The sequence below is a fragment of the Centrocercus urophasianus genome, unplaced genomic scaffold (assembly GCF_019232065.1).
Source record: "Centrocercus urophasianus isolate 14NV4802_14NV808 unplaced genomic scaffold, USGS_Curo_1.0 seq_1, whole genome shotgun sequence".
In the NCBI taxonomy this organism is placed as follows: domain Eukaryota; kingdom Metazoa; phylum Chordata; class Aves; order Galliformes; family Phasianidae; genus Centrocercus; species Centrocercus urophasianus.
In genome coordinates, this window is record NW_024884141.1 from 1,535,062 (window position 1) to 1,676,240 (window position 141,179).

The 141,179-nt window shown below is 46.0% G+C and overlaps 5 protein-coding genes and 1 long non-coding RNA gene across 13 annotated transcripts in view; 3 read left to right on the forward strand and 3 right to left on the reverse strand.

Moving 5' to 3' along the window:
• Positions 1-15,643: 15,643 nt before the first annotated feature.
• Positions 15,644-18,937, reverse strand: LOC122155790. The gene is made up of 2 exons (XR_006167314.1): positions 16,666-18,937; positions 15,644-16,436 (listed from the first exon to the last, which is right to left on the reverse strand). It is a non-coding gene; the product is annotated as an uncharacterized LOC122155790 (long non-coding RNA).
• Positions 18,938-20,439: 1,502 nt separating this feature from the next.
• On the forward strand, positions 20,440-67,508 carry RAB30 (RAB30, member RAS oncogene family). Of its 5 annotated transcripts, none has more exons than XR_006167398.1 (6): positions 20,440-20,538; positions 51,125-51,225; positions 52,733-52,816; positions 56,138-56,321; positions 59,038-63,718; positions 66,975-67,508. XR_006167398.1 is itself a non-coding variant. In XM_042810617.1 (5 exons), the coding sequence occupies exons 2-5, from the start codon at positions 51,133-51,135 to the stop codon at positions 59,286-59,288; spliced, it is 612 nt and encodes a 203-aa protein (XP_042666551.1). In that variant the 5' UTR covers positions 20,440-20,538; positions 51,125-51,132; the 3' UTR covers positions 59,289-64,973. The 5 variants fall into 5 exon arrangements, 1 of the variants encoding a protein (XP_042666551.1); XR_006167414.1 differs by having other exon boundaries at positions 59,038-63,138; XR_006167390.1 differs by lacking the exon at positions 66,975-67,508 and having other exon boundaries at positions 59,038-63,138; positions 63,635-64,973.
• A 1,478-nt stretch (positions 67,509-68,986) lies between these two features.
• DDIAS (DNA damage induced apoptosis suppressor) lies at positions 68,987-77,528 on the reverse strand. Of its 2 annotated transcripts, XM_042810493.1 has the most exons (6): positions 77,425-77,528; positions 76,678-76,806; positions 75,176-75,337; positions 73,832-73,949; positions 71,595-71,996; positions 68,987-71,504 (listed from the first exon to the last, which is right to left on the reverse strand). In XM_042810493.1, exons 2-6 carry the CDS (start codon positions 76,788-76,790, stop codon positions 69,456-69,458), a joined length of 2,844 nt encoding a protein of 947 aa, XP_042666427.1. In that variant the 5' UTR covers positions 76,791-76,806; positions 77,425-77,528; the 3' UTR covers positions 68,987-69,455. The 2 variants fall into 2 exon arrangements, with proteins under 2 accessions (XP_042666427.1, XP_042666346.1); XM_042810412.1 differs by having other exon boundaries at positions 68,987-71,996.
• A 474-nt stretch (positions 77,529-78,002) lies between these two features.
• LOC122155352 (prolylcarboxypeptidase) lies at positions 78,003-105,933 on the forward strand. 2 transcript variants are annotated; one of them, XM_042809208.1, is made up of 9 exons: positions 78,003-78,165; positions 93,900-94,040; positions 95,304-95,405; positions 96,840-97,021; positions 97,774-97,931; positions 98,675-98,847; positions 99,158-99,322; positions 99,779-99,966; positions 103,499-105,933. In XM_042809208.1, exons 1-9 carry the CDS (start codon positions 78,028-78,030, stop codon positions 103,701-103,703), a joined length of 1,452 nt encoding a protein of 483 aa, XP_042665142.1. In that variant the 5' UTR covers positions 78,003-78,027; the 3' UTR covers positions 103,704-105,933. The 2 variants fall into 2 exon arrangements, with proteins under 2 accessions (XP_042665142.1, XP_042665216.1); XM_042809282.1 differs by lacking the exon at positions 78,003-78,165 and adding an exon at positions 88,245-88,303.
• A 17,301-nt stretch (positions 105,934-123,234) lies between these two features.
• Positions 123,235-124,176, forward strand: FAM181B (family with sequence similarity 181 member B). Its single transcript, XM_042808903.1, has one exon. The coding sequence runs from the start codon at positions 123,235-123,237 to the stop codon at positions 124,174-124,176; it is 942 nt and encodes a 313-aa protein (XP_042664837.1).
• A 2,419-nt stretch (positions 124,177-126,595) lies between these two features.
• Positions 126,596-141,179, reverse strand: part of ME3 (malic enzyme 3) — a 119,971-nt gene continuing 105,387 nt past the window's right edge. Inside the window, exons 8-15 of one of the 2 annotated variants that reach the window (XM_042809908.1) lie at positions 138,334-138,431; positions 137,552-137,665; positions 136,880-136,985; positions 136,212-136,354; positions 135,148-135,321; positions 134,423-134,521; positions 133,495-133,662; positions 126,596-126,622 (exon numbers count right to left, since the gene is read on the reverse strand). In XM_042809908.1, the coding sequence (XP_042665842.1) occupies positions 133,501-133,662; positions 134,423-134,521; positions 135,148-135,321; positions 136,212-136,354; positions 136,880-136,985; positions 137,552-137,665; positions 138,334-138,431 (896 nt within the window). In that variant the 3' untranslated portion in view covers positions 126,596-126,622; positions 133,495-133,500. Of the gene's footprint in view, positions 126,623-133,390; positions 133,663-134,422; positions 134,522-135,147; positions 135,322-136,211; positions 136,355-136,879; positions 136,986-137,551; positions 137,666-138,333; positions 138,432-141,179 lie in introns of those variants that run through there. The other variant, XM_042809823.1, reaches the window with a different exon arrangement.

A 141,179-nucleotide genomic window follows, 5' to 3' on the forward strand; every position in this document is an offset into this window, starting at 1 on the left:
TCCCTCCAACCAAACATCAACAGCATGTGGATCCTCCTCGGGGCAGAGACCTGTTCCAGCCACTGGGATCAGTGCAGATGCCATTTCTGACAGCAAAAGCGGTGGCAAGGTACAAGTGATGATGGATGGGTGTTGCGATCCATTTATTTTTCAGATCTTTTTGGAAGAAAAAAACAGCTGCCTCACCAGCTCCTCCTCATCCTGTATTTGTGCCACTGATGGCTCATGCCTGACTGTTAGCCTGCCATAGAAAGAGAAGTGACTGCAGTGATGAATACATGGTGGGTGCTACTCCTTTCCTTTTAATCTCTCAGATGCTCGCAAACAACTTTTTATCTGCTCCAGACTGGAGGAACTGAAGATGACTGCTCATTAACTTGTTACTTCCAGAAGCCCAATCCATCAAACCCTGCTCTTCACATGGCATGAAAGCTGCTTGCCTTGCGTAAACCCGCTAGAAAAGCTGGAGGTAGTTTACATAACACATCTGCAGCCTGCACAAGCGCTGTTCTCCATGAAGCCCTACTGAATTGCCTATCTTTAATGCTTTTTTCCCTCTCTGAGTGTCTTCTTACTCAAACAAGGATTTAAATTGCTTTGAGAAGATCTTTTTTTTCTGATAAATTTATGCTGCTGACGTCTTTGTATCGCACTACAGAAATATATATATATATATATATACATATAGGAATTGTAACCACAGAATCACATAATTGCAGAGGTTGGAAGGGATCTCAAGAGGTCATCGAGTCCAACCCCCCTGCTAAAGCATTTATATATACATATATAGTGTGTATGTTATTTTCCTAGCAAAGTTTAAGATTCTCTTTAACAGAAGAACACTGCCTATCAGAAAATGCACTGTTTCTCTCTGAGATGCAGAGTAGTTTTCCCTGAAGTCAGCAGATCAGATGGGTGGTGTTCGTTCCTTCTGGCTCTTTGGTTGGATTAGAAGGAACCTCTGTGAAGTTAATTTGATGTTGTTCCTCGGGGTATTTTTCTGGGAAAAAAACATTGTGATTCTTGGCTAAAAATCTCTTCTAGTCTGTTTACATACCGTCAAGTGTTGGTATTGAGGGACCTGCTCACACTATTGCTTTTGATTCTGAAAAATTGCTGTGGGGGCATGGAATTGTAGAATGACAGAACAAGGGTTGTATGGAAGGGTCGTCTGGGGGTCATCTATTCCAACCCCCTTCAATCATTTAGGTTGGAGAAGATCTAAAAAATCACCCAGTCCAACCATCAGCCTCAGCGGCTGCGTCCTTTCACTGCTCTGTGTCCCTTAGTGTCTCTTAAACGACTCCAGGGATGGGACTCACCACTGCTCTGGGCAGCCTGTTCTGATGACTGACCACCCTCTCTATGAAGAAATTCTTCCTGATATCCAACCCGAACCTCCACTCTGCAACTTCAGATCCCTCCTGAAGAAGCCCATCTCCCCTAATCCCAGCCTGGACAGGCCTCTTGTGTAAATGAATATTAGAAAAGAATAAAGTAATGACCCACAGTGGGCCAGGCTCTGAGGTCACTTACAGCCAAGTAGCCGTATAATGTAAAATGCATGGAGAAAAGGCAGCAGATCCAGCACAGTGTCTCTTGTGGTCTCAAATAGGCTCTTCCCTTATTCTTCAAACAGGATTTTCCTGTTGCTGTGTGGGGGCTGGAAGGTTTAACTACAGTCTGACTCTTCCTGCTGCTGTGACTGTAATTGGCTCCCAAGAATCTTCGTGGATACTGAGTAAGGAGGCATTACCTGCTGGGCGGAATAGCCTTCCTAGGGACAGCTTTTGTCATCACAAAACAGATAAGGAAGCGATCCTTCCCCTCCAACCCTTTACATTAAAGAATATTTTTTGACTTAAGCCTATTTTGTATCTCATAAGAAGATTAAAAGAATTAAAGAACCAAGCAACCTGTTTAGTCCATTTAATATTAAACATATGGTACATGGCTTCATCTTTTGCGGGGCCAGAGTAAGCTGAAGGACATCATTACACACCTTTTGTGCTGCTCTTGGCTTCCAAGCCGTGCTTCATCCATCTTCACAAGATCTCACTGACAATGCTGTTCTTCAAGAGCATCACAGAAGTCCTGGGCTGATTCCCAAGAGCTTTAACCATCCACCTGACTGAGTTTCTAACAGGAAAAAAACTCCAACAGCAGTTTTCCTACAGAAGGAAAGGAGCACCCAGCTGCCTAATATCCCCGTCTATTCGCAGCGCTGATCTTGTCCAAAAAAGAAAATGCTTCCAGTAAATGCTATTCAACTTGTTAATCAAAAACAACCCGTAAAGCATTAAGGTGAACTCTTTGCACTGGGAGCATCGGGCAGGCGGGGGTTTGCTATGAGGATCGCTACCTGGAGGCGTGCCAAGGGAGGCAGTGCTTTGGGCGGGCTCCTTGTGCTCAGCCCCTGCCTTGGGCAGGGCTTACAGTGCCTGTGAGTACGGCACAGCGTTACACACGAATGGACGGGGTGAAAGGCGCGTTTTGTCATTAACAGCTTCAGTGCTGTGAAAGGAGCCTGAAACTATGCTGGTACTGAAACGTGCCCTGGGTATTCCATGTATGTGTGAACGTGCTGACCAGCTGCTGGAGTGCAGCGGGACTCAGCAGTAAGCAGGGACATCAGTGGGTTGCTCCAATAAAATGTATCCAGATAGAAAATGGATCACTGGCACCTGGTTTTTCTTCTTCTTTTCTTTTCAGCAGAAATTCTTGCTTCCTCTTTTTGCCCTTTTTTTCCTTCACGCTGCTTCTGCATTAGGAATAAGGAAGCACACACATAACTGCTTTTTCTGCCCATGCTATGCATAACGCTGCAAAACTTACACAGTGACACATGAATAGGGGCAGCAAATACGCTTTGGACAGGCTTTACACATATTAAATAGGGCCCATGCTGCAAAATTTGCAAAACCACGAGTGTTTAAAGGGGAAAAATCCACCTGGTTAACGTAGCTCAGTGCAGCTTGGCTACAGTGGGGTGCTTCACGAGTCTTTCTCTGCCTTGCCCTCATATCACTCTTCACCTATGTACTCAGCTTGTGTAAATAGGAATGATCATGATTGCACCTTGATGTTTCCAGGCCAAAGTTTACCAATGAATTTACGTTTAAATCGCTATGTTTTGCAACCCAGTCTTGCTTTATAAATGGGCAAATGAACACACTAAGCACTGGGCAGCAGAACATCATTTTCAACTTTTAACTAAGGAATTCACATTATAATATTGCATGACAGCTACAGGAAGGCAAATTCATTTTGGAGGTAATAAACATATAATGATATTAGCAGCATGGCAGAGTCAGCAGATCTCAAAGCACAAAACACTTAACTCCAGAAAGCAGATTTTTACTAGAGCATGCAAGTATTTTTAAGCAGAGAATGCTTTTATTTAAGCAGAACATTAAGTTTATAAACGAATCTTCCAAGGAACGTGAAAGATAATAATGAACAGAAATAGATACAGAAAATGAACAGACAGGAACAGAACCTCTGCAGGCTGGGAAGGTAGGCTAAGTGGTGGTGGCTGTTTTGCCCTGCAGAAGCTGGCTATTGCTCTACATAATTGCCTGCTTGGTCTTGCTTCAAACACGGGTGCTCATTATGGGCAAATGTATTTGGCAATTGTTTATCTTGCATTGATTAATGGAGGTGAATAAAGGTGTGCCAGCACGCCCAAAGGCATGTACTTATAACTGATAAACAGCTCCATTCCCAGCAGGGTCAGATGGAAACTCTCCTGGTCCTTGATTCTGGGGATGCTGCAGTCTATGTGCTCACTCTGGAGGCGTACAGAGGAGGCTCAGGATTTCACTCCAGAGCTGCTGCATACTGAGCCCATGACCCGGGTTTCAAAGGGACGAATTGAAACAGATCTCATGTCCTGGGTATGGACTGCATCCAGAGGGAGAGTGTGCATATGTAAACCTCCCAGAGAGCATAGGTTGCCTAATTTACATTTAATTTCACCAAGGTGTTTAAAAAACAAAGCAATGAGCTGTATTTTATATTATTTTATTGGCAATTTTAGTTAAGTCAACAAATTAAGAGGAAATTAGCCCGTTCCCAAGTTAATGCAGCAGATAACCGTATTACAATATCAATTTTTTTTCTAACCTTATCTTAGAATTTAATGAAGGTCTGGTTTTCTTTTAACCAGGAGAACCCAGCACCTGCTTAGCTAATTGTTTATTGACGTGGTTAACATGTCACTGGGCATTGGTGGCTGTTGGATATTAAGTGTGCAGTTTGGTCTCAGGCCAATTCAGTGATGCACGCAGACAATAGCTGCACCTTCAGCTCAGTTCCAGGTGGCCATACAGAGCCTGAGCCACAGCTCTGAATCTCGCTGTTACACCATGGCAGCAGTTTGATGTGGTGCTCTGGGAGTGCTTGATGCAGTAACAAAAGGTCTTTTCAGACATTTAATATGGAGATGATGGCTGAATCATCTCCAGCAGCAGTTTGCATACAGTGGGTGGTGAAGCAAAGGAACAGGTTGCCCAAGGAGGCTGTGGATGCCCCATCCCTGGAGGCATTCAAGGCCAGGCTGGATGTGGCTCTGGGCAGCCTGGGCTGGTGGTTGGCGACCTGCACATAGCAGGGGGTTGGAACTGGATGAGCATTGTGGTCCTTTTCAAATCAGGCATTCTGTGATTCTACAATTTATGATTTCACTACAAGAAACGGCGTTCAGCCTTTAGCAGCTATAAGAAGCAGGGCTTGCCCTCCTCATCTCTGGCTGTGGCTTGGTGACACAATATGTGTGACATTGGGTCCCTGCTACCAGAGCAGATAATGCACACAAACTCCTCTCTGTCTGTCTTGTTCTCCTGCACCTGCTGCTGTGCCCGTCCCAGCACTCTTCTTTTTCCAGGAAACTCATAAAATGATTTGGGAATGCTGAGCCCAACTTCCATTGTGTTCTTCGATGGCACTCATTATCAGATACATTTCAAAACTCAATATGGATACCTTAGAAATCACTAAATTGTGGCCCCATCATTACTATTTGTTTGTAAAGGGCCTTGAAAGACACCAAAAAAAAAGAAATGAATTTTGCTAATATTTGCCACTTAACTTTATATAGATGTCTGCAATTGTCCTCATTTCAGGGCCACTGTGCAAAGCAGGTTAAGCAAAATCTGATGAACCATCTAGTTCATGAAATACATACGCCCATTTTCATACATGAAGACTCCTGTTCACCTGTGCACTGCCACACGTAGCGTGCGAGGGTTCTGCCTTCCAGATGAGACTGCAAATGCAAGGCCACCATTAGCATCCATTTGGGTTCATAAAAATAATTAATATTCAGTACAGTATTTCCTCACAACCATTCTTTTCTTGTCGAGTCTTCTCAACCTAGCCATCAGCTTTTTAAAAGTCCTTAAGGTTTTCCTCTTTGTGAGGGGCTGTTCTGGCTCAGGAAGACGTGGGCTAGAGTACCTCTCCTATAAAGAAAGGCTGAGGGAGCTGAGCTCATTCAGCTTGGAGAAGAGAAGGCTCCAGGGAGATTTCCTTGTGGCCCTCCAGTACTTAAAGGGAGCCAATAAGCAGGAGTGAAATCAACTTTTTTGCATGGGTAGATAGAGACAGGACAAGGGGGATGGTTTTAAACTGAAAGAGGAGAGATGTAGACTGGATGCTGTGGAAATATTTTACTGAGAAGGCAGTGCTCCTGGCACTGCTGCCCAGAGAACTGTGGGTGCCCCATCTCTGGAGGTGCTCCAGGCCAGGTTGGATGAGCTCTGGGCAGCCCAGTGTGGTGGTGGCAACCAGCCCGTGGCAGGGATTGAAACTGGATGACCTTTGGTGTCCCTTCCAACCCAGATCATTTTGTGAGTCTAAGACACTTCTGTGATTCATTTTGGTTGGGGCATTTCAGGGACAAGTGAGAAGAGGAAGATGACAGCATGACAGCTTGCCCTCCAGCTTCACTGCAGCTTTCAGTCAGATCTTGGATTCCTGGGTACTTGGTTCAACTAAATTTCTGAGAGATACAAGTGCTCTGCATGCTGCTTAGCACCTCCACAGCTCTAAAATTGATCTCTGTGTGTTAAAAAAATGGCACTTTTTATATACACTTGGGTTTTGCATTGCTGATTTATCTTAGAAGACAGACGTGTCTATCCAAAGCCACCCGTGGCCAGTCAGAGAAGGGTAATGAGTGGTATTTTTGTCTGCTATTGTACCAGTGCATACTTCCTTCCTTCATCTTAGTCTGCAGCATGTGTTGATTCAGTAGAAACCCAAACCCTGTAATAACTACAAAGACTTTAATCATTGCAGTCCCAGCTGGTTGTAGTGCTTGTTTTAGTTCAGCTGAACAAGAGTTTAAATAGCTTGCGAATAGATGTTTTCACTATAGTAAGTTCTCTTCCCCTTGGCTTCTCACAAGATGAAACATCATCATAGCACTGCCGCGAGGCAGAGATGAGACATCTGCAGGAAAAGCAAAGCTTGTTTTGCAGAAAAAACCTGGCTTTTTGAAGCAGAAGTAGCCCCTCCTCTGAGCATGCATTCTCTTCAGACATGTCACTATTTCCATATTGCTAACGTCCATCCCATCCATCCCTTCCTTGCTGATTTTGGCAGAAGTCACATCTGAATCAACTAAGTGGCAACAAATTCCTGCTCTGAGGAAACAAGGTCCCCTGGGAAAACTGAGTGCTGCCATTGAAATGTTCCACAAGAAAAAGCATCCTGTCGCATTTGTATTTATCTTGCCAAAGATTCTGAAAGATTTTGCCTTGACAAGAAATGGGAGCAACCATCATGCTTTACTTTAACCTGCGCTATCTTTTGTAGACAAGGAATACAATTCCCAACTGTGCAGTTGTCAGGAAAGGATTTGCGATCTGTTTCCATACATCTCCTCTGTTTCATTCTTTAGAGGGTCAGATTGAGGAACAGATGGTTGGACTGGTTGGTAGGCCTCCTTCAACCTTGGTGATTCTCTGATTCTATTCTGTGGCATTCTAGAGTGATACAAAAAGATTCCAAAAGCAGAGAAATATAGCACAGCTTCCAGCTGAAGCTACAACTTCGTAGGCACCTGGGCGCTCTGCACTGTGGGCAGAGAACTGGATGTTTCGGCATGCAACACAAAGCGATCTCTTTATTGGGTGAGAAACCGCTTCAAGTCGATACGAGAAGTGGGAAGCTGCCCGTTTTTCCATGTTGGAAAAAGTGGGAACAGGAGAGGTTACTGCCACGACACGCTTAAGGCACAGAGTTAGGACATACAAACATATCACTGTAAGTCCTACAAAACCAGGAGAGTTTGTGTATGGAATGAAATCAGTCTTGATAACTACAGATCTGCAGTGCAGTTCTAGGACGTGCTTTCTTTACAGTTTGGCTGTATTTAACAGTGCAACAAGCACTGTAATCACGATGAGACTGGAGCCTGACCTTCCCACACCTCATCTATCCATCTATGAGGGTTGGCCATGGTATGGAAAACAAAAGCAAACCAAAGCTTGCCTTCTCTGTGGAAAAGATAAAGGCTAGAACACTGATATAATTTAATCTTGCTTTAGGGAATCAAAAACTTGAGCTCACAGTGAATGCAAGCATTCTTTCCCCAAATTAAGAACTAGACACAATTTGATATTTTTTTTTTATTATTTTTTTTTTTGTAATTTTTTTTTTTTAGCATTCTATTGTAATTTCAATCAACAGTGATGGAATTCAAATCTTTTCCCCAGGAAGGCACACCAATTCATCCAGAAGTGATGTGCTCAAGTAAAGTCTCCTCTCCGCCGCTATCAACCCAAAGTTTACAATGTGGCAGATGAGAAAGGCTGTTCAGGGAAGGCTAAAGGTTTAGCGATGAGTCAGTGTTTCACTGCATCACTGCAAACAGGAAGAGGCTATTTTATAAATAATGGGTCATTTTCATAACCTGAAAGCCCACATGTACACCAACAGGTCCTTGCAGCAAAGAATCACACATCAAGTTTTCCATATCATTAACGTCTGAGTTCAGGCAATGGGGACACTTAAAACCCTGCAGGTAGCCCTGCACAGCCCTGTGTAGACTGGAAAGCGTGCTGGAAGAGCCACAGCATATACTGATCCCATGAATAGGTCCCTGTCTGCAATAATCTCATTTCTAATGACTCTGTTCCTTGGATCCTTTCAATAATTCCCATGGCATTTTTCTGCCTTCAAATAAATCAACCACCCTTCTTGCACTTTGGACACAGTGTTGGAGCTGGTTCAAAAGGCTTCAGCCCTGCAGAAGGCAAGGACACAGACCTTGTCTTTGTGTTTGCTGCTACCTGTGTTTTGTGGAATGGAGAGCCAAAAATAATCTGCAGTTCAAAGCCATTGTGGAAGATGCCTTGGAAATCCTCAGTCTTGTGCTGGAGTTGATCTCTGCTCTGTTTCCGCAAACTGATAAGGGTGTTACTTACTGTAGCAGATACCGTGGCCTCATCTGTGCTGTACATCTGGAACCGTTCAAAATGAAGACTGCTGGTCTTCATTTTTGTTTTTGTTTGGCACTTATTGCACTTTAGACAGGTACTCAGTTTTGAAAATACAGCTTCTGAACTGACATCACGGATAGAAGCTTCTGTTCAAATCTTTTTTCCTATATAAAAAGCATTACAGTAGGAGAGTCCCCAGTAGAGCATCCAATAGAGAATATGAAACACTCCGTATTTCTATATTTACATGATAAAGCTTCCATCATCACTTACTATTGCTGCTCATTAGGTACTTGCTAACAGTTCTCCAGTCAACAACAGCCTGAACTTCTAACACCTGTGCAATTGCCCCCATGTGGAATTCTACTGATTTTACAAAAGCTAATGACTATCTGCTAATTATATAAGTAACTGTTGTGGTTTATGCCATCAGCTGTGATATCTGATCCCATAAAAGATGATACACTCCTACAGACCTTCAGAGATGAGGCAGGCATTACCCAATGTTAGTAACAACAGCCAGCAGACATGCTGGGTGAGGCTTACTTACAGATACATGCGTAGGTATCTGTGAGCTGTCCTAACTTCTGCTCCCTATGTAGTCAGCTGAGAGGAACAGACATCTCAAGGGAGAAATTAGTTTCCCTGTAACACAGCATGAGAATGGAGCCCACTTGGCATTCTAGTTCTCACATAATTAACTGCCTAGTTGTTAACTGTCAGAAATAGGGCGATTCTACATGAGAATAATTATGCATGCACAAATAACACTTGGGATCAGGCTTTGGCTAGCCTGTGTTCTACAAACGTAGATTCTCAAATCAGGCTAAGAGGTGCTGGGATGTCCACAGTCCTCTTTGCAGGCTGCAAGTAAAGCCATGGACTGGGCATGTGTTACATGTCTCAAGTCTGGTGATACCCCACTAATTCCATGCACAAATCCAACAGCAGTGTCTTAGTTTCAATCCCTAATCAATGCTAGAGTGCTGCCAATTTATTCCATTATTTCTTTCATGCATTTTGGTCCTGAACAGAAGCAGCAACTGGAGCAGCCTCTCTCACGTCAAAGCAAGCAGAGACCCACACATCTGACACACATTTTGCAGCACTGTGCAGTACCTGCATACACTGAAGGTCACACCTGAGCAGTGGGACCTTGGAAAGGGCTGAGCTCCTCTCCCTGCCTGTTAGCATGATGGGTGCTGCAGTTCTGCAGCTGGGGGCCATGCTGCTGCCTCCCATTGCAGCCACAGCCAGACATTGCTGGCACTGCCAGTGCTACACGTACAGACATCCCCACAAGGGTCTGTGATGGGGGAGAAGATGAGCAGGATTTTTGACTGCTGACATGATCTGTGTTCTCTTTGCAGCTCTGTAAGGAAAACAGATGGACCAGCAAACCAACCCTGCCTGAATACCAACTATGAGAATGCATGCATTCATTTTATTTAAAATGTGAATCTAACGGTCCTGTCTTGAAAATCTGAGCTATTCTTATTATTGTTACTCTGTTCTAAAGCATTAACAAAACTGCTCTGTGTCTTGGACTTAGGAATGCAAATATTTTTTTCTGTGATGCCACAAATTAGGTATAAAAATGAGTATCCCAGTAGTCACAAGCTATTCCAAGAAGCTTCAAAAAGTTACGTTTTATCTACAGATGCTTTCCAAGGTAAGTTTTAATAAAATGGCATTGGTAGCAACCTGCATCTGAGTGCATTAAAATACAGAAATACTGTAGTAAAGAACTGAAATGTTTGAATCTCCTCTTTAAAAAATGTTATTAAATAGGTTTCCAAGGGATAATGTTGTTAAGAACACTGTAAAGAAGGGCTGCGTTGGCTGCAAAGTCTTTGCACTACTGCACATCAGTGGTGATTGCTTTGTTTTCAGCAACACTTGCGTTGTGCCTTCACTTGATACCTTCAGCAGGGCACTTCTGTCTGTGAGGTACGTAAGGCACATGACCACAGAGGTTCGCTATTCAACCCCGGGTGTCATCAGCTTAGGAGCTGGAAGGAGCTACTTAGAGAAGCCATCCAGCACAAAGCGTGGTCCTGAGGCATAAGTGATTGAACCCCTGAGGGTACCACTGCAGGACCCAGGTCCTCTGAAGCTTGAGCTCAACAACTTTCGTGCCTTATGGCCCAATTTCAACAATAGGTAAGTGAAGAAACGGAAAGAAGGGAAGAAAAAAGAGACTTTTTTTTACCAAGGTCTGTTGTAACAAAACAAAGGGAAATGGTTTCAAGCTTGAAGAGGGAAGTTTTAGGTTAGATAAAAGGAAAAAGTCTTCTACAGTGAGGGTGGTGACACACTGGAACAGGCTGCCTTGTGATGTGGTTGATGCTCTGTCCCTGGAGACTTTCAAGGCGAGGCTGGATCAGGCCCTGGGCAACCTGATGGAGCTGTGGTGTCCCTGTTCATTGCAGGGGAGTTAGACTAGATGGCCTTTCAAGGTCCCTTCCAACTGTAAGGATTAGATGATTCCATATGAATATTTGAGTAACTGCATGAATACATGCAGCTGTAACATAAAGCATGAAACAAATCCCTAAGAAATGTCACTTACTGGCCTTTCCATAAAAATGACTGGATGAAACGGAAGGCTTTTCTACAGGTTTTTAACTGAAATACCAACTAAAAAGTAAGAAAGGGTCGAACTTTTTTCCCCTCACCACCTCTCTGAAGAACCACTTGAAAAAGAGTAGTGCCACATTTGTGTTGCAAGCTCAGAGCCTTCCTACCTGGCAAAAGATTTCAAAACCCTAATGCAAGATTTCCAGGTTAGGGCTGAGGAAAAACATTTGATCACAGCACATCCAACCGTCCTTTTCTTTGCTAGGATGATGAGATGCAACAGCTGGAGGAGTGCAGCCAGCAGTGTGACCAGCTCCAAATGGCCACACAGATATGGAATTGTGTGAGGGCTCTCATGCACAGAGTGAATACTGACTGTGAAGTGCTGTGTACAGCCAACAGGGAGCTCCTACAGAAAAGAACAGAGACAACTGGAGTGTTATCTAGAATGAAATAGTGGCAACTCCGAAAGCCCTTCATGAGTAGTGGATGTGAGCAAAGGAACACTTTGTATTTACTACCATAACCACTGCCTGTCTGCTGAGGAACAAGTTCCAGGTTCCAGGCAGCCCTGGGCAGTCCCACTGTGCCCCACAATGGTAGCACTGCCTGGAGGATGTGCATTTAAACAACTACCTGAGCACTGAGAAGATTCAGCCGCATGGTGGCTTTGAGAGGAATAAGGCTGGCAAATTGCACCTAAGAGGCAGAACTACCCACTCCAGAGTGTATGCCTGAGTGTTACAGGAAGGCAAACATATTCGAAGCCAAGGATCTTGGCTGTTCTGACTTGTGCCTAAATTTACCTTCAGATAATGAAGAACTGTAGTGGGAGGTTGGGATATTTGACATACCATCAAACTCACATAAATGCGGCAGCAACCACTCAGAATGAAGGGCAGCATCATCATCCATTCTGGAGATCTGCAAAGCTGAGGTGCTGACAGCAACTTGTGAGAGCCCCAACACGTACCTGCTCCTGTCTCCAAGCATGTCACGTGCCTTGGTTCTCCTGACAAGGTTAATCCACAGCCAAAGAACCTTCTCAGGGTTGAGAGTCGGACGGGATTAAAAACTTTCAACAAAGCAGAAACATTCACACAAACTCTATTGTCTAGGACACCTCTGAGCTTTCTCAACAGGGAACTGCCACTCCATTCCAGGGTTCTGTCAGCAACACAACACACTCCTCTATTTTTCCTTGACTCTCTTGGCTTATTGATTTATATAAAGTGAAAAACTGTGTCAATAGAGGCAATATATTATAAATACATGTAGTGGGTAGGATTAGGCCAGTGGTCACCCACTATCCAGGATTTGAGAGGAGCTTTTAGCTGGCAGAGATCTGCAGGAGGCTTAATGGACTTCACTGGGACGAGCTCATTAACAACACACAGTCCTACATCCCAGGTGAGACGCAGCACCCACCTGGCTGTGCAGCGCCCTCCTGCCAATTCACACCAGGACCGCATCTGCCTCTGATTTTTCCAGAAAGCTTAGCAACAGCAATAATCCCTCTGGGGATTATTTCAGCAGAAAGGGCTACAATGAAAGCAAAGGCTCACAGAGGACATGATTCACTACTGCCAGAGTGGAGACAGTAGAGCACATCTGCATGGTAAGGAATTCCACTGTGTACTCTTATCAAGGAGCACTGCAAAAGCACTGACATGGAAAACACCTATCCTATCTCTGAAATGGCTGAGTAGCTAATTCTCTCTGTGCAAATCTACCTTGCCATTAAATACAAAGGGTGTATTTGGCTAGGTGTGCAGGAGTAACATGTAAATCCTTAACTGTAAGAAATTGCATCATACGATAAATGCGTACCCTCTGTAACAGTTAAACTGTTGGAATCCTGTTCCACATCTTATTCTAGCTCTCTCATCATTTGCTTGACTACACCTAGCATCACCAATGCTGTTCACAGACTTCGTGGTTCCTCAAACCTGCTCAGAAGGCAGCACACAGCAGAACACTCAGCAGTCATGTATCAGAGACCTAAAGAAGAAAAAACACCATTAACCACCACATAAGGGACGTGCTGCTGCTCCTTCCCTACAAACCAAACCCCATCTTCAGGTGCATGATTTAATGAGACGAAGGCTGCAGCAACCCAAGGACCGACTTTTGCTGTGTGCCCCATCACCAGCTTTTACTGCCTTGTTGCAAATGCTCTCAACCACCTCACTGACCCACTCCAGGTTTTTAGAGAAGTCACACAAACTTCTTATGTTTCCAACTTTGGCTAAAGAAAAGCAGGCACAGGGCTGGACATTAACAGCCTGCTAATCACCCTGCTGCTGCAGACAGGCACAGGAGAGCAAAGGGCAAAAGATAACACGGAGCTCCTTAAACGAGCCGTGCCATCCAGTCCGTGTAACACAGCTCCAGTCTTGGAATTCAAAACCTGTGGAATGCGTGCCCCCAAAGGCTCTGATAGATGAATTCAGAACCAGGGAATGAGACGGCAGCTCTGTTTTCAGAGAGATAATATAGTCAATCTCAAACATCTATGCTAGTTTTGAGATCTCTCTCCTATACTGAAACACACCAGAGCTGCTAAGATGTGATTACCCCTTTCACTTGAGCGCCCCAGGGCTCGTGTATGCAAGAGCAAGGTTCAGAACAGATCTGGGTTGTGCAACACAGCAGGTAAAGCGACTGACCCCAGCCTTTCTTTTTTGTAGTTTCTGCATGAGCAGATCACGCTGTTGTTCCATGAAATAGTGCAACTAAGGGCTGTATGAGTAGGCAGTGAATTCACAGTAGGAAGCAGACTGGGTAAGCCTGACCTATGTGGACTGAAGCCAGACACAAATGACAGTGCTTACTAGCATTCCACTAAGTTACATCCTTAGGATGGTGTATGTAAATAACTTGACAGAATAGAGCAAGCAAAACCACAGGAATGGAGGCTTGGCCAGCAGCTTGAGCTACTTACCGTCATTGTGTTTTCCAGGAAAAGGCATTTACAGAGAAATGGCAAAACCAAAAACAAAATAGTTGGCCTTGTGATGAGGTGGGAAAAGAGCCAACGAATGACAAAATACTGAAATAATTTGGGAAAATCCAACAGGGAGCTGTTGGAATGGGTCCAGAGGAGAGCCACAAAAATGATCAGATGGCTGGAGCACCTCCCCTACAAAGACAGGCTAAGGGAGCTGGGCTTGTTCAGCCTGGAGAAAAGAAGGCTGCAGGGTGACCTCATGGCAGCTTTTCAGTACCTAAAAGGAGCCTACAGACAGGAGTGGAGTCAACTCTTTGAAAGGGTTGATAACTGCAGGACAAGGGGAAATGGTTTGAAGTTGAGGGAAGGAAGATTTAAGTTGGATGTCAGGGAGAAGTTCTTTACAGAGAGAGAGGTCAGGTGCTGGAACAGCTGCACAGAGAGGTTGTGGATGCCCCATCCCTGGAGGTGTTCAAGGCCAGGTTGGATGGGGCCCTGGGCAGCCCAGTCTAGTACTAAATGTGGAGGTTGGTGGCCCTGCATACAGCATGGGGGTTCACTGCTTGACCCTTGAGGTCCCCTCCAACCTGGGCCATTCCATGATTCTGATACAAAGCTCCCATCAAAGGCAGGAGCAGCAAACTCAGGGGATTCCAGCACAGAAGCCGCTACCAAGTGACACTTCCTGGCAGCCGGGTGCTTCTTCACATTGCACTGTTACTCACCCAAAAGGAAATGCCTTGTGTGTGTTAATGAACGCTCTGACAGCATTGCTGTTAATGTGCTCACACTGCAAACATCTGGATTTTCAGATGAATGGCACCAAAATCAATGTGTAACTTCGTGCCACTGCATCTGAATAGCCAGAGAAAGCGAGCACACTGTGACACACAGTCAGGGCCTCCAGCGTTAGCAGTTTCCTTGCAGGACATCCTTACAGCAATGCACAATTTGACACAAATTCCAGCTGTCTTACCTCTGTTATACATCCACTTTCTCCACAAACCACACAAGGGACAAAGAACAGCACTGGAAGTTTGCTGTACCCGAAGGGTCACACTGCCTTAACCATACCTTTCAGTTCCCTTTTCTACAAAGTTATTGTCAGTGAGCTCTGGATTTCAGAAGTTTGTGGACCATGAAGGAAAGAACCACTACTTATCTCCCTTACCCCTTGTTGTTTTACAAGCATGGGAACTGCCACCATGCTTAAGGATGTGTCAGCTCATGGACTGTTTGTTTGGCACAGGCACACAGATGGGCTCCCCAGTGAGATGCAGTACAAACCCAGGTTTAGAGCTTCTCCCCAGATCTACTGGCAATAGTGGGGCCTGCAGCCAGCAAACCTCAAAACCCAACTTGCTTTGTACAACACACAGCCCTTTGTGCAGCGCATACCAGCTACAGCTACACCAGTGCATCCCAAGTGTTAACTTGCTCTACCCAGAAGCGCTGAGGTTCCTGCTGGGTACGCAAAAGCTGGGACACAGCCAACCACAGGGCTTCCATCCAGGCCTGGACCCCAGCCAGGTGTGCTGAGGCAGATCTTCAGTGCAGTGCTCCAGTCCCCATAGCCCTGCAGGAGCTGGGTGGGCCAAACAATACTGTTACTTTTTAAATAACAAAACATGGTCTCGTTTGACCAAGACTGAAGTGGTGTGAGTAGTTCTGGACTGCGTGGCTCTATTTATGGTCTCAAAAGAACTATTCCTATTCAGGTGAGCAGCAGACACTCATCCATTCCCTCTTCTCAGGAAGTTTCTGCCACTGCTACTTGGGAAAGTGAGTTTCCCCACAGCTGCAATCCTCCTGGACTCAGACAGTCTGCACTTTTGCCAAGGCCCATCACTGTGTCCTGATTATCAAGTATGAAGCTCAGTACCATCATCCCCCCGTCCAGCGTCAAAAATAGAAGTAACATCCTGTTTCACCATTGCCAATGAGTCCTCACTTAAATTCATGGAAGTTCCAAGAGAACCTGAGGTTTCCCCTCTATTAAAACTGGTTCCTGTGAGGCCACAACTTGCAGTAGCCTGTGCACCTCCCACCCCATGTTGTGTAACTGCTACTGAACTTCAGAACATGTTCACAACACTTGAAGAGGCTCCTCCTGTGCTGAAAAACAGAATATAGAAAAGTTATTACAGGAATCCCGAGATCTTTTAAAAATTTAACAATTGCCGCCCCCCCGTTTCGTTTACAACACTGAGATACACAACTCTTCCATTCTCACACCACACAGAGGTACTTACCTACACCCAGCTGAATCCATGCCCTTACCTTGAAGCTGTTATTACTCCACAAAGCATTTCTGTAGATCATCACAGAAGGAAACCATCACAGCAGCTTCTCCAATATCAGAGCACTCATTTCAATGCCTCTTTACCTGCTTTCTTCACAGACCCCACAGGCAGCAGAGCCCCAGTGACTCTACAGCTCTCCCCCTTCATCCAAAGGGACTGCAGACGACAAAGAAAGGATTTTAAAACTTATTTATGTGCCAGGAGAAACAAAAATTGTGTCACTTCTACAAGTCATTATGAAAACCCTCCCACCCAGCTGACTTGGGTGCTGGCAATTACACAGGGTCAACGATTACAACAGAGAGAAGGCCAACATCTTAACAGTTCTCCAAGCTCTGCTGATATTGATGGTGACTCCACAAAAACAAAACACCTTAAAACTTACCCAGGAATGTTTTCACACTCCATCTCATACACGCACACGTTCCTCATGTGGATTGCAGGCACGTTTCCACTACGTCATCCAGTGAGGTCGAATTTACAACGAAATCTTTCAGGTTTTAATTAGGAGCAAGAATTTACCACGATGAAAGCAAAGAAAGCATACAAACACGCACTAATTGCTTCTTTGCAGAAAGCCAACACACGTTCCTACTCCTCCTTGTTCTCTGCACCATCTTCCATGACTTCCAGCTGCTTCTCCTCACTCTCAGGGCACAGTGGTTGCTTACCGGAGCGCACTCAGACCAAATTCATTTTTGCAAAAAGGAAAACTCGCTGTTTCTGCAGCGTAGGATGCTGGTACAGCAAAGCACAGACAAATATGACAGCTTAGCAGGCTCAGGACCATACAAGCACTTGAAGCAGCTTCCATAAAATGCATTAAACCAGAGTATACCCATGTATTTAGAATACAGCAGAGGCAGGCCTTCAGTTCTTTAGTCACTTTGTGTTTTTTCACATGGAAAACTGAGACAGTGCTTATTTCTGCAGTATGGCTATAAGGTTCCTGTAGATCTTGCAATTAAGACCTGCTGGGTCAGAAGGTAAGTGGCTGTAAGCATTTCCAGATGAACAGTGTAAAAAGATTACCAACATTTGAGATAATACAGGTTTTAAAATTCCAAGTTCTAAGCTGTAAAATCTAGCCTGACAAATACTGGGTACCCCAAACTCATGAGAATGAACTGCACAACACAGGAAACTATGTGTCAGGCACATCAAGCCTTCCTTTCATGACCTTTTCACATCGATTTTCTCCTCACTGAGACATCAGCAGCATCTACATTGTCGGATAAACACAGTAAAACAGCAAAGTAATTTCATCCGTAGAACAGGATCCTTGTCTCCTACCCTGAGCAGCAGTGTGGAAACAAGGTGGGTGAAGGAAGAGTAGGAAACACCGCAGGTGGTATCAGTGATACTTAGCACATAAAAGCAAAGTATGTAGTTACTGTGTCAGCAAATTTACCCTGGACAATTTCATACCACGTTTTCTGCCATTTGTAGAAAAGACTCACACACCCTATCACACTACTTACCATCATTACTTGGTATCAGCTGCACAAACATAAGCATAAGCTTAGCCTTAAAGTTTAAGGACAGCAACTGTTCCGACACATAATACTGTGTTTTTTTTCCCCTTCAACAAAACTAAAAGCATCCACATAGAGAAAATAAAAACAACAAAGAGAGTAATGCTTTTAATTCAGAATTCCTCAGATGTGTAAAACTAAACTGGAAATTATAGCAGCAGAAAAGCTTTATATTCCTCTCTTCTGTGACGAATGCAGCAAAAATGGCTAAGGGGGATGGGCAGAAGCTACATGAGGTGTACGTACTTTTCTAAGATGCCTGACCTTTTGTGGGAAGATGGAGAAGGCAAAAAGCTGGCTCAGATCCTTTGACAAGAGGGATGTGGACTTAAAGGGACAGAAGAACAGCAAGTACTGCTACAATACCAACAAATATTTCAAGATACCAAGGTTCAGGCTTTATGAATTACTTATCTCCTGATAGTCCCTCACCATCTGATAGCGCCGTGGGGAGGACAGACCACCACGCCTGTGCAGTTACTGCAAAGCGTTGTTCTGAGAAATTCACTGCACTTACCTCCAGGAGGAGCCAAAATACTTTAGAAAAGAAAAACCTGTAAATTCTTTTTCCAGACCTACACCACTATCGGGCTTTGGCCCATACTTTCAGAAACCCTTTGAAACTCTCCAACTCCTCTAAGTGAAGTACCTTCTTCAAGGAATAAAACATTTTATTTTACAGGAATCAGCTGTAATGAAAAACAAAGTTATTTAACACACCATACAACACACTGTGCTTCCTCCCACTTTGGAGTAAGGGTTATTTCAGCAATAACCACTCTTTAGGGAAAGGAAACAGAAATTCACCTCCCCTTGGACAAATGGATCATCCCGCCCATTCTGTGATACAGAGCACCACACAGGCAGCAGCGATGCTCAGTGCACAGAACTCTACACACCATTTCCTCAAAGCAGCAGCCAGGAAGAAGGCGTGAAGCTGAGACTGCACACAGAGTGGGAGTGCTGATAAAGATTAGCCGATGTGACGGAGCATGCACTGCTTAGAAGGCAGAGAAACAAGTAGCTCAGCTAACTCCAGACTGGCTCAGAGAAGACTGAAGAAAAGAAGGCTGCGGGTGATCTCATGGCAGCTTTTCAGTACCTAAAGGGAGCCTACAAACAGGAGGGGAATCAGCTCTTTGAAAGAGTTGATAACTGCAGGACAAGGGGAAATGGTTTGAAGTTGAAGGAGGGAAGATTTAGATTGGACTTCAGGGGGAAGTTCTTTACAGAGAGAGAGGTGAGGTGCTGGAACAGCTGCCCAGAGAGGTTGTGGATGCCCCATCCCTGGAGGTGTTCAAGGCCAGGCTGGATGGGGCCCTGGGCAGCCTGGTCTAGCATTAAATGTGGAGGTTGTGGCCCTGCATGTGGCGGCGGGGTGGAGCTTGACGATCCTTGAGATCCCTTCCAACCTGGACATTTTGTGATTCTATGAGAGAAACGAACCCCACAGAATGCCTTGGGTTGGAATGGACCCCAAGGATCATCAAGTTCCAACCCCACAGCCACAGGCAGGGCCACCACCCGTCACATTAGTACTAGACCAGGCTGCCCAGGGCCCCATCCAACCTGTCCTTGAGGATTATCCCACCTTACCCTTTCTCCATGCATGGATCTATAGATCCGTTTGGAACACAGCGCGCCGAGCAGCGAGCAAAGCTCGTCCTGCTGGCCGCAGATCACCCTCAGCAGCCGCGCACCCCCAGCTGCACGCACGGCCCAGCGGCCCCTGCGGGCCCAGCACCCGCCGCTCTCTGCGGGCTCTCCCGCTTCCGCGCCGCCTCAGTCCCGCAAACAGCACGCACGAAGGGCGGACAGCTCGGCGCCGCGCTCCCAGGCGCCGTCCCCAGCAGCCTCCCCTCCCGCCTCAGCGCGGTCCCGGCTCGCACCACCTCACACGGCCGCGCACCCACCTCAGCGGGCGTCGCTCCCGCCTCGGGACCCGCTAACCGTTAGCCGAAACGGCGCCCTGCCCCTCCGCTTCCAGCCCTCCGCGCCATCTCGGAACGGCCGCCCAGCTCCCCCTTTCCCGACATCTCGCAGCCGCTCCTCCTGCGCTAAAAGCGATCCCGCGCCACCAATATGGCGCCCGCCGCTCTCTCCCCCTCCTCCTTTTGGTCTCAACCTGGAGGCTGCGCGGCGCGGGGGCCGCTGGGATGCCGAGTGCTTGCGCACCTTCGCTCCCTACGGCATCCAGGCGCAAAAAAACTACAATTCCCAGAATCCCTTTCTCCAACCAATGGGAACGCGGCGCCTCTTCCACTCGCCCCGCCCCCGCGGGCGAGAGGGTGATGTCATCGCCCGTTCATTGTGCTCGCGCGGTGCCGCCTCTCGCTGCCGCTGCCAGCGCCGGGCACGGCGGGGGGGCGCGGGGCTGCGCTGTGTTGCGCTGCGCTCCCGCTCCGCGCCCTGCGCCCTGCGCCGTCTGGGGCTGCCCCAGTGCGGTACCGGCACGCCACGCCCCCGCCCCCCCCCTTCTATCCCGAGGTTTCCTCGCGCCGAACGCATCCCGGGAGCGGCAGGCAGCCGCACGCCGGGGTTCAGCGCCCTGCTGGGGGTGAACGGGGCTGCCCTGTGTCCGGCCCCGGGGGTGGGGGGCGGCAGCGCGGAGGGGGCTGCCCGGCGCCAACCCCCGGGGGGGTGGACGCAGCCGTCCGGCCCCGCTGTGCTCGGCTCCCGCCTCGTTTTACGGCCGTGGAGAGGGAGGAAAAATCCCAAACCAGGTGAGTGCTGCGCTCTTCTTCTTAAAAAGAAAAAATACAGAATGTGAGGGAATTCGAGGCGGTTTTTCGTTTGGGGTTGAATTGTCCCCCCTCCTTCCTCCTCTTCAATGCGTTTGTCCGCACGGTGCATTGCCCAACGCGGGGAAGCGCTGCCGAGCGGGTTTGGGGAAAGAAGGAAAAAAATCCAGACTGAAGGGGAAAAGCCAAACTGAAGGCAGAAATCCAAATTTAGGGGAGTGAAGCCAAATTTGGGGAAAAAAAAAAAAAAAAAAAAGAGAGAGAAAAAACAGAACAACAAATGTCAAATAATTCGGCTACGGAGCGCTGCGCGTCCCGGGGAGCGGCGGGGCGGGGATGGGGACCGAGCAGCGCCCCGCGTGTCCCGCATCGCACCGGCGGCCAGTACCGCTATGTTGTCATGTTTTACCGCTATGTTGTCATGTTTTACCGCTATGTTGTCATGTTTTACCGCTGTGTTATGTCATGTATTACCGTTATGTCATGTATTACCGCTGTGTTATGTCATGCATTACCGTTATGTGACTGCTTGCTCCCATTGCCCCTCCTTTCGTGCTGCACTGAGATTGGGCTGGAAAAGAAACAAACAAAAGGACCGACCTCGCAAAAAGTCACATAAGGGGGGTGTTTGTTTATTGATTTATTTTTTCTTCTCTATTTTTTTTTTAGGATGTTCTTAAGGTTTTTCCTTATATTTATTTTATTTTATTTTTTTATGAGGCTTTGGGATCAGTGGTGCATGGTCCCGCAGGGTCCCCCCCCACTCTGAGCCCTTTGCAGGAGGTTGGGGTCCAATCCTGGCTGTGTGCAGTGATTTCAGGTTCCTTATTCCAACTTCCATGCTGTCGGACACAGCCTTTTCCCTGTTGACAAACACGAGCAGGGCAGCTATTTTAAACTTCTCAACAACTTTGTGCTCTGGCAGAGCTCCATTCTGCTCCATCCTCCTTGCTCCTTGCGAGATTTTCTCTTGTGCATTGCTATGTCGGTGCAAGATGCAAAGAAACTTCCCCAGCATGGCACACCATGGGCTTTTCCCCTTTCCAGCCCTGCTGCTGCAGCATGGCAGGGTCCTCTTCTTCCTTCCTTCCTTCCTCTGCAGTACAAACTCCGAGGAGATGAACAGCTACATATGGAGGAGTCGCCTTTGTTGTGTCATTTTTTTTTTTTTTTTTAAACCATATTTATTTCCTGGAATGCTGTTTTCCTCTTTATTTTGGTAGGGAGGGAACTGGGAACCTAAAGCAGGGTTTCCCTTCCTGCCCGTAAAGAAGTCTTACAGCAGTGATTTCATTAGGTGGGAAGGATGGCACTGGGAATGAAGTGATCACTTGAGAGCCCAATATCCTGGGAACTGCTCTGGGAAATGGTGATATGGGACTTGCAGGAAGGAGCACAAGTCCATGGGTTTGTGGTTTAAAAGTAATGCCACTTCTGTGATGATGCTGATATTGGATGCTGCTGTCATCTTTATTTGCACTTCTATATTTATGTAGATGTGTTGGGATCGATGCTTTGTTATTATTGATTTGTGTGCTGGCATCCAAGCTACTCAAGACATAATTGAAGCAGAATTTAAACTGAGATGGGGAGATTTAGGTTAGATATTAGGAGGAAGCTCTTCACACAGAAGGTGGTGACACACTGGAACAGGCTGCCCAAGGAGGCTGTGGATGCCCCATCCCCGGAGGCATCCAAGGCCAGGCTGGATGTGGCTCTGGGCAGCCTGGTCTGGTGGTTGGTGACCCTGCACATAGCAGGGGGTTGGAACTGGATGAGCATTGTGGTCCTTTTCAACCCAGGGCATTCTGTCATTCTGTGATAAGTAATGCAGAAATCTACACTGTAAGATGAAATTTTGCTTTGCGGCAGCAGACACAGAAATGGACCAAAAGCTGCAAATCGCTCAGAAGCTCAATGACTGCGGGGCAAACACAAAGCTGGGCTGAGGATTTCCTTCTTTTTGAGTAATCGGAGTCAAATGGTTTCAAACTGAAAGAAGGGAAGTTTAGATTGGATATAAGGAAAAAAGTTTTTTACAGTAAGGGTGATGAAGCATTGGCACAGATTGCCCAGAGAGGTGGTGGATATCCCAACCCTGGAAACACTCAGGGTCAGGCTGGAGGGAGCTCTCAGCCCCTGATCGAGCTGTAGGTGTCCCTGTTCATTGCAGGGCAGTCGGACTCAATGGCCTTTAAAGGTCCCTTCAACTCAAATAATTCTATGGATTTCCTATCCAGGAATTGAGTTCTGGGGAGGAAATGAGTTTCTGGAGGAGGAAGTGATGGAGAAGGGCTCTGTGCCAGAGGCTGAGCTTCACCACTGGGCATGGGCAGGGCAGGTGAGGGTTGTGGAGCTTTCCTCTGTTATGCTCCCCTTCTCCCCAGCCCCACAAAATGTAGAATCAAAGAATTGTAGAGGTTGGAAGGGACCTCTGGAGATCATTTGGTCCAAACAAGAAATCGTAACAGCTGGGGATTGAATAAATTCGCTAATTCTTAAAATATTTATTTCTTTTTTGTTCTAGAGCAGGACCAACAGTATGAGCACAAGCCTCAGCAAGGACTCAGCAAGGACTGAGAAATGTGGCAGAAGCTAATTCCTGCAATTTGCCATCAGCTCCCAGGCAATAGGACAGCTAAAGATTCATGGCAGTAGTGTGACCAGCATGGCAGGAGCGTGTGGGGAGGGCATACCCAGCAATGCTGAGGCTGTTGAAATCAAGAGGCTTGCATGAATACTTGCAGAGCTTGAGAATGGGGGGTTCAGTAGACAATAAAATCACAAGGTGGATTTCCAGTGCTAAAACCATCCGTGTGTGTAGAGGTTTGGGCAGAGATGTGTTCTGCAGCCCAAGCTGGGCTGGTGCTGAGTGTTACATGACCTAGGGCAGTGTTTTGATTCACTCTTCAGCTCCTGTGATTTCATTTTGAAGCAAGTCACTTAGCTTCCTTCCCTCCCATCGATTCTGTCAGTAGCTGACTAACTCCTCATTTTGTTTTTAATGGCTCTCTTTCAGTGTGAAACAACTGTTCTGTCATGTTTGTCATGTGGTCCTGATGGCTTGTGGTCATGAATTTATATGGAGAGAGTTGGGTCAAATATTTCTCGGGGTCTAATATGTTGAATTAATTAGGGCAGAACAGGACTTGAACATGTCCCTTGTCAGTACTTAAACAGAATCTGCACCACCTGAAAATATGTCACTGTTACAGTAGTTTTATAACTAATCTGTGCTACTAAGCATTGGCTCTGAATGTAGGACAAAGGCAAGGTATTAGTGAGATTTGTGTTGTGGTGTTATTTGATTTCACCTTATGTAGATAAAAATGATTAGAAGGCTTGTTGCGTTGGGCTCTGGAGGGATATTGAGGCTGCAAACAGCTTGAGAGCTAATTGCTGTTTGTCACCTGACCTGGAGTCACCGCTCTTCCACTTCTCTCTGTGCACAGAGGTGTGCTCTTCCCCAATGTACTTCAGGCAAAATTTAAGCCACCTCTTTCAACTAACCTAGCTATGACTTTCCTGGGATAACTAGGGAGCACTTTTACAAACAGAGGAAGAAAACTTTTAGTAAGATTTCACACTCCTTAGGGTATGTAGGGTGTCACTAAAATGTGCTCATGTCCTATTCGAGATCAGAGGATATCCTGTTTATTTTCTTTTCCTTTTTTTTTTTTTTTTTTAAGGTGCTACTGAAGTAAGTGTTAACTGTAGCATTTAAGTATCTCAATAGTGTCTTCTTTTAGATTTTGAGATCAGGAAGGACAGAAAAGTTGTCTTGGCATTAAAAGCAGATGAGCTTGCATGTGGCTTCAACTCTTTGGAAGGGCTTAGATAACAGCAGGACCAGGGGAAATGGTTTGAAGTTGAAAGAGGGAAGATTTAGGTTGGATATCATGAGGAAGTTCTTTACTGTGAGAGTGTTGGAACAGGCTGCCCAAAGATGTGGATGCCCCGTCCCTGGAGGTGTTCAAGGCCGGGTTGGATGGGGCTCTGGGCAGCCTGGTCTAGTATTGAATGTGGAGGTTGGTGGCCCTGCGTATGGCAGGGGGGTTTGGTGCTTCACGATCCTTGAAGACCCTTCCAACCCAACCCATTCTATGTTTCTATGAAAAGGCTGTATCCTGCAGAATGAGTTTAAATTAGGAAATAAAAGGATGTTACAGGTGCCAAAGTGTGCAGAAGTCAGATGATGCCTGGGTGACCTGGTCCTGCTGCTGGATGCAGGAAGGAAACATGATGCAGGGTCCCAACAGTTCAACCCATGTCTACACTGGGCTGCTCCTCATCTGCCAAGAAGTCACAGGGAACTAAATTGTGCTGTTTGATTGTGTGTGCATCAATAGGGAAGGGGCTGCTAAAGATGTTGGACTAAAAGAATGATGTGTCTGATGTGGAAGTCATGTTCTGCCCTGTGCTGGGTGAATCTGAGGGCACAGGGACTTGTCAAGCCCTCTGGTCTTTCTAGCAGTCACAGAATCATAGAATGGCCTGGGTTGAAAAGGACCACAGCAATCATCCAGTTCCAATCCCCTGCTGTGTGCAGGGTCACCAGCCACCAGACCAGGCTGCCCAGAGCCACATCCAGCCTGGCCTTGAATGCCTCCAGGGATGGGGCATCCACAGCCTCCTTGGGCAACCTGTTCCAGTGTGTCACCACCCTCTGTGAGAAAAACTTCCTCCTAATATCTAACCTAAACCTTCCCTGTCTCAGTTTAAAACCATTCCCCCCTTGTCCTATTGCTATCCACCCTCATAAACAGTCATTCCCACTCCTGGTAGGAATGGTTTTACACTCCCTTCAAGTATTGGAAGGCCGCAATGAGGTCTCCCCAGAGCCTTCTCTTTTCCAAGCTCAAGCAGCCCAGTTCCCTCAACCTTTCCTGATAGAAGAGGTGCTCCAGCCCTGTGTTCATCTCAGTGCCCTCCTCTAGACCCACTCCAAGAGCTCCACGTCCTTCCTGTACTGGGGGCCCCAGCCCTGGACGCAGTGCTGCAGATGGGGCCTCACAAGAGCCGAACAGAGGGGCACAATCACCTTCCTGTCCCTGCTGGCCACCCCTTTTTTAATGCAGCCCAGAACACAGCTGGCCTTCTGGGCTGCAAACACACTCTGCTGGCTCGTGTCCAGCTTCTTGTCCACCAGGACCCCCAAGTCCTTCTCTGCAGGGCAGCCCTGAAGGGGTTCTTTGCTCAGTCTGTATGGCTGGCATTGCCCCAGCCCAAGTGCAGCACCTTACCCTTCTGCTCCAAACACCCATTCATCCGTAGGTACTGAAGTGATGAGAAATGTGGGAAAAGCTAAGATCCATGTTCAGGACTTTGATCAGTGCCTTCATTTTGGAGGTGAGTGTCAATGTGCAGATTTCCAGGTGATCAAATACCAAGTGAAAGGGATTGCTGGGCTTGGAGAAGTCATGTTTCCTGCTGCCCAGATTTTGGTTTTGCTGTATGGCGAAGCATGCTTTCAGTAATAAAAAGCTGACTTGAAAAATACTCATTAGCACTTCTCTGTGATTTAAATTTCATTGCCTGAGCTCAGAGTAATGGAAAATAGATCAGTCAAAGCTTTTTATCTAACAAGTTTCTAAAGGCAGCCAGCTTCATTTCTAATTAGTGAGAGGTTCTCTGTAGGACCATCTTCTGTGCTTCCAGGGCCTGATACATGGTTTGTTCTTGACTGTTGTGAGTGCAGCACTGGCAATATTTATTTCAAATAACTGATTTTCTTAAAAAACACACTAAGGCAAACTTATACAACTTCTTTCTTGGACAGCCTGACTTGCTTTCAACGACCTCAGAAAATCCAGTAAGAGGTCTGTGTGCTGCGAACAGAGCTCTTTGCTGCCTTATTTTCCTAACACTGGAGGTTTGGGATATATTATAATGTGTCTGAACCTGATCAACAGTGAGGAAGAGCCTCTGAAAGTAGTCCTGTTTGGTTCATGCTCTCTACTTATTAATTAAAATATCTGGAAAGTAAAAATATCTGCAGTCAGAAAAGCTTTCACAATTTATTTGGTATTCCCATGAGGTCTTCTAGAGAAATGGGATTACTCCATTCTGAGATGAATAAAATGTTTGGATGTGAGACTCTGGAAGCCACTCTGTGTTATTCTGAAGTTGCCATGAGAATATTGGTTCGTTTTTGAGAAAGAGGTGAAGAGAAATAACAGCCTTTTCATTCTGTCATCTCCCCTGCAGTCTATGGTGTGTCACGTCCTCTGGGGAAAAGGTATTCACTCTGATAAACCTACAGTAACGAATTCAGTTAAAACCCCAATAAAGATGGAGGTGATATGTAGCTCTCACAGGGCACAGGGGTGGGCTCTGGGCTCCTGAGGACCCTGGGGAACTCTGCTTGGATTCATGGACTGGGTAGCCTATGATAAAGATGGGTGGCTGCAGGTTCATAGGCTGGAAGTTCAACCTGTGTGGTAAAGGCTTTGAGCTCTGCACCTCCTCTCTGTAATCCCTCTGGTTCTGTGGCAGAAAAGGGATTCCACTACAGGGGGCAATTTTAATACTTAGCAGCAAATTCTATACTCTCTAACCAAAACCTGCTCTGGTGAAGTCAGTATCCATACCATTCCCAGCTCCTGCAGGCGGTACCTGCCTTCAGAGTCTCCCCGTTCTGTAGCCAGTGGAGTTCTGCATTGCCCTCTAACTTCTTACATGTGCATCTGATAATACAGACATCCAGCTGTAAATGTTTACTCTAGGGACCATTATGTGGTTATGGGGCAGTTCTCAAACAGTGCTGGGTAGGAAAAAAGTCCTGCGGAGGTTCTAGCTGAGTTGCCTATACCAGAAGCCTGAAACGTCAGAAGTGAAGTTGGTGCCTGATTTCTCTATTGCATTTGTCCTTGTTCAGAACAATTTGTTCCTTCTAAAAAAGGGAACCGTGCCCATTTTCTTCCAGCCAGCAGTATTCACATTTCAAAAATACGGTAGTAGCATTTTGCTCAAATAGATGGATCTGTGTGTGCGTGCACATCAAAAACCCTCCATATAATGTCAGGTTTCTGTTAACTCTCTGGTCTCAGCAGCCACATAGGAGCTGCAGACTATGAGCTTTTCAGGCTAGTGAGCTTGTGATTGACTTATAAATAAGGGAGAAGCACGAGTGTGTGTGGTTTGGTTGGAAGCTGCTTTGTAGTGTCTGTAGGAAGGAGGTTTCTTCTTGTGCTCTTGAGTGCTGCCAAGTGCTGACCATCTCCCCTATGAATATGGTGTATATTTGGTGCAGGATCCAACCTCATCTACCCCCCAGCAAAACTGGAAAGCTAAGTTAGTTATGTCCCGACTGTGATCCTTAGGTAATTCTCAATATTCCCTTTGTGCTTGCAGATCTTGGAAGCTAATTTTGTGAATTAGAGTTTTCTTAATTAGGAAATCTTTATTTCTATTGTTTATATATGTATTTATATTATTGTATATTATGTGTATATTGTGGTATTTAAGTATATTATTTATGCATGTGTCAGGTGTATTTTAAGCAGTTCTGCTGTCTCAGTCCCCTAGAAAAGCCATCACACACAGAATCACACAGAATCACCCGGGTTGGAAGGGACCTCAAGGATCATGTAGTTCCAACCCCCCTGCCTAGCAGGGCCACCAAACACACACATTCAGATCAGGTTGCCCAGGACCCTGTCCAACCTGGCCTTAAACACATCCAAGGACGGGGCATCCACAACCTCCCTGGGCAGCCCGTTCCAGGGCCTAACCACTCTCCTTGTATAGAACTTCCCCCTAACATCCAACCTAAATCTTCCCTCCTTCAACTTCGATCCATTTCCCCTAGTCCTGCTGTTGTCAGCCCTTTTGAAGAGTTTACTCCCCTCGTGGGTGTAGGTTCCCTTCAGGTATTGATAGGCTGCAATGAGGTCACCCCGCAGCCTTCTCTTCTCCAGGCTGAACAAGCCCAACTCCCTCAGCCTGTCCTCATAGGGGAGGTGCTCCAGCCCCCTGATCATCTTAGTCGCCCTCCTCTGGACCCTTTCCAAAATCTCAATGTCTTTCTTGTACTGAGGGCTCCACACCTGGACACAGTACTCCAGATGGGGCCTCACAAGAGCCGAGTAGAGAGGGACGATCACCTCCCTGTCCCTGCTGACCACCCCTCTCCTGATGGAGCCCAGGATCCCATTTGCCTTTCGAGCTGCCAGAGCGCACTGCTGGCTCATGTTCAGTCTCTCGTCCATCAGGACCCCCAGGTCCTTCTCTGCCGAGCTGCTCTCAAGGACCACTCCTCCCAGCCTGTACGGGTGCCTGGGGTTCTTCCGGCCCAAATGCAAAACCTTGCACTTTGCCGTGTTGAACCTCAGTAGGTTCACCCGAGCCCAGCCCTCCAGCCTGTCGAGGTCCCTCTGAATGGCATCCCTTCCTTCCACCGTATCAACCGCACCACTCAGCTTGGTGTCGTCAGCAAACTTGCTGAGGGTGCACTCAATTCCCTCATCGATGTCATTAATAAAGATGTTAAAGAGCACCGGTCCCAAGACAGACCCTTGGGGGACACCACTTGTTACCGGCCTCCACCTGGACATAGAGCCATTGACCACCACCCTCTGTCTGCGGCCTTTCAACCAGTTTCTTACCCATCGGGTCGTCCACCCATCAAATCCACTTCCCTCCAATTTGGAGATGAGGATGTGGTGGGGGACCATGTCAAAGGCCTTGCTCAGGTCCAGGTAAATGACATCAGTCGCCTTCCCTTCGTCCACCAATGCCGTCACTCCATCATAGAAGGCCACAAGATTAGTTAGGCATGACCTTCCTTTGGTGAAGCCGTGCTGGCTGTCTCGGATCACATGCTCATTCTTTATGTGATCGAGCATGTTGTCCAGGAGGATCCGTTCCATGATCTTCCCAGGCACGGAGGTGAGACTCACCGGCCTGTAGTTCCCAGCCATCTTGCATTGCATTTGCTCTTGCCTGTGCCAGCAGTCAGTCCTGTGGTGGAGACCAACCCTGCCTTGTCCGTATGGGGAATTCTTAAAGCTCCTCATGGAGTTGCTGCACTGCTGTGCTTCCACCACCTGTAACTTGGTCTTAAACGCCATAAGTCTGTTGTCAGTGGCCGTCCCATTTATATCAGTGTTATGTCTAACCTGTTGTGCAGCTGGATTAGGAAACTACTTGTTTAAAGACAATCTTTTTTTTGTCTTTCTCCTATTTTTTGGATATTTTTGCTAAGTTAGCTTTCTTGCGACAGCGCCTCCAAACCAATTCACTTTGCAGCCATGCAGGTGCTTACCTGGTATTTAATTTTAAAAAGTCTCTTCTATAGAGAAATTCACAGAACCATAGGATATCCCAAATTGGAGGGGACCCACAAGGATCTCCAAGCCTCTCGTCCCCCAGTCTGTGCTTACAGCCAGGGCTGTTGCATCCCAGGTGCAGCACCCAGCACTCGCTCTTGTTAAAGTGAAGAAATTCAGAATAAATTGAGCGTTGATGTGCACAACTGAATAACCAAGGAATGCATTCACTGCGGGCTGGGGCTAATCGAGTTCGAGTAAAGGAGGCTGATTGTGAAATAAATATTAAATAAAGTGTCTCATTAAATTGTGCCGTTTTACTAAAGCTGTCGCCGCAGGGAGGAAAAACCTGGCGTGAATTAATGTTTGTTTGCTTCAGCTGTCAGTCAGCACGGCAGTGAGCTTGCTGCATCAGTCTGCAGAAGGGCCATTAGTACCCAGGACATCCCGCTTCAATGTCAAACTCCTTGCTGCAAAGTGTGTGGAACTGCATGAAAAGAGATTTCCATTGCCTTAGCGCATCTTTCACAGTGCTCCTAATTTTGCTTGGTGACATCAGTTCTTGGAGATGCTGGAATACTGTAAAAATACCTGCTGTTCAGTGTTGGGTGGTGCATAGTAAATGCATTTACTTATGTCTGTATCTGATAGTTGGAGGATTGCTCCTGAACCAACAGGTGTGACTCAAGGCCATTCCCTTTCATCCTATCAGTGTTACCTGGCAGGAGAGCCGACCCCCTCCTCACTGTAATCCTCTTTCGTGGCACCGTAGAGTGCAACAAGGTTTCCCTGAGCCTCCTTTTCTCCAGACCTAACAATGCCATATCTTTGGGATAAGACTTTTTTCTGTCACTCCCTACTCTGCACTGTCAGAATCTGAAATAGCTGCAGCTTGTTGGTGCTATGGCAGTAAAAGGAAGCAGTGCTATACCTGTGTGTGGGGGTAATCATAGAATCATAGAATGCCTGGGTTGAAAAGGACCACAGTGCTCATCCAGTTCCAACCCCCTGCTATGTGCAAGATCACCAGCCACCAGACCAGGCTGCCCAGAGCCACATCCAGCCTGGCCTTGAATGCCTCCAGGGAGGGGGCATCCACAGCCTCCTTGGGCAACCTGTTCCAGTGCGTCACCACCCTCTGTGTGAGAAACTTCCTCCAAAATGAAATTAGTGATCTATAGAATGAATCTTTAGTTTCACTGCAAAGTGGTCTGTGTATAATTTGCAGTTTTCTCTGCGAGAGCTTTGCAGGCAAAACAATTGAGCTCTGCATCTAACTGCTTCATGATTAAAGGCAAGGCACTCCCAAACTTTCAGTCTCCTGGTTGCCCATATCTGCAAGATAGAGATAACCTCAGAGGGTTGCCTTGAATATTCATCAGTGATTTGTTGTATGCTGCTGATGAAAAGTGTTATGGGCAATGTTAACGAAGCTTATAGCTCAGCCTCTGCTTCACATTGATCAATACTTAGGGCATCTTCAGTCTCCACACAGAGCACTAGCAAATTCTGAACTGGGCTTAGTCTGTAGATGACAATAATAACTCCTGTTTATGCAGGGCTTTTCCTTTGGAAGAACTCCAAAGAATTTTATGAACTGTCATGCGAGCTCTTGGTGCTGCATGATGGGTTTTGTAATGCGTTTGGCAGCAGTGTGTGAGAGGAGAGGGAGAGAGAAATGATGGTGTGTGTGGTGAGGACAGTGCAGGTAGGTGAGTAAGGAGTCAAGCTATCACTGCCAGAGCTGTGGCTTGGCTTTGAGGTGATCTGGGATTCCTAGAGCTCGTGTGGCTGTCATGCAAAATGCAACATACTTCTTGCAGTCCCATTGCACTGTGGTGTGGGTTCAATCCCAGTGAAGCAGAAAGAGCACTGTTTGCTCTCAGGGGTTTCCTTCCTGCAGAGCATGTGCACTTCTGAAGATCGTCGTTCCAAAACTGTGGTACAAAATTGTGATGTCAGTGATTTCTCAGCCTGAGTGACAACACGTCTCTTGTCCTCTGACAGAGGCAGAGGGCACAGTCACTTGGAGTTTGCTCCGCACATTCAAAATTGCTGAAAGTACAGCCCAGAGAATTTACACTCCAACCGAAATCCCATTAACTCTAAATCCTCTTTGGTAGCATAAGTCACTTTGCAAAGATGTTGCCTGAGGATTCATTATGTTCGATTGGGTTTGTTCTCTGAATGATGGAGCGTTGTCTTCTCTGAATCACGGACACCTAGATTGGGTTCTCTGAAGTTGAATGTTGTAGGTCCCAAACGCTGTCACCGGAGAGAGATGGTACTTTCAGAAGTGCTCTGAGATGCTTATCTCATTCACGTATTAACTAGGGAATCTGGATCTTTTGTGAGACATTTTAGTCAGCTCTTCAAAGGTAGTTAAGAAGAAACACTGCCACTGGAGGTGCAATGTAATCTGCCAGAGCAGAATCGCATGCTACTGCTTTTAAAGCCTTGATACAAGGTTCAAGCTATCAAATGGAAAATGATTTTATTAAATGGGAAATGGTTTTAAGTTGGAGGAGGGAAGGTTTATGTTGGATAGTGGGGAAGTTCTTTACTATGAGAGTGGTGAGGTGCTGGAACAGCTGCACAGAGAGGTTGTGGGTGCCCCATCCATCCCTAGAGGTGTTCAAGGCCAGGTTGGATGGGGCCCTGGGCAGCCTGGTCTGGTATTAAATGTGGAGGTTGGTGGCCCTGCATGTGGCAGGGAGGCTGGAGATTCATGATCCTTGAGGTCCCTTCCAACTTGGGCCATTCCATGGTTCTGTGAAATCATTTACTAATGAGAAGTTCATCAGCTTTTGTACATCCCATGTGAGAACACATTTCAGAGAGGTTTTGAGCACTTGGCCAAATGCTGAAGCTTCAAGAGCTCAGAATTACTAAAAACCAACCTAGAGAGGATCGGAAAGTGGGTAACATAAATTAGTACCTACACCTGGAAGCTATGACACAGGGAAAAAATGTGTTGCTGCTGTGTGTGCTTTTGTTGGACAGCAATGAATGTCCAAAGCAACCAGGCAGCTGCAGCTAAACAGGAATGGCAGGAGCCTGTCCACCTTCACTACAGTGCAGCCACTAATTTGGCCTCATTTTTGCTTGCCTGTTGATTGCAAGACTTGCAGAAATCAGATTCTTCTTGTAATTTTTGCTGAAACAGTTTTCCTTTGGAACATTCCAGCACCTGTTTACATGATTGCAAAAGACTGCTTTCCATTTCAAAATAGAAATAAGATGTACATAACATTTCAAGGAAGGAGAGCTTGTTCAGTTCAGATTCTTGATGGCAGTGTTCAGCCAACGCTTACATGGTGTGGAGGACTGCTTGCATTGTACCATCTTCAGGCTTGGTCCGGGCAAACCAGTATTTCTGTTTGGAGCACCATCATCCCGTGGCTAATGGAGACATCGTTAGTCGATAAAGCACAGTTTGAGACTTGGCTTCCTGCCTGTGCCTCCCAGTTATATATGCATACAGTGAATTTTACAATAAAAACAAAACACCAAGAATAATTATAGCCTGCTGAGTGATTTTATAGTTGGGGTATAATGTGTTGCTGGGACTCTTAAAGCCTCTGAGTCATGGATTCTGGTCTTTCTAGGTGCTTATAACTCTCTGTGTTCTATATTTTGCTAAACCCCACCCCTCATTAAATATATGCATTGATGACAATCAGTGGCTGCATTCATGTTTAGTCTAATACATTTTTCAACTGCAGGATCTCATTCACCTGTATTGTTGTAATTGATCGCCCCAAGAAGTGCTCTGGTAATTAGAGGCGACGCTGGTTTGCAAGCATTACTGTGACACCTATAACCACCCTATCTCGTTTTGATGCTTTCATTGCTTATGCTTATGACTTTGTGTCATCTCAAGTAAGACCCGCTGTTTGTGTGCAAAATGAAGGAGGAGTGTGAACTTTTCATTTGCATGTTAATGGAGCTTTGTCTGGGAAGGTATGAAGGGGATTCAAGCAGTGCTGTGCAGAAGAAGATAACACGTCCAGTATGCAATTAATTAACTTTGATGGCTTGTACTTCTGGCATTGCTAATGGCAATAGCATTGCTAAAGGCCTTTTTCTTCTGGTATTTCATGTGGACCAAGCCAAGTGATATGATTTAGGGAGAGAATTATTATGGAATATGCCTTCCTGTAAGCAGCATCCATCTCCTTCTAGGAAGGAAGAGCTTGTAATTTGTACATCCTCTTGAAAGTGAGGATGTATTAATTGGGCCTTAATATGTGATGTGACACATAGGAACACAATGGAAAATATTGTACTCTGAAACTAGCTGAATTTCTCATGTGTAAGACATGCATGTTACTGGGAATTTGGGTTATTCTCAGTAAATGTACTGAAGTGCTGATGTACCGTTGTATTGTGAAGTTGGTTTGGCTTTGAGGGCTTTGTCTAAGGCATTTTATCCTCAAATGTCTGGTTTCAGAAAGGAGCATCTATTATTTGATTCTAACCCTGAAATGGTTCCCAGTGCAGCATGCCTCAGAGTGTGACTGGGGTCATTTGTCCTCCTTCAAAGGACGAGCTCATATAGTGGCTGTTTTGACCATAGCTGGAAGTGTCACAGCACTCCTTGTCATTTTCCTGCTTTTGTGTGGGAAGAACTCCCTCTGCCCTGTCACAAAAATCCCTGTAAATATAAAAAATGCATCTTACATCATTTGTTCACATCCCTCATAACTCCCTACGTGGCTGACGTTGCCGAGGAATTTGATGGTGAATTTAAATTATGTGGCTCAGCATCTCAGCCTGCTGGAGCAGAGGAGGTTCTGGGTCCTTTGTGCATCAGACCCAGAGCAGAATAAATGACATGAGAATAGTGACCTGACATTTCCACCTAGGAATAACAGGCCTCAAGAAGGGAGCCTTGCTGCTTTAAATATGGGGTGGTTCTCTAGGCAGGACTTGTGTGCCTTACACCCTGTGTTTCATCACTGCTTGCTGAGGAACTGCAAACACAAAACAGCTTCCACTGGGCAAAGCTCAATGTTTTCTGGTGGGTGATAACAGGTCATGGCCACAAATTCAGAGAATGAGCTCATTTTGAACAACAGTCAGAGATGAGTTGGAGGGAGGACAGCTTGTTGCAGGGGTCTGCCCATGCACATCCACTTGTGTACTGGGGATAGCGCTGGGATTTATGTACTCAGGGCTGTGAAATGAATGTGAAAAGTAATAATAAGGGAACCAGTGGGAGGGAGAGCAAAGGGAAGCCCTGAAGTTGCAAATGTTTATCATTCAACGATGTTGTTGTTGAATGGATGCCAGTGAATGAGACCTGTGAATGCTAGAGAAGGTCAGTCACAGTAACTGAGGTGTCCAGAGGTGCTGAATGGGATCAATCCCTTATTTATTAATTTCTTTATTTTAAAAGAATTCCCTGATGTACTTGGCATGGAAGAGCTCTCTTGCCAACAGAGCTTAAGCCAACCTGAGCTGCAAAGCTGCCAGGTGGTGAGCCCTTGAATGGAGAGGGTAGAACAGCCCTGTGGAGCAGTTGGAGCTGAGAGCTTTAAGAAGAGGTGGATATTGACCATTTTAAGCTGGAAAAGTTGTAGAGAGGTACGGTCAGCTTTTGGAGCTTCAGAGCTGCTTTAGCTATCCAGAAGTCTAACGTGTGTAGCAGTAGAAGTACTGAGTGGCATCGTTTAGTGAGCATGGTACTGATGGGTTGATGGTTGGAGTAGACGACCTTAGTGGTCTTTTCCAACCTTAATGAGCCCATGGTAAGTGGTATCTTTTTTATCTACTGCTTGCAGAAAATTACATTAGGACTGAAGGGCTTTCCAGTGGTGTCCAGGGAAGGGAATGGCAAATGTCTGACCTTGGGCAAATAACTTCATCTGTTACTTTTCCCATCTTGCCCATGTGTACTGAGAGCTCTGAGGTAGGAAATAAAGCTCACAAAGAGATTTTTTGTAGTAGAGAGGATGGTGAGGCCATCAGCCTGGCTTGGATTACTGAGTGTTATCACCATATAGATTGGAAGTTACTCTTAATGATGAAGAAAGGGGAAAAGCATACGCAGTGTTTGTGCACAACCTGTTTGTTCTGTCAGATCTGAAGGATGTACCTGTGGGCACACAGGTGGGATGGAAATGTACACTCCTTGCAAAAATTAAATGCTGAGTGAAGCTTTTGGTTTGGACTTGATGAGCCTTAAAGGTCCCTTCCAACTTGCGATATTCTGAGTTGTAATTTGGCTCTTTTAGAGGGTTCTTCCAACATAATAGCAGTAACACCAGTATATTCTTCTAAGGCAGAACTCCTTTTTATGATGTTGGGGTCTGTATGGCCTTCTGTAGAGGCTGGTGTGAATGAGGCTTGCATTGTGCATTCTGTGATACAGCCCAGCAGCAAGCACTGAAAGCACGGACAGCCTGAGGAGTGGGACAGGCAGTGAGGCCACACTGTAATAGCTGTAACACTGCTCTTGTTTTCTTAAATAGCCATGCTGGCATTCACGTTACTTTGATGTTTTTGACTCGCTGGTTGTTGTAAAAACATGATGAATGAATAATTTAACCTCAGTGCTGTGTTATAATGTTGAGTTTGGCTTCCTGCATGCTCATCACAGTGAAGATGTAGATCTATCCTAAGGGTGATGGGGATGATGTTTGTAACCATGCTTGAGCTCTGCTTTGCTGACTTTGGGCAAACCCAAGGTGACATAGACCTGCTCCAGAGAGCAGGCAGCGTCTGCACTGACTTCTCAAGAAATGCACCAACAAACCGTGCTTTGTGTGACCTTCATCATCTGCAACTTCAGCAAGTGTACCCGGGAAGCCTCCCTCAGCGCTAACCCAGTTTGGTGGAGGGAGAAGAGAGGCTGTAGGTTGCCAAGAGAAGAAACTTGGAGCGATTTCAGTGAGCTCCCAGGGCTGCCGGCTTCTGCCCTGCGCTGTGCCTGGGGCCACTGCGGAGCAGCAGCAACCAATGCAGCAGATTAGTGAGCACGCAGTGAGATCTTGGATTTCTTTGCTGGAAATGAAGTTCTTCACTCCAAAGGCTACAAAAAGCCTTTTGTTTTACTCTTTCTGATGTGGAGCACTTGTTTTTCCTTAAGCCAACTTATGTTTCTCTGCCAAAATGGTGCTTAAACCTGTCTCCTTGTTTTGCACCACAAATGGGATACTTGATGCTTAATGCCTGAATTTTCATGATTGCTTGGGGTTGCTTTGTGCTTTTGACAGCAAACCAAAAGCCTGTTGGTGAGTTAAAAGCATTTTATGACTGATGCATGGCTCACCTGTAGGTGACTCTTGTTATGGTTGGCACCAAGATTTGCACTCCAAACCTTTGTGCTCAGTTTTGGGAATTCAGATTCCCAAATACGAGGTACAGTTTTACAAAAATACACATCTGCTTTGTAATTTTAGCAATGGTGCATTTTCTGACTTTCCACGGAGGTGACCCAAAGGCTCTTGCTTTTGTCCCTGCAGATGTATGATGTGTGGATCAAGGCTCAGGACGGCTTTTGCCAACTCATCCTTGCCACTGTCCCTTCCTGGCTGCGTTTCTCCTGCCCTGGTTTTGCTGTCCCAGACTCATGGTGCTCCAGCAGCCTCCGCAGGGCATCGTTATCATAGAGTCCTAGAATCATTAAGGTTGGAAAAGACCACTAAGATCATCTAGTCCAGCCGTTGACCCATCCCCACTGTGCCCACTAAGCACGTCGCTCAGTGCCACGTCTCCAGGGTCGGTGACTCCACCACTCCCTGGGCAGCCTGTGCCAATGCATTTTTGCTCTTTATGAGAAATTTTTCCAAATATCCAATCTGAACTTCCCTTGGAACAACTTAAGTCCTAGGTCCACCAAATGCTTCCACACTTCTGATTTTTTTTTTGTATTTTCTATATAAAAAATAGTCAAAATTGCCTTATAGTTTCTTTCTTCCACTTTTTTCTTTTTTTTCTTTTAAGCCTAGATTTTACAGCTAAAACATTTATTTTCCCCATAATCTGTAACAATTCCAGGTATTTCCAGCTAAGCAAATACCACAGTCCACATGAACCCAATTTTGCAAGCTTTTGTTACTGTTTGCTTTTGCTTTTTTCATGCACGTATCCAGTTCTTCAAGCTGGCTAAATTTCAGTTGTTCCATTACATGACTATTCCAGGAACACTGGGGTGCTTTAGCTGAAAGGGAGCAGCAGTGTATGGTAGTGATGAAGGTGCCAGTCTTGAAAATAGTGGGTGTTTGGGCTCATCCCTTGGAGGAAAGCTGGATGTAAAAGCAAAGGAATTTAGAAAGGTGGATTTTGCTTGCTGACACTCAGTTGGCTCACTGCAGTGCAGTGTGGAAGTCTTTGCAAACTGTCTGAAAAGTTGGAAAAAAGAACAAATAGTGACTCTAAATCTGTTTTCAAACTTCAGTCTTAAAGTGATGTTTCTGCAGAAGTCCCTTACACAGAGCTTTGCTCAGTGGTCTCCTTGTGAAGCGCTGCGAGGGAAAACTGTTTTACTAAATGAGAATGCCTTATGTTCAGTTTTGAGTTACAATTGTTGTTATTGGGTAATCTGCTCGTCTGTTAAAGAACAAATGGTGTCAGTCCAAATAATTTGATATCAAGTTAGGGAACGGCGAGGAAAGAACAAATGGGAGATGTTACATACCCACACAGAGGCACAAGCACAGTCTGTTCATCTCATGCCATTTCCTCTGACAAGCTGTATCCTAAAGAAAAATGTCAAAGTCTTTATGCGTTTAAGAAGCTGATAATGCAGGGTTTTTGTAACCAAAACACACTTTTCTTTCAGCAGTGTGTGTGTCAAGATCTGGAGCCTTGGATGTAACTAACTGGCAGTGGCCTCAGGGCAAAGTCTCTCAGCCAGGATGAATGACATTTGCTCTGCCCTGTCTTTAAGGAAGAAAAAATTGCCTGGTGCCCCTTCCAGTGCAGCAACTCTCAGAGAATTCTTCTTGCTTGCAATCACAGAACCATTAAGGCTGGAAAGAGCACTGAGATCATGCAGTCCAACCGTCAGCCCATCCCCACCATGCCCACTGACCCTGCCCCTTAGTGCCACGTCTCCACATCTCTTTAACACCTCCAGGGACAATGACTCCACCACCTTCCTGGGCAGCCTGTGCCAATGCCTCACCACTCATTCTGAGAAGGCCCCTGCTTTCTTCCTCACCATCACTCCCAGCACCCACCTACTCATGGAGTAATTCAGAAATTCTCTGGACTCTAAAAAGCCGGAGGACAGCAGTCATCTCAGAGCAAGGATGCTGCAGTACTCCAGGGGTACCCTGCTCTGAGAGTCCTCTGTTCTCTGTGCTTTTGGCTTATTTTCTGGGCAGAGGAGCCAAGCCTCCTGTTGTGGGTTGTGGCTGGAATTCCAACAGCTCTGGCAACCTCAGTGCGGTGGGTCATGGTTAATGTATGAAGATTTTGTGTTGCAATTCCATGTTTCTAAGATGAAAAGTTGTGAAAATCCCATCGTGGCTGCACACCTCCTTTTGGTGTGTACTGAGTTGCTGCCCTATGAGCACAGCTTGTCCCTGCAGAGGAGGAAGATGAGGAATCTCCTGTCCCATATACAAAAGATAAAGGATCCAATCTAGTTATACAGGGCTAGGTTGGATGGGGCCCTGGACAACCTGATGCAGTGCCTGATTTAGAGTTTGGCAACTCTGCCTGTGGCAGAGGGTTGGAACTGGATGGTCTCTGAAGTCTCTTCCAATTCAACCCAATCTGTGATTCTATGATACCAGTTGTCTTTGTCATACCCTGTTGCCTCTAGCTGATTTGCACCCCTCACAGCAGAGCTTTGAGGTGATGCCCACTGATGCTATCACTTCGCTCACCTGTGGCTCTTGCATATGCAGTGACTTTGAGTGTGACACTGCAGTTCTGTACCCAGTCCCTTTTTGGGGAGCTTGTGTTTTTGTGTTTTCATTAAGCTGCTTTCCAGTGAGCCACATGTGCATTGTGCAACTTCTCAAGTCCCAGCAGATGGGGGTGGGAAATGTGGCAGGAAGGAGCCTGGCCCATGGAGGAGCATCACTTCCAGCAGCTTACAGCAAACATGATCTCTAAGAGTCCTGCTGTTCCTCCCAGACAAAGGGCTGGAGCAGAGTGCAGAGGAAGGCTTACAGGAGGGGAAGGGCTGCAAATAAAACAGGTAGAAGAAGCCGTGGTGGTGAAAGGGGTGATGGAGAGCAGCAGCAGGAAGGAGCCAGCTCTTGGGGTCCTGCTGCTGAAGTTCAGCCAAAGGAGCACCGACCTCAGAAATTCTGCTCTGATAAGATGTACGCATTGCTGGCAGTGCAGGGTTTGCTGAGTGCATGGGTTCATGAGCAGTTAGTAGGAAAACATTCCCTTCTAGCCATGAAAAAAAGGCATTTTTGTTGTTTCCTTTCCTACAAAACACATAAGTCAGAGAGTTGGGGATTTTCTTTGCCATGACAACCAATGGAACTGCAGAGCTATGTGATTTCTTTATCCTTCCTATGATTAATTTTTTTTCTTAAAGCCACGTTGCTGACTGAGTTGGGAAACATCAGGTGGTATTTGTTTTTCTCATGTAGATTAGGCAGCAATTTATTGCGTGTTTGCTTGGAAGCCAGAGGAAGCTGGGGATATTGATACTGCCATGACTCATAGAATTATAGAATGTCCCAAGCTGGAAAGGCACCCATAAGGATCATTGTGTGCCAGCATTTATCCTCTTTCAAAAATTGCTATCTTCTGCTCAGGAATTTCCCCAGGGTGCCAAGTAGAGACTAAACATCAAAAAAACCCAGCAACACAGCGCACTAAAAACATCCCCTGGGGCTGCTCTGTTGCTAAGGAATAGAGATAAATGGTCACACACACAGAGCTGATGTGCCACCCAGCATCTCTGTGGCTGTGGCAGTGTGTTGGTGTGAGCTCTGTCACTGGGCACTTCCCAGGCTGCTGTGGAGGGCTGCCTGCCATTTGCTGTAAGTGCAGAAAGAAATGATTTTTCTGCTTCCTGACATCAGCCCCACGGAGGTCAAAACTTCAGTGGGTTGCTGCCAGGAGATCAGGATCAGGAAAGGGTGATTTCTAACGTGTGATAGAAATAAACCATTGAGCAAAGGGAATGCATGTGCTGTGCTTTGGAAGATTATGGGCTCTGTCATAGGGCTGTCACATGCTGACAGCATCCAGAGGGTGAGTATTAGTGCTGCAGAAGCTGCAGTTGTGCCACCTTGTTCTCTGCAAATGCAAAACTCTATCAGCAGATCTCTGCAATAATTTATTACCTGGGTGGCTGGAGACAGGGAGAAGCTGAGCAAGGAAGCAGAGGTGAGCAGAGGTGAAGATGTGATCTATCAGACTGTTGTGACGGGTGCTGTACTTCTAAGGGTGCACACGAGAAGCTTGGCGCTGTGGGCTTCTGCCTGCTTTTCTCCTCAAGGCACCACTTGCTGCTCCAGCTCTAAATAATAAATCTGAGGATCCTTCCTCTGGAATGCTGCCCCTTGGGAATGGTGCCGGTGCTGGGGATGTTATTCAGACAGCGTACCCAAAAGCTGTTTGAATAATGTCTTTGCAGAGGTGGGAGATCTGAAGCAGAAAGCTTACACCAAGAGCTGGTGTTTTGTCACTTCTGAGGATTTGTTTTGGTGTCAGTTTTAACCCATGCAGACTCTTGAATTGCAGCCAGCCACCATGGATGGATAACTGTGCTTTAGCAGTGGGTTTGGATATGTGAAAAGTACTGTCACCATCTGAAAGTCTAAGTGGAACTGAGAGCTGGCCACATGTTTGCTAAGATTTGGCCAGAGAATGGATATAAAATCATCATCTGGGCTGGAAAAGACTTTCAAGATTATCAAGTCCATTCCTTATGTCTTGAAGAGATTTATGGCATTCCCATAGAAACCTTGTTTGGGAGCCATCATTCTGAGAAATGGCCATTATGGAGATATTAGTGATGATGAAAATACTTTTCTATGGAAATGAGATTCTGGGAGGTGCACGCATGGCCAGCAACTGCAGGGTTGGAATGGTTTTGTAGCATCACTCCTGTTTTATTTCCTCATTTCAGCCATGAGCTGCTCCTCTGAAAACAAAACCACTCTATTTCTGCAGGTAAAATTGGAGCATTGCACCAAAACCTGAAACGATGAATAGACACAGTAATTCGTAACCATTGCTTTGGTTGAGCTTTGGAATGGGCTGCAGTCCCAACACTGGTGGTATTTAAGAGACATGTGGATGGGGCCTAAGGGGTTGGTTTAGTGGTGGGACTTGGTAAGTCAGGTTGGTGTTTGCACCTGGTGATCCTAAAGGTCTTCTCCTGCCTTCAGGAGCTGCTGCCTGTCCTTTGTCCCCAGGCTCCCACTGCCATTTGGGGCCATGAAGTCGCCTGCAGCCAAGCTGAGTCAAACCTCATTCTGCTCTCCCATCCGCACACTCCTTCCCATCTGGATTGGGTCTCAGCTGGCAGAGCTTGGGAATAGCTGCCTTCCCTCAGAGGCAGCGGGGCTTAGATTGGCTTAAACCAGTCATGAAGCTACGCCCAGCTCTGTTTTTTTCCCCTTTCTTCCCCCTTCTGAACAACTTGTTTTCATGAAACATCTGCTGCTCTGGCAGATTCTTGTGGTTAGAAATATTCTGGAGGCTTTCTTTGCAGAAGTGCAGCTGCCTGTGTATTCCTTATCAGCTCAGCTGAAGGTTTCCTGTCAAATGAGAGCATTTTTGAGGAGAAAATGCTTGTGCTGGCAGCGTGGTTTTGTTACAAAGCAGAGGTTTATGTGTGCAAGAACATATGCGATTCTACAGGTAAAATATGCTTCCTGGGTGGAAATGTCTGAGGGTTATGAATTGCTTCTGGGAACTGATGCTATTGCATTGTCTCTGCCATCTTAACGGGGGTCTGGAACCCTTCCATTCATCTACCACGAGCCCAAATTTCTGCTTTTGTTACCAAAGCTTTTTAGTGATGCCACATCTTGCCTTCAGAGTGCTGCTGAATTGTTGTTTCATCTCCTTGATAGAGGTTGGTGGAGCTCATCCTCCACAAAGATCAAGGTCCTGTTGTCACCCTGAAGTGAACATCCATGTGCCAGATAGCCATCAGCCTGCTCCTCAACATGGGGGATCGTGACAGCTGGGAGAGGTTGCCCAAGGACTGGCAATTAAAAAAAATAATCATGCTACAGTCTCTACCACAAACAAAACCCAGTGATACACAGCAATAAGATATGTCATGGTCTTTAAAACTCAAAAAAGTTTTCTTGGACGTGCTTTTGTAACCCAAACTATCTAGTGCCACAGAATCATAGGAATTGGAAGGGACCTCTGGAGATCGTAGAGGCCAACCCCTGCTGAAAGCAGGTCCCCTACAGCAGGTTGAGCAGGAAAGCATCGTATTTCACAGTACAGTTGTGGCACTCGTGTCATTGGTTAACGATAAACACGCCGCTTTTGCGTGTGTAACCTCATTTCAGTCATGATGTTCTGGTAAATATCCAAAGCTTTCCTTACGATAGCTTTTCTCTTATCAAAAATACTGGTGTCAAACAGTCTAATCCAGCACATGTTTTATCAGAGCTGTCACCCAGTGCCAAGATATATCCACAAATGACTGTGACACCATTCAAACCCATGCCAACCCCACGAATGAATGCACCTGGGGATGTTCTTTGCATACCCACAGACCTTTCTTCTGCATCAAATTGGAATCATTCCTCCTTTGGCATTAGCACACCACAGACTGTTTCCCGTGGGAGCTGCACATGTGGGAGCTGCACATGTGGGGTACCATAGCTGCTGTTGCTGCTTCTCCCTTTGCTTCACCTGTGGTGGAGTCGCAGCTGCCCAAAATGCAGCTCTCTAAAGGACAGCTTTGTTCCCTGCTGCAGAAAGCTGAACACACAGAGCTTTCCTGGCTTTTCCATGCAAAGCACAATCCAGTGAATTCTTGGCTGTGGTTCTTTCTTTTTTTCTTTTTTTTTTTTTTTTCTTTTTTTTTCTGCATTTGGGAAAAGGCTGCTGTTTTTGAGTGGATAAAACAGCATTTTTGGCTGGATTTTTGGCAGTGCAATTTTTCCACTTTGGAAGTCAGCCTGTCTGCTTTGCTGGCTGATGCTTTAACCTCTTCCATGCAAAAATGCGTTGTGGTGCAGTTTGCAACTTGGTCTTTGGAGTGACTGATTTGCATATCAGCATTTTTTTCAGTCCTAAAGAATTTTTTTTTTCTTAATTTAATTTTTCAAGTGGTATGTGTGTGATTTTTCCTAAGTAATGCATAAATTACATTAGTTCATAGAGTCATAAAATCACAGAATGCCCTGGGTTGAAAAGGACCACAGTGCTCATCCAATTCCAGCCCCCTGCTAGGTGTAAGGTTGCCAACCACCAGACCAGGCTGCCCAGAGCCACAGCCAGCCTGGCCTTGAATGCCTCCAGGGATGGGGCATCTACAACCTGGAGCATCATCACTGATTAACAGCTTGGTCCTCAATTATATTTGATGGAAAATAACTTATTTGTGTGTGGGATCTTGCATTTCTGTGGCCATTCCCAGTGCCAAAGGGCGTTAAAAGTGCTTCCAAGTGAAGGTGATAGAAAAAAATTAAATGAGAAATTAACTTTCCAGAAGAAGAGAAATTTAAGTGGGGAATCTGGACCACAGGAAAGTTTTGTCTGATCTCTCCTGAAGACCCTTTGGTGAAACTGAGGCCCTCAGTGATGTGTCTAACCCAAACACTGCCCATCCTTCAACGATTGAACAGAAATTGCTTAGTGAGGTATGTTAATCCTGCTTTTGATGCTGGTGCCAGCAAAGCACCCCAGAAGATGTTAAGGCATGAGAGGGATGAGCAGGGCATCTGAGACAGCCAGCATGGCTTCACCAAGGGCATATTGTGCCTGACCAATCTGGTGGCCTTCTACGATTGAGTGATGGCATTGGTGGACGGAGGGAACTGATGTCATCTACCTGGACTTCTGCAAGGCCTTGCGATGATGGGCACCACATCCTTGTCTCCAAATTGGAGAGAGATGGATTTGAAGGGTGGACTGTTCAGTGGATAAGGACTTGTTTGGATGGTTGTTGTCAATGCCAGAGGGTTGTTATCAATGGCTCTATGTCCAAGTGGAGGCCAGGGATGAATGGTGGTCCCCACCACTCCATATTGAAATCTGGTGCTCCATGGGTCCATATTGGGTCTAATACTCTTAAACATTTTTATTAGTGACATAGGTGCTGGGATTGAATGCTCCCAGAAGTTTGCTGATGATGCCTAGGTGAGCAGTGCAGTTGATATAACAGAAGGAAGGGATGCCATCTGCAGGGACCTCCATAGGCTTGAGAAATGGACTCGTGAACCTAGTGAGGTTCAGCAAGGCCAAGTAGAAGGTGTTGTGCTTGGGTCAGGGCAATCTCAAATAGAAGGCACTGCGCTGGGTGTCATCTACACAAAGACTTTTTTGTCGTTACAGAACAACAAGAGTGCATGAAAATCCAAAAATTGCTCCTAAATGTGAGACTTGCAACCTACAGCATTAAGAGGAAAGGGCGGATGGAGAGGGCAGTCTACAGTTTGCTGTCTGTGGAAGTGGGTAAAGCTGGTATCTGCCTGTAGGCTGTGCCAAAGCTGGGCCTTCTGGTATTGCGAGCGTAGGCATCACCTCTGAGCATCTTGCTTTCCTAAGCAACTGCCCAGTGAAGCAGAGCTCCTGCTCCAGGCTCTTCTATGAAATTATATTGGTACTGGATTTACCTGGTCAGGCACGAGTCACTGGTAGGGGTGTTACATAGACTTCTTGAGGCCAAAGAATGTGTGACCTAATTGAAATAGCTTGGTGAGCTGCAAGTTTTCCCTCATGGCAGTAGAGGAAAGGGGGAGAGCTGTGTGCTCTGTGCAGTCACTGATGCAAAACCCCTCAGCTTTAGCATTTTTATTAATTACAGAAATATCTCTGTAAGAGTTTGTACCTGCCACTTATTTCACTTGGTTTCTATAAGAAGAAATACCCTGAGCAAAGGCATGAGGAACAGAAATCTCTCCAAATAAAAATCTTGGGTAGGGTTGAGGTTTTCACAATACACTACTTTTTCCAGTTGGAAACCTTTTATGCAGTGCTGGTGGGGCTGCAGTGTGCAGGGCAGCCCTGCACATCGCTGTGATGTGTGTGGCAGCTTAAATGCCTCCTGGAGCATCAGATGGACTTATAGAGTCCGAATTTGTCAATGGTGGCAAGTACACGGCAAGCCTAACATGCCTTGGATGCTGGATGTAGTAGCTAACTTGTGCATGGAGTACATACACCTGTGTTTTGACTGGGAGATCACCAGGCTATATAATTTCTGCACTCTGAACCGTCTCCCTGCACATGAGAGACTAATCTTTTTGAAGAGTCCACCTAAATGAGTGTGTGGATCCCACCTGGAAGTGGCTTTGCTGCCACCAGCGCAGAGCAGGGCTGTGACACAGCTAATCTCAGCTTTAATGGGAATGAAATCTCTCTTAATACTTTCTGTTTGGATAGAAAGAAAGTTCAGCCTTGTGGAGAGAGGGAGCAAGGAAGGTGGGCAAGGGCGCAGGAGGAGATTCAGGCTTCTGCTTCTTGGAGGGACGTGAGCCGGGCTCGTCCTTGGCAGGCACAGGAACCTGCTTGAGCTGGCAGGTGCTCTGGAAATGGAAATATTTTATCCTGCCTTATGTAATGCAGCAGCATGTCCAGAGATGAGTCCCCTGCAATTTTCTGGCCCGCAAGGGATAATTTTCTGCTTGAAATCTTGGCCTTAGCTGTGAATTTCCTTGCTCGTGTGGAGCGTGTGTTCCATGTGATTTCTGTATACATAATAGCTGCTGCTTGAACTTCAGTAATTTAGGTAAATTTGTTTATGGCTGTCGGATGAGTAAGAGCAGAAAATCTTTGTTCTTTGAGTTGTATAAATACATGCAAATACACCCTGCCCTACTGGGTAGCTATAGCAGAGGAAGGGGCTGCAGATCCTCCTCTGCATCTAACTGAAATAGGTAGTAAATGCATACTGTGGGGTTGAAGAGTAGATAGGACTGGAATTCATATTATTGGGGTTCCTGGCTTCCTTTGGTGCCTCAGTTTCAGTTTTTATTCATAAACGTGGAGAAGCCTCTGCAGTGTGGATTGGGCTGGCTGCAGATAGTCATGAATGACCACGCATGGCACTAAGCCTGCTCTGATTCAGGGCCAGTGGTCTCTGACCGTGGCTGGTAAGCAGAACTTGCCCATGAAGCCTTCTGATCCCTCCTGAGGCTGCGGGAATTGATAATCCACCAGTGGTGAGCATGATGGGCTCAAAAGCCTCTGCAACTCAGGAGGGACCGAGATACTGCAGGAATGTAGAAACAAGAAGATTATTTCTGTTTTGTTCTTCTAAAACAAAGGCGTTGAAGCTCTTATGTCTTTTAGACAGAAGAGATTTTTTACTTTGGATGAGGGTTGCTCATGTTCTCTGAGGACGCATTATCTGGTGATCTGGTGTGCAGAGGTTGGCACACGCTAAGGTCAGCTGAGTTAGTCTTGTTCCTTTGAAGTCTTACGCTTCTCATGGGCCAAAACAACTCGGGCAAAACCATCACCGTAGAGTCTGCCCTTGTCAGGCTTAGAAATGAAGAGTTATCCTCAAGCAAAGGAGTCAAGTGAAAAGCACCAGATGTTTCATCATCTAAAAACCTTATTCATACTTGCGTGTTTTGGGCAGGGACTACAAAGACTTGCTAGCGTATAAGGTAGCGAGGGACATGCAGGCTAGAAGTTGCCTCCATGTGAAGGAGAAACCAATCACTTCAAAGCCACTAATACCTTCCGGATGGTTTTTGCCACTTATTTGATACTCAGAGAGATTAAGCTTGGCATGGTCTGAAGTTGTGCCAGGGGAGATTCAGGTTGGATGTTAGGAAAAAATTCTTCTCTGAAAGAGCGGTGAGATGCTGGAATGGGCTGCCCAGAGGGGTGCTGGAATCACCGTCTCTGGAGGTGATCAGTGAATGTTCAGATGTTGCAAGGGACGTGGTTTAGTGGGGAAATATTGGTGATAGGTGGATTGTTGGACTGGATGACCTTGGGGGTCTTTTCCAGCCTCTGTGATTCTATGTTCAAAGCCGGTCAGAGATGGGGAGCAGCCCTCTGTGCCCATCCAAGGTAATGAGTGAAAAATTGATGATTAGTTCAGATGGTAAAGAGGGCAGTGATGAACGCTGTGGAGTAAATGGAAGAGAGTCAGGAAAAATAATAGATGAACAAAGCAAATTCAGGGAGAGGGCATCACACTGAGGAATAATCTAAAATGTGTGCAAACAGTATTCCCTAAAGCGTGTATTTGCTGCAGAGAGACTCCTTGCCTTATGAACAGAAGCAGATAGGAGTGTATCTCCTCCATCAGCTTTGCAGTTTCACACTTAGAGGCAGTGAAAAGCCCATGGCAGGGTAAAGCAGAGGGCCAGGTCCTGCTGACATGATTACAGAAAGGTTTCTGTAACTGTGACCCTGGGTGAAGGGTAAGGACTATTGGATCACACTGGTTCTCCCTGCGTGAGGTAGGCAGCCCACAGCTTCTACATGTCCTCTTCTTGGCTGTTGAGGTTGGATATCATGAAAAGTTCATTCTCAGCGTGGTGAGGCACTGGCACAGGCTGCTCAGTGAGGTGCTGGAGTCTCTGTGCCCAGAGGTTTTCAAGAAGAAGGTAGATGTGGCACTGAGGGATATGATGTGTGAGCTGTGGTGCCACTGCAGGGCCACCTCTGCTGGTGATCACCCAACCCAAACACTTGCACCCCCCTGTAACAGTGTGCCAGCCTTGAGCTCTCCTCCTGCCTCATGCCACAGCAGGGCATGTCTCTGGCTCGGTTTGTAACCACAGTGGTGGTCTGAAGAGATGCACTGGGTGAGGAAGGCTGGTTGAGGTGTGGGTGAACACGCCACCCCTGCTCTTCAGCTGCAGTCCCAGTGCCCTGAAGTACAACAGTGGTACAAGGCTTAGCCCTGTGCCTGCAGAAAAGAACAACAACAACAAAATAGGGGAAAAAAGAAAGAAAAAGAATTCTATGCTTTAAAAAACAAAAACAGAAAAAAGGTAATGTGCGATGTATTGCCAAGAGTGGAGAGAGGGCAGAGGTTGAGGCACACCTTCCTTGGGGACAGGGAGCGACTGAGTCAGCAGGAAAGGTCACTCGGCCCAAAGGCTCTGGTTGCAAAGAAGGGGATTTCGTAAGGGAAACTGCTGCAGTGTTTTCATGTTCAGTGCTGACAGCGTGATAGCTCAGTGTGTGCACGTAGGAGCAGCAGTTCTTGTAGATGGGGGGCATAGGGCAGCGATGGTCAACCCCAACTGCCCTCTGAATTTCTTATTTGTCCTTTGCTTTCTTTCTTACCCCCCCAGTTCTCCGATGTCCACTGCTCCCTCTTTAGTTCTGGCATTTAATCTCTTTGTCACACTGTTTGTTGTAAGTCCCTGGCTTCTCTTCCAGCTCCAGTTCAGGGGTCATTATCACATATGATTAGTCTTGGAGCCTAACGAAGGGGATCAGACGTAACTCGAGGGTATGTCTGAGCCACTTAGACTTTCTGAGCTCAAAGATCTGCAGAGGAAGTTTATTTTTAAGGTTCCTGAGAAGATAAATTTGAATGTTGGGTTGTTTGGGGTACAAGTAATATAAATGAAATTGCTCCAGGGTAGCAATGCCCTCTGGGATTTGAAGAATCCCAGGGATAATTATCCAGTGCTGAGTAAGTCTCAGTAGTCTTGAAATAGCTTTTAGTAGATGATCACATTTTTCTTTGTGCTGGCTGGTCTGAAAGCTGGGAGCCATACATTAGCATTTAGCCTTGATTATAAGAGGAGCATCAACACATTCTTAACACTGCATTACCCAGGGAAAGCCATGCATGGAAGCACGAAACTCTTATGTGAGATAACAGCCCCAGGAAACAAACAAGCACATTTGGAAGCCTGCTTTCTGAGGTCCCACGGCTGGGTGTTGGAGCAAGGTGAGGTCCGAGCATCCTCAGGGCTGCTCCAGCTGTGTGCCTGCACTCCAGCGCAGTGGTGACGTGGCTGTGCAGTGACTCAGCTGCCCCTCCTGACTGTCAGCCGGCGTGATGCAGATCATTAGTCACTAATTGGTGTGGATAGCCTTTTTTTAGGCTCCTGAAGAAGCCAAGGGTCTCATTAACCACGTGCAGATGAATTGGTCTCTCACCTTGCCAGCCTTTGGGTCCATCAGGTGATACACAGAGGGCTGTTTTGCCGTGCTGTGTCAGGCTGACTCAACCTTGTAAGCCATATGGGGCTTGACAGAGGACAACAATTCTCTAATACTACTTTTTTTTTCTTCTCACCACCCTCCATCCCCTGTGCTTCTCATCTTTGGTTCCATCTCCACATCCATAACCTCTGTGTACCAGTAGGTTGGGTACCACGCTCAGATACTCAGATACCCAACTGACAGCTGTGGATCTGTCTCCTTACCAAAGTCTTCTATGCCATTATTGCTGAGGAAGGGGGTTAGCAGTCTTGAAGACAGGTTTTTGCCACCATCTGCAATACCTGCATTTTCTTGAAAACCCTCTTTTCTGGCTGTGGCACCAGCAGCACCCTTGGGTGAACTGGAGAGGGGCTGTGGGTCTGGCATCGCTTGCTTGGCTGCAGCAAGCTCTACATCTGTGCTTGGTCCTTTCCATACTCTAAGCAACCAAAGGAAGCCCTGTAGATCTTCCCCATGTAGGCAGCCCCACACTTGTCCTGTGGCATTGCCAAAATGCTAGTGTGAGCATCCTGGCAAGGTGTTGCACAGGGATTCTTGTGGGCGTGCTATGTTCCCCTTCACCTCTTCTACCTTCTCTTCCCATTTGACATTTATGCCAAGCTATTCTCACAAAGTTTTGCTTTGGCTTTATTTTTATCCAATTTCCCAGTGCCCCCCCCCCATCCCAGCTCCACGTGCCCTAGGCTGAAGGCAGCTCTGATGACTCACAGGATGGCAGGAAAGCCAGAAGCAGGCTGAAGCCATGCAGTTGGTGACGTTGCTGGAGCTGTGTGGACTCTGCCTATGCGGTGCCACCACCATAGGACAGGCTTGTGTCCCTTATCTGAGGAGTCTGGAGAGACCATGTGCTGGGAAGACCTTTGTTGTGATAGTTGGAGGAATAAAGTCCAGGGGGAAAGGAGGAGCATTTCCCTGGCGGGAAGGAGTCAAAACTCAGAGCTGTCCCGCAGCAGAGCTGCACAGCCAATGTGAGGACACCACTTCAGCCACTGCTTTGCTTCACGCTTCTCACTCTCCCTCTCTTGCAGCTGCGTAAATGAGTATGGAAGATTATGATTTCCTCTTCAAAATTGTTTTAATTGGCAACGCCGGTGTGGGGAAGACCTGCTTGGTGCGACGCTTCACCCAGGTAAGGTTGGGCACCTGTTGGGTGGGAGAGTGGATGTCCCCACCAGCACTGCATCTCCATGGGGGGGAGTTTGTTGTCCGTGCTCGTGGCCTGGTGTAACCCATAGCGAGGTACCAGCACGAGCACTGCATCAGTACTTGGTGCTATATGTGGTCCTGCTGGGGCTCTAGCTGTAAGGACCTTCTGGTGCTCTCTCTATGGACTTTCTCATTCTCATCCCTCTAGGGTAGGCCAAGCTGCTGCTGCACAGAACTGTCCCTAGAATTGTTCATCAGTAGGAGATTAATTAATTTGGTTCCTGGGCTATGAGCCCAAGGTCTTCTGTTAACATCAAATCCCCTTTAGGGGTTACACCTGAAGAGTTAATGGGGACACTGAATGAATTGAAGCAGTGTGAAAAGGTGCTGGCAGCAAAATGAGACCTTGTGGCAAAAATCTGTGCTCCCTGTATTTGTGGCTTTACACATAGCAGCTCTCAAAGACCTTTTAGTAACAGTGGAGGCTGGTGAGACAATATCTGCCTGGTTGCTGACAGTGAGTCAAATGCAAGGCTTTCAGAACTGCCTTTGCTTTTTTTGTGATGGAATAGCAAGAAAGGAACCAGGCATCTGTAATTTGGGCTCAGAGTTTGCATGATGTGCTATAAAATGCAAGTAATGTTTGCTTTTTTAAAAATTTTTTTTAAAACTAATAATGTTAAGCATGCTCTCTGATTGCCTGTACTAGCTGATGGCAGCGAAGCTGCTCAGATCAGAAGGGTTAACTGCAAAATCTGCTGCTGCTATTCCTTGCACCTTGGCAGTGTTGCTGCTGCTGTAGGGGATGGCTGTGCCCCAAAACCAACACAGCTTTGCAGGCTGGGACACCAGAAATCAAAAAGCTCTGCTAAGTTCTGTTTGGTTGGCTGTACTCCTCCCTTCTGGAAGCTGAACTTCCAGCTGCAGGCTGTGCTCTGGGAGCAGCATCCAGCTGCTCGGGAGCTGCTGAGGGTGCCCTGGGCACTTCTCTTCAGGTTCCCATTTCTTTCAAGGCAATGAAAAATTGGATCAGAGAGCCCTTCCCTTGCTTCTGTGCATTCAGAAGAGGCAGAAGGTATTTTCTCCTCTCCTTTTCCCTTTGTGTGTTATAGAGCAATAGAATACCCCAAGTTGAAAGGGGCCCACAAGGGACTGCAACTCCTGGCTTGACACAGGACCACCCAAAATTCAAAGCTGGGGAAATGTCACTTTTTGTTTAACTTCCCATAAGAGGTGGCAGTAAATTGTGTGGCTTCATCCAGTGGGTGGAGTGGGGATGGGTCAGCATGCAGAGTTCTCCAGACCTAGTCCCCACTACCTGGAGCAGCAGAGAAAGCAGTCACACCTTTCAGTGCAGCTCCTTCAAGGGTGTTCTGTGTAAATGATAGAAATGAGTGTCTGGGGAGCCGGGCAAGGGAGAAGCAGGGATGGGGACACCCAGAGGGAGTCTTGCCTTGCTGCAGAACTTGTTAACAAAACTTTTCTTTCAGGGGCTTTTCCCACCAGGCCAAGGAGCCACGATTGGGGTTGACTTTATGATTAAAACTGTGGAGATAAATGGTGAAAAAGTAAAGGTAGGAACATGATGGTTTTCATTATAAACTCATATGGTGGCACGATAGTTTGGCTTTCTTGCTTCAGCCCTCCTGCTGGATCTTAACAGCGGATCTCAGGATCTTAACAGTGAACCTGCTGTAAGGAAGAACATGGAAAGGGGAGATCTTGCAAAGCTTGTCTCCCACTTTGTTGAGTTACAGACCTAAGAGGAGTGATGAGATCGCAGTACTGGTGCTTTGCTCAACAGGTTGAAGTGAGCTTTTTTACTCTCCAAAGTGGGGTGTTTGCAACCAAATCATCACCTTGTCCTCTGCTACCTTCAGAAACTAGCCAGGGTATCATTTGGCAAGGAGATGGGTGAAAACACACTGGGGTCCAAGCTAATTCTTTACTGGGAGCTGTGGTTCAGTTCCAATACCCAACGATGCTGACTGGTGCTTCTTAAGTCATATGAGATTTCACCAGAGCTATTGTGGTGTTCAAGACCTGTGAAAAGAGTATGAAACTCCTGTGTCACAGAATCACAGAATCACAAGGTGGCCGGAGTCCCTGAGCTGCTCCTGGAATTATTTTTCCTGTGTTAAATACCTGTCCATGAGTATTGAGCTGAAGAACACAATTTTTTTTCCCTTGCTGCCTTCAGCTTATCTAATGGTGAGCGCGTGGGAGAGTGGCAGCAGTGTGACAGTGGCTGGATGTGAGATCGAGACCTATCTTTAGGCTTGTGGGAGTGGTGGGATGGAAACAGTGCACTTAGGCAAATTTTCAGTCCTGCAAATTTTTCCACCTGTGTTTTAGTGCAGAGTTTTGGTGTTTGTTGTTTTTTTTTTAAGTAGAAAGTCATGGAAGTGGAAGTCAGTTTTAAAGGCACTTTGCTGCTTGAGTAGCTGTACAGACTTATGGCAAGTGATGGTCCTTGACCAAGAGACCTTCCAGCCTGAGCAGGTGGAGGATATCATCTAGTCCAACCCCTGCTTAAGCAGGCTCTCTAGAGTCGGTTGCAAGAAATGAAATTGAGTTCATTTGTACCTTACCTACCTGCCATAATCCAGCTGTCTTGAGACCCTCCTGGTCAATGGAGGAAGAAAGGCAGTTTTGGAGGAAGGCTTTCCCATCTGCTGCAGGCAGTTCCCTTCCTAGTTGCCTCTCTGCTGCCATCTGTGTGTCCTGCCGGTGCAGATGGAGCCCCAGCAGCTTTGCTTCTGTCTGAGGTCCAGGTTTTGAATGACTGAAGTTAGTGGAAGTCACCAACGTTGAGTCTTGCCGAAAGGCAGAAGGATTCCTGTTTGCCTCTTGCATTAGTGCAGGCAGGGAGGTGAACTTGTAGATGAGGTTTTCTGAGTAAGCAGTGCTAGTAAGAATCAACATATAATGAGTGAGAAAAGCAGGGATGACTCACAGCATGGAGTGGAAAAAGTGACACCTCAGTGCAGTGAGGCACTTCTGTGAGCTCATAGAGCTGTGCCCAAGCCATGAGTGCCTCTGTGCCAGGCAGCGTCTCCTGCAAAGCCACTGAGATCCACAGCCATGCACCAAGAAGGTTTTCAGACTTACGAATAAATTTCTTGGAAAAATACTCTTTAGCTTTTAAAATTACATTGTAAAGTCAGTGGAGAGGGACTTGCTAGCTTGAGTCATATGCAGGACATTTCATGTGGAAGGCTGCTAAGGGTCGCTGGTAGATACCCCAGGACAACACTCAGTTTAGGGATTTTTCATCTATCTGATCATTTCTGACAGAACTAAATACACGTGCAGCGTGTGCTCTGAGGGGCTACACGGCTGTGATAGTAATTGCAGTGCCAGTCATCAATAAACATCCTCACCACTACAAACACAAGGCTCTGCTGCATGCACCTGTGATCCTACACACTTCCCCATGTGCAGAAGGCTCAATGTACATGGAAAATGCTGGGGCAGAGGGAAGCATCAGCTGCCTCTCAGGAGATGAACATCCAGGTAACTTCTGCAGGTGGAGTCAGCCCTGGCCAACAACAAACCATCTGCCACTTTTGATTTCCAGTCTTACCTTAAAGCAGTGTGGTCAAGCCTTTATCTGCTCACAGACATTCACAATGAGTGCAAAGCATTTATCTACTAAGTGTAACCACTAGGCCAATCTGTAGGTATTTTTTCTGGGAATTAACTGGACAAGAACTGCAACAAAGTTGTCAGTACTTCTTCCATCTGTGGAATTAGGAGGCTGGTTTGTTTTGAAGGGAACTCGTTGGCTATGCCTAGAGATTAAGCACAAGGCTGCCAGGAGCTGCAAGCCAGCAACAAATTCCTTTCTCTGCAAAAATGTACTTTTTCAAAATCATACCCCACATCTGAAAGCTGCTAATGAGGGCTCTTGTTTCAAGCTAATGTATTTGTGATGAGTAACTGACATAGTTTGACTTTGGAACTGGGCTAGAATAAGGCTTCTTCTGTTGTGGGCTGCTGAATATGTGGAAAAAATCTCAACTACTTTTAACTTTTTCTTCCCAAACTACACAGGGTTCTGTCTGGAAATCAGCCTTCCGCATATTTAATTCCGAAGAGGGGTGCTTAAAAAGTAGAAACTGAAGCAGAGCAATGTGCTTTTATGCAGATATATGTTCATTTTGAATGCTTATCTTTGCTGCCTTTTTGAAAAGTTGTGGTTTTGGTGACAAACCAAAAGCTGTCAGAGGGTCAAGTTATGAAAATGGTCCAAGTTCGATTCATACAGGGAAATGAATGTTGTTTTTCAGGGCCTGGAGGGCTTGCCAAGCAGCGGTTCAACTCATGACCTCTGAGCTGTAGTGAGGGATCACACTGATCACGATGGGAAGGGAGACAGCCAGCAATGGGGTGGGACCTCTGAAGGAAATGTGTTGGATTCCCTAGATGAGCCTGCAAATCCGAGCTGGTGGTTTCCACCCTCCAGTACATCATCTCGGGTTAAATCACTGACTCTCAAAGCTCGAGGAGAGGCTTTCCTGTGTCTGTTGGGACAGACCCTGCTGGGGGTCGGACCGCAGAGCAGGAGGAGACTTTCTGCCCGCATCGCATAGGCCAGCAGCTCTGTCCCCATGAAAGCCCTGTGAGCGCTGTGGGGGGAGTCAGCAGCAATACCAGCTGACTTTGTGCCTTGCATTTCAATCTGCAAAGGCAGAAATGGAAACAAAAAAAAAGGGCTGGGGGATGGGAAGCCAAAGGGGAGAAGAGCAAAGCACTTTCTCAGCAGTGGCTGTACCCTGAAGGCGTTTAGGTCAAAACAGCACTGCTAACAAAAAAAAAAAAACAAAAAACCGCAACCAAAAAGCATCTTTAAATGATGTTTTTTTCTCCTCTCCTTCTCGTTGTGCCAAAAGCTGCAGATCTGGGACACGGCAGGACAAGAGCGGTTCCGCTCCATAACACAGAGCTACTACCGCAGCGCCAACGCCTTGATACTCACCTACGACATCACCTGCGAGGAGTCCTTCCGCTGCCTGCCTGAGTGGCTGCGCGAGATCGAGCAGTACGCCAGCAACAAGGTCATCACTGTGCTAGTGGGTGAGTGGCCTGAAGGGGGGCGAGCTGCCGCCTGGGGTGCTTGGTGACAAACAAGTGGCGTCTGCTTGATGCTTGAAGCGATGCGGCAGGTCTTGCTGCCCTGCAGAGCTGTGGGTTTGTTTGGGTCATTCCTCCTGCAGATGACCCCAAGGTGCTGATGGAGTTGTTCAGGACTCTACAGCTGTTTGCCAAAGCATAGAATCGTTAAGGTTGGAAAAGACCTCTAAGATCGTCTAGTTCAGCTGTCAAGCCATCCCCACCATGCCCACTAACCATGTCCCCCAGTGCCACATCTCCATGGCTCTTGAACAACTCTAGATGTCTCAGCCAGCTCCCTGGGCAGCCTGTGCCAATGAGTTATCACTTTCTGAGAAGAAACTTTTCCTAATGTCCTATCAGAACTTCCCCTGGGGCAACTTAAGGCCATTCCTTCTTGTCCTGTCATTGTTACTGGGACAAGAGGCCAACTGCTACCTTGTCACAGCCTCCTTTCAGGTCTCCCCTGAGCCTCCTCTTCTCCAAACTGAACAGTCTCAGTTCCCTCAGCCACTCCCAGTAAGATTTGTGCTCCAGATCCTTCACCATCTTTGTTGCCCTTCTCTGGATGTCCTGTCTCAAGCCTAATGCTACTTCATGCAGAGGTGGATAATTCCCATGGATTGGTCCCATAAAGCACTGAAGCATTGGTTGTGTAGCTCTGCAGAGCTAAGAATGGGAAATTATCCCTTGCGGCTCCCAGGCCAGATCCCTCTGTGTAATTGAGGATCTGCTCAAGCTGGGGATGTGTGCAGGCTGATACTCCCCACAGCTGTGGACAGCAGAGTCTTGGCTCAAATGTGGAAACTAGCTCAGGATGCAATAGCAATCTTAGCATTCATGGATGAAGCAGAGATGAAAAAGTGGGTATTTTTGCGTGGATTTTAGGGAACCTAAAAATAAATACTGAATGTCATGTTAATCTATAGCAGCTTCAGCTCAAGCTGAAACAGACCTCAGGCCATCTGTCTGCTACAAGCAAGGTGAAGGGTTACCCATGCTTCTCCATGCTCTGCTTTTATATACCTGATAGTCCAGGACTTGACTTTTAAAGGCCCAAGAATATATACAGAGAAATGGAAACGTAACCTGGGTAAAGCCAGAAAGTTTCATACTGCAATGCCATTATTTCTTTAGTTGTTTGCTGCTTACAAGAAAAATCTAGAGCATTATAAAATATGTTCAATATGTCTTTAAAGGTCTTTTGAATTTTACATGCCCTGATAGTATTGCAAGTGAGCCTTGGGATTTAAGGAGCTTCCATGCAAGAAACTCATTACACTATATAAGAAGAGTATGGCTCATGTACAAATGGAACAGAAATAATTAATGACTAGCAAATGTATGCATTAATTTTTAGGGAACATTAAGTTAATTATCTGTATCTGCTGTATGAAATATAAATGATGAGTGCCATAGCACCCACTTTGAAGATGGTAACACCCATTAACTGCTTTGAGTGATAATTTGTTTAGAACTGGTAACTTCAGTGTATAGAGTGGGTCCAAGACTTCTTTGGTCAGAAAAGAAGAGGGGTGTTAGATGGAAGGAGAGCAATGGGAGGTGGCTCGCCAGTGGAAGTGCAGCCTTGTCCATGGGTTCTCACACCAGCTCCAGGACAAGGCTGGGAGAAGTTTCCTCCTGAACCTGCGGAATAACTGGACACGGCTCTCCACTATCCTGTGTTTCGTTATCTTCCTCATAAGATTAATTTATGGCCCAAGGATTGTGTTTGAAGTGAAGTGGTCAGTAACAAGCTATAATCATATCAGATCTTTGTTGGAGATGTTAATCAATCCCTTGATAAAATGAGCTCTAGAGGAAGGGGCTGGTTCCTTGCCCTGCCTTGCTCCGGGAGCCCCTCAAGCCCATCCATGTTCCAAGCCAGACTGCTCACAGGTATATTTAATTAAAGTAGGAGAGCACTTTCTGCACCAGACTCCCTTAAAGCTTGTAATGACATGAGGAATATCACACTTACTGTCTCACATGCTGTAATTGACAGTTTAAGTGCTCCTCAGAGCCAGAACAGGGGAATTTTCAGTAGATATTAAAACGGAAGTCCTTTAATGTCAGTTGATAGCAGCAAACAAATGCACTGGTGCTAAATTAAAGCTGACTGACTTGGATGTTCACAGAGCATGTTCCATTAGGTGAGCTGATATTGAATGAACCCAGACCCTGAGTTGGGGAACCAATTATTTGAAAGGGAGAGCACTGAGTTTCACATCAAAAGCACTGTCCATGCATATGGAATTATTGAATTGTTTGAGTTGGAAGGGGCCCTTAGAGGTCCATCTAGTCCAACTGGCCTGCAATGAGCAGGGACACCACAGCTCCATCAGTGCTCAGAGCCCCATCCAGCCTGACCTTGAGTGCCTCCTCAGATGGGGCATCCACCACCTCTCAGGGTAACCTGTGCCGGTGCCTCACCACTCTTATTGTAAAAACTTTTTTCTTATATCCAGTATAAATCTCCCCTCTTTAGGTTTGAAACCATTTCCCCTTCTCCTGTCACAACAGACGCTGCTACAGAGCCTGTCCCATTCTTTCTTACAGACCCCTGTTAGATACCAAAAGGAAATAGGTACAGTACCAAACTTTTCCTTACCCCAAACTTTTGTTTATTTTGTTTTGAAAGTCAAATTAATTTCCTCTCTACAATCTTTCACCAATGCAGGTAATAAGATTGATTTAGCTGATAAGAGGGAAGTCTCCCAGCAGAGAGCAGCGGAATTCTCCGAGGCACAGGACATGTACTATCTGGAAACCTCAGCAAAAGAATCGGATAATGTGGAAAAACTCTTCCTGGACTTAGCCTGCCGGCTGATCAGAGAGGCACGGCAGAACACCCTGGTGAACAATGTCTCATCCCCCTTACCAGGAGAGGGGAAAAGCATCAGCTATTTGACTTGCTGTAATTTTAATTGAAGAGCTGGCATGCGATTCCCCATCCGCCGTGGACCTGAAGATTTTTCGCTAGGATTTGTCTCCTCAGAGGGAATTCTGCCTTGACCCATCTGACTTCCTCGCAGTCAGGTCGCAGACCTAGAAGCATGGCAGGCTGACAGCTCCAGCTGCATGGCAACGTAGCAGAATATAACGTGGTTCACATTTAATTTTTCTTGCAGTCTGTGGAGTGGGTTAGGAGAAAGGAGAGTTGCACAAGAGCTTCATGTGATGCAGAAAATGAGCTATTGCGTTTCCTTCTGGGGGAGATTAGAGCAACCTCTCTTGGGGAAGATTTGGAAGAGGTCAAAATCTCTTACAGAACAATGTGTTTGTTCCTTTTTAAAAGAAGAGAAAAACCAACAATGAGCACTGACCCAGGACTACGCTGGCAATCATCCGGGCTGCCAGCGGAGTGAATTCTTGGGATGTGTATATAGCGTCTTTGTGGAGGAAGGTGTTTGAAATAGTGATATGTCTCTCATCTACACGCACTTTCATGAACATGGAATAATTGAAAAAAAAAAGTTATGTATCTCAACATTTCCAAACAGCAGTTTGAGAAGGCATGGATACAGCTCAGTTGCTCCCTTTGGTGCTAGCAGTTCAGCAAATATTCCATAGACCAAATGTAGTTTTACTACATTGCTGTCCTCTGAATGTGTAACCTAGACTGATTAAGAAAAGAACACTAATAAGCACTGTTCATTAAAATCTCATTACCTCTTTTTCTAGGCCTGAACATAGCAAGAAACATCTGTGCTTCTTTGATACCCACTGCAGGATGAAAAGACTTCCTGGAAGTATAATAAACACGTAACTAAGAAAATGTCCCTCCTCTAATTAGTAATGTCCAAAAGTGAAAAATGCCTTGGGAGATGTTTCTGGTGGAGCAGAAGAAGGGCACCACACATGACCAAAATGTTTTGTGTGTGCTGATTGTGCAGAAGGGTTCAAAGAGAGCACAGTTCAAGTGGCAGCCTGCAATATGTCTGCATTAAAAATAAAGCTTGTAGATAAAGTTCCTGCTGGAAAGGCAGGCGTACAGTTTTTGTAGAGATTTTCTTTTTTTTTAAGTGCTAAATGGAAATAGCAGCAGGTTACATGTGGCATCGTCCTGTGTCTGACCCATCTGGCGACCACATGATGGAACTGTTCTCTGAGAAGCTCTGGAAGGCATCTTCTTGACCTCTCTGCTAGCGTAGCTTCCACATGCAGGGCTGTAGAGTTGTTTAATTTACTTGATGTTTAGTGCTCTTAATTTCAGACTCCAGCGTATGTGTAACTATTTAGGCAGTTTCTATCTGCAAAGCCCCTGAGTGGAAGCATTATGGAATCTGTATTACACCTCGAGTGCCATATGCGAATGATGCAAATTTACACACTGACTTTAGAGCAAAATTGGAATATAATGAATGTGCACGTGGAAGATGATTTTTAGAACTTCGAGTTCAGTTTAGCTGATCCAGGTATATCTCTCTGGACAATTACATGGCTGTGACATGCTGTAATTTAAAGTTAATCACTTTAATCTCATTTGGCATTTACTGAAGGCTATAACAGAGCTTTTGTATTGACGTAAAAGCTGCCAGTAAGTTTCTCTTAAAAATAATAATAATAAAAAAAGAGAAGTAGCATTTTAAAATGCTTTTTTCACATTTTCCCGAAAGGATTTCTTTGGGTTGTATCATGGTGTGCCTTTGATCAGTAATGGTGATATATGTATTTGAGAGAGAGGGGATAGTTGTATATGGCCATTTAAAATATTTTCTTGCTAATTTTACGTCACTTTCTTCTTTTGTGATTAGTGCTAAAGATGAAGAAGTAGAAATTGTGGTACAAACTTGCTTGTTATTGAGGTAAGACTTTGCAAAGTGCTGCTGCAGTCATTAGATGTTGGGGAAATATGACCGATGCGCTGGCCTGCACCGGTCCTTTTGGTCTCTGCTCATGATGTCCTCCAGAGGATTTAGAAAGTTGTGGGACTTCATGGCTGCTGCTCTTCTGAGTTGTGTGGTACAGCTTACAAGAGCATTGTCTTTCTTGAGCGTTCCCCAGCTTGCCAAACACAGCCTGATTTGAGCTTGTTCAGACCACCCAACACAAACAGCTGCTTCTGTTTATAGCAAGACCCAGGGTATTACAGGTAAGGTAACACTCGAGTTAAAAATCAATATTACATTTAATTTCTAAAAGCTTTTACTCCCCAGATGTTGGGCTTGATAGCATATAATTGAGAAGAAGGGCAGGGCTCTTTGGTCAAGTGAATTGAGGAGGAAGGATGCTACCCACTGAAATACTGGTGGGTTCCTCAGCCTGGCTCCCAAAACCGTCAATGCTGGGCAGGTAAATCTTGTTGAATATCAGTATCAGTGCATTTTCAAATGTTCCTTGCATCATTCTGGAAGTTGTACTTTAACACATCATCATGACTGAATGAATCACATAGCAGAAGCTGCTAACGTTATTTTCTTGAGAATTCTCTTGGAGGTTTCCAGAAGGCAGAGTCTCTTTTCCAGTCTTTTCCTAACTTGTAGGTGGCTATTTTGGAGGCTAGCTACCTAACTCCAAGCATTGGTTCTTATTGCTAGCAAATCTTTGTGCAAGACCTCCGGCTCCAGACAGCAGTGTGCTCTTGCAGAGATGTGTAGAGCTGTGGTCGGGCCAGTGTTGCGTCTGACTTCTCCAGGGACAAATCTGAAGTGATTCCTTTCAAAGTTAATTCTGTCTAGACTGTTAAGAAATTGAAAGGAAGCAAGGGTGGTATGTTTGATTTTACAAGGCAATAAGCCAAAGCTGTAGCTTGAAACATGTTTCTTTTTTCTGCAGTTAACAAACACAGTACCGGTTCAAGAGGCGATGTTTTATTGCCGCAGCATCTCTGCAGCAGTAATTTTTCTCTACCTTCTAATATCCCTCTGGGACATAAAACCCATCTTTCCACCTAGCACTGAGGACTTATCTTCAAATCTGGTCCTCCGCTGAAGGCTCTGCAATCAGAAGAGGAGCTTTTTCAACTGCTAGTAACAACATATATTGTAGCAGATTGATGAGAGAGTGGAAAAATTAAAGGAGATCTAAGAATACAAATCCCAGTTGTCTGACAATCATCTCTCCGACTCTGACCAGCACCTAGCTGGATGACTGGGCTTTGGAGAGAGCTGACAGTGAAAGCTTTGTGATGCTCCTGGTTTGAGTGCCCAAAACCCAGAATTGATGTGATGGGCCAAATTTGACTGGAAATGTTCTCCACTGTCATGAGAGCATGGCTTTGCTTTTGGCATAGCTGCTAGGTTTTGATGCTTTTTTAGGGTGGTACTCTCACACTCCTGGTGTAATCTTCTTAGTTCTGGGTGAAAAATGGGTATTTATAGTAGTCCCCCAATTAAACCTTTTCTTTAAATGTTTTAGCACATTGAATAGCTTCAATCAGAAGCCAGTGTTGAATGGTCAATAGGTTTTTGTTTGCTCTTTAGCAAACCTGTTTGGAGAGATTTCTAAAAGCATCTCCTGAAAGCTAGATGGTCTAAGTTCTGTTATCCCATTCAGCTGTTGATTCCATCAGGATGATGTTGGGTAAACCACTGAGTATTCTGTGCTTCTGCTCACTCTTTGTGAGGTACTTCCATCAGTATTTTCCTTTAGGCATTTACTGTAATGTGCTGGGAGAAGCCATGATTCTCCTCTGTTCTTATTCAAGTTCCCCACAAGAGAGAGAGTGCTGGGAAAAAAACAACCAATGTCCTATCTGCCCTTCAGAAAAAGTGTTTTGGTGGAAGAAATGAAATTACTGGGTGCCTCTTCCTACCTCACATCTCACTTTGATGCACAGGTAAGTCGCTTGAGCTGCAGTGGGATATTGTTTGTGCTGAATGCTAAATGGCTTTGTGATCATTACTTAATGAAAACCACATGTAACGAGTTGTCAGACAAGATGCTTTGTTCTTTGCTGTAGAATGCGTGAAACAGCTCTTACAATCTGCAAGCCTGCTGGTGCTGTTTGTCTTTTTGGAAATAGCTGTATCAGTAACAGTGGGCTCCTGCTAGTCTACATTTAGTGGCTAATGGCTATTGAATTCCTTCAGCATCGGTAATAATAGCCACAGGCAGAGGTTGACACAGCAGACAGTGATTTGAAAAGAGGGAAAGTCGAAATTAGTGATGCAGAAGCATTGGGGGTGTACACAAGTGGGACGACATGCTTTCCCCAGCTTTTGCTGGCAAGGGCTGCAATTAGTTATAGTCAAACCCACTGGGTTTTGCATTGTTCCTTATCCCAAGGGACTGCTGTTTGTTCAGCTGCTTTTCCACTTGTCTTGTCTTTCCAGCATGAAGAACTGTCTGTAAGTCATGCTGAGACGTTGAGCTGATGTAATTTCTGTAGTTGGAGACTGACTTCACTTGGGAAACAGGTGAAATTCTCTAGCTATTAAAATAGGCTCTTCAAACATATGGGATGCACAGTGTTTTGGGGGTGCCATCGTGGCCTGACAGGACAGGAGATGCTGACATAGAGAAAACCTCTCCTGGATGTGGGGCATGCTGGGAAAGAGCTGTGCAAAATGTGAGGTGAAGAGATGGTCTTCCTCTTGGGATTTCCTCAGTTCGGTCCTCTTCAACAACACAGTTGTGACTTAGATTTTGATTGCTCTGGATTTTAATAAGGGATGCTTTGAGTTTGACTTACCTGAGATTCTTCTGCCTTATTGCTTTCAGTATCCAAGAACCCAATACCTTTGTACCCAGTGCTCCCCCAATGTCTATCAACTGGAAGACCTTTTTGAGTGTAAAAGAGTTTGTATTGCTGGTGAGCACACGTGGAAACTCATAAATATTGGTATTGGTAAGGGCTCGCCTGAAAACACATTGGAGCCAAAGAAAATACTCATTTCTGGTGTTACAGAATGGCTTAGGTTGGAAGGGACACATCCAATTCCAACTCTGGGCTGTGGGCATGTTGCCACCTACCCTCCAAGCTGTTCTTGGGCACCTCCAGGGATGGGGCACCCACAGCTTCTCTGGGCAGCCTATGCCAGGGCCTCACTGCCCTGTGAGTAAAGAATTTCTCCCTGCCATCTAATCTAAATGTTCCTTTTTTGGTTTAATACCATTCCCCCTTCTTCTAACACTGTCAAAGTGAAAGGCTAGTGAAAAATGTCAGAATTTGGCTCTGAAGCCATCCTCTCTTGTACCAAATATGTCCTCTTGTTGATGTGAGTAGTAATTGTTCTAGTTGCTGTTCACAAAGAAAGGATTGACATTTTGAAGGACAGAGCTGTTTCCTGATGGCAGTGAGCAGTGGGGAGCCACTCGCTTGGCTTCCCACAAGTGACCAGAGCATCCTAAGGAAAGCAGCCCAAAGGGAACCAGTCTTTGAAATGCAGTCACCCACTTGAATTGTAGCTGAATGTCCCATAAAGGTTACAGATCTCCCATCTGCCTCCTTTTAGGATTTATCTTGGCTGGGAAAACAGACAGCAGGGCCTGCTGCCTTGCTCTGACTTACCTCGCTCACAAGCTGATAGGACCCAAAGCCTCCTGCTGCCAGGCATGCTATATCTGGCTGAGATGGATGGCCGGCTGTCATCACCCAGGGATGCGATCGCACCCTTTCCCCTCTTGTGAATGAGCTGTAACTTAAACCAGGAGTAAAAAGTATGCAGAGTTAAGAGTGCTGAATTTTTTCCTCCAAACTGGGAGTCATGGATCCAGATTTTATCATGCCCTTCCAAGTATGGAGGAGGTTAACTGGGGGAAGATAACACAGATATAGCTGAAAATGAGATGACAGTGACCAAATTATGCTGGAAATTTAGCTGGAAATCAGCACCCAGATCAAGCTGTGGGTGTCCCTGTTTGTTGCAGAGGAGTTGGACTAGATGGCTTTCAAGGGTCTCTTCCAACTCAAACTATTCTGTGCTTCAGTGAAATGTCAGTAATGGATTGTTCTGGGTGTAGGAGTACAGCAAGGGTTAAAAGCTCAGCTCTCCTGGCCGTGGATAAACAAGAGCTGGCTGTGCTGTACTCGGGTTGTTTTCACATTAATATCAAGCTATTAGCACTTCCTGGATGTGATCGTGTCCTTTGAAGCCATTCTCCTTTTCCAGCAAGTTCAGAAGATAATTTTAGCTCTGATTAGTGCTATAATTAAATAACTGAGTCCCAGGCAGAGGCAGCAGGTGCCATCCATGCCACTGCTTTTTCCACCACTCATCCTGGGGGAACGTTCCCGAGGATGTGTGTGTGAGCGCACCGCAGTGTTGTTCTGCAGAGCATCTCCTGGAGCCCGGCCTGCTTCACTTCTGCTTGCTTGCTTTCTTGGCTGTTTCCTAATGTTTGTGACTGTCCCCTCTGTGCTGTGTGGCCTCACCAGCACTGCGTCACAACATAAGGACATTAAACATCCACAAAGGGCTATGGTGATGGGGAAGGGTCTGAGGGTAAGGTATATGAGGAGCAGCTGAGGTCTGCGGTGCGCTCAGAGCAGAGCAGGCTGAGGGGAGGCCTGATGGCGGCTGCAGCTCCTCACAGGGAGCAGAGGGCAGCGCTGAGCTCTGCTCTGTGTGACAGCGACAGGGAACGGCATGGAGCTGTGACAGGGGAGGGCAGCTGGGGGTGAGGGAAAGGGTCTGCACCACAGGGTGGTGGGCATGGAACAGCCTGCCCAGGGCTGTGGGCACAGCCCCGAGCTGCCGGAGCTCAGGGAGCACTGCACCGTGCTCTCAGACATTGGGTCTGGATATTGGGTGGTCCTGCATGGAGCCAGCAGTTGGGCTTTGTGATCCACATGGGGCCCTCTCACCTCGGGATGTTCATTTCTCTATAAGTACTCTTACCCTTTCAGAGGATGTGATCAAGGGCTCTGGTGTCACATGAATTCAAACGGAGCGCTGGAGGGAAAAACAGCTCCTTAAGCCAACATTCTGGGGGAAAAAAGGCCACCTAATGAGAGCAGGGAGGAGATGTGGTGCTCGTTGCTTGCTGGCTTTGAGCCTCTCTCACTCTCTGGATTCTAGAGGAATAGTTTGCAATGTGCAGTTTTCAGCATAATGAGATGCGCCGCAGCTATGTCACATCCCTTTCATTCCCCACAGCTGTTTACAAAAGAAAAACAAATAACTCAGCCTGCTGGGATGGGAGCAGCTGCAGTCACTCAGCTGTCAGTGCAGGACGGGCCTCTTTCTGCTCTGCTTTTATTCCCACTTAACTCTGTTCTGCTCCGCACATTCGGCTCTTCTGTGAATTTGCAGATTATGAGGGTTTTTTCCCCAGCTGCCTTTGATCTGAACAGAAAGACTCACCCAGATCTGCTTTGAATCCATTAATATGTTGAGTAGGCATTTTAATTTTCTGTTTCCTGGCTTGTTTCCCTTTGTCATGTAACCGAACTGACAAGTTCTCCGTACTCTGCCTCACGTTTGGCTTTTTAAGTCTAAAACGTTTTTCCTTTCCTGAAAAGCTATGATAATTCTTAGTGAACTTATCAAGGTGTTTTCACTTCCATAAAAGAAAAACTGCATTGCTCTCAGTGTTGATTACTACCAAATCAATCCTGGAGCACTTAATTCTTTTTACACCGTGAACAAAATACATTTTATACCATCATCTGCAGCTTGAATTGTAGTTCAGAAGCCTGCTGAAGCCCTAAAAGCTGCATTTTGTTTGCAGCTTCCATGCCAGTGAAATCACAGCATTAAAGGAATTTCCTGGGCTGGAGCTTTTCCCACACATTTGGCTGTCTTGCAATGACCCGCTGTCTTTTCCCCCAACAATTGTGAATTTAGCACAATGTACAGAATTCTAGCAAGAGCCCTGATTGCTCAAACGCCCTGAACATGTGGCCAGAAGGATGAGGAGCGGACACACTTCTTGCTGATCAAGCACAACCATTTCAGTAGAGAGAATGAGCTGCTCTCATTCAGGCCCTTGATGTTGGGTCGCTGGGACAGCACTGCCTTTGGGGAGGGGAGGTGTTGGAGGTCGCCAAACTGGGAATAGTGGCCTGTCAGAAGCATTGAACCTGTCCATTTATTTCCAAGTTCCTGTTGTCAAGTGTGGTACAGTGGGGTTGAGAAAGGAATGTATTTTGGATGACTATGATGATGAATGTATGACGCTTCATGTTTATTTGTAATGTCCTTTTTATACTTAGAAATCGCTGACATCTGTATCTCTATGTAAATAAATGTTTAATCCTTTCCAGCTGGTGTTTTAAGTATCTGATTTGATTGATTTTTGTTAGCTTTGATCTGCAAAGTTGCTTTTAACATAGATACGAGACAAAATGATTCCCTTTAGGATGTGATTTAATTCAGATCTACAACCGCTGAGGATTCTGCTCGAGTTCAGCACCCCGCAGTACTCACAGCAAGGGCAAAGGTACAGCTGTCATCCATGGGAGCGATGTCCCTTTGCACTAGAGCAGCAGCAAGGAATGTGTTCACAGTCAGAGCGTTCGCAGCGGCGTTGGATACACCAAAGAAATGCCCATGGCAGTCACTAGAGGGTGGTGTTCGGCAGAGGGAGCATCCATACCTGGAGTCATTGCAAACGGGCTGCTGGTCCAACTCCTGGGTTTGCATGGATGGAGGCCACGTTTGAGCTGGCTGATGTTCTTTGTCCTAGTATTTCGCTCGGTTTGTAATGCTAGTTCTTCAGCCCTCACCTTGCTCTTTTCATGCCCACAGCTGGACTTCCCTCATAATCAGCCTTTCTTGGGTGGAGAGAACCCCCACTGAGCACACCTTCCACTTTAAGCCTTCAGCCTTTTGGTCAGCATACAACGTTTGCACTCAGACTCATCCTGTGGATCAGATGTCTCCCTTCTGCTCACATTTGCACTGAGAAATGAGCTGTGAAGCTTGAAGCCACCATGTGTCTTTTATTGCCTCTTCCACTGACTTTGAAGGTCTCTCCTTAGTAAATGGCCGGCATGAGTGCTGGGCCATCTGCTCCGTGTTTCACAAGGAAGCAATAAAACAAGAAAAGGTATTTGGAGAGAGAAAAGTTGCTGCAAGCTTCTAGGTAGGAACTGGAAACGCAGGAGGAATACAAAGGCTTCCAACAACAAGAGAACAACCTGCACAGGGGGAGAAATGCTCCATCTTCATGCATATAGATCCTCCCTCCAGAGCACCTCTGCCCAGGGTCTGACACACTTGGGACTTTTTGGCCTCACTGGTGTGCAGCCCTCCTGCATAAAACAGTAGGCTCTGACAGCTCTGCATTCGTTTCAGCGGTATCTTAGAGACAGTTCTATCTGAAATTCTAGTCTTGATTTATGGCTTTCTAATCTTAGGGAATCAACCATGGACTTGGTATTTGCTGGGTATTTTTTCAGTTTCATTGCCTTCAGAGTTGAACGTGCTGTATTTCATTTCCTCCCCTCTCTCTCCCCCCCCCCCAATTAAATCATATCAGCTTGTACCAAAGCTATTGCTTACCGTAATACGGGGATATATTTACCACTGAAGAAACAAAGTCATGCTGGGTGAAACATTTCATGCCAAGGCGCTGTCAGTACACAAAGCAGAAGTTCTGGCAGTGGTTTAGTGCTAGATGCATCAGATCCGGCATATCACTCCACTAAGATCAGACCCCCGTGGTAAAGTGGGTGTTTGTCCAGTTCATCACAAGCAAGCATTTAAAGAGCCAGAGATATCATATATCATGCAGGAGGCTGTAGTTTTAAGCATATAATTTATTGCTTAGGATACCAATCTCTTAAAAACTCTTTCAGCAGTGCCTTCCCTGTGCTGAGTGATAGCAGTAATGCTTTCTTTCCCTTCATTTCTTCCACATAAGATATAAATTCATTGGCCATTTCCAGACAGGCTACATTTCCTCACTCTTTTGAGGAAGAGTGGATGCTGAAAAACACCTCATCTACACCCAAACTTGAAAAAAATGAGACTCACACATTTACATAAGTCTTTATTGCATTGTTCATAGTTGATTAGCAACAAAATAAAGTAACTACAGAATTCTCTTCTCCTCATCTGCATTGTGCAAAGCTCTGCAATAAATATCATTAATCTTAAGAAGACATATGCCAAAAAGTATATAAACGATACAACTGTTTTCAAATAGTTCTTTCATCCAACTCAGTCCTCCCAAAACACAGTAACACAGCATAGAAATATCCTTTTTTTACTGTTTTGACTTATGGAAAATAGGGCTCTGTGCTTGGAAGAACAACTCAGGAGACCAGCCTGTTGCCCCTTCCATTGAAACCCTTGAATAATTTGCACGTGAGCTGAGATTCTTTCCTTCTGAAGAAGAACAGCTTTCCAGGACTGTGTCACTTAAAAACAAAGCCTTGGCAATACCTGCAGACACAGGAGTTGCTAGAACCGTGGCTGTATTCACAGAGCTGAATCTCTCACTCCTGAAGCACACGTCTTTTTCACTGTTCTCTTTGCTTCCAGAAATAGGGTTCCTGTCAGCATGCTCACAGGACAATTGTGAGTGCCAGCTAACTGGTTTTATGCTCAAAGATGCAGTTGGTTTAAATCTCCTGTTTGCAGATGGAGGGATCCACTCCTCAACACTGGCAGGTGACTGGCTGTTACAGAACTGCTGTGGAACAGAGCTCTTACCTTCTATGTCTTTACTGCTGCTCAGCCTTTCACGTTTCACTCTCCTGCCAGTAAGCTGCTGTAACAGAGTGTTCTGAAAGGAAGATCTAGATCGCTTGCGTTTGGAATGGATTTTAGTGGGATTTTCAGAGGTGAATACAGTGACAGAAGGGCTGTGTTCCCCAGCAGGCCGCAGTTTTTGGAGAGGTTTTGCCACAGGAGTTGACTCTGAATAAGGAACAAAGTCTTGAGCACTAAATGTATTGCAGTCCGAATCATAAAAGGAGCACGTTACTGGTGTGCTGTGCTTACGAAAAGCAAGCGGGGTTCTATGTAGGGAGGATGTCTGCTTTGAACTGTTACAGGAAACATCTCCAGGAAAAAGCACCAATTTGGGAGTTGTGACCTTTTCTGTTGAAGGATCTTCCTGTATCAAAGAGTTACTTGACTTATTTAAGGATTCTGCAGCTTTTGCTCCCTCACCTGCATTCACATCAAAGAGATCAGCAGAAGCATTGTAGCTTCCTTCAGGGCAGCCCCCATTCCATATCACCTCTCTCTTATTTATACTTTTGAAAGCATTTTCACGTAGCTCTGTCAATGGTTTTATTTCCCTTCCACATATCCTTCTTATAACACTGGGAGTTGCTGGACCAGAGTCCCATGCCCCTGTGAATGTAAGATCTTTTATTTGGTTTGGTATACAAGAAGAATTTTCTTTATTTTCACTACCAGATAAACAGCTGTCTTGTACAGAATGCACACAGGTAGCTCTCTTGCTCCTCTGTAAACAAGTTTCTTCATGTTCAGCAGAACAATGTGGGCTGATAAAAGAACAGGCTGACTTTGAAACTTTAGCACTTGCTTCTTTGGAGTGTCTGCTTCTTTTGGAAGCAGAAGTCTCAGATGTTACTTGCAGGGACTTTGATGGAGTAAGTAGATGAGAGCGAGGTATAAAGCAAGACGCTCTACATTCCTTGTCATCTGAACATAAAACACTACTGAAAGAGTTATGCTGTAACACCTCATCACTTAGAGGGTTTGGACTGGCCTTTAGACAAGCAAATGATATGCTCTCCCAGCTGTCTTTCTCTGCTGATGGCAAGAACTTCCCTGATGCTTCAGGTAAGGCACCAGCTGCTGGGGTTTGCCTGGGATGAGATTTGTTATGATTTATACTCAACTTGCTGCTTTCAAGAAGGCCACATTTACCTACGTCAAGATTAGGTGATGTCACAAAACTCTTATATTCTATTCTGGCTAAAAATTCATTTAGGCTTTCTGAGAATGGGAGCTCATCCCAAAGCATTGAGTCTGCCTGAGATGCTCCAGTTAGATTTACACAATTAGAAGCTGAGGTATGTCTCCCATAAAAAAGCAACTTCGGGGATTTTTCTTGGCAAGAATAATTTCCACTATTAGTCTTTGGGTAAATGATTTTTGATCCAAAGTCCAAGGGATTTTCTAACAACTGGGAACTGTTTTGAAGTGAACACTCAGTCTTTGAAGAAGAAATTCTCTCTAATTTATCAGTGGCAGAGATTCTGTCAGCTTGACTAGGCTGTGAACTTAATTCATTTTCCTCTTCTTTATTCCCTTCCTTCACTGAAGAGCTGCAAAACTGTGAATCCAAAAGAGTTTGATTGTTAAGGCTTACACTACATGATTCTACAGACACAGGCCTCCCCTCTTCTTCATGCTGTTCACTCACCAGCTTTCTCACTTCCACAGAGGGAAAATCTTCTGCTGTTACCCAAGCAACAGATGAAGTCAGGCTGAAGGATTGCTGCCAGGACCCTAAAAAACTTTCTCTACCACTAGATTGAACAAAACAGGAGTTTCTGCTCAAAACAGACAAGCTGCTGAGTTCACTGACAGATTCATCTATCAGAGCTGAAGATGCATCAGGTAAGTATGAGCTGTTATTATTGTTCCTGAATTTCACAGACTGCAGGAGCCGACGGAAGTAGCTGATGACAGTAAAGCCAGTAACAGCAGCATTTGGCAGGAAGATCTGGCAAGCTGTAAGGTTTTTTGTACCTCTATTAATTCTGGAACAGTTTTGCAAGATGCTGCTGGCAGCAGAACACGCTCCATCTTCACTTCCAAAACCCTGAGGAAGGAAAGAAAAAAAAATAAAATAGTATAGTGCTTTGTTTTAAGACAGAAAAAATAATTAAGGCATGTCTTCTAAGTCAGGATTAAATGTAGGTCTCCCTTTTTAGTCAGAAATGCAGGGAATGGAAAGCAAAACAGTCTGTCACACAAAGCATAACTCCCTGAGAAATAAGTACTGACAAAGGCTATAAAGGGCATCACAGTATGAGGCACTTTCCTCACTGCAATTATGCAGTTCTGGAGCTAGAAAAATGACCACAAATTCTAAGGAAGAACTTCACAGAAATTTTCCTCCTCCTGGTAGGGCAGTGGGTGCTCCAGGGCTTCCTCCAGAGCAGTTCTGTGCCAGTGACAGCTGCTAATGCCTGTGCTCTTCTTTTATCTAGGAGGCACTGCACAGCACTTGAAGCAAAACATTCTGGTACCAAGTACATGACTTGGCAGCTCAGCTAGCAAAGCCAGCGTGGTATTCAATATGTGCTACCTCAACCTCTGGTATTCAAGAAACATCTAGGTGTTGTACTAAGGGACACGGTTTAGTGGGGAAATACTGGTGGTAGGTGGATGGTTGGACCAGATGATCTTGGAGGTCTTTTCCAAGCTCGGTGATTCTGTGATTCCATTAAATGGAAAAAAAAACAATGACAACTTTTTTCCCTCAGGTTTATTTGGAGCAGAGTATTTCAAAGATGCAATTCCTTATATCACCTGCTCCACTCCCCAAAGATAGTGGAGGTGGAAAATGGCATTTAAATCAGAGAAAATGATCCAGTGTTTTGAGAAGAGGATAAACCACCTTCTAGCTCTCCCTCAAAGTCTGGCAATGCCAGAGAAGACGAAAGCTGTCTTCAAATTCAGCCATCCTCCTACTCCCTGACTGCAGGGTGCAAAGATCGAGGCTGAAGGCTGTTAGCCAAGGACAACACCCTTCTAGTTGTAAAGCTTAAAAGTAAAACTTGCCTTAGAAGTCAATATAAATGAAAACAAAAGCAGTATATTATATTGTTTCTAATTTTTATCTGGGAGAGTGCAACTACATGCACAACTGAACGTGATACAGAGATGTTATAGCCAAAGGCTGAACAAATGGCCTTAGCATAGGTGTTCAGGCCATGTGTGCAGATGAGTAGCAACAAGGCTACTGATATGCAGAATTATTTCTCACATCTTTAAAGGCATCAAGCAGAGAGGCAGTGAAGGCTCCAGTAAGAAACTTAAGCCATAAGGTCTTTGAACTTCCACTGCATATGCATGCCAGGAGAAGAATCTCAGCTCAGGCTTGCAACCATTGGAGATGAAAAACACTTGTGCCAGATAGGATTTATAATATGAACAACTCTCAAGAGCACCACTTGAAGTGAACTTAAAATACAGCTCCCATGTAAATATTACTAAGAACTAATATTCCCAAGTCTGTTAAACACACGGACAAACCATAAATGCATATGCTGAGCAGTGTACTTTATCAGCATTTTTGAAGACTTAAATCCAGAAATGTTAAAATGCTGCAAGGTGATGCGTGCATTTCCCTACATTTTAGAAACCAGGAGACAATGCAGCATGGAAAAGGTGAGGCAGTGCTTACAAAGAAATCTGTTTTATGCTTGAACTGCACGTTTTGTTTTGCTTCTTTTTTTTTTTTCTAATATCCTGATTGCAAGGTGTTACTGACAGGCACAGGAGCTGGAGTTACAGAGTGATTCCCATACCCAGGCCCCACATTTTCTCCTCAGAACAACAACACCCAAAAAGATGTCTTGTTTATGGCTCCAGTTGGATAAAAGCTAATGAAAAACTCAATACAAGAGAGTAACGTGGATTAAAAATTACCTTCACTCCAAATATAAATCTTTTTCCAATGAAACAGGTTTCAACTGCTTGAACTAACACTGCTGGAGATGCAGCTTTGTTTGTTTCTCCTGACAGCTGATTAAAATCTTGAATACACCTTGAGTAAAAACACACAGAGAAGTAATGCACCAGAGGAAGCCTTACATAGCAGTTCAGCTGTAGTACAGGTAGGTCTGCAGGTAGCTACTGTGTTAGCATCAACTGAACAGAATGAAACGGGCAACTGTGAGCCTAAAAACTGTTCAGTTCATTTCATCTACTGCGATGAAATAAAGTAAAACCGCTGTTATGGTTTATTATACATGCAACTTTTGAGTGCTCCTCGTGTGTCTCCAATTTTTGTGTCAGCACAACTGCACTAAGGGACATGGTTTAATGGGGAAATGTGGGTGACAGGTGGATGGCTGGACTGGATGATCTTGGAGGTCTTTTCCAACCTTGGTCATTCTATGATTCTATGATTTATGTATTACAGTGCTGTCATATATGCTGCTATTTCTTGTACATCCTTTCTGCCTACACATTTACAGAGATGGCAGCATCTATATTAAGATATGCAAATAGTTTTGGTGCTCATGGTAGAGCAGCAATCTAGCATGAAATGGCAACCATCGAAATATTAATTATATTAATATCAGAATTAAAAAGTATTAATCTGTGACCAAGTGATAACAAGAGTCAATGGGAAAGAACATACAGAAACAAGCAGTGAATCTATCTGAGTATCTTACTGCAAGTTTCAATATCAGAAAGTCTTGTAATGTGGGTGGTCAGGCTCTAAGGATAAACAGCTTTTCTTAGAAGTCCCTCATTGCATAAGGAATACCTGTTTTTTTCTCTGATACAACGAGCTTTACACCTTTTTCTTAATCCAAACTGTAAACCAAATCAACAAGAAAGAAACAACAATAACAACCCTAAAGCTCTATGTTTACCAGAAGAGTTTTCTTCTGAAAACTTGAGGAAAAATTATGTTTATCTCCCTGGAAAAGGCAATTTACTTTTGATGAAGGAAACTCCATATTGTCAAATTTAGGAGGCAGCACCCAAGCAAGAAGCCCAACCAATCAAACTGTGAAACTTAAGTTGTCTTCAATAGGTCAGTAGAGGATCTTTTACATAGAAGTAATCCATCTCAAAATGCTTTCAGGAGGAAACCAAACTTGAGCACTTTCTCAAGGTGACTGGTACCTGGGAAATGCTGGCAGGAAGCACTTCAGCAGCTTCTTCCTACTCACCTCCCCATCATCCATGCTCATCTTAAATGCTTTTCGACTGAAGAAAAAGCAGCAGCTGTATAGCTAAAAGCAATTAATTCCTTACCTCTGCAGATTTCCTGCAGTGACGCCAAAGAATGGATCTAAGCAACTTCCAAACACAGTAATGTCAAACAAATCATTTGTGTCAGCAATCTTTAGGGACAGTCTGTATCTGTAGCCTGCTTCTTCAGCTTCACCTGTGCAGCCACATTTAAGACAGTTAAACCTACCAGAAAAGAGTGAAAGAATAAAAGAAGACTGAATACACGAACTTCTGTTAGTCACTGCTGAGATAAGAACTTATCTGCACTTGTAAGTACCGGTGAAATATTGGGTCAAATATTCCATTACAAATTTCAGGATTTTTTTTCTCAGTCTTTATCCTTTGAGGCATTAATATTTAATACCTAAATTCAATAACTAATTCAGTACCTAAAGGGAGCCTACAAACAGGAGGGGAGTCAACTCTTTGAAAGGGTAGATAACAGCAGGACAAGGGGAAACGATTTGAAGTTGAAGGAGGGAAGATTTAGGTTGGATGTCAGGGGGAAGTTCTTTAAAGTGGTGAGGTGCTGGAACAGCTGCACAGAGAGGCTGTGATGCCCCGTTCCTGGAGGTGTTCAAGGCCAGATTGGATGGGGCCCTGGGCAGCCTGGTCTAGTATTAAATGTGGAGGTTGGTGGCCCTGCACGTGGCAGGGAGGTTGGAGATTTGTGATCCTTGAGATCCCTCCCAACCCTGGCCATGCTGTGATTCTGTGAATATTGCCATTAGCTCATTAAGGGGCCTGTGTTACTACAGAATCCCTATAGCTTCTTTTACGGATTAAATGTTAGCCTGATGTCAATACAGAGACACAGTGGGCTCAGAATGACCTCTGGGGAGTCACTATGGATTCCTTAGCATCTGTCTCTGTTTTGTCCTCTTCTGGAATTCTTTCTATAGCTTTAGTGTAAAACCTAGGTTTAAATAGATTACAAGGAAACAGCTCAGTTGCATGTTCACCTTCAGCATGTAAATCAATAGATATTCTTACTTTGCACAGCCAGCTCCTTTCATTTTGTGCTGATATTCACTGATTTATTCCTCCTCTATGCATCATTAATTTGACATAACAGCGGGGAAAAAAATGAAAGCTTGCATGTTTCTGGACACACAATAAGCAGAAGTGTTTTAGAAGACTGGACAACACATTGAACATACAGAACAAGAAATAAAAGGTAGGATTTGACTTACAGAGGCTTTCAGGTAATGCCTTCTAACCTAGGAACAGCACAGAAGAACTGAGCTGCAAAGGATGCAGTTGGAAGCTATTAACACACATCATTCACTCTCCTACACTGCCTTTCAGTATTGCATGGCACTTAACACAATGGAATCCTGATGCATAACCATCTCCAAACTGCTGCAGGAATACAAAGAAACCCATGTAGTGCTAATTTCAGATATTCATGCTACTTATCATTGATTTCTTTGATTGTTCAATTATTGGTAACGTATTGTTCAGACCTGAGACTTCCCAGGCCTCTCTGACTGTTAACAGGGCACATGGGATACAGGACATACCTCCTGGAGTCCAGGATCAGCCTCGACAAGCAGCTCTGACAAGCAGGGTAGATGAAGCAAGAGTTCTGGACGGAAATTACAGAGGCAGCCAAGAGTCGTCTTGCACTACTCATGTGCTCGCTGGATCACCTGAAACAGGGAAGCCAAAACGGCTCATTGAGTTCTCATGTTCTGAGATGTTAATACAGACTGCTTTTAACTGGGTTTTCCCAACGCTTTGAAAGGCAACCCTCGGGAAACAAAGATCTTTGTGAACAGCATCCCCGTTCAGACACGTACCCCCAGCCTTAACCCTTCAAAAGAGATGAAGATACATAATAAGAAGCAAACATTCAGGAAATGTATATAATGTTCCAGCTAAATCATTAGACTTTAAAAAAAAAAAAGAAAGAAAGGCCACATAAAGACCATAAGCCCTATAAAAGAAATGCTGCTCAGCTGTTCCCCAGGGCAGCTCTTGCTTTAATGATGCTCTTTATGATACTGGCTATGATGCAACTCCAGATCCGTTCAAGACAACGTGGCTTACATGGAAGAAGACTCAAGTGTCAAACACAGTTGAGCTTCCTTTGCTTCTTACACCCTGAGATGGAGTGCAGCATTTACGCGTCCCCACGGGTTATACGAGGGGATCCCTTCAGAGCCACACGGACAACACCCCCACCTGCCACGCATCCAGCAGCGTCTGCTGCCCTCTGCCGTGCAGGAACGAACACACGCCTACAGACTTTACGCTGCCGTGTTTACCTTAGGGCTGTGTCACTGGAACGAGGGCTGCGCCGCCACCCCGGCAGCCCTCAGGGAGGCACGGAAAACGAAGGCCAGAATGCGAGCGCTGTGCCCGTGCTGCAGCCTCGCACGGAGCTGCTCCGCGCTGCCCGAACTCGGAGGAAAACCCGGAAGACGGAAGTGGTTGGTTGGTAAGGGCCGTTGCTAGGGGCGGGGCGATGCGGCGCTCATCCAATCACAGGGCCGCTCCACTTCACGAACGAGGAGCTCATCCGCAAATGGGAGCGGGCATGCCGATCAGAGGGCGGATCACGTGCTCCAAGCAGCCAATCGCTGTCTTCTCACAGTGCCCAAACTTCTCCTGTCACGCCTGCCACCTCAGTCAACCAACCGCGAGAGAGCGCGCGAATTAACCGCAACCGGTAACCAATCGGAAGCCCGGATCGCTTAGCGCCCGCTCACCACGTGCGAGACCGTAACCCATCCCCTTCAGGCCCCCCCCCCTTAGAGTGCCCCGTGCCGGGGCTCAGGGGAGGCGCCTCCCTTCAGCCGCAGGCGGGGGGGAGGGGTGGGCCGTCTATAAAGCCGCGGGCCGGTGGTTGGTTCCTGTTCAGCCTGGCGATGCTACAGATGCTGTGTCTGCGGTTCCTCTTGCTCCTCTTTTTCCTCGGGTCACTCGGCGCGCTCCTTGCTCCCCGCCGCCGCCGGGGGATCGCGCCGCTGCCCGCCCCGTACGTCACGCGGTACCTGACGCAGCAGGTAGGAGCCCGCTGGGTTGCGGGTCGTGAGGAGAGCCGGGCTGTGGGGAATCGTGACGGGGCAGGCTGTGCTTGAGGGATTGCTGTTGTGGGCATCTTTGTAGTCGTGTCCAAAGCTCCGTAGTACGTCCTGAGTTGTCATCTGTACCCTGATAGCGTTTCCGTGTTTGAATGGGTGGCTTTTGTTCGTTGCAGATGTGGAAGAGATTTCTGTTGTTACTCTGAGCTTTGTTTTGCTGTCAGCTCCGACGGTTCTCAGTTTGTTGGCAATATCTATAGCACGTGTACAGTACAGAGGAATCCACGACTATTAGGTGACTTAGGAGGCAAGGGACCTTAAAGGCCGTCTTGTCCCAATCCTTTGCTGAGGGCTGTGTTGCCACCTGCTGGATCTGGCTGCTCAGAGCCCTATTCAACCTGGGGCCATACAAGTGTTAGTGTGCTTCGCTTGAAATCTGCTTGTTTTATGCCTTCTCCAAAGCAGTCAGCAGCTCCTTCTGACACGTCAGGGAATGTCTGCATCTTGATCTTCTATCTCATCTTGTATGGTGGTAATGGTTCTTATTAACTGGGATGCATGGTGAGAGGAAAGGATGCCTTGTAGTAGTGTCTGGCTTTGTCTGGGGGCAGGCTTGTAGCCTCTCTTTGAATCTCATGCCCTGGGCTAAGCAGGGGAGCTGTGGGTGATCAAAGCACAGAGTTGTGAGAATAAAACATTTCTTGTTAAATTTATAGGAGGTGACTTCGTAATAGAGGCTTCTTCAGCCTGGAGATGTGAAGGCTTAGGAGAGACCTCATTGTGGCCTTACAGTACTTGAGAGGAGCTTATAAACAGAAGGATGAACAACTCTCTACATGGGTGAATAGTGGTAGGGCAAGGGGAACCAGTTTTAAACTAGAAGAGAGGATATTTAGATTAGATGTCAGGGGAGTTTTTTTTTTTTTTTTTTTTTTTTTTTTTTTAACCAAGAGCTTGGTCAGGCACAGGCTGCCCAGAGGAGCTGTGGATGCCCCAAATCGGGGATGCTCAAGGCCGGGCTGGATGGGGCCCTGGGCAGCCTGAGCTGGTGCTTGATTTAATGAATGGCAACCCTGCCATCTGCTGCTGGAAGATTTGAACTAGATGATGTTGGAAGTCCCTTCCGAGCTATTCTGTGCTTTCAGAGTGAACAGGTAAGAAAAACATAAAAATGAAATAATTTTAGTGCCTAGGTCTTTGTTGTTAGTACTGAGAGGTGGCCAGGGAGCTGTGTTAGTGGGGAAACTTGCACTGGGATTTCATTTGTCTATAGTCTGTTTCTGGTATGTGCATAGTCTTCTTCCGGGGGTCTGTCTGCATAGCCTACGGTATTTCTGTGTTGGGAACTTCTCTATTGAATGCTTTTCTGATGTTCAGGTAGTGGTTTGGGTTCCTCTTTTAATAATTCTGAAACTCATTGCCCCATAGGATACCACTATGATACACACAGATACCTTCTGCAGCCTGAGGTCTGTATTGGCCAGGATATCAATCTGGTAGTAGTGTTGTAACTTAAAGCATGACACATAACTGTAGCATGCTGGTTGTTACCTATTGCTGCTCTAATATTGATGGTAATCATTCCGTGCCACAATCTGAATTGCTCTTTGTCACAGTGCTGCTGCACTTCTGACCTCACCCCTATTCAGTTTGTGGTGTTACTTGGTTATTGTTGGGTGCCATGTAGCTGACAGCAAAATGACAGAGCTGCTGTGTGCCTGAGTTCAGTGGATTTAGTGGTAAATAAATGTTGAGAGGTGGGAAGGGAAAATCCCAGTGACTTTGTTCTAAAGATGTTGGCAGATCTTGCTTCCTTCAGTCTTTTCCAAGTTTCCTTTCCTTACTGCAAACAGAATCATACTGTCTGTGAGTACCTGCTATGGGAAAGAGGGTTCCTGCTTAACCATAGCGTGGGACATAAAACTTCTTTATTGGTAGCACAGCATGCAGGACCCATGCTGCATATAGGACAGGCAACAGCAGAAGGCTGCTGTCTGGAAATTCATAATTGCATTGTGGCTGTGTAATGGAATATAAACACTATGATTATGATAACTATGTTTATGATATTAACTAGGGCTGATGATACTTTGCTTGTTGATGTTTAATTGTTTACAGTGAAGTTGCTCAGGGCTTGAATCATCTGCCCCTGTTCCATGCCGCTGTTTCTTTTGTAGCTGAAGTTTATTCTTGTTGTTTTTCATGTTGATGAGTTTATTATCACTTGGAAGTATGTATGCACTATAAAAACAACTCGACAGTACAGCAAAATCTGCTGTAATAAAATAAATGTTTCTTACACATTTGTATTTAAAAAACACTAGTATTTCCCCACAGGACAACTTTGTGAAGTATAGGTGGTGGTTTTCTTGAACCTCATCGCTTAAAACGTCACCCATTGAGCACTGTAAATCATTCATTAGTGTTGCACTCTCGAGAACAGAGTTTCAGAAGCTGAAAACTTCAATGTAGAATCACAGTCTAAGTGGAACTTCTTGGCATAGAGACCTTTAGCATTGCCTGAAGGTTTAGTGACAGCATATGCTGATGCCTGAATTAAGCCTGGCATTTGCCTGCTTTCCTAAACATGGGGAAGTAAAGGGTTCATAGTTAACTTGCATTGAAGTTCCTCCTTTTTACTATGCCAAGTGTCTGGCATCCTTGACAACAGGGTTAAAGTCTAGAACTCAGAGAAGTCAAGCAGTGTCTGTCAGTGCGACTGAGATCTTAGTTTGTGTGTACCCTGGTCTGTGTCCCTAATAATCTTAATTATTTTGGCTTGGGGGTGGGGGATGATGACTCTTTTTCCTTGGTATGCAACTGATGCCTTTAAGGCCTCTACTTCTCCAATATACAAGTGACACTACCTGGATAGAAAGATCCCTCGTGCTGCCACAAAAAGGTACACAGCCTTTGGATGAGGAACTGCTGTCACCCACATCTTTAGTCAACAAACTGTATCTGTACTGGGGAAGCTGATCTCCTTTACGGTTCTGTTAGGCTAGTGTGGCTTCTATTGGTAAGACTAGCCTTTCTTATGCTTTAGTATTTTGCCCAGGAACTGTGGTTGGTGTATTAAATCAAGCCTTTTTTAAAATGAACTTAAATATGTAAAAATGTATGGAGCTACGAGTAGAAGGCCAATCTGAATAGCCTTTTTGTAGGCAGCTGTGGCTGTGACCACAATGAAGAGTCACTGGAAAGACACTGAAGCATTTGAGAGCTGTCTCCTCCAAGTAGAGATAATCTCATGATGGGCAGGGCTTGGAGTCAGGCAGCTTTTCTGACTTTCAGGGAGCCTTTTCTTGCACCTCTGGATTCCTGTTTTCAATGCACCTACCAGCGTTATAAAAAGTGAAGCCTAAAAATTTTTGATGCACTAAATGTGGTACTGAGTGGACAACAGCTTGAATTTAGTGAAATTTAAAGGCTTCTCTGTGATAAACTGGCCTTTCTGAAAAGAGTGAATCATAGAATCACAGAGGTTGGAAAAGACATCCAAGATCATCCAGTCCAACCATCCACCTATCACCAGTATTTTCTGGTTATGCAGGAGGCTGATCCCTGTCTTTCCACAGCCTCCCTTAAGGCATTTGTAGAGAGTAACAGGGACTCCCCTCGTTCTCCTCTTCTCCGGACTAAATAATCCCAGTTCCCTCAGCTGATCCTTGTAAGATTTGTGCTCTAGACCCCTCACATCTACGTTACCCTTTTCTGGACACACTCCAGGGCCTTGATGTCTTGTAGTGACAGACCCAGAACTGAACACGGCACTCGAGGTGCACCTCATGAGAGCTGAGTACAGAGGGATGATCACCTCCCTGCTCCTGCTGGCAACACTTTCTGATACAAGCCAGGATGCCATTGGCCTTCCTGGCCACCTGAGCATGCTGCTGACTCGTGTTCAGGTGAGTGTTGACCATCACCCCTGGCTCCATTTCTTTCACACAGTCTTACAGCCACTCTGCCCCAAACCTGTACCATTGCCTGGGGTTGTGGTGGCCAAAGTGCAGGACCTGGCACTTGGTCTTGTTGAGCTTCAGCCCAGCTACCCAGCCCGTCCAGATTCCTCTGTGTTGCCTGCCTACCCCCATGCAGATTGGCACTTCCTCTCAGCTTGGTGTCAACTGCAAACTTACTGAGGGTGCACTCAATGCCCTCATCCAAGTTCTCGGTGGAGGTACTAAACAGGACAGCCCCGTACTGGCTCTTGGAGAGCACTGCTCAGGACTGTTGGCCAGCTGGCTTTAACTCCATTCACCACCTGGGCCTCCATCCTCTTCTTTACCCAGCAAAGAGCCACAGGCTGCCAGCTTCTCCAGCAGAATAGTGTGGGGGACAGTGTCAAAGGTGAAATCTAGCTGGACTGTGTCAAGAGCCTTTCCCTCATCCACCAAGCAGGTCATTTGATCACAGAAGGAGATCAGGTTGGTTAAGTAGGACTTACCTTTTGTGAATCCTTGCTGATAGGGCCTGTTCTCCTGGTCCTGCACGTGGTGTGATCTCACTCAAGATGATGTGCTCCGTAACCTTCCCTGGCACTGAGGCCACCTGTAGTCCTCCAGATCCTCCTTGCATCCCTTCTTGTAGATGCGAGCCTCTGGAACCTCTCCAGTTGATCAGGAATGCTGATTGCCAATAGAAAGGGCTTGGCAGTTACCTCCATCAGCTCCCTTGGCACCCTCAAGTGGATTCCATCTGGCCCCATGGACTTGTGACAGCCCAGGTGGAGTAGTAGGTGTCTCTAACTGTTCCCATCTGAATTCTGGGGAGTTTATTCTGCAACCCATCCAAGACTTTCAGATCAGGGGATAGAGTACCCTGAGGGTAATTGATCTGACTTAGCCCTCCTCTTAGTGTTAATATATTTGTTATAAAGTAGTGTTATCTTTTACTCCAGTGGCCAAGTAGAGTTGAGGACTTTTGTCTTTCTAAATTTCTCCCTGCGTATCCTTTGTACTTCTTTGTAGTCTTCCTGAGTTGCTTCCCCCTTCTTCCACAGGAGGTAGGCTTGTTTTGTTTTTTTTCCTGGAGCCTCAGGAAAGGTTTTCTGTTCCTTCATACCTGCCTTCTTCCCCTCTGGCTCATCTTGCAGCACAGGGGGGCAGATTGCTCTGCACTTTTAAGACTTCCTTCTTGAGAAGCATTCAGTCTTCTTTGACTCCTTTACCCTTCAGAAGCAAATCCAAGGGATCCTACCTACCAGGGTCCTAAATAGTTCAAAGTCTGCCCTCCAGAAGTCCAAGGCAGCAGTTCTGCTGTTCCCCTCCTGACTTCGCTAAGATTTGAGAGTTCTGAGTGCATGTGATGCCTCTTCCATCAATTTAATAATTGATTACTGTGCAAGACGTAATGTGGTGATGGCTTTTCTCCACAATCCCACGCTGTGTGCACATCACTTATTCTGTAAGCAGCTATGAGTTGGCCTAAGAACCAACGTAGCATGTACATATAAACTGCTGTTCAGCAAGGTTCTGCGTCTGTTCCTCCTGTCAGATTATTTCAAGCTAAGACACATCTATTTTGTGGCCATTTCCAGAAGATTGGTTTTGGTTGCGTTGAATCACTTCTAGATTTCATAGCTTAGTAAATGCATGTAAAGGTCTGTGCTCACATTGTGTATATGTAAAAGGAAGCTAGCTCTTCATGCTTCAGAAGTAATGAAGTTTGATCTCTTCTGGCTACACCGGGTTTCTTTAATGTCTATCTTGTGTTACAGGCTGAAGCTTTAAAGGATGGAAAATAAAAGTATAGAATTATAGAATGGCCTCGGTTGAAAAAGAAAAGGGAGCTATGTGCAGGGTCGCCAACCACCAGACCAGGCTGCCCAGAGCCACATCCAGCCTGGCCTTGAATGCCTCCAGGGATGGGGCATCCACAGCCTCCTTGGGCAGCCTGTTCAGAGGAGACCTCATTGCACTCTACAACTTCCTGAAGGGAGGCTGTGATGAGGAGGGGTTTGGCCTCTTCTCCCAGGCAACAAACAGGACCCGAGGAGATGGGGAAATGAGGAAAGCTGTACCAGAGGAGGTTTAGATTAGACATAAAGAAGAACTTTTTCTCTCTGAGGGTGATCAGGCACTGGAATGGCTGCCCAGGGAGGTGGTGGAGTCGCCGTCCCTGGCAGTGTTCAAGAGGCGCCTGGATGAGGAGCTGCGAGATACGGTTTAGTAGCTTGTAGTACTAATAGGAATGGGAGGGTGGTTGGACTGGATGATCTTATAGGTCCCTTCCAACCTTGTGATTCTATGATTCTATGTTTTATAGAAGTGCCAGTTCAGAAAAAGCCAGTGATTCCTGGAGTTGTTCTGCTCTTGACTGTGAGGCACAAACTTTCTTGAAGATACTGAAGCGGATTGAAATCAGCATTTTAATTCTGAGTAGCAGTTATTTGGCAGCCTTTTGTGACTCAGGTTGGTGTCTCAGAATAGTATCAAGCATTGGGAATGGTTAAAAAAAAAAAAAAAAAGTTTGGCATGCCTGGCAAGACAACACTTTTAACTTCTGGTAAAGGAAAAAACATGAGATTTTTGTACATAATTTTAATTGGCACCAAGGGGCTGTGACAGCGTGCAGAACAGTGGTGCTGATGATTGTATTTTGAGGTGCAGTACTTGGCGTGTATGTTTTACTCATCAAGCAGTACAGTACTTGGCAGCTCTTACTCTGTGATTTCACAGTGTGATTTGAAAAGGGAGCTGTAAGCTATAAAGCAGGCCTATAAGCAGAAACAATAGCAGTCATTCAATGCACAGGAAAACAGGGAAGTACTTGTTAGAGCTTGTCAGTGAAGTTTTATTTTTATGCACTACTTATCTGAGGGTCACAATGCAGACATAATCTGCTCAAATTAGGCAGGAAACACTTAATTTCCTCACAACTTGCAGTCTCTTCAGTCAAGTGAGCAGTGTGTAGGAAGGGCTACAGAAAGCACTGCTTGCTCCCGTCTCTGAAAATAAGCATCTCTATCTCAAGCTTTAACCATTTAAAAGCTGTAGTGGATCTCTGAAAGATTTCCATCAGTCCTTTTTTTTTTTTTTTTTTTAATAAAGAAGGTCTAAGGGACTAAAGAATAAAGAAATCTATGCGTGGCTGAAGTAGCAAGCAGTTCATAAACCAGGTATGCACAAGGTCTTAGCAGAGAGCAATCCTGCTAATGTGGTTGAAGCTTCCTTGTTGTGTTACCTTACCATGCCAATCGCCCGAGCTGTTGCACTGGTTTGTTTCTTTAGGTCTTCAAAATCTGAAGAAACACCTACGTTTTCTTTATTCCATAAGTTCTGGAATGTGTAGGCTTCATATCTAAAGCAGCTGAACCTAGAAGGGAATCAATCGGAAAAGCAGGCTGAACTCAGTGATCTCTGTATGTTTTCCTAAAGGTTACTTTGTCCCCTAGGCGCAGGAAGTCAGAATTAAACATGGATGGAAGAATGGAAACAGTGTTTCTTTTCAGCACAGTTAGTAGAGGCTGTGCTCCTGGCTCTGTGATAGGGGGTTAATTTTCTTTAATTACTCAATGCTGACCTCTGGGCTTGGTTCAGCCCTTCTGGGAAGGTGTTTGTGGAGTAAAGCCTAGGAAGAATCTCTGGACAAGGGCTGTTCACTGAAAGGCCTGGATGTGTGGGATGCTGGTGCAGGAGCTGCTGTGTGATACCTGCTGTGGCTTCTGCCTCTCCCTGTTGATAAGGACACGCCTGGTGCATCTCCTTTCATTTCTGGTAAACTTATTCTGCTTCCAAGGGGAGTAAATCCTGCATTGTGAAGCAAGAGGAGGACCTGACAACTTTCTAAAAGCATCCACAAAGGGACTGAATCTGCAGAAGAGGTAGTTGTGGGCGGTAGTTTCCGTGCAGCAATTTCCCTTTAAGACAACAGGAACAGAAAGTGATGGGTATTCAGCCCCCTGCCTTCCTTAGGACTTGGACTGAGGCCAGACTGAACTAAAGGAAGTGGGTGAAAGCAGAACTAGCACTAGTAAACTTCTGATTTATGCCTCAAACCAGCAGCTTGTTTTTCCTTGCTGCCTGACTTCCTGAAAATGAGTTCTTCCACAAAGCTGTTAAAAACCACAGGCTGATCTGAAAATCAATGGCAAATGCCTGGCCACCTACAAATGTAGAGTTTTCAGTCCTTTAAGTCACACCAGGGTGAAATGAGGAGTTCCTGTAGCTCCTAAGCAGTGCCTCCTGTCCTACAAACTAATGGCAAATAGTATTTTGCAGAATTGGTAGTTATTAAACAAATGATCCACAGTGGCAAGTGTAAAGTCCCTAGCACTTGGTTGGTCTCAGATGGAGCTATGCAGAGCCTTTTAGTTCAGTGAATGGCAGCAGCTGGGGTTTTTTTTCAGTGCTTTGTCTAACTAGGAGAAGAGCTGGATGGATAACGGTAGTTTTTCTGCTTATGTGCACTTCAACTGAGTTTTTCCATGGATTCCCTGAGTAGTGTGGGATTTGCTGTAGAAAAGAAAAGATGGTAGTGATTGAGCTGCAGCTGAGAGAGAAATAGCTGTGAAAATATGGGAAGTAAAACTGAAGCAGCTTGAGTTGAACCTCTAAGAAAGCGGCAGGTTTTTAGCAGCTTTTTGCACAGGGACAGAGATCAACTGAGCAGAACTGGAACGTAGGTTTTATACTGATTAATCTGTGACATCTCAAAAGGATATGCACATTTTGTTTTTCCTCCTCATGTTAATGATGTGATACATCTGTAATAATGTAAGAGATTTGTAATTTGGTCTGGAAGGAGGATGGAAAAAGTTACAGGCCTCTGCCTGTGATGGATCTGAGAGACCTTTCACAAGAGTGCCTCTGCTGGCATTGCGCATTTTGGTGCATGTCAGCTTTGTGCTTTGGGTGATAGAGCACAGACCTGTTCATCTGTACTGCTTACTCCATACCCTGTCCTGTTGAAGAATTTGGGCAGGATAATAATGCCTTGACCAGAAGCATCGATGTCATTAACTTTTGGTGAGTGGATTGCCTATTTGTTCTAAATTTATGTAGCTGATGAACTCGCAGCAACACAAGCTCACTGCTGCTTTGAGCTGAGAGCAGGGTTGAGGAGAGTGGGCAGGAAAGCTGATTGCAGTGGTTTTCATCAGCTGCCTTGCCCACACGTTGCCTCTCTTCTGCTGCAGCTTCACCACCCTGGAGTCTGGGGCCAAAAATATGGGGAGGATGTGAAACCTCTTGGGTTGTCCTACCAGCTGGATAGCATCCTGTGATTGCTGGAAGGTTCTGCAGCATTCAGTTGAAGCCTGAATGATTTGTGACGTTCTTCCTTGTCGGGAGGACCTGAGGTATCAGCTGTGGTAGGATGCTGCTAATAGTTTATGGAAGTAGGAATTAATTTGTTTGTGATCCCAATAGTTGCTTTGATTCCTGAAATAAAAATAACTTTTCATCCATACCATGTTTGGAAACTGTTTATTTCTAATGAGGGCTGACCTGAGCAGCCTGGTGCTTTCCTACAGCACATCCTGTAGCTGTTTAATGTTCCTTGGTCTTTTTCATTTAAGTGCTCTGTCCAAACTGTGTGTCACTGGGCAGGGGTAGAGTTCCTGTCTGAGGCTTTCCTCATCACTGCTTTTTAATTACTAAAGTGATAAATGAGTGCCAAAACCAGACTTCCTTAAGCAGTTTCAGCCTCCCTAGAGCAGATGACATGGTTCCTGCAGGGCAAAAAGAGCTTCAGTAAGATGCACAAAACATGATTGGAGTCAAAGGGCAGCGTGTTCACAAGGACTGTCACAATTGGGGAGATCCTTCCATTACAAGGATTTTGAACCTCCCAACTCAAATCTGGCCTCGCTGAGTAATGGAAAATTGCTGTTTTTCTACATAAAATGGAAGTTGGAATCTATGGACAAGAAGTTTGTGTATTACATCTGCATGCTTTATTATTACACGTAACAGGTAAAATTAGATATAATGACAAAAACCTAAATTGCTGTGAAACCTCTGAATTATAGGGAATATGAAAGATTGCAGTGACATCAGGATTGTCACTGAATTCCAATTTGATTTATTTGCAGGACTTTGAAGTTAGTGGGTCAGTGTAGCCTGATGCAAGAGAATGCAGCATCACCGTGCTCTTCCAGAGAGCTTCAGTTGATCAGGTATGTCAGGACTGGTGCTGATCTTCAATCTCTGGTGTCCCTTACACAAACAGCAGCCTAGTGAGCAAAGAATGCAGAATTCAGTTAGTAAGTGCTCTGTAGAACGTCTCTTTCTACACTTTTAAGATGGAAACATTAAAGCAAAGCTTATCTTTTTATTTTTAAGTCACTTGGGGCAATCTGAGATCATGAATCTCATGACTGAGTGAGATGAAACTCAAGGGCTGTCTTACATAAGCATGTACAGTAAGAGGAAGTAAAGCAGTAAGAATGGCGTTGGGGAGACAAATATGCTCACGTTTTATTTAGTTTTTATCTCTGTTTCTGTGTCCCCTTAAAGAGGTAGATGGTGTGTGTATTTCTAGTGGTACTCTACTGCTGCAGTGGTTTTTAGAAGCTGGAATATTTAACTGCACATCACTGCACTTGCAACAAAACTTTGGGCCTCACTAAATACAACTATACAGAGATGGCAGGGCAGTCTCTGCCTTCTTGAACTTCCAACTTAGATGGAGGAAGCAAAGAGGAAACAAAGCAAGTAGGGCCAGGGGTCCCCCAGCCTGCTGGGAGTGAAGCTGGGCATAGCAACACAGTGGTGAAATCCCAGGGAGGCTGATGCCTGCTGCTCACACAGGAGGATATCCTCAGCCTATCCTGCATCTTCCTGTCCTCAGGAAATAATTCAGACAGGATGAGCACTCAAAACAACTCCATCACCACTTAATCCTTAATCCTCTGGCTTTTCACCAGTAAAACAACTGACTCAGCTTCAGGTGAGACATCTAAATTTGGAGAAATAATGCTGTCACATAGAAAATGTCAGGAAGGCTGTGCTTGAGCACTTGCCAGAGTTCCAAAAGTGTAAAACCATCAGGTATAGATTTTCCACCACTGATGACCTTAAAATCTTTTTGTTAGATACTACATACTGTGTTAGATACATAGCTACTCTATGAGTTGTTATTTCTTTTTGGAAAAGTCTCAGCTTTTTTAAGGCCACAAAGATGATTGGAAGGCTGGAGCACCTCTCCTATGATGGAAGGTTGGTGAAACTGAGGTTGTTGAGTCTGGAGAAGAGAAGGCTTCAGGGAGACCTTGTCATGACCTTCTACTACTTGAAGGGAGCTTATGAGCAGAAGCTGGGGGGATAAGAGAATTGCAGAGATTGGAAGGGGCCTCAAGAGATCAAGTCCTACCCCCTGCCAAAGCACTTCCCTATAATGGGTCATACAGGTAGGCATCCAGACAGGTCTTGAATATCTCCAGAGAAGAAGACCACAACAGTTCTGGGTGCTCTGTCACCCTTACTGTAAAAGAAGTTTGCATGTATGTATGAATCTTCCTATGTTCAAGTTTTAGGCCATTGCTCCTTGTCTTGTCACTACACACTACCAAGAAGAATATGGCCTGATCCACTTCATCCACTTGCCTCCCACCTCCCTTCAGATATTTATAAACATTAGTCTGATCTCCCCTCAGCCATCTTTTCCCCAGACTGAGCAGACCCAGATTACTCAGCCTTCCCTCATATGAAAGATGCTCCAAGCCCTTTGATGGATTCCTAGGAGATCCCTGTCTTTCTTGAGCAGGGGAGCCATGAACTAGACAAAGTATTCCAAATGTGGCCTCACCGGGGCAGAGTAGAGAGGAAGGATGACCTCCCTCGATCTGCTGGCTGCACTTCTACATGGTATGTTAGCAATAAGACAAGGAGGAATGGCTTTAAAATGAAAGGGGGGAGACTTACGTTATGTGTCAGGAACAAATTATTTACTCAGGGCAGTGAGGCCCTGGCGCAGTTACCTGAGAAGCTGCAGATGCTCCATCCCTGGAGGTGCTCAAGGTCAGGTTGGATGGGCCCTGGGCAGACTGAGCTGGTGGGGGGCACCCAGCCCACAGCAGGGGGTTGGAACTGGATGTTGATTGTGTTCCCTTCCAACCCAATCCACACTGATTTTGCTCTCTGTAATTATTAATGACCTTAAGGTGCTGCTGAGAAGGAAGTGGGTTTTAGCCCATGTGTCCTGTTTTGCTGTTACACTTCACTCAGTACCACAGGCTCTGAGTATATTAAGCAAACATCTGTGCGATAACTGATGAACATCTGTTGTGCCTTTTTTCTTCTTTCCTGGAGGAAATGTGTGTAGCAGGGTGTCTTGTTTTGGGAAGTCCATTTAAAATAAAACAAACAAAAAAAAAACATTTAGAAAGAAGTCCTCTTTGACAGGTCCACATAAGCACAGGACATGTGCACATCCAAGGTAAGGTCAGAGAACTGTGCCACATCCTTCATGCAGATGGCAGAGAGGTGGAACAAGCCGGAGATGGCTCTTCATCCTGAGCAGATGAGATGTGCTGGAGGAAGTTCTGTTGAGCTGAAAGATCAAAGCTGCTGGCTCAAGCCTTCTGAGACAGAATGGCCCACGTGGCTGTGAGCCTGCCTGTGTTTTTAATGAACCTCAGTGAGTGCAGTTCTCAGCAGCTGTGGCCAGACTTTACTCAGGAGGCAGCTGGCTCCAGGTTGCAGCCATGTCACAGTGTGTTGTGTTTATACATATATCTTCCCCAAATGTTTTTCAAGTCTTTCAGGCCAAAGAAATTCTTCTTTTGGGAAGAAATAGGGTGATTTCTTTTTTTATTTAAACTAGATTCCTGAAGACTTTCCTATGTGGAAATGAAATTCTCGCTCTCTTTGCCTCTGACCTGTTGCTCTCCAAAGTATTCTCTTGCATATTGCAGGTGACAGAAGCTTGCCTTACATTTATTTGTGACTTCTTGCTTCCAGTACTCCTCCTTCTTCTACTTGAATCCTTTTATCAGAATCTGGTTCTGTGGCAGGGATGGTGATGCAACATATCAGCAAAGAGATCCATTAATCCAAAATTAAAGAGAAGGCAACAGTTGAAGAGTCTCATGATTTCTGGAGCAAGGATTATTGCACAGCTTTTTGCTGTCACAAAAATTGAAAGTAACCCTCATATGTGGTAATATATCTTAACCACTGTTACTGTTAACCAGCTAGGGTATCGTCCTGGGGGGAAAAGGAAAACAAAACAGCTGAATATACTTTTCTTTGTATGTTCTATTCTATCTAATCGAGCTTGAATGGCTTACTCATTTTGCATAGGAGTGGGAAAGAAATTTTCTGGTTCAACTTTTTAATAAAATCTGACTTAGTTTAGGTGTTAGCCTGTGTGTCGTGTACTCTTTGCGTGGAGTTTGACGTGTTTGTATTTGATACAGGATGGGGAAAGAAACTCACTCAGGGCTGCCTGCTCTGATTCAGCAATGCAGTGGTGCGCTGTGGCTACACAACAGCTCCACCTGCTGTTTTTTCTCGTGTGTTCCTGTTTTTTTCACTAGGCTGCCTCCACTGAAGATTTTTATTCATAATCTTGCAGGTCAGGAGAACTGAATATGTTTTGTGTGGCATCATAGCTTGTAGTCTGGCTTCAGGCAGAAAGGATGGAGAATCAAGCTTTAAGGCAAGACGTTCAGTTTGAGGTGATCCCATGAAGAGCAGATAGGATATGTAAGCCTATTTTCCTGATGTGGTTTTTAACTGTCTAGAATCCATAGATCCATCCATCTATCAAACCATAGAATGGTTTGGGTTGGAAGGGGCCTTTAAGATCATGTAGTTCCAACCCCCTGCTATAGGCAGGGACACCTCCCTCTGGACCAGGATGCTCACAGCCCCATCCAGCCTGGCCATGAATGCATCCACAGCCTCACTGGGTAACCTGTTCCAGTGTCTCACCACGCTCACAATGAAGAATTTCTTCCTCCATCTAGTTGTACTTTGTTGGAGTTTATTAAACTTTGTTAACTTGTTAGATCAGTTTTATTTAATCTCTCTTTAATTGCTCCAGGGTTTTAGGATCAGAGACTTTTGTGTACTGATCTCGTGTGTCTGATCTACAAATCACTCTTGATTATGGTTGATGTAGAAAGTGAACTTAAATTTAGCAGTAACTGTGCAAACAAAAAAGGAGCAGGTGAGCTGTTGGCTCAGCATATGTTGTTGGTATTGGAATTCAGTGAATAAACCCTAAGGGTGTGCATGATAACATTGCCATGTACTTATACACATAGGGAGCAAACTGTAAAACACACAGGAAAAAAATGTAAATAACTTAGCTGTATTTCAGTCTGGCAGCAGCCATGAAGTTTATTTATATTTATTTATATATATATTATATAAATAAGCTTATTTAGGATGAGGAGCCTGTCCTTTGTGCCAAGGCAATGCACGGGTCAGGCAGTGGACTGTATCTGCTGTCCTCTTGCTTCAGGCTCACCAGAGTTCTCCCTGAACTTTGAAAGTGGGGGGAAAATATTTCTTGCAGCAACATGTAACATAAATTCCTGTACTCTCTATCCCAAACTGTACCTAAATATGTGGTGCAGAGAGGTTGGATCCTGCAGGTCAGGAGCTGGGCTGCTTTTCCTGAGCTGTCGAGGGAAATGAGCGCTTGGATTTGTGCATGTCTTGCTTTTTAACACTAACTTGGGGGTGTTCTCCAAATGAAATGTAGTTCTGGGAGCATCTGAGGTTTGACAGTTGTCGATACAAAGGCTGAGCAGAGGTGCTCAAGCCAGCAGATGTCAGGCTGCTACCACAAGCAGCAGTATGAAAGGGAAGAAATGATGCGTTCTGCTGATGGAAGTCAAATTTGGGAAAGTAGAGATCATCTTCAGCTGATGACCAAAAGTGGTGCTGATTTGGGAATACATGGAAATTAGACAGCATAGCTCTCCTGTTTAGTAAAAGCGTGGGTAGGTATCTTTCTTCCAGAATAACATCCTGCCCATGCAGGAGCTAACTACAAAAGCAATTTTAATGAATGCTTGGTGAAGGGGAATAGTGCATACAAAGCAATATGAGTGAAGGCTGAAAAACTGATCCGCAAGGTTGGAAGTGAATTTCTAATAAGCCAAACCCCACAGCTTCATTGCCTCAAGTTGTGAGTATGTCAACTTAAAGTATTTCTAGGGAAGTGGCAAGAAGGAGAACTGGGGAGGCTGTGTGAATTACTGAAAATTGCAAGGAGAGGAGGAGAAGCATTTAGTAAAACTACTGGAAAAGTCTTCTCAATAGAGAGAATCAGTATTTTTCTAAGAATAAAAAGTAAACATATTCTAACTGAATATATTCTAAGGTAAGTTAACATATTCTATTCTAATTCTGTTTGAATTTTGATGTTATGCCAAAAGAGTGAAGGAAGTCTTAAATAACAAGGTAAATCAGGAATTTTTCTGAGACTTTCTGCACTGTCAGGCAGTGACCAATTTTCACTTAACAAAACTGAAATTAGACTTTACTGGGTTGGTGTGATACTGTTAATAGAGCACGTGGCTTTTATTTCTGAAGATAAGATTCTCCTTGACTGCGTAGACCTCTAACTTCTGTTGGCTTCCTTGCAAGGCAGAGGAATGTTGATACATTAGGAATCTGAGAATATAAATTAGTGTCTTTTATCCTTGTGAAACTCTTTCTTTATTTTTCTTCTGCAAAGTGACTGTCAGCACTTGTGCTGCAGATCCACGATCAATTTTCTCTTTCTGAAATTGGTGTTCTCCACTGTTTTGACAGATTGATCACTTTGGATTTGACCAAAATCTTACGTTCCAGCAGCGATATCTGATAGCAGATCAGCACTGGGAGAAAGACAATGGGCCAATACTGTTTTATACAGGCAATGAAGGAGACATCACGTGGTTCTGCAACAACACAGTACGTACAAATTAGATCCCTGACTTTTAAATTACAGTCCTTCTTTCCAGCAGTGACCTACTGAAAAATAAGGACAAGCAAGATGGCATCGGCATCATTTGAAGAGAACTTACAATTGTGGTTATGAGAGTTTCAGGAGAAAAAGTAAGCTGAAAAATATAGGGAAGATTTTAGGGGATTTGAGGTCCTGTTTGAAATCCACAGAAATCAAAGGGAAGAACTTGCCTTAACTTCCTTGAGTTGTGAAGAAAACTTGAGGAAACGCTCTGTGGTGCCTGAAGCTAAGGATGAAAGAGTGTGGACCAAACTGCATCAATCCCACTGATTAGAATGCTTCTGAGTAAAAGGAGCTGGTTTGATTGCTTTATTTTATTTTCCTCTTAGAAAACTAAAATATCAAGTGAAATGAAGCTGCCTAGGAATTAAGAACAGATGCTCGTTCCCTTACAAAATCCTTGGAAGTTATTACTTCCCTGACATGCAAATAATAGAATCACTACAATTGGAAGAGTTCTCTAAGACCATCCAGTACAAACGTCCACCTATCACCTGTATTTCCCCACTAAGCCATGTCCCTCAGTACAATGTCTGAATGTTTCTTGCACGTCTCCAGGGTCGGTGATTCCATCACTTTCCTTTTACACAAAAGGGAGTGTAGGCATTTTTCTGCTACTTCACTATAAAATCCACTGGTGCAACAGGAGTTGGCATGTGCAGGTCTGAAGTAACCAAGGACTGCTTATGCACTTTGTTCTGGCAGCTGGTGATCTGTCTGCCCCTCTGCATAACTGGTGGATGGTAAAAATGTTGCTGTCACCAAATAATGACAACTTGTTGTGATTACTTATCACTTGCCAATAAGTGTGTTTCAATTATCTGTATTACTGCTCATTGCCAAAGGATTTTTTTCTGTACTGTAGTCCTAATTCAAACACACGTGCTGTTTTGCTTTTTGATTTCTTGGGAATTGATGTCGTGCTGTGTAGGAGCTGTGGCAGGATTGCCTTGAGCACACTTACAAAACAAAGATGCTGTAAAACATCAAGCAGTGTGCATTTATATTTATCTGGGCAGTTGTCTACCTTCTGTATTTTGTCACTTCAGCGTTACTTTAAAACCAAATTGCAGTCTGTCTTTCTGGTTGTATTTTGATAGCGATATCTTCCTCATCAAAGACCAAATTCAAGGTGCAGTAGACTGGACGTAGGGACTTTCAAGCAAGGTCACTCAATCACTTTCAATGTCTGTTTTTTCTCCAACCAGGGTTTTATGTGGGATGTGGCTGAAGAACTTAATGCCATGTTAGTATTTGCTGAACATAGATATTATGGAGAATCCTTGCCCTTTGGAAACGAATCTTTCAGTGTAAGTGTTGTCTTTGCTTTCTTCTCTGGATGTGTTCTATAAAAACAAAAATCTGCTTACTGTAATTCTGGTTGGTGCAACAACTTCTTGCCTGAGTAAGATATGCTAGAAATAAACAACTATCCTATTTTTGTAACTACTGATTACATATTTTAAGAAAATCTAGGATTTTCTAGCACCTCAAACGACACCTGCAATAATTTAGTTTGTCAGGCACAATTTTATAACTCGATGTGCATAGAATCATAGAATGTTTGTGGCCACTCAGTAGCTTTACATGGGTTGTTCAGAATGTAATCCCTCTTGTTTCTGTAGAATCATAGAATCACTCAGGTTGGAAAAGACCTTAAAAATCATTAAGTCCAACCACAACCTAACCAAACGACTTTAACTCTAACAACCCTCTGCTAAATCATATCCCTGAGCACTGCATCTAAATGGTTTTTAAACACATGCAGGCATGGTGACTCAACCACTTCCCTGGGGAGCCTATTCCAGTGCTTAACAACCCTTTCTGTAAAGAAGTTTTTCCTGATATCCAACCTAAACTTACCCTGGTGCAACTTGAGGCCATTTGCCCTCATCCTGTCACCAGTGAGAAGAGACCAACCCTGCTCTTGCTGTAAGCACCTTTCAGATACTGGAAGAGAGCAGTAAGGGCTTCCCTCAGCCTCCTTTTCCCCAGACTAAACAGCCCCAGTTCCTTCAATCTCTCCTTGTAGGGCACATTCTCCACGCCCTTCACAAGTCTTGTTGCCCTTCTTTGGACCTGCTCCAGCACCTCCATGTCCTTTCTGTACTGAGGTGCCAAAACTGAACACAGTACTCAAGATGGGGCCTCACCAGTACCAAGTACAGGGCAGGATGACTTCCCCAGTCCTGCTCACCACACCATTCCTGATACAAGCCAGGATGCCATTGGCCTTCTTGGCCACCTGGGCACACTGCTGGCTCATATTCAGCTGACTGTCCATCAGTACACCACAGTCCCTTTCCATCAGGCAGCTTTCCAGCCACTCCTCCTCAAGCCCATAGGATTGCCTGGGGTTGTTGTGAGCACAATGCAGGACCCAACACTTGTCCCTATTGAAACTCATACAGTTAACCTTGGTCCATCGATGCAGTCTATCCAGACCCCTCTGTAGTGCCCTTCTCCCTTCTGGCAGGTCAACACTCCATCCCAACTCTCTCCCAAGTGTCTGCAGACTTACTGAGGGTGCACTCAATCCCCTCATCAAGATCATTAATAAAGATGTGAAATAGAAGCAGCTCCAGTACTGAGCCGTGGGGAATATCGCTTGTGACCAGCTGCCAACTGGATTTAACTCCACTGACCACAACTCCAGCCAGTGTTTCACCCAGAGAAACAGTCTGGGGAAAAGAGACTGCTGCCAGATATTGCTATATAAAATGCTCCTGTGTTCTTTGTCTTAGGATTCCAAGCATCTGAATTACCTGACCTCAGAACAAGCTCTGGCAGACTTTGCAGTGCTAATTGAGTACTTAAAGAAGACCATTGCAGGAGCCCAACACAGTCCTGTCATAGCCATTGGAGGCTCTTATGGGGGAATGCTGGCAGCCTGGTTTCGGATGAAATACCCCCATGTGGTAGTTGGGTGAGTTTACTACTCTGCTCTGTGTTTGAGCAGGACATCTGTTACCTTTATGTCATAACTGTTACAGTACTGGGAGAATTACTGTAATTCAAGCTGGCTTCAGTGTTGGAAGGGCAAACTAAATCGCTTAGAATTTAGGGAAAGGTATTGTCTGCCTCAAAAGTTATTCTAGGTCAGTGGGTACTGGATAACCTACACTTTCAGAGATGTCTTATTGGGGATTTTTTTTTTTTTTTTTTTTTTTTTTTTTTTTTTTACTCAAAAACAAATAATTTGTAACATTGGCTTTATACCTCCTGGTGGCTTGAGACAGGCTTTTAATCACTTCAGTGCCTTGTTTCCTCTGTAGGATACAAGAATAGTTAATTGTGTTCCTGTTGCCTGCTAGGGAGTAGTTCTGAGCGAAGGCTGTCTTCAGTTGAGTTTGCAAATGCCTAGTGAGAGAATTAGTTGCTAGATGACACTTAGCTTACTTTACTATTTGTCAGAATTTCCACCTGATATATTTACTGGTGTCTTTGCACTAGCTTCCAAGGCTTGTAGCTTTCAGCAGCCTTTGCGTGTAGACTTGCAGAAGAATTTTGCAGCAGTATGAGTTAGTTCATCCAGGGGTGAGTGTCTGAGTTGAATTATAAATACTGCTTAAATAGTGGCTGTGGCAGAAGTATTGCCCAGAGGGCAGATAATCACATAGCAGGGATTCAGGATACATGCATTTCTCCAAGCAGTTTTGGTGTTGTATTCATTTGCAGAGCACTGGCAGCCTCTGCCCCAATCTGGCAGTTTGGTGACTTGGTTCCCTGTGGTGCTTACTTTACCATAGTGACTAATGATTTCAAGAAGAGTGGAACTGGCTGCTCAGAAAGCATCCGGAATTCCTGGAGCGCCATTAACCACCTTTCCTCAACAGGTAAGACTTTACCACTTGCCTTCAAATGGCTGTAATGTTCAGGATTATGTTATGACTTCATAGTATTAATGTCTTTGCATCGTGCCTTTAACCTGGAGATGTACAGGTGCTGGTGGTCAGTTTTCTCTGTATTAAGCTATATATTCTTGGATGTGTTCAGCACTGTTTTTGTAAGTGTCTGTTTTGTTGAAGCATGTGCTTTATTCACAAGTGGCAGAATTTGGAATCCAGAGCCAAACATCCAAGATCAGATGAGCTGACAGTCTTTTCTCTTAAAAATGAATAAATAAAACCTGGTAGGATGAGTTAGCCAATTCACATCAGGAAAGCTGAACTGGAGAAATTCTAGACCAGATAAAATAAAGAAAGCAAAGACAAGAAGAATTGAGATCCATTTCATATGTTGTAATTTGAGCTAGCTGGATTGAAGTTTTTCATTTGTTGGTAGGTAACTGCTTTCTATCAAAAAAAAAAAAAAAGAAGCCAAATAACCTGATCTTTGCTTCTTGGGTAATGCTGCCTGAACTGTGGCAGATCCATAAGCTGTAGTATTGAGGTTGCATTTCCCACCGATTTAGCAATGTTGAGTAAGTCTTTATCTGCTCTTGTATCCCACATGCTTGTATGTGGGGCAATTTCACCAGGTCAGTTACGCTAAGTGAACTATTTAGTAGCAGCACAACTGGCCTATGTGATAACAACACAAACATTTTAACTGTGATTTTTTTCTTTTTCTACTAAAGATGCAGGTTTACAGTGGCTTTCCAGGACATTTCACTTGTGCAGCCCATTGAAGAATCTTCAGGATGCTGCTATGTTGAAAAGTTGGCTGAGTGAAACATGGATAGACTTGGCTATGGTGGACTATCCCTATAAAGCTGACTTCTTACAGCCTCTACCAGCTTGGCCTATAAGGGTAATTGAGAACTGATGCCTTGGAGGAGTGATTAAAGCCTGGGCTTTTGAAGTCATTTCCACTTGGTTCCACTCTCCTCTCTTGGTTTGACTGACTGCCACAGGTTGCATCAAGAGCCAAGAATTTTTTTTAATCAGGAATTGTAAAGTTTCAGATTCTTTGTGATAGCACAGACTGCACAAACAGGGTGTATAGTAACATACAAAGATTCTAATAGTATTTTGAATGTACTTTGAAAAGAAAATTATATCCCATCAGGTATTGCATATTTCTTGCAGATTCAGACTCCTATCTCTCCTCTTCATTGCAGGAAGTTTGCAAGTTCTTAAAGGACCCCAGTCTTTCTGACAAATTGTTGCTGCAGAATGTTTTCCAGGCAATAAACATCTACTACAATTATACAGGAGAAACCTCCTGCTTTGACACGTCTGAGACTGCAACAAAGAATCTGGGCCAGTTGGGGTGGTACTATCAGGTGTGTGTTCTGTCCTCTTAAAATTGCAACTTGTTAAGTTTTTGGGGGGCTAGAGGAGATGGGAATTCATGTTACTGTTAAGATATTGGACCGGATACAAATTGAGGAGGTTGTGTAAGCACCAGTAAAGACCCTTCTTGTTTGTATATTGCTTTAAAAGAACCTCATTCTTCAAAAACAGGGAAAATAAAAGGGATTACAGCAACTTTTCACAGGCAGTGTCATCAGTGATTCATGTTTGGAGAACATCTGAAAACAAAAGCCCAAGCTATATCTCTTTTTCTGTCTGGCTTGTCAGGAAATGTTTTTGCATGAAAGATGAGGCTTTTACTTGGCACGTATTGTGATAGCTTGATGGTAATCTCTAAACTCTGTGTGAGCCTCTGTATTTACATACTGCACAAATGGCTCCTGGACAGTTTCTCATTAACATCTTGTTGCTCTGCTCTCTCTCAGGTCTGCACAGAGATGGTGATGCCCATGTGCACAGATGGTGTCCATGACATGTTTGAGCCTCAGAAATGGGACTTTGAGGCACTTTCAGATGAATGTTTCAAGCTGTGGGGAGTGAGACCTCGCCCCTCTTGGATTCTTTCTATGTATGGAGGGAAAAACATCAGTTCACACAGCAACATCATCTTCAGGTGAGCCTTATTTGAATTGTCTTCTGGTAGTGATCTGTCTGCAGCATTCCAGCCGAATAAATCTGATTCTGTCCAATGTAAATTTCTTCCCCTCTGGATTCCTTCTTATCTAATAGCCAAAGTCCAGGTTTCTCATGCTGGTAAATCTGACTTGCTTTTAAGAAGCCAGAGCACTGTCTCTTCCACGTAAAAGGGAAGTCTGAACAAGTTCTAGCTGTAACATAGGATCTTGATCACTAGAACTGTTGGTCTTGGTGATAGCCTTGTGGACTGCTAGTGTGACATTCCTCTTTAATCTTGATTTCCAAAAAAAAAAAAAAAAAAAGCATATTAGGGAGCTTTCATTTCCAGTTGCTGCTGTCTTTTAATGGTACATAAGCAAGTTTCAACAAAGTCATACAAGGTCTGAAAGTAAAAAGCTGTTCCTGTTGTGGTAAGGCATACAAGCAATATAACAGCAGTGTCTAACACAACTTAGTACGTGAACAAAATGTAAAAATGTTTCAGTATAGTACAAAAATTGTGCATGCTTCTTGCTGTTCAGTCTTTTTTTTTTTTTTAATTCCTAAGGTTAAACCCTGCTCAGCTTTCAATAAAGGAAAGGTTCCTCTAACTGTACTTCTGCTGTGAAGGGATTCTAGTTATGGACAGCTTAACACTTGGCTGTTCATTAGGGTCTTATGTGGTAGAGAGACATTTAATAAACCCAGCTGAAACCTGTGCCCTCAGGAGCTGTGATTCTGTACTCACTGCCAACAGCAGGCATCTCCTGGTTTACATTTTGTAAGGCCTTTTCAGGGAAAAAATAAAACCCAACACTTAAAAGTTGGAATTAATGTCTTGGACTTGGTAAATAGTTGTCTATTTTAAAGTAAAAGTTGTCTTAAATTGGGATTCAGCTGTTAAATTCAGTCTGTTTGGCTCCAGAAGCCTGTTGATTTCCTTTCATTTGTCCTTTGCTGTTTCTGTCCCAGCAGGATACGTGCTCCAAAGTGAGAAATTTCACCCTTTAAATTTAGAAGAAAAAAAAAAAAAAGTTGCTCTAACTTAATTCTTGTTATGTTGCTGATTTCCAGTGTTTCACAGATCTGTAGAGTAGAAACTGGCTTTGTAAGTGATAAACGAGCAAACAAATCTAAACAAGTGTTTCAGAATTTATGCCTACTGAAGGAGATTGAAATGAGAAAAGCTTGAAAGCAACCAAATGCTGTGCACACAAAGCTTTGTGTGTCAAGCTGTGTTGCCTCTCTGCAAACAAACAGGTTGTCAACACTGTACATTTTATATAAGAGCTCTTTATTCTCAAACACCAGAGCACTTTACAAAAAATATCCCTTTGTCTGCTGGGGGATGTGGCTCCCTGTGGGTTTAGAAGCACTGCATTAGTGTTGAGGAACTTGCACAGCAGTTTTGCCCAGGAAGGGAAGAATGCTGCATCTGAACAGAACCACCACGGGGTGGATTCACCCAGCCATGCTGGGATTTGGCTGGTGTGCTTGCTGTTCTTGCTGTTCCTCCCCCTGTGAGCTGCACATCACTCTGCAGATCCACTTTATATTGTACCACTCAGGCACCTTCTAAGAGTTACTTAATTAAGCTGGGTGCATCATACCTGGACGTTTCAGCTTCTGAGCTGAGGTACCCATCTGTCCAGGTCTGTATGGGAGGGGGAGGCTAACTGTGAAGGTTCTATCTTGAGAGATACTGGAGCAATCTGCAGAAGAAGGCACCACTGGAGGAAAAAAAAAAAAAAAAAAAAAAAAAAAAAAAAAAAAAAAAAAAAAAAAAAAAAGAATAAAAGAATAAAATAATGAAAGGCAAAGCAATGCCAGGCTGAAGAGAAAGGTGAGAAGTTCAAAAAACAGACGGGCAACTGTGAGGATGTACATATTAAAAAGCATGCACAGTTTGAGATTATGCAAAAGTCTCTCTTGATCTGGGTATAGTTCAAGGACTGAAGAAGCTCTGAAGATGTGGTGGGAAGGAAACTTCTTGTGGGATAGGCAGGACCCTATCTATGCTGTCAGGAAGTATGGTGAATTAAAATCAGGGCTAGTGCTGATATTGTACATTGAGATTGCTTGCTCTGAAGCCCTACTTGCCTGACCACTGCAGGAAGGGAATTGCTGACTTATTTTACTTCTGCTTGCACCTGCAAACTTCTGTTCTGTGAGTTGGGCAACAATTATTCGTGTGCATGCTTAGCTTTAGCATAGGAATGATCCATTTCTGTTGGTACTCAGCTATCTTCTGTAAATTGTGAGTCTTGGGATGACTTAATGGTGAGCCCTCTGTCTCCCCTCTCCTGGGCAGCTCTCACTCCTCAAACTGCGTCAGTGCCTCTGCTGCTGTCATTTGGCAGGAGCTGCAGAGGATGCAGCCAGCAGCTCCCAGAAAAGCCAGAGATTGTTGTTTCCTCGTGGCGTGCTTAGTTTCCATGTGACTGGGAGCAAAAGATCCAAGTCCATGTACGTCTTGAGTCTCTCAGCAACTCATCCCCCTGTTGCCAAGGTGCTCTGCTGATTCAGATGACCTTTTAAATCAAATGCTTTTTGCTTATTGGGCAGCTTTGTGTGCTTTTTCTCTTCCAGATGTAAAACATTTCTTTCACTTGCAATCATAGTTAAAAACACTGACAATTAAGAGCTATGGAAATTGAGGACATTTGTTTTTTCTTTTTTTTCCTCTCCAGTGGAGAAACAAATGAAATCATAGATTCCATCACATTTTTTACTGTTATTTCTGCACTTTTTCACTTGTTATTGTCTGTGATTTCTGGTGTTGCCATGTGTTTTTTCTTTTTCTAGCACGTATCTCTGGCCCAACGTGTCCTCATTTCTTAGATATTTCTAGAAACTTTCACTGAAATACGGAAGCCAACGTCTAATGTTTCTTTTTGTGGGTGGATCCAGTGTGTTAACTGAGGAACCAATCTAAAGTCACATAGTTTCATAAGCATATAGAAATTGCTTTCTTTATGAATTGAAATGGACCACTTCTGGGAAGAACAATGCAGTAAAGGAAAATAACCCAGTAATCCCTACAACCTCTGCAGTCCAAAGCTAGGAATAAAAGATGCAAAACTTCATTTCCATCATTGGCTTGTTCTGTGGATAGGACATGATTTGGAATCGGATTTGCAGCACAAGGAATGCGTTCATTGACTTGGAGAGGAAATTATATTAAATTCTTCCTGTCACAAAGGAAGAGCTGTTGGAGGCAGGTTCAGGGGGACGTGAACTTTTCATGGCAAAGCCTCTGAGATGAATCTGCTGCCATCTCTCTGTGGCCCTACATGTTATTATAAGAACCAGCAAATAGTTTATGATTACACTCTAGCCTTGTCTAAGCTACTGATAGCTGTATAACTGTTGGGAAGGCACCTCTGATGAGAGGTGGGCATGGGGCATGGAGGCAAGCATGAGATCTGTTTCTGTCATACATCTGCCAACTGGTTGAAAGTCCTCATGGAGATGTTGATATGAAGTGCAGCCTCGCTGCGGTGCCCTAATAAAGCATTAATTCCTTACAGCAATGGTGGCCTGGATCCATGGTCTGCAGGTGGAGTGACCCAGAACATCACAGACTCCCTCGTGGCAATTGTGATCCCAGATGGAGCTCATCACCTGGACCTGCGTAGCCGCAACCCTTGTGATCCCGAATCTGTGCAACAAGCTCGGGCTTTGGAAGTCCGCTACATGAAGCAGTGGATTGCAAAGGCCAAGCACCAGCACTGAAGTGGTACTGCAACAACTGTGGCCGTTATACCTCTGCTGGCTTTGCTGGGATCAGGGCCAGGCCCCGTTGTGCACGCTCTCAGTGTTCCCCTCCTGCTTCCTTATCTGTGTTGCAGCGCTCAGTGTTGCTCATGCCTACAAGAGAAGTAGGCAGCACGCAGATAACCTTCAGTCAAAGAGCGTGGATTGAGCTGCTGCTCTGTGTTGCTTTCTTCTTTGGCTTTTCCCCAATGCTGTACCTTACAGTAGAGTTTCTGTTCTAGGCTTGATGCCTTCCTTGCTGCGCTAGATGGCTGTCCTTACTGCTGGTGTGTACAATGGATTAAAGAGCAGTGCTGTTCATGTTGATGCCAAACTCCCCCTGTGTTCAGTGGGATTGAATTTTGGGCATCTCAGCCCTCAGCCGGTATAAATTGTCATGATAAGGGCACAGAGAATGAGGGAACAGAAATTATATCTTACTGCAACTGGAAAGGGAGGGAAGGCATGGGCAGAAGTGGGCTGTGAAGTTTGTAAGGAAAATAAACAGCCCCTACCCTTTGGAACTGATGCTGGGAAAGAAATCTTTATTTTTTAAACTAGCTTTCTGAAAGTTTATTAACATAGCTCCTTTAAGTGGCTTTTCCATTCTGTTCTACACTGGTCAGGGCTGGACCCGGACTCTTGCTCATAACTGGCTGAGAATGCAGTCTGCATCAGTGTTTTCATTTCTTCCTTCGCTATCTATCCTATTCCTGAAATGCCACTGTGACGATGGTTGCCAAAGAAAACTGTGGGTGTGTTGTGTGTGTGTATATATGTGTATCTCCCACACACACTTAGCTTTTTTCAAATCAGGATGCTTTCAAAGCCATTCTCTTGAAGAGCAAGTGTGACACTTGTGCTGGGTAGATCTTACGAAGTGACAAATAATTGGGGCTGTGCCTTGTGTGGGTTCCTCCCTCCCCCCCATTCTGCGTATTGTTCAAATTCTGCATGATCTGTTTGCTGATGGCTCCTCAATAAAAGCCTTTAAAAAAAATTGTTTGCGGGACGAACTATTCAAAACACAGAATGCGGCTCCCCTCTTGGAGCAGGCTAAAGCATGGTGCTGAGCTCAACGAGCCAGGTGCACTGGGCTTTCTGTAAGGCTTCCAAACCAGACAAACTGCCCTGATTCATGAGACAGCATATTTGACGTTAATAAATGGCCGGGGCAGTCCCCTCATTTTCCAGCTTTGGCTTCATTCACACTGAAGCCCTTCTTCAGAAAGGCTTCTTTGCAGTTTAAAAGACAACTGCATTTCAGGAAGACTCAGGCAAGGCTTGTTGTCCTCAGGCTCTTAAAATTCCAACTTTGTTGAAAAGTTTTCTCAGCTTGGCTGATATGTCTGATAGTTCAGGATTTTCCTAAGACACCAAGTGGTCTTTTCTGTTAGCAGTCTCCTCTGGCCTCAGGGAACAAAGTGAACACAATGTTGAAATTTAATCTTTTAATACACGCCTGTGCATCTTTCCATTAGAGTTCCTGACATTTTCTCACCTTATCCTAACATATTAAATCTCTGTGTTTGAATCCGAATGTTTCATGCTCAGTTTTGAGCAAAGTACTTAGAGACTGTAGAATTACATTAACTGTTTTGAAGAAATCATATTTAAAACAAAAAAATCTTTCAGTTTTATTCATCCTTTTTCTGAACCTTGCTATCTGCCAGGCTTCAACAGTGAAATTCTGTGACTCCAGTGCACTATGAATCAGCATTTTGCAGCTTTGACCAGCTTATGCTTTAGGTGACTTTCTTTCTGTTATCAGTTTTTCTTTTTTTTTTTTTTTTTTTTTTTTTTTCCTTCAAGAAGCTGAAACCTTGAATATGAATATCTTAAGCATTGAGACCTTGTCTTAAATTTTATATACACATTAATGTATGCTGGTGAGGAACTGCCTGTGTAACTACCTCTTCTAAATGTTAGTTCTGATTGCTCATGTAGGTGAGAACAAAATGGGCCTTGGGGAATTGCTGACTTCTTTTTCCAGGCATATAATGATGGGCCGTACTTCACCTCAAGCTTGTTGGTATACTTCATCTCAAGCCCTTGGTGTGTGGCATGAATGTTCTGAATTTAAAATGTATGTTTGCTACTAACTGAGGAAAACATTAAAAAGAAAAAAGAAATGAATGATGAATCCTACTGGTGCAACTGCAGTTTGTATCAAAAAGACATTAAAAATATCCAGTGTGAGTTTCTGGAAGCGAGTTTTATTTTGTAAGGATGCTTGACTGGGATGGAGTGGAAGGAAAGCTGGTGAAAGTGATGATCAAGTTGTGCACACAGCACAGCTCCAGATGTTGGGAGCATCTCTGCACTCATTTGGTTGTGTTTGCATTTTGGAGTTTTTGCTGCCTGGTGAGGAGCAGATCTGTCCACTGGTTCTTCCTCTAGGTGGCCATTTTGAATACAGTCCTGCTAGTTGTACTGAGGATAAACCATGTAGTTTTGGAAGCTTGTCTCAATCCCAAGTATTTCTTATGTAGCAGAGATGAAAATGGTTTCAACTCACAGCAGCATGCAGCACTCTGGGCAGATGACCGGGCTGATGGGGGCTGACTGTGCTATCAGGGAGGGCTGAGGCTGCAGCATGTTGGGAAGGCACTAAGTGGTTTCTGTTTGTAGCTCATTGTGCCTGTAGGCAATTTCAGCTTTACAGTCAAATATTGTATCATCAAAGGAAGCTAAAGAAAGGAAACCCTCCTCCAGGAACCTGAAAGTGATGTCTAAGTGCATGCCAAGTGGGAATGCAGGGCAAGCTTTGCCTCCCAAACTGTGCCCCAGTTACGGTGCTTTAAATGAACACATTTTTGTTTGACTTCTGTTCCAAAAAAACCCAACAAAACAAACAAAAAAACCAGCTGTTTTGTTTCGAGTCTAATCTCCAAATGAGTTGAAAGTAATCATCAATGACCTAGAAAGCTATCTGTGCATTGACGACTGCATGCAGGATATGTTAGCGCTCTTCCAGGACTAGTGTGGGATCTTTCTGCCTGTTTGATGGTCAGGAGGGATGGCTTCAAACCAGTGAACAGCTTTGCTTTGCTGCTCAGGTAACACAACAGCAAAGTTCTGAAATGAGGACGGTGTCTGGGATAAATGTGGGTGTAAGGCGTGGGCATCTCCACAGCGTGCTGGCCCTGTATCTCTGTGTGGTACCAGGGTGTTTCCACTGCTCGGGCTGCCCCCTGCGCTGACGGTTTGCAAAGTCTTTTAGCTCAGTCCCCTGGTTGAGAAAGCAGGGGCAGTGCAGCCCAAAGAGGGGGGATAGCAAATCCCTTCCGTTTGTCTTGTTGTTTTCTAATGTATGCGACCTCTCTGGGTGGTTTAAGCGGTTTAGGTACTTTCTATAAAAGGGATCTTTTAATGACAAAACTAATGTGATTATCTTACCGAGTGTGAGAGGCGTATTCAAGGTTTAAAGAAAATCTGTTAGAATAGCTGAATGTATCTGCTTAATCCTTTCTCTAATGTGAGTGGACAATGCTCTGGGAAGCAATTGGTCTTTTTTTCTTGGAGTAAATGCCTGATCTCCAGAGGTAGGAACTGTTTGCAGCTTTTATACCCTTATGCTTCACCTTCCAGAGAACACAAAGGCGCAGGAGAGAGGCAGGGAGCTCACAGAGGCAAAGATTTTCCTCCAATAGCCAGGGGTGTAACCAACCCTGGGCCCATCCTGCAGGCTGCTGAGCACCCTCTGTTCCCTTTGACCGCAGTGTGAATGGAGGGCCCTCCTTTTGCCAGCCTGCAAAACCCAATTTCTGCAACACAAAATGCAGGAGGGGTTGCTGAGCACTTGGGGAAGCTGATTTGCAGTTACGTTGTTTTGTGTCACGGAGCAGCACTTCCCATGCAGAGCCATTGGCTTTGGGGAATTCTCCAAAGGTCATTTTTTCTACATCATCTCTTTGGAAAGGTTTAGATTTGTGCAGGGGGAACATGGCTGTGATGGACAAGGACAGCATGGAGGGGTGATGCTGCAGGATGCAGGAGGGTTTGACTGGTACCAACCTGGCATCACTCAGCTGCTCTGCCCTCCATAGCGTAGTGCTTCCCTATGTTCAAGGGCTTTGTGTGCAGTCTGCAAATTAGGCTGTGTCTTAGCATGAATCTTCTGAATGGAGGGAGAGCAGTTTGTAAAAAGAGGCCTTGGCATCTCCTCAGCAGGCTGCTGTGTGATCAGTAACTGTAGGATGGTTCAGGCTGGGGAAACCTCAGGACCCAACTTCCTGCTCACAGCAGGGCCAGACCAGGTTGTTCAGGGATGTGACCAGCTGGCTTCTGAAATCCTAGAAAAATCCTAGAAGGATGGAGCCTGCACAGCCTCCCTGGGCAACCTGCTCCATACGGTGGAAAATTTTGACATCCAATCTGAACCTCTTATTGCTGCTTGTGTGTTCTCATCTTTTCACCACGTACCTCACTGGATTTCCTGGCTCTGTTCCTTCAGCTTGGTCTCTTTGCTGCCAGAATTCACAGCAAGCCCCAGAATAGCTGGTTGTCCATCAGAAATCCAGGACCTTCTTCACAGAGCTGCTCCTCATCCAATTGGTGCCCAGCTGCATCACTGCAATGAGTTATTCCTTCCCAGGGAAGAACTCCGTGCTTAGTTTTATTGATTTCATGAGCTTTTGTTGTCTCTTTCCTTCAGATTGTCTGAATGGAGCCCTTTCTTGAGGGTATTCACCGTTCCCTCCAACTCAGTGTCATCTATAAGACTAAGAAAAGCTGGAGAACATGAAGCCTATGAAAAATGGCCTGGTCTGGTGGTTGGTGATCCTACACAAAGCAGGAGAGTTGAAACTAGATGATCATTGTGGTCCTTTTCAACCCAGGCCATTCTGTGATTCTGTGATTCTGTTCAGTTACAGACTGTAGCTTGGACTGTTCCTAAAAGCTCTTGCTTTTTGAAGTATTTGCAACATTGAGATAAGACTGAGTGCAATCTTTTCTGACTAGCTTCAGCTGGTAGGACAAGGCAGGACAGCCCTACACTTCTCCACTCTCAGGACGCTGATGTCCAGAAGTTGTAGTGATGAGTTTTAGAAGTGTCATTCAGTCAGCACAGTCTTGGTGTTGTGATGAAAACAAACCCAGCAATTTCTACAAGGGTCTGTGGACCAGCTTTAACAGTTAAGGAAAAACTTGGAATGGAGAAGAAAAACTGCCTGTGTTACCTCCTTGCAAGCAGCAAAGGATTTATTTTTGGGAGGATCGTAGAACCATATAAATGTTTGGGTTGAAAGGGACCTTGAATATCATCTAGTTCCTTCTGCTGTAGGTAGGACACGTCGCACTAGACTAGGATGGTTCTTATGTTTAAATGAGTCTTTAGAGAACTGTACCACCATTACTGTATCAGAGGTGTAATGCAACCATTTACTAATTGAGGAATTTGAACCAGAAGAAGTCCAGAGAGATCTTGATTTCTTTCTTCAGGAGGAATGCTTATCTTGTGTTCTGTTGCTGCCCAAGTGAGTTGAGTGGTGCTCCGGGGCTGCTCAGTGCTCCCAGGGAAGTTACCCAGTGCGTGTGGCCTCATGCTGGGGGACTTTCAGGAATGATGGCAGGCATGGTCCTATGGACCGCTATTTCCATCGCTGGTTCCTCGAGGACCCAGAGCCTTATTTCCATACCTGCATACACATCAGTTTGATAGGAAGCAACCCAACCTCTTGCTGTGTCAGATCCCTGTTGGCGTTCCTCCCAGCGTCCCGCAGATCTGCTGCCCAAAGCTTCCCGGCTGAGGCAGGCTCTGGTGCCGTATCACTTTGGTCCAAGGGCAGAATGGTGCCCTCAGCTCTATGAAATGTGTATGCATGTGCAAATGTGCATGGGAAAAATAGGATTCATCCCAGAAAAAAAAGGAGTGACGTTTTCCTGGCAGCCTGCTGTTATGTCTGACCTTGAAGACTGGGGTCCTCAGCTGCTCCTCAGTGTTCTCCTGCGTGACCCAAGAGACTGGGAGAGGAAGCAAGGGATGTTATTTCCTTGTAAGGAGCAGTCCCTCTTCTCGATTACCGTGAACACGGCCACTAAAAAGGCCAGGCCCTTCTGGGACAGGCTAGAGGACAGCGGAGGCTCCTGCTTTTCCTCCCAGCAGATGAAGTCAGCACTTGCTACGCAAACTAGACTAATAAATGTCGGAACAGCGGGAGGTGAGTGCAATCAAGTGCGAGAGCCTGAGTTATAGCAGTAGCCTGCTGAATTCCTGGGTCACAAAGTAATTTACAGAACAACCCAAATGTCATTCAATAATTATTCAGGCAGCCCGGAGCCCAGGGGGCACAGCCTCCTGCTGGGTGTATTATTAATACCATCAACAAGCAGCAGGATGTTGGTGTGAAGAAAAGAACCACACCACGAGCGTGTGAACCTACGGAACAAATGGAAGCCAGTATTAATAGGGTATTGTACTGCTCCCTAACGAGTGAAAAATCTCTCTATCTTGCCCTAGCAAGTTGTTCAGCAAAATCTGAGTGTTTCCACTTCTGACAGTGAAATTGCTCTCGGCGGTTTGCAGCAGAAGGGAGGAAAATTGGTGTGCTGGTGGCCGCCTGTTTGTATCTCCCGGCCTCTGAGATAGTCTCCATGGAGACTGATGGGGGAGGTGGTTTCCAAGCACCCCAGAATAATTTAAATTAATATCCAGTGGACAATGTAAACCTTCTCTTTGACGTGGCGTGGGAATAAGCGATCACAGAGCTTGAACTGGGTCAGCTGAGAAGGAAGGTGGTGCCCCAGCCCAGGGTGTGATCAGTGCCAGGGGCTCAACCTCTGCTGTCTCCCTCCTTCCCTCTCGCCCCCATCCTTCAAAACCCCCACAGTTGGCTGCAAAGGTGAAGTGAGGAGATATATGGGCAAAGTCTGAAGTGAATTGAGTCTGAATCATAGAGTGGAATCATAGGATGGCTTGGGTTGGAAGGGACCTTAAAGCCCATCCCAACCCCCTGCCAGGGCAGGGACACCTCTCACCAAACCAGACTGCCCAGGCCTCCATCCATGCATATGGGATAGAGGTTTTTACTGGTGACTGGGAAGTGCCCTGGGCATTGAGCACTCCTGGAGCATTGCTGAGGTTGTGATGGGATCAGTACGTCACTTTGACTTGGGATACGTGGACTCGATAATTCTCTTTGGTCCTTAAAAGTGCAGAATGAGTAAAGGCAAACACTGGCACAGGTTGCCCACAGAGGTTGTGGAGTCTCTTCCCTTGGAGACCTCCAAAAGCTGCCTGGACATGGCCCAGGGCTCCATGCTCTGAGTGCCCCTGCTGGAGTGGGGGTTGGGCCAATGGACCCAGGGGTCCCTTCTAAGCCCAATGAGTATGGGATTCTTGAAATCTCAACAGAACTGTGCAGCAAATTGAAGCTGGCCACGTAGAGCTGCCCAAAATGGGCCAGCTCATCCTCCACTGGGTGAACCTGCAAGGTCACCAGACCAAATTGCCTCAAAGGTCCATCAGGAGGGCACTGAATGTATTCAGAGCACACAGGCATAGGCAGGAACATACGTGGATGGGATTTCTGTGTGGAAGCTGGGAGCACGAGAGTTCTGTCCTGCAGCCACGGAGAGCAGCCACAGCCTGAGAAGACGCTCAGCCATACAACTTGTTTCAGTGGACAGGAATGGCTTGACTTTTCTTGATCTTTTCCAATGTTTGCCCATTTTTCGAAGATGGCTTTTTTTTGCTTTGCTTTACTCTGCCTGTGTAGAGACAATGCACAGAGGGCTCTGACGTTGCTCCTTTACACTGGCCCTTCACCTCGTCAACAGCTTGCCAATGCATTGCTTGTAACATCCATTGCCCACACATCTCCCTCCTTGACTTCCTCATCCCAACACACACCGTGTCCAGCAGTCACTGCCATTTTGTGCCTGTGCTGTTGGTGGGACCCGGAAAGAAGCAGCAAAGTATATATTTTTCTGATGTTAGCACCTAAGAACATGATCACCAAAAACACCTTGATTTTCCTTTTTGTGCTTATGTACAGATGTTGCTGCTGATATTCAGAATCACTAATTCATACTCTCTGGACCCCCACTGAAAAATAAAGCGTGTTTTATCCTTGTTCCCCAAGTGCCCAATACAAATGCAAATTAGCTCTGGGCGTAGATGTTGGTTTATTTTTTTTCCTGGCTGCCCATCAGCCTGGTGGGGCTTTCCTCACTTGTTTTGCTCAGTCCCTTCCTCCCTGTGTCTGTGGTGAGGGTCAGAGACCTGCTCCATTCCCACACCTCTGCCCTCCTCCTGCTGCTGCTGCTGCCTGGTTAAAGCCCCTCTGGTTATTAACCCTTTAAAAGGTTTTCTTCTGCAACAGGGAGAGCTGATGGGCTAAAATCAAACTGGCATCCACTCAAATTTCCTAAAATCATAGAATCACAGAGCATCCCGAGTTGGAAGGATCATCGAGTCCAGCTCCTGGCTCCACGCAGGACCACCCAGAACCCAAACCTGATGTGTGAGAGCGTTGTTCAGTGCTTCTTGGGCTCTGGCAGCTCGGGGCTGTGCCCACTGCCCTGGGCAGTGTGTTCCATGCCCACTGCTCTCTAGGACAGAACCTTTTCCTGATATCCTGCCCGAACCTCACTGTGGTCGGGTGGGCCACTGAGAACATCAGGGTACTTTATATTATTGCTTTATTGCATCTCTGCCATGCAAGGTTTGGCTCCTAGACAAAATTGGGTAGGAGGCCATGGCAGTGGGTTGCAAGCCAAAGTCTGGATGGAAGAAAGTGGCTCTGAACTTGTCTGTGGCTCTATATAGGTCAGTGCTATTCAGGTAATAAAATAGCTGAATAGGGGACTCCTAAATGTCCCTACAGAGCTCAGAGCAACCAGTGCTTGGCCAAAGCTGCTGTCCAGCCACCTAGTAAATTCATGCCCTATTCAGACAGACACAGATTCTCTTTGCTGCTTGGCTTTTTTGAAATAAATGATTTGTAACTGTATTTAAAGCTACAGCTGAAGAGACCCTGATGCTGGTATCAGGTGCACCCAGGATTACTGCAAAGAGAAGTCGCAACCAAAGCCAGTCTGCAGCATCCAGACAGCCCCAGTGAACCAGCAGACCTGTGCTGAACATCACTGCCTGGCATGAGCTGGCTTGGTGCCACCACACCCTTCTGCAATATAATACTGACATATTCCTGCAGTGAGCTCTGGCTAAGCAGGAGGGAAACCCTGGCAGTAGGGCCTGCCCCATCCCACTTTGCAGGGCTCCACCAGAAGGTTCACACAGACTTTCTGTCCCCATGGTTCTGGCTGCGAGTTGAGGCTCAGTGCTGAGCTACGGTGTGATCTGGGGGCTCAGGTTATCCTGAGCTGCCTGGGGTGAAAGATGGCTGCTAGGAGCCACCAGACCCTTGTGTGCCTCTCTTGTCCCCTTCTCCACCAGCTCAGCACAGAGCATCCTGCTTTGCAGTGGGTGCCGCAGCTCAGCCACTTCCTAAAAAAGACCTCAGAGTTAAAAAATCCATTTGTGTGTGCTTCCTCTTTTTTTTTTTTTTTTTTCTTTTCATCTTCTTTCCTGCTGCTATTCAGTTAGCATGAAATAACCCTCCAAATCAATCCGGAAGAGATGGTTTGAAACTTGCTGTTTTCCCATTGCTAATTGCTGCTCTGAAATCCCATTCGAATCGCTCTGAACACACAGCCCAGCGTTCTGAAGCTAAGTGCCTACCAGGTACTTTGCTCACAGGCTTTTATTTCCCCACGAAACACAGCCTGGCTCCCGGTTAGCTTTTAGTGGGACAATAGCATCCCCTCAGTACGTCTTGTTTCTGAAGCAGAGCTGTGTTTTGGCAGGAACCGAACGCTGCAGCTTTTCACAGAGCCAATGGCACAGTTTGGGGCTCGTGGACCCAGAGATGAAGCAGTTAATTGCCCTACTGGGAAGGAGGAAATTTCTTGTAAAAATCCAGAATCTGGTTAAACAATGTGGCCTTTTATTTTTCAGCCTTGGAATCAAGCCTGGCTGCCCTTGTAAACAAAGAAAGGAAAGAATCACTGAACCAACCCAACACATAAAAACTGCCCATGTCTGTCTTTGAAGTTCCCTTTATGTTGTTTGGAAAACTTAGGATTATGGAGGTTTCTTTTTCTTTTTTTTCTTTTTTTTTTTTTTTTTAAGAAAAAGAGGGATGTGAGCTAAGGGAAACTTTTCTCTTAAGCAGAGCAGAAGTCATTAATTAAGTATCCCATTCAGCCCTGAGGCACCGGCTCATCAATCAGATTTCTTATTAGCATTCTGATGACCCGTGCGACCCCCCCGTCTCTGTACTGTCTGCAGGAGGACACGGAAAACCAGACCACACACCAAACACAGGGGGATTATTTGGTGCTTGTTCCTGCTCTGGGGGGACCAAGCAGGGAAGAGGGATGCTGCCAGATGTTGTTGGTTTGGGTCGAGGCGATCATATCGATAATAAGGGGTGGCTGGAGGAACTCCCAGGATCTGGGGAGGGGAAATCGGCAGTGTCTCGGCTGGAACCATAGGGATGGTGGCATCACGTGGTCCTGCCACACCTGCTGTGGTCACAGTAGCACCAGCTGGAGCACAGAGAGGCTGAGCAAGAAGCAATGGTGCAAATCCAGAATGGCTCTGGAGGCAGCGTTCGTGCTCCCAGCTGGGAAGTGATTGAACTGAAAACGTGCTAACAGCTTTGGGCCAACTAAATAGGGATCTTAGTGTCCTCATGAGGAGTGAGGATGCTACACATAATCATAGAATCATTATGAGGTTCACCATGCTTCTGAGAAAGCCAAGCCACAGCAGCTCCTTTGGCACATGGATTTGCACACAGCCAAGGGTGACACTGAGGGCAGGGACATGGCGAGGGGACATGATGAGCTCCCATCATGCCCGCAGAGATCTCTGTGCAGCCAGGTTTTGGGAAGAAAGAGCACAGCATGGATGATGCTCCTATGACACTGTGCTGGTGGTGGATACAGCACCATGGTCTCCTTTGGGTCTCAGGTCTCTCAGTCCTGCATATCACTACTGTCAGAGCTCATCTCTGAATTTAGGTGATATTCCCTGAACAGGATGGCCAAAGAGATTGTGGATGCCCCATCCCTAGAGTTGTTCAAGGCCAGGTTGGATGGGGCCCTGGGCAGCATGGTCTAGTATTAGATGTGGAGATTGGTGGCTCTGCATGTGGCAGGGGGGTTGGAGATTCATGATCCTTGAGGTCCCTTCCAACCCTGGCCATTCTGTGATTCTGTGAACCACACTAGAAAGTGGCAGGGATTCAGCACCTCTAGGGGATCAAGCCCCCAAAGTTTGGCCCAATATTAAGCAAGAAATGTCCCACTAGGCAGGGAATTAAGTCTGATTTTCAGCTCTTGGGATTATTGCTGGACCTTTCTATGTGGTCCTTCATGTCATGTGCAAATCACGGACACCAGACTCATCTCCACACCCTCATCACAGCAGTTTGCTTGTACACCAAAAGGAAATAAACATATATTACATATTGAAAAAATCAGGGTGTGTTTTAGATATCTGCAGTTTGTCTCATTTTCATGGTCCCTGCTAACCAAAGTAGCACTTGATCTAGTTCCTCCCTCAGATATCCGCTATGGCCCGTGACTGTCACTTGTCTTTGTGTGCTGTGCCATGCTATTCAACACGCAGAGTATTTTGAATTTAGATCAATTAAAATGCCAGACATTTCTCTGATGATGTAATTTTGCCAGCAGAGTAGCCTGGGAAGCAACAAGTATAAAAGACAGGAAGGGAAGAATGTGGTGTATTGGGTAGATAATGCTGCAAAAAAGAAAAGATGGGGAGAAACTTGCTTTGTGGAAGAACAAAAAAATGCTCATTTTTGAGAAAGAAGGCTCAAATCTCTCTCCAGTGCAGCAAAGGAGGATGTCAGTCTGTCTGGATGCAAGTTTGGCAGCTGCTGAGCTGGTCCCTGGGCCATCTGATGCAGTGATCAGATGTTGTTTGCAAACACTGCATAAATTAAATTCCGTGTGCACTGAAAAAAATTTAAACAGCATCCCTGGTGCCAGCAGCTCCTCTTATCGCTTTGAAGCCTGTTTGCATTCCCTGGCAGATAATCACCATGACTAACAGTTATCTGCCACAGCCAATTTTACCTACAAAATCTGTCTTCCGACCTCAACTGACTGTTCACCGAAATGACAGCTCCCACCCCCAACAGCATAAATGCTAACAAAGTTCTCAAGTCTCCCAAGGAAATAGGTGGGTCTGGGGACACTTTGTGTATTCAGACTAAGATGTAGTGAGTGCTTCAGACAGCTGGATGGAGGGCTGAGTGCCTTTCACTTCTTGCCTCAGTTTTTGTGGCAATTTCCTTCATCTGATTTTTGTCTTTTGTCTGTGTGGTGCCTCTTCAAGTATAGGAAGATTGTATTCTAATATAGAAGGATACTGCAGCTGGATGGCTAAACTAGAGGAACTGATGCCTTTCCCTGCTGTTTTCCATACTTTTTTTTGTCCCGCTCTGCTCTGCGCTGTGCAGCCTTACCTCGAGCGCTGGGTTCAGGTTTGGGCACCACAATGTAAGAAGGACATAAACTATGAAAGAGCGTTCAAAGGAGGGTTATGGAGATGGAGAAGGGCCTGGACGGTGTCTTCTCAGTCTTTTCACCATGAGGCTGCACATGATGCTGGGAGCTGGGCCTGAGACCTGGAAAGACCAGAAAAGTTGCACATAGTTCTGCCTGTGGCTACTACACTTTTCAGATTTCTAATCTAACAGGACTCTGCTGCCCAGATCTATACTCTTTTTTGACATGTATTTCCATAGAAGTCCATTCGGATGATGCACTCTTGTGGGACAATAGCCCAGAAGGCACGGAGCACTCTCTGGCTAGATATAGGAACCTTTGGTACACAATGAGTTATTTAAGCACTTGAGAGTTAACATATCTTTCTCAAGAACTGAATTCCTTCATTTGATCTGCCCATCCCTTCCAAAATTCAGTTTGTTTCATGCTTCTAAGGAAAATCCACATCTAAATAGTGAGTCTGAAGCTGTGTTCTCCCTGCAGTGGTCCATATCTAATGGTCCTCATGTGAAGAGCAAAGCAAAAGGCCCAAAACTGTAGTCTTGAAAATGGTCCCTTGTGAAAATAATCACCATCCTCCAAACAGGACTAAACAAATTGCCTCAGTTATTGAAACAAGCTCGCCAGGGAGGCAATTATAAAGCAGGATTCAGCTTCAAAGCAGACCACCAAAATTAGAGCAGAAAAGTTATACTGGAGCTGCCTACTCCTCTCCCTCAACAAGAACAGGAGCTGAGAGCGATAATCTTACCCAAGGTCTCTTTTGTCAGACACAACCAGTGGTTTGAGGATATTTTTAGCTGCTCATTGGAATCTGTGTTCAACAACACCTTATGGACTTACAGAGACAAATGAAGGCTTCAGGGATGGCTGTGCGTGTGTGCAGGCTGCAGTAGCTGGGTCCTACTGCAGTTCTCCATAGAGGGAGCACAGAAAACCTTATGTGGATTGCTTGAGGAGGGTGGGCAGTGTATAAATCGTAGAATGGAATCAGAGAATCATAGATTCATCAAGGTTGGAGAAGACATCTGAGATCACCTTGTCCAGCCGCAGCCCATCCCCCCCGTGCCCACTAAACCATATCCCTCAGTGCCACATCTCCACAGTTCTCAAAACACCTCCAGCAACAGTGATTCCATCACCTCCCCGGACAGATGCTCCATTCTCCAGCAAGGATCCCCTCAAGACCTTCGAGAACAGCAACAATGTGCAAAGAGGGAAAAGCCTGAACATCTTGATGGGAACCCAGGCCCCTGCCAAGATCCAGCCGGCACCTCACGTGAACCCTGACATACGTGGTGGTGTGGACACACTAAGCAGGAGCAGCCATGTTCCCACCACTGGGCCTGCAGAGATATGACAGCAGAGGGTCTGCAGGGACTGAGGGGGGTAAAAACCCCTGATGTAGAATTTAAAATGTGCTCTAACCTTTTCTGCAAACTGAAAGCAAGAAAAATGCTCATAAAACTACTCTTTGTGCACAGAAAGAAGTCCGTTTTTATACTGTTGCTAAGTTCCTTATTGTTTTCTGGCTGTTTTTTGTGTTTCTGTGGCAGCCTTTTCTGTGGGCCTCTTTCAGTGACTTAGCTATATTGGCCTGCAGATAATTAGATCAGTGCTATCATTTTCACTGTCCTTTTTCCTCTGGGGCGATTTGCATGATAATGGCAGTTTGTGCCACTCTGTCTCCCTCTCTCTTTTAACAAGGCACCATTTCTAAACATGAAATAATTCAGGGGACAATCTGTGAGTGGTTCTGTTTAGAAAAGACTGAAAACATCTGGTTAAGAAAGCCTTTCTGGTAACCAAAACGTAACATTTTTGTCAGCTACAGTTCCCCAACTGAATTCTTTTTTTTACAGTATTTTCAGACCGTGTGTATTATTTGTATGCAAACATCAGAGAATGCTCTCACTCTTGGTATGTATGTGTATATAATGATTTATTATCTGTTTACTTAGGTAATTTATACATAGTTAAGACATTGCAATTTCTGTCTTAAACACTGACAAATACTATGAACATTCAAAAGGTAGCTCTGTACCACCAAGTGGTTTTGAATGTTTTCTGCTGTGAATGAAGACTTCTGCCCAGCAAGATATGCTCAAAACCCAGCCTGAGAATAATCCCATTGAAACCCAACGGTTAACTCAGGTGGCTGACACTCTGTGCTGGCTTCTGTTGTGCTGATTTATGGTCTGGAGCCTTCTGGGTGAGAAAGATGATCCAGTAATGCAGATATCTCATAGCAATTATAACACACCAGAAAAAAAAAAAAAAAAGTTTTCTTTAGTAAATACCACCATTTCAGTACCTGAGCCCCAGCACAGAGTGAAGCAACAGAGCAGTTCCAGAGGTGCTGGAGGTAGCTACATTTCTGCAGATGCACTGGATGAGCTGTGGCTGTGCCAGGTTTGCTTAAGAGACAAAAAGGAGTAAAGATTTATGATAGCATCGCCATGGGCTCAAGTACCTGAGGTCACCTCCAAATTAGGGACTCATCTGCATGGTTGAAGCATTTTCTTAAGCTGGAGAGGGAAGAAGGGCTGAGCCCTGAGGAAGAAAAAGCTCTGATGAGATTCTAGCTACACAGAGAGAAGATGCCATACATCATAGGAAGATTTTGGCATGGAGTTGCATGGTTCAAGAAAATTGGTTATTCTCAAATGGAGGACAAAGAGGTTGGGACTCTCACTGACTCACTCAATGACACTCGATGGCAATGGCTTTACTGGGAGTGTGCCTTCAGTTTCAGTGACCACTTGGAAATAAATGAAGACTGTTTTTGCATCATTTCCTAAATCCTCGCCTATTGTGTTAAGTAAGCTTCAAGGAGCATCTCTCCTCCCCAGAACCACACAGCACCTTCTAGCAGAACCTCTCAGGGAGCCACGAGGTCCCATGGATAATTATGCAAAATTTAGTAGAAGACTGATACCTTGTAGCTAATTCTCTTCCTGAATGCTCATGTTTTCAAATGTATGAAAAAATATTGAACCTACTAAAGGTAACTTCAGCAATGACCTGAAAGCTTGCTTCTATCACCTTCACAATTGTCACAGAATCATAGAAGCACAGAATTGTAAGGGCTGGAAGGGACCTTTAGAAACCACCCAGTCCAACTTCCCTGCTTCCTTACAGTGGGTCGCACAGGGAAGCGTCCAGGTGGGTCTTGATTATCTCTAGAGAAGGGGGCTCCACAACCTCTCTTCCCATGAGATCGTAGATAAGGTGTGTAACACAGCTGTGGAACAATGCCTAGGACTGTTCAGGTGAGGGAGGATGAGATGGCTCTGATGGAAGAGCTGATTCACCACTAAGCAGCCCCAGCTACCTGACTGAAATAGGGAATTCCACCCATAAAACCAGGAGGTGAGTCAGGCCCAGCTGAGTGATGGACCATTCTAAGCATCCAGGACGACTAGAACATGTGGGCCATGTTTTGTCTGAGTCCTGCACTCCTCACATGGGCAGAACCACCCAGATGTCTTACACATAACATGATCCCAGAACTGGGCTATGTGGGATTGGACCAGAAAAATCCCACTGTATTCAGGGAGGAACATATTCCAGAAGAACATGAAAAACACAGCGAGGTGAAGGGAAGGAATGGGAAACTGTGGCAAGGGAATCCAGAGGCTGCAAGAGGGAAACAGGGCTTCATCTGCAGGGTGCTAAGTCTGCATTCCCATGTCTGATAATAAGTTAATTTGAATAAAAGAGCACCTTAGAAAGCTTCTATAATATGTAGTGATTTCAGGCAGATAGGAACTGGGTAAGCCACAGCACCCTGTATCTGTGCACATACACTGAATTTAGGTAGATACAGTCACTCTGCCTGGCTTCTGTGGAATATGCCCTTCAACCCCACTTCTGATTTTACTGAAGATTTTATCATCAGTTTTTCTGTCTTTATTAGCAAAGAAGTAAATTGTTGTCTTTTAACATTTCTCTGAATTGTCAGCATAAACTTCTTGAAGTTTTTTATCCTGTTTGCAGAGATTCGGTGAAATGAAGATTTTTTTTAGGTCAACATTTTCTTCTGGCAGACTGAGCCTGAAGTGCACTTTATTTCCCTTTAATTTAACAGCTCCAGCAGCTTTTCCAGTTAAATCGACTGTTCATTATTGAGCCCATTTATGAAGGGCTGTGCAGTGCAGTTTAATGAATCCCTGGCACAAAGCTCCCTTTCAGTGTAGGGAAAGAATAGCAGCCTATTTAGGTCCTGTAGGGCTGTATGTCAAAGGCTGCCTATAATACTTGTCAGGGAAGGGCAGAAATTCCCACTGATATAAGAATGTGCAAGAAATCAACTTGCACAACCAACTCGCAGATTACGACAGGATCAGGAAGTGAGACAGTAAGTTTTGGATAGTGACACCTGTTTGGGCAGTGAGACTTTGCCATACCTTCATAACCATATCGGTCTGTATAAGGGGGCACGAAAAAAAAGAATCCTCCCTTCCCTTCTGCAAAGATGTTCCTGCTTTCATGCTGCCTTCCTGATGCTGCGGTGAGAGGAAAAGGAGTGCTGGAGAGTGGGGGCTTGGTTTGCCTTCTACCAGAGGAGGTTTGGTGCTAATGGGATGAAGCTTGGGATGCTTCTTGCTCATGTTCTTGGCATGAGATGTTTCCTGTGGGCTGGATTCTACTGCCCATCCCTGGGTCAGGACTTCACAAGCATCGAGAGGGCTTCTGCAAGTGCTTGCAGCTGACACTGTAAAGCTGGGCAAGGCTTACTGCTTTGCTCTGCCCAAGGCAACCTTTCCTGGCCTGCTCAGCCTGCAGGGGTAACAAACTGTTTCCTCACCAGAGGCCGGCTGTGTGGCAAGGAGCTGGATCTGCTGTGCCAGCAGGCACCGTGCATCCCTGCCCCCCCTTAAGCTTGGGCTGTCAGTGTGCTGCTGGAAAAAGCCAGCTCTGCTGCCTGCACAACCCTGGTTTAATTTTCAGAGTGGCCTGGAGGCAGCAGGACATCTTCCCCAAGTACCTCCATGTTTGATCCCAGCTTGCAGATCAGTGCTTGCTGCCGTGCTTAGGCTGAGCAAGTGCAAGCAGAAGACGATCTTTGGCTCGCATGGCCACTGGGCACGAGAGGTGTTTTGTGGAAATAACCAAACCGCTACTTCCTTGGAAGAAATGAGATTTCTGTGCAAGTTGTTACATCATGTGGCTTAGCAAATTTCCCTCCAGGCGCTGCCCAACTTGAGGTAATCAGCTCTGCTTGAGAGAACATGGAGAATAAGCATGTTTAATGCAATTATGAAGGCTTTCTAAAGCTCCAGACCTGGTCTAGAATATGTAAATTTGGCCGCCTAGCATGACTGAATGCAAACTTTGCTTTGCATGCCTGACAATTGTTTTAATGCTCTCCAATTTTTCGGAGGTAATAAAGTTTCCCACTAAGCCATCTCTGAGCTCTCAAAGCTGTTTAATTGAATGAATTCAGCCTTACAGAAGACAAGCCAGGGCTTTCAGCTTCTTTCTCTGAGCCACCGGATATTTAGCCACTCTGCATACAATGCCACCCCGCCTCATTAGCAAGCCCCTTTAGGGCTGCTATGAAATACTGCTGCAGTAACACCAAAGCAGCTCCCAACCTGAGGACAGTTCAGATGCTGGGTCACGCTGGCCAGGTTAGGAATGGCCCTGAGCTGGGCAGATACTGATGTCCTATTTTCCAGGCTCCGGTGCAATTTCAAACGGTCTCAAAGCTGCCCAGCGGAGAATGCAGGGGATGTGTATGTTGTTCTTTACATTTCCCCATCAATGAGGGAGCTCAGAGCAGGCTGCAAAGCTTGACAGGGCTTGACGGACCTGAGGGTAGCTAATCCGTGTCGGCTGTACTCGAGCTAAGCAGTTTAAATCCACCTCTTATGTTGCCATTCTTATGTGGAGAGATATACGTTTCCCATAGCTTGTCCTCTGAAACGGGGATCGATCCTCTCCATGCAGAGATTTTGGCTGCAGCCAAACCAGGTTGGAAATGCACCCTTGGAAACAATCTGAGTGTTCCAATTCTGTGCTGAAACTTGCTGTGAGCAAGCTGCTGCAGTGAGGTGCTGCGTGAGACACTGAGAAAATCAGCACTTTGGTTTTGTAGAGAATGCTGAGCCTTTTTTTTTGTCACATGAAATATGTGCTTTCCTCTTTTCTCACTCCAATACTTGTTAGTTCTGCATTCAACCAGTGCTGGAAACCACAGTGGGCGAATTTGGCTGGACTTTCCTTTCTCCCACTAAGCACAGTCTGAGGAAGGAGCCTGCCGCCCTTTTCTTCCACATTTTTGCTTTCTGGCTTTTCCATTCTGCTGCGTTTCTAATGAATCGGTGCAGATGAAGGAAATCCATTTCAGTCAAAACCAGATATGCCTCTTTATTCATATGTGGACATACAAACTCATACAGACCCTTTCCCTCACCCCCAGCCGCCCTCCCCTGTCACAGCTCCATGCCGTTCCCTCAGGCCCAGTCGCTGTCACACAGAGCAGAGCTCAGCGCTGCCCTCCGCTCCCTGTGAGGAGCTGCAGCCGCCATCAGGCCTCCCCTCAGCCTGCTCTGCTCTGGGCTGAGCACACCAGCAGCTCCTCACACTCCTCGCCCTCAGACCCTTCCCCATCTTTCTCTGTAGCCTTCCTGTGCAGGGACCGCACCGCTTTGGTCCAGGTCGACGTGCACACGTGCTCCGAGGCAGCCAGCCGGTGCAGCGCCCCGATTTTGGGGCGCAGCGTTGCGGAGGCCCGCGCACCTGCCTCTCCGGGCCACGACCCACCCGCCCCCATCGCCGTCCCCGCCCGCCCGGCCCCTCGCTGTCGGCGGGAGGCGGGGATGCCCGCGCCCGGCCCCGCGCTGGTCCCTCCTCCTCTCCCGCCCGCCGCTTTTTCCCCACCGCCGCCGCCTCCGCCGCCCCGATCCCGGTGCAGCCCTGCGGAGCTCGGCGCCGCGGCGCCCCGCCGCCGGCCATGGCCGTGCCCGCCGCGCTGCTCAGCCCGCATCACCTCCTCTCCTTCTGCTTCCCCGCCGGCGGCCTGCTGGGCTATGCCGACCTGGAGAAGGGCTACGAGGGAGGAGGAGGAGGCGGCGGCGAGGCGGGGGACTTTAAGGAAGCCACCCGGGACCTGCTGAGCTTCATCGACTCTGCCTCCAGCAACATCAAGCTGGCGCTGGACAAGCCGGTGAAATCCAAGCGGAAGGTGAACCACAGGAAATACCTGCAGAAGCAGATCAAGCGCTGCACCGGCATCATCGCCCCGCCGCCCGCCGCCCCGCCGACCCCCGCCTGCCCCAAACCGCCGCCGCCGCCGCGCCGGGAGGGTTCGCAGGCGGGCAGCAGCCTGCAGAGCCGCAGCCTGGCCGCCCTCTTCGGCTCCCTGCAGCCGGGCCGGGGCTCGGCGGGCTCGGACGGCGGAGGGGCGGCGGGAGGCGGCCCGCGGAAGGTGCCGCTGCGGGACCGCAACCTGCCGCCCTCCTTCTTCACCGAGCCGGGCGCCAAGGAGACGGAGAAGGGAGGCGGGCCGGAGGCGGCCGAGTTCTTCGAGCTGCTGGGCCCCGACTACGGCGCGCTGCTGCCCGAGCACGCGGCCCCGCCGCAGGACGCCTTCCCCGCCGCCCGCCCGCCCGCCGAGCTGGGGCTGGAGCACGGGCTGTACGAGGCCGCGCCGCTGCCCGCCGCTCCGCACCCGCTGCTGGGCGGGCTGCCGTACCCCGAGCCGCCCTGGAGCCCGCCCGGGCCCTGCAGCCCCGCCAAGAAGGCGCCGGCCGAGGCGCTGCGCCCGCTGTACCCGGAGCCGGCCGTCGGCGGCGACGCCTTCGGGCCCTTCTTCCCCGAGTGCCCCCTGCCCGCCCCGCAGATGCCCTACGAGTACGGCGGCGGCTTCCACCGGGCGGCCTACACCGGGCTGTAGGGCGGGGCCGGCCGCGGGGGACGAAGGAAGGGCGAGGGAGCGGCGCGGGGCCGCGGCCGGGACCCGCGGGGCGGCGAGGAGAGCTGGGCTCGCCCGCCTCGGGCAGGGGCGGGGCTGGCGGACCCCCAGAAGCGGCCCCGGCTCCCGCTGGAAGGGCACCGGCGTCGGGGGCGTCTCCGTGCTCCTCCTTCGGCCGCGTCGCTCCCATACAACCGGCCCGTCCGATTCCTTCAGGTGTTTTTCTAGCGAGCGTTAGCGTGCGGTAGGGCTGCGTGCCAGTAGGCGGACGGGACGCGACGGACGCGTCCGAAGTGACATCGCGACCGCTTGTAAACGAGTTCGGTTTGGAAGTAAAACTCGAGTCAACGACCTCCGTGCCGTGCTGAGCGCCATCCCCAGCCTTGCGGGCGGCCCCGCTGGATTTGCAGCCGAGGACACAAAGCGGAGCGAGAAGGAAGCAAAAGCGAACCGACACAAACGCCGCTGCCGCAATGTGGGGTGCGCTGAAATCTGACGGTGTCTCGCAGGATCGCGCGAGCAGAATTTAAGTGACAGCGTCGGTTGTGGACAGAAGCGTACCACGGCTGTGCCATCCCTGCAGACGGCTGGATGTCTTTCAGGAATGTGTCAAAGCTCGGAAAGAAATGCGGCTCGCTCTCATTGTGTACAGGAGATTATTTGATAATCGTTTAAGTTATGTAAAAGAGTCTATGATAGGTCCTGTAAAAATAAAGCTACGCAGTAGATCTAAGAGCCGTGCTTCTTAGTGCTGTCGAAATGCCGCGTTGCAGTGTTTTTTTCACCGATTCTCCGTCTCTGTAAGGGTTTCTTGGCAGCAGATAAGACGGGCGGTGCTTATTGTCTTTCCTAAATCTTTTGAAACGCTGTATTTTATCCACAGCGCCCCGTGCTTGTTTTGCCTTCATTTGTACCGGCTGTTGCTTTAACTTGCTTGAAAGAAGGGAATGCTAATATGCTAGAAAGCCCGGGGTTGGAAATGGTTACAGTTATGAAAACAGATCAGATTGCTCTGAGGTCTCCCATTGAGATGCGGGTCTCAAAAGGCAGTCCTGCAGCTTGGCTCCCCGCCAGCCCCGAGCCCTGTTTGTTTTTGAAACGGGATTCACATGCGGATAAGCCTGAGGTTTCCCTTCGGCGCTGATAAGTCCTCGTGTTGCCTTCTCACTTTTAAAAGTTAGGTGAAGAGTAAAGCCTTTTTTCTTCTCGTTCATCCAGCTGGATTTAAGCCTTAGGAGACTTAGGGTCAGGATCCAGAAGTAAATCGTGAGATTATTTGTTTCTGAAATTGCCTTAATCTTACTTTTAAACAGCAAGAACTGTAAGGTAGATGTAACTTAAACCGCCTCTTTCCACCTTAAATTTGCCAAGGTGTTGTGCAACTCTATGGAGATGAACCACGATGGATGAACGCATTGCTCCTGTGTCCAATTGCTGGGCTGAGCTGCACTCTGTAAAAGAAATATGCTTCTCAAGTTAATTTAAGCTTCACAGTGTGTGTGTGTGCACAGCAGTGGGCTGCTGGTCCAACCAAGGTGGCCACAAATCAGATTAATCCTGTGTGGCCACTGCTTTGGGTGCTGGGCAGCATCCTGCCCTGCGAGCTCCGTGTTGCTGCCCTCGTTTTGGCACAGCTGCCTTGGGAGGTTATGTGAGTCTGCATGTAGTCCAAGCACAGCTTATGGGTAACAGCGCTTTGGCCACACAAGGGCAGCTGTGGGGTGGTTTTTGGAGAGGTTTTGTTGTTGTTGTTCAGTCGCTGCTTCAAGCATGTGAATTTGTAGCATGGGTGGGCGCTGCTGGGAGCGTGTGAGCTCGATGGTGGCACTAACAGACCTCAGTGCCCAGCTCTATCACCTGAGCTGGGTGATGTGTGCTTATCAGGGATCTCATCCTCAAGACCTTGTGACCATCCTTGTCTGTCGGCTGCCTTGCAGGTTTCAGTGGAATATTGCTCGAAAAAATATCTAATGGAGGTCTTCAGGAGCAGCCTCAGGGATCTGCTGCGTGGAGGCTGCAAACCTGAATGGTTCAGTTCCCCACAGGCCTCACTCACCCTTTTATTTTAAGTAGCAAACAGATGGAGCTGTAGGTGTCCCTGCTCACTGCAGAGGAGTTGGACTAGATGGCTTTTGGGGGTCTCTTCCAGCTCAAATGATTCTATGACTCTATGAAGGAGAGATTTGACCTGAAGGTGCTTCTTGCTTTCAGGTGCTCTGCTGATAGTCCAGAGACCTGGGGTGCTCTGAAGGAGAGCATCATCCTTCTTGGGTCAGATCTTGTCTCAAAGCAGTGGGAGAAGGCTGTCAGTGGGCTGGGCCAGCTTAGAATCACTCAGAGGGGTTCCTCTTTGTGGACTTGTCAGAAGTTGCAGCTCCAGGAGTCATAACAGTTCTTAAATGGGGATTTTCAGATATCAGACCTTATGCTGGGAAAAAAAAAAAAAAGTCAGTGTCCCTTGAAGCACTGCTGCATTTCTGCCAGAGGATGCACTGAGTGCCTGCGATGGAGCTGGGCTGCTCCCAGCAGTTTGCCTGCAGCTGAGGCCAAACAGAGGCTCTCTGCCAGCCCTGGGAAGCACTGCCCTCTGCTCTGTGCACCGCACATCCCAGCCCCTTGTTCACTTTTTAGTGAGGAAGCTTGCCTGTCTCTGATGGTGTTTTATTGATAAATGACAAAGGGTTCACAGTGAATAGCTACTGCTGCAGCTCAGTATTTTGTTACTTAAACAGCTTGCGTTTTGTTCAAAGCACCTTCAAGAAAACAGAAGGATTCTCTTATTGTTTGCATGGGCTCGCTAATTTTGAATGACCTGAGTTTAGGGTTGCTCTAATACATTATGATCCTTGATAACAAGTCATAGAATCATTAAGGTTGGAACAAACCACTAAGATCAGCTAGTCCAACCATCAGCCCATCCCCGCCGTGCCATCGACCACATCCCTCAGTGCCACATCTCCACAGTTCCTGAACACCTCCATGGATGGTGACTCCACCACCCCTCTGGGCACCCTGTGCCAATGCCTCCCCACTCTGTCTGAGAAGAAATGTTACCAATAACCGACTTGAACCTCCCCTGGTACAACTCAAGGCCACTCCGTCTTGTCCTATCACTGTTAGCTGAGAGCAGAGGCCAACACCCAACCTCCTTTCAGGGCATGTAGAGAACTATCACTTCTGCCCTGAACCTCTTCTTCTCCAGCCTGAAAAGTCCCAGTTCCCTCAGCTGCTCCCCATAAGACTCGTGCTCAGGACCCCTCACAGCTTTGCTGCTCTTCTCTGGACATGCTCATCTTTGATGAGTTGATGTAGTTGTCAAACAAGGTTAGTAAAGAACATAAGTTTACTGTAAAGTCTGCTTGCTTTCTGTCTTTGTCAATAAACTGCATTTGTCAGTGGTGCAAAAACTGAAGGTCATTCTGCAATTATTGGCAGCAAGAGAGAAAAAGTAGCTCTGTACTGATGTGCAAGCAACAAAGGTGGATACAGGAATTGTTAATGCCTACAAGTCTGATTTTCTGAAGTAGGGGCTGAGAATGTCACTGCACTGGAGGGCAGGATTCCAACTTTGTACCAATGGGCTCTGGTGCTCCTGTTAGTGCATGTTTCATGTGCCAGGGTGTCTCTTGTTGGTTGTTTAAGACTGCTTTAGTCTTAGCTAATTGTTATTCAGTCTGTGGGCTCGGCTGAACAAATTCTGGCACATGCTGCTGCGGCAGATGAAGAGGTGACTGTCCCCATTTGCTGTGCTGCCTCTTGCCATAGGTGCCGTCCCTTAGCAGTGTGCACTGAGGGGAACTGCACCTCTGTGGGCTCCTGCCTGTGGTCGTTGCCCACATCCATCTTCACAGAGATGTTTGAAGTGAGCTGGAGGTCATTTGACTCAGCGCTGCCAGCCAAAGCTCAGCCAAGCATATTAGTTTGTGTGCTGGACTGTTACAGGATGACAAGAAGAGAATACTTAACAATTAGCTTTAGCTAGGGAATACTGCTCGGTTGTTGTTGTTATTGGTTTTTTTTGAGTAGAAGAGAAGCATAATTTTGCTCACCTTTATAAAAGTTACAGGACCATTTATTAAGCCACAGATGTGCCTGCACAGCAGCTAAATTAATCTTTGATTTGATGTTGCCAAGACATGCTTCAAATGTAAAGAATCCTTTCTGAAGCGGTCTGGAATGAAGGATGGCAGCACAGAAGCCGGTGGCCCAGGTTGTGTTGTCTTCCACATTTCCTTAACTGTGACCTTAATATGCTGTTATGAGGTAAAGAACGAGTTTGTATGAACTGATCCTCTTGATCCCTGCAATATTGATATGTAGTGGACATGGCCCTTTTTGCAAGCAGACATCCAGACCTGATGGTGAAGAACTTGAGCCTGTGCTGGACGCGTTCTGGTCTGTAATGTAGCTGAGATAATGCTTCAGGTTGGCCTTGAGTCCTGGAACCTCCCTTGGTATGGCATCCATTGGAACAACTCTTTCCCCTCCCATGTCTCTTATATGTTCAACTCATAAGTGACCTGGATGTTCTTTTCTTGAAACATAATCATAATGATCTCATGGATCATTGAGTCCAACTGCTGGCTCCACACAGGACCATTCCAATCCCAAACCCAATGTCTGACAGCACTGTCCAAACACCCACTGAGCTCCAGCAGCTCGGGGCCGTGCCCATAGCCCTGGGCAGGCTGTTCCATGCCCTCCACCCTCTGGTGCAGACCTTTTCCCTCACCCCCAGCTGCCCCTCCCCTGTCACAGCTCCATGCCGTTCCCTCGGGTTATACAAATAGCCTGGATGACTGAGTTGAGCAGGGCAAATCTTGTTTGAATATTACCAGTCAGTGTTGGAAGAGTGTGGTCAAATCTCCTCCCTTCTTTCAGATCCAGTTCCCTGTCATTGGTTCATCAGCTAAATTCGTTAGCTCTGGAGTAAACACATCTTTTGTTCTCAATATACAAAAAGCAAAGATAGGCAAAATTTGGTGTCAATTATGAATAAAAGTGAAATTCCATCCTCCTGCCACCATTTCTCATCAGCAAGTAACTAACATGGAATCTTTTTTAGCATAGTAACGCTTCACAGTTCAACTAGGCTTTAAGGATTAGCCATAATTGCTTCTGTGCACTCAAATAATTGAATATAAATCAATTACCACCATTTTAGGTATTTTAACAGCCAAGCCTGCTCTACAAAGAAAAACCTTTCTTTCCTGTCTAATAGCCAGACCTTCAGCTTCTTTGTTTATCCTCCTATCTGGGACAAGTGATTCCAAGTCAGTCATTAATTAGTGATTTTATCAAGATTTTCCTCTCAGGACTGAAAGGTCAGCACACCCTTGAAGTGCTAGCAAAGCAAATGTCTCTGATTCACACATGAAGTGTGAGGAAGAAGCCTCATAAAATGACTTTACGAACAGAGGTTTAATTTGGGGCGACAGTTTAGGAACATGCCAAGCACCAACGTGATGGTTAGGTAGCTTGAATTTCATCTTAAAAGACTGCAATCCACATTTCTTTAAAGGTTAGATGAGCCCCACAGGCACAGAGCCAGCTGACAAACACCAGGCACAAGGTCTGAAGTAAAAGGAGCACCGAAGGAGCACGGCTCTGAGCTTGATGCCATTTATTTGTGCTGCATTGCTCAGGGACCCTTTGCTCGGCTGAGTGGTGGGCTGGCTCCTGGGTGCTGGGGAGCAGCTGCTGCTGCTGGCTTGGCTGATGGATGGCCACTGTACTGGAAGGAAGAGTATGTCATCTTATGGGGCACACTTCTTGACTAATCCAGGCCAGTGGATGCAATGTTGTTAAGCAGGAGTGAGGGAACAAAGGGAACGAAAGGGTTTTTCCTGCAGTGGTCCTTTGGATGGCAATCAATTGCTAGGCTTAGCATCACGTTAGGATGCTGCAGCAATCCTTGAAATAGATATCAACACTGCCTCATTCCTGTATTTGTGCCGTTTTTATCACTGGTTTCAAGTCAGAGCATTATTTTTCAAAGAAAGAGAAAAGCAAGAACTGAGGGATAGAGGATTTGTTCTGTTGCTGTTAGAAAAAAGGGGAACAGAGAAACCCAAAGTGATCTACAGATATCCTTGCTTTAGATTAGAGCACAGAACACAAACAGCCAGCAGCTTCAAGTCCCATGGTATTCAGCTTGTGTTTTTCTCTGACTGATCGGATCTGCTGTACCATTTAATGCATCCCATGGAGCAGCCAAACAGCAAGTTCAGATTTTGAAGGAGCTTCACTCTACAGGAGTTTGTTCTTATCCAGGAAGAAGCACTCAATGCCACCGCTTAAATCTGAGACAATGTGATGAACTGCTCCCAGTCCGTCTCAACGAGAAAAACACTGCTGTTAGCAGTCCTCGACAGCCCTCAAGTGGTTCCCTGTGAGCCCTGCACACCCAACGATCCACTGCAAATGGTCAAACCAGAGCTATTCATTTTTCTCTTTTGCAGTACTCATTTGGCCCCATTTTCCACCTGTGACCGTGCCACCATATACGAAAACTGGTCTGTAGCAAACATACACAAATACTGCAGCTTCTGTGGTATCTGCTTCATAAAAGAGGCCGTGTCATACAGAGATGCAAAGACGAGAGGGGACTCTATAGCAACACCCCCCTATTTCTAAGAAGATGCTTAATGACTGAGCCAGGTGTGCCATGGTGCACAGTGAATGGACTACAGAGAACAGGCACAGGGAAGGTTCAGAGCTGCTGTCAGGAAAGCTTTTCTGCCCTTAGGACAGGCCAGCACTGTGACTGGGTGGCTACAGAGAGCATGGGGTCTCTGTCCTTGGAGGTTTTGAAGAGCTGATGGACACAACCTGAGCTCTGCCCTGGTCTCAGAACTGATGTTGTTCTGAGCCCTCTTCTTCTCAGAGCAGAAGAGGTGGCTCTACTGCAGCTGCAGAGAACCACAAAGCATCCATGGTTGCCTGCTGTGGGCTTCTGCAGCATTTCAGACCTGCCTGTGCACTGCTGGAGGGGCGGGAGAGCAGTGGGAATGTATGGCAATGGCAACTGATGGGACACATGTCAGGACCTGTGATGGTGTGCCCCCCAACTCCCCCACCTTATGCCCCCAACTCCCTGCTGTGGCCTGGCCTTGCACACAGGGCCATGCACTGAGACACAGCAACAGTACTGATAACGCTCTCACAAAGACAGATTAGCAGCCACAAATCTGCCTCATGCTACGGGGCTGAAAGAACTCAGCAGACACCTGTTTCAACAGCTAGGAGCCAACTGAGCATGCACCTAAAAAACACGTATGACTATGAGTCAGTTACCTTACCCCATAAACAACGAGCAGCACAGGAGGCCCTTGAGCTGGCAGTGAGTTGCATGATAGCATTCCCCTATGAGCAGGGATGCCTCTTGAGGTTTTGCACCTGTGGATATTTAAACCCTAATGCCATGATGCCTTCCTGATACAGATCCTCAATAAGTGACTAATTCACTGAGATCACATCTTAGACTGATGGTAAACTTTGTCATCTTAGATTGATTGTGCACGTGCAATCCCTTAGGCATACACCTGCTGTCACAGCAGGTCCAGAATCACAGAATCACAGAATCACAGAACCGTAGGGGTTGGAAGGGATCTCCAGAGATCATTGAGTCCAGAAGGCTGGAGAACCTCTCCTATGAGAAAAGATTGAGGGAACTGGGCTTCTTCAGCCTGGAGAGGGGAAGACCAGGTTGGATGGGCCCTGGCCAACCTGATCTGATGGGTGGCAACCAGCCCAAAGCATGGGGATGGAGCTTTAAGTTTCCTCCCAAACCAAACCATTCCTATGGTTCTTTGATTCTCTGACAGGATGGGGCCTGACAGGGCACAGGGAAACAGTGCCTTCTGCCAGCAGGAGACAAAATTGGGTCTATTGCCTATGCTGGTAGTTGTGGACTTCTGCTGGACAGAGAAGGGTTTTCTTTTCCATGATCACCCCTTTGCTCGTGGCTCTGGCAGTTGGGCAAGTGGCCTCTGGGGACAGATCTCTGGCCCCAAGGCTCAGACACTTGCTAAGAATGTGGGCAGCTGTAATGTCCAAGTGAGGTGGGATGGCAGGAGGCTCCTTGAGGGGATGGTTTAGGCCTGGAGTTTGGACAGAATCCTTACTGCCCCCTGGGCACCTGAGCCAGCAGATTGCTTCGGGCAGTGGTGGAAGAGACTTCAGAGACATCATTTTTTCACATTAGGCAGGGATTTACCAGGTGAAGGTGCTCACTGAGCAGCTTCTGCTGCTTCTAAGGATGGGTTAATGCTAAGGCCAGTAAGCTCTACCCGTGGGAAGTTTTCTGCCTGGGCAGCCCAACCATGTAGTGCCTTTGCTGGCAAGAGAACCACATCCTGGCCATGCTCTCACCCAGGTCTGCCCTCTCATAGAGGCCAAGGACCATGGATTCAGCCACATCTGGCAGAAAAATGCCTTCTCACAGAGTATTTCTGGCTGTGCCATCTTTCCGAAGGACAGAGGTTTGGTGCTGCAGCCCCTGGCTGCCTGGCAGGCACTTGGAGGAGCTGGAGGGAAGGGGTCCCTCAGACTCTGGGTACACTGTGGAGAAGATGGGAGCAGCAGGGATAGAGGAAGACAATGAGAAAACAAGGAACACAAGAGCTGGCTCCTGGCTGTGCCTGTACACACAGCTGTTGCTGTACCTATAGAATTGCCTTATCAACCTGCAACTTTTCTCACTGTTACCCATCTGATTCTCTCACCCACTCCACTGCAAGGGAATAGGTGAGCAGCTGTGTGGGTCATCTGCTGGGGTTGACTGACCACAGATGGTGACATCATTCCTGGCTGACCAAAGTTCTCAAAGATACAGCAGTGCTCTGTGAGATTCTTCTTTTTGGTAAGAAGTCATCGAGCATCTCTTGTTGAGAAAATGAGCCACGTGACCACTTTGTGCCTCTGACCTTCCCTGGAAGATTCTGCTTCCTCTTGTGCCTGCCGTTGTACAGCCTAAATGCAGTGTTTTCAAATCTGGAGAGGGAACACCAGTATTCGTGGTGTCTGTGGAGCTTTAAATGATGGCAAAAGCTGCAGTGCAGACTGGGATGGACTGGAAGCATAGCCTCTCTCTCTCATCAGGGTACTGACTTCCCAGTGCAGACTCTATTTTTGCCCCTTCTTGATATGCTCCCACAAAGAAAAAGCAGTGACAAATAATAATAAAAAAAAGTACTTTGATTCAATTATTTTTATAATCCCACAAGCCTAATATTCATTTATATCAGCAGTGATGTGGACCATGGGAACCGATGGAAAAAATGAGGAAACAGTTCTCACAACCACTTATACATCTTGTGTCTGCATGGCTGCAGCAGGCCACGTGTAATCATCCATAACGAAGGAATCGTAATCAGGACTATAAACAAGCTGTTTCACAAAGGCTTCTTTGTCTGCTGGCTCAGGGTACCAAGAAGCAAGACCATGCTTGTAGGCCCAGTTAACAATCTGCAAAAAGACAAGCAGTGTGAGCTGATGAAATAACACTGACACATCACGAAGTTGAAACCAACTACAGTTCAGCCCTGGTTGCATCATCCAACTTTATTTTTTTCCCCCTTCAAAATCATATCCTGTTTTGCTTATTATTTTTTTGACCCACAAGCTGGCTGCACTTCATCCCTTGGGAATGCAAGCTGCTTGCAGCTCCTGTGTTGTGCAACTGAGGAAGGTGAGCAGCCCTTCAACCACCTCCACTTGTACTCTTAAGCTCCCAAGTTACAATATGCATCCCTCAGTAACTCCTAGCAGGCCAATGTGATTCTCAGTGGGTGTCCCCTGAATGGAAGTTATAAATTTGATGTACACAGAGCACAAATCCCATCATTAGATAACAAGCCTAGATCTGAACGAATATTTAGGTGCTTAGGTCTCTATCAAATTCAAAAGGAGTTGCCAGAATCTTCTGGCAACTTGCTTCATGTTTGATGTCAATCCTAAACCTGATTTTTCAAGTGCTGAGAAGTCTCACAGCTCCAAGCAAAGAAGGAGATATTTGAGAACTGTGAGGCATCCAGAATCAAGAGGTACTTTTCAAATGTGGGCTTTAATGAAAGAAGAGATCAAAGCAGTAATTCTGTCTGGAAGAATTCCTGAGAAACATTGCTTTAGGCTACAGAATAAGATGGATTAAAGAAAACACAAAACAATAACAGTGCCAGGGCTGGTCCTGCCCTCTTTATCACAGTGAAAATAAATGAGCACTTACTTTGACAGCGATTTTGAAAGATACCTCTCTGATGCTGTTCAAGGGGGGATAGAGTCTTCCCTCTGCAAGATTCTGCTCTGTCACCTCAGCAGCAATAGACTAGAAACAAGAGGAAGGCAGGTTATAGAGATGGTCTCAAGCATGTGCCACTTTTGCTAGGATTATACAAGACATGGTTGAAACCTAAGCAGCAAAGGAGCTGGGGCTGGAACATAACCTGCAGGAACATAACCTGCAAAACTATTCAAAATACATGTGTTATGCACTTCAGTATAGACTTAAAACTGGAGCCCGGGATGATGGAAATGCTGTGCCTGGGCAGGTAATGAACAGAATCACAGACTGATTGAGATCAGAAGAGGGGTCTGTGGAGGCCATCTGCTCCAACCCCTCCTCCAGCAGGGATACCCAGGGCAGAATGCCCAGGACTGTGTCCCAGTGGCTTTTGGAGATCTTCAAGGAGAGACTCCCTGGGTAAAGCTCCTAAAAAGGGGAGCAGCTGTGGGGATGGCGTGTGGATAATGCAAGGAGGGGAACCTTATTGTCACTTGTAGATGCAAGATGCAAGGAAGCATGAACTTTTTTGAGACTCGGAACAGCTATGGCTTTTTTTCTGATGCTGTGCAATTTCCCCTCCTACGTGAGGCGATTTCTCGAATTGCCTCAAATAGGTGCAAGTGCCCCTTGTAGTTTTTTTAAAAAGTGGTCATTAGCCCGTTGGAAACCTGTGCTGTGATGAGGAAGATGTCATCAGAGATGTGCCGGACTCCACAGGCTATGACTCCCAGCGCCACTCCTGGGAAGACGTAGGCATTGTTTCCTTGGCCAGGGAAGAAGGTCTGACCATTGGGCAGGGTAACCTTTGAGAATGGACTCCCACTGGCAAATATTCCCCGGCCCTGAACAAAGAGAGAGAAAGGGGCATGAAAATTCAGAAGGGCCATTTTATATTTCTGCTGCTCTCAATGGTGTGTACTCAAGAAAACTCCAGCCATCAGGCAGACAAATCTGTAGGAAAGCCATCCCTCGCCATTGATACTTAGGAAGGTCTGGTCCCCAGAGCCACACATAAAGTCATGAACGAGGCCACTGAGCACTGAGCAGCTGTTTGCACTGCCCAACTTCTCTGCAGTTGCTGAGAAGGCGTCTTTCATCCTATTGCTATCAACCATATATGGAGTAGAGGGATTTATGTATGGGGTGAAGATCTGGGGGCTGTGTAACTACCCCAGCCAGCAGCACTGAGACAAAGAAGCAGCAGGTGGCAGGGGGGGCATAGGGGAGAATGAGACAAGGCCTTCTATCTCACCCCAAATCAATTCTTGTGACAGTTCTTCAGTGCTACTGAGCATGAGTTGGCTGACCGAGCTGTTACACAAACAGATATGGTGGCAAAGTGTAGGGGACAGTAGTCTGAGGGACAAGGGCATCTCAGACAGCTTTATAGGCTCACAATGTGTAGGCTCACAATGTAATTCAGGCTGATGGGGACACTAAGGATATCTATAGTCCAAACTCATGGCAGGGTCAGCTGTGAGGTTGGAATAGTGCTCAGGACTTTATCCAGTCTGGACTTGAAAATCTGCAAGGACACAGACTATGTGAGCTCTCTGCCCCCTGCTCCTTCTCCTCACAGTGTGAACGTTTTTCTTTATGACCAGCCTGAATCTCTCTTTGTTCTCCTTATACCTACTGCCACTTGTCCTCCCACCATGCCCCCTATGGTCTCCTTGGTACAGCCATATCAGCAGCATGCCTGGAGCACCCATCCTGTGCTGTGACCTGGTACCTCAGTGAGGCGATAGCACTGCTCTGCTGTGCACTCTGCTTTACTCGTGGGGTTGCTCAGGGCAAACACGATGGGCCTCTCGTTGAAAGCTGCCATGTCCTTCAAAATCTTCTCAGTGAAAGCTCCTGCAATGGCTGCGACACCTAAAACAACAGCAGCAGAGTGAGCTGGTGCTTTCTGACATCAGAGCATTGGACCGATCCCTCCTGAATGCCTCTTATACTTAATGAACCATGGGAGAGAGCCATTTCTAGAGATGCAGGTGCAAATGTTTCTTTGTTATGTTCTGAAGAAATCAAAAACCTGTCTCAAACTGAAGCCCCTTTGCTCCTCCAGGTAGGGAAGTGGGGGCAGTGCTTGGGCTCAGTGCTTTGCCTCACAAAGTCCTGCCTGAGCTGCCTGTTGTCCTCGTCCTGCCCTGCTTGCCTGGGCCCCAGATTCTGATGCAGTGGCACCTCCATTTGCAGCCCATCTGGGAGGGCTTTTACAGAGAGGAAGACTCCATCCCACGGCTGAAGGGAATGATGTGGAGAATTCAACTAGGGGCAAAAGAAACCCAATAACTCATTGCATTTTGACTCTGAGAACAAAAGGACACCCTGGAAGAAAGACAGAAACTCTCCTAAAAATTGAACCGACATGAAAAGGTCGTGTTAAGGGAACTTCACCTATAATTGCTGTCGGCTTCACTTTCTGCACAACCTCTTCTAGTGTGTTCACACTGGGATGGTCGTGGGCAAACATTTCTTTCTCGTGGTTCAGATGGCTCCTGCCCTGCAAGGGAAAAAAAGGAATCGAACTTTAGGGTATTGGCAATAGGTAGAAAGATAATGGAGTAACTCACCAGTTCATTTCACCTTCCTGCCCTTCTTCTAAGCAGGGATGGGGGCAGGTGCCCAAGGACATGGGTTAGTGGGCATGGTGATGATGGGTTGATGGTTGGACAAGATGATCTTAGTGGTCTTTTCCAACTTTAATGACTCTATGAAGAGCCAGGGAGGGCAGAGCAGGGCTGGTCCAGGCTGGATCGCCAAGCTGTTGTGATGTCCCATATAAGTGACATGCACAACTTCCAGCGTTACTTGAGTTTGATGCCACTGAGACATCATCCTACAACTTCAGAGGTCTATACCAAAGTGCTGCCTTTGGGACAGCCAGTGCTGCTCATGCTGTTACCATGAGATCCAGCTCTCTGAGCAGGAACAGATCTGCTGACACCAGTGAAACCACAGCCTTTGTGCCAGAGCTGAGCAGGGTTCAAGGTGTCTGCCTGCTCTGGCCTCTCTTTAGCTTGCAGGAGGTGCTGAGGAAGTGGAGGATAGCTTTGGAGATGAATTTACCTTGACTATCAGTCCCTTGGAGTCCACCATCCATATTTTTTTGATGGCATCTGCTCGTGAAATTCCTTCCTTTTCCATGGCCATGAGGATGAGGTGAGCTATGCCCATCGCAGCCTGGAATACAGTAAACAATCATTTCATTGGGGTATCAGCATCTTATGGGAGAAGATTTTAAACAGAAGATGTGTTGGGTCATCCCCCAGCACCACTTAGAGCAGGGAGAATTTCTGCTCTGTGTACAGGGGCACATATTGCCCATGGGCTTGCAGGTGGGAAACTGCTGAACCAGGACCTGAACCAAGTGCACAGTCCAAACTTTAGGTTTTTCTTCCTCCTCTCTCTTTGTGCAAAGCACCAGACAGGCACTCTGACTTATGCTCTGGAGGCAATGCAACTGACTGCATAAATTGAGGTCATGCTCTTACAGTTCTTTAAATCTAACTCCTTTTGACTAAGTCATTCAAGAGGGTCTGGATTACCTTAAATACAAACCCTGAGGGCTCAAGCCAGCCTCATGGTGCCTCCTAAGGGATTTCCCTTGGGGTACTTAAAGTCCTATTGACACATGGGCAGCCTTGCAGCATCCATACCACTTGAATGCTGACAACTTCCGTGCAGCAGCAAATTCCACCAGTGGGCCCACTCCTGACCAGTGACAAAAATCCTGTTTCTCTGCTTTGTCTTTGGGAAGCCAAACCTTGTAGCGTGTTCCCTGGTTAACTTTATTTCTCACTTAATTTTAATTAGATGGTATTTAGGAGCAAACTCAAGAACATCCTTACCTCTCCAGCTCCCTGGAAGACAAACTTATGGTCAGAGAGCTTGTTCTTTGTGATCCTTAAAGCTGCAAAGAGGCCAGCAACTGCAACAGAAGCAGTGCCTGAAAAGAGAAAACTGTGAGGGTCATATTGGCAAAGGGATTCCCCATCCTACTGATAGAACCATAGAATGTTTTGAGTTGGAAGGGACCTCAAGGATCATCAAGCTCCAACATCAAGCAGGCAGGGCTACCAACCTCCACATTTAATACTAGTCCAGACTGCCCAGAGCCCCATCCAACCTGGCCCTGAACACCTCCAGGGATGATACTGATAGCTGTTACAAACCTTGTGGAAGTCACTGTGCTCTTAAATCTCTGGGTGTTTGGCATTATTTTCTATCTGAGACTCAGTGTCTCCTTGACTCTGGGAAACCAGTATTCTCCTGCCCTGCAGATGTCTTCTGAGAATTAGTATTTCCAAGTAGCAGTGTTCACGTGTAGTGTTAATCTGATGTCCTATCCCAGGTGAAGGCACAACAAGAATTCAAGTAAGGCACAGGCTAGTGAGACTTCAGGCACTGCTGGTGCCTTTCAGGCTAAGAAACCTGCTTTCACCGGTCTTCCAGTGTTTCCTATTATCCTGGCCATTTAATCAGGTTTTTAATCAGCCAGCAGCTGGGAGCAAAAGGAGAGCAGCTCAGGAGCAAAGCATGACCGTGAGCAGCGAAACCAGCAGATGGTGCTGCTGCATCTGTTGAGATTCGAGAAAATGAGCTCTACCTGCTCCTTTTCTTTAGTGCCACAGCCACAGCTGAAGCAGAAATTGACTGGTATGTCACGGCAGTGGGTAAAGATTTTCTCTCTCATTATTTCCACGTAAACACAAAACCTATTGGGAGCACAGTTATTCTGGAGGAGCAGTAATTTCTATTGACATGAGTAATTTTGCATTAAGCTGCACAGAAAATCCAGAAGTTTTTGTCGGTACCATCATCTCCCCCAAGTTTTGCTTTTATAGCTCAGTTCAGCACTCCAAAAAGGAGTCACAGCTGCTACCTAACAGTGACTCTGCTTTAGCAGAGGTGGCAATGGCCACGTCCTTGTAGCAAACGATGGCACCATGGTGTCACACACAGGCAGCCAGGTGCAGAACGGCAGCAGCGTCATCTCTTATTTGTGAGTGCATTGCAAGCATCCGTGTGTCAGACATACAGCGGACTAATCTCATGGTTTAATGTTACAGACTGTGGTTTCTTCAACCTCTTTCACTGAAACTTGCTTCAGCACTAAGGATGAGGTCCTTTTGTTAGCTCAGAAAACAGTTTATTTCCAGGCTTAGACCAGCTGGGTCCAATTAAAAAAAGGAGATGATGGAGGGGGGAACCTGTCACAGAGTGCTCTGCTGCTTCAATATTAACGATTGCCAACTCAGACAACTGAATGATGTACACGAGGAACTTCCTCTTGCTTTCCCTGCCTCATTAAGCCATATGTACAGTGACATATCCACCTGGTAAAATGCCATGCCATCTGAGTAGAAAGACTGCAGGAGAAAACAGTGAGCGGCCAAGGAATTAATAGGAACAACAGATAATGGCATAGTTCTTAGATTTTGCTTTTTTCTGGGTGTCTCTGTGCTCATTCTCCAGATTCTGGAGGGTTTGCCATCAGCAGAAATGCTCAGCTTCTGTCGTGCCACTGCTAGAGGTGGGACTCCCTGAAGAAACAGGGCTGGACCCATGCTAAAGCAGACCTGAAGTCTGACGAAGTCTCAGAATCGTTTGGATTGGAAGGGACCCTTAAAGATCATATAGTGCAACCCCCTGCAATGAACAGGGACACTGCAGCTCCATCAGGTGCTCAGAGCCCCATCCAGCCTGACCTTGGGTGTCTCCAAGGACGGGGCACTCACCACCTCTTTGGGCAACTTGTGCCAGAGCTTCACTTAGTGCATCCCAGCACTGTCTGTGTCCCCACTGTTTTCAGAGACAAGATAACCCACTCTGGCAGACTGAACAGCAAAGAAGAGGGGAGAGATCAGGGTCCCACAGCTCTCAGCAATACCAAGCTTGAGATATCTATGAGGATGTGAACACACTCATGCATGCTCATACACTATATCCCAGGCTCACTTTGAACAGAAATCCCCAAGTCGCTGTGTGGGTGATCAGAGGAAAAAGTCCAAGAGTGGAACAATCAGAATGCAGCAATGTGTCAGGTCAAAGCGTGAGCAGCAACAGATGCCTGGAAAGCATTTAAAAGCAAGAAGCATAACTGGAGAAATATTTTGTTTCTTTTGGTTCTGACACAGGGAAAATTGCTTTCAACTTTGTGATTGCTGAGAAGGGACAAATGGTATTGGCAAAACCATTAAAACAGCAGGAAAATGTTGGTGGGACTTCCAGGAAAGATACTCTGTGTCAAAGAATCATCGAATGGCTTGGGTTGGAAGGGACCCTGAAGATCATGTAGCTCCAACCCCCTGCTGTAGGCAGGGACACTTCTCCTCTAGACCAGGTTGCTCACAGCCCCATCCAGCCTGGCCTTGAGTGCTTCCAGGGAGGAGGCATTCACAACCTCACTGGGCAACCTGTTCCAGTGTCTCACCACCCTCACAGTAAAGTGTCCTTTTAAAGGTGCTCCATGCCGGGATTTGAGAAGCAAGGTGTACAGTGGACACTGCTTCAGCCGTATGTTTTGCAGAGCAGAGCCTGGCGGGAGAGGGTGTGCCTTTGCTTGTCCCCTGTGCATACACTGCAGAGAGACCAACAGCAGGGCTCTCCTCAGCTCTGCTCTTCCTAATCCTCCCTCTCTCTCCCCCCATTGTGCTTCCAGTCCTGCCACATCTTCCAAACTGCATCTCAGCCC

Excerpts from the sequence above, each read along its gene's own strand:
- RAB30 (XM_042810617.1), top strand. The coding sequence starts at position 51,133 with ATGAGTATGGAAGATTATGATTTCCTCTTCAAAATTGTTTTAATTGGC. Across the intron at positions 52,817-56,137 it reads TAAATGGTGAAAAAGTAAAG|CTGCAGATCTGGGACACGGC; the intron begins GTAGGAACATGA and ends TTGTGCCAAAAG. Across the intron at positions 56,322-59,037 it reads GGTCATCACTGTGCTAGTGG|GTAATAAGATTGATTTAGCT; the intron begins GTGAGTGGCCTG and ends TCACCAATGCAG.
- DDIAS (XM_042810412.1), bottom strand. The coding sequence starts at position 76,790 with ATGAGTAGTGCAAGACGACTCTTGGCTGCCTCTGTAATTTCCGTCCAG. Across the intron at positions 73,950-75,175 it reads ACTGCAGGAAATCTGCAGAG|GTGTATTCAAGATTTTAATC; the intron begins GTAAGGAATTAA and ends TTTTTACTCAAG. Across the intron at positions 71,997-73,831 it reads GATTTATATTTGGAGTGAAG|GGTTTTGGAAGTGAAGATGG; the intron begins GTAATTTTTAAT and ends TTCCTTCCTCAG.
- LOC122155352 (XM_042809208.1), top strand. The coding sequence starts at position 78,028 with ATGCTACAGATGCTGTGTCTGCGGTTCCTCTTGCTCCTCTTTTTCCTC. Across the intron at positions 78,166-93,899 it reads CGCGGTACCTGACGCAGCAG|ATTGATCACTTTGGATTTGA; the intron begins GTAGGAGCCCGC and ends CTGTTTTGACAG. Across the intron at positions 98,848-99,157 it reads TACCAGCTTGGCCTATAAGG|GAAGTTTGCAAGTTCTTAAA; the intron begins GTAATTGAGAAC and ends TCTTCATTGCAG.
- FAM181B (XM_042808903.1), top strand. The coding sequence starts at position 123,235 with ATGGCCGTGCCCGCCGCGCTGCTCAGCCCGCATCACCTCCTCTCCTTC.